The sequence below is a fragment of the Rhea pennata genome, chromosome 9 (genome assembly GCF_028389875.1).
Source record: "Rhea pennata isolate bPtePen1 chromosome 9, bPtePen1.pri, whole genome shotgun sequence".
NCBI lineage: Eukaryota > Metazoa > Chordata > Aves > Rheiformes > Rheidae > Rhea > Rhea pennata.
This window is the reverse complement of record NC_084671.1, coordinates 4,317,970-4,462,148: the sequence shown is the minus strand read 5'-3', so window position 1 is coordinate 4,462,148 and position 144,179 is coordinate 4,317,970. Positions and strand designations below refer to the sequence as shown.

General features: G+C 39.8%; 1 protein-coding gene and 2 long non-coding RNA genes across 3 annotated transcripts; all 3 read left to right on the top strand.

Annotated features, from left to right (window-relative positions):
- The first annotated feature begins 30,403 nt into the window (after positions 1–30,403).
- BCHE (butyrylcholinesterase) lies at positions 30,404–66,234 on the top strand. Its single transcript, XM_062582997.1, has 4 exons — positions 30,404–30,494; positions 36,717–38,238; positions 57,261–57,427; positions 63,981–66,234. The coding sequence occupies exons 2-4, from the start codon at positions 36,722–36,724 to the stop codon at positions 64,103–64,105; spliced, it is 1,809 nt and encodes a 602-aa protein (XP_062438981.1). The 5' UTR covers positions 30,404–30,494; positions 36,717–36,721; the 3' UTR covers positions 64,106–66,234.
- Positions 66,235–68,324: 2,090 nt separating this feature from the next.
- On the top strand, positions 68,325–88,037 carry LOC134144078 (uncharacterized). Its single transcript, XR_009959274.1, has 2 exons — positions 68,325–68,661; positions 87,705–88,037. It is a non-coding gene; the product is annotated as an uncharacterized LOC134144078 (long non-coding RNA).
- A 9,506-nt stretch (positions 88,038–97,543) lies between these two features.
- LOC134144079 (uncharacterized) lies at positions 97,544–99,930 on the top strand. The gene is made up of 2 exons (XR_009959275.1): positions 97,544–98,139; positions 98,772–99,930. It is a non-coding gene; the product is annotated as an uncharacterized LOC134144079 (long non-coding RNA).
- Positions 99,931–144,179: the final 44,249 nt, after the last annotated feature.

Here is a 144,179-nt window from a genome sequence, read left to right as displayed (position 1 = left end):
ATGGCAGATGGCACTTTTGGTGTGTCGGCACCATTAGCTGGCAGGAGCTCTTCAGAAACACGAATTTTGGGGCAGGAGCCCTGCTGCGAGATCAACTCGCCTGAAAAATAACTGCTAGGAACAAATTCGCTCCAGCGACCGAGGGAAGCACAGGCAGGGCTCCTTTCCGAAGGGCCCGACGGGCTGCGCCGGCGCGGAGCCAGCTGTGCCCTCTGCACGCCGCGCTCCCGACGGCACCACCGAGGAAGGGACGGGCGGCTGCTTCCCTGCAATGTTACGGAGAATCGTTAGTAGACGCGTGCAAAGTGCTTTCAAAGTGAGTTAATGACTACTCCGGCAGCAGAAGCAGACGCGTCGGCAGAGTCGGGGGAGCCCGAGAAGTGCTAACCTGGCCGCTTCTCGTCCGTCTCCTGCTGGAGGGAGCTGGGAAAGCTGCGCTCCGGGTGCTTGCCTGCTCGCGGTCTCTCAGGTCCCCGGGGCAGCTGTGATCTCCTCAGAGCGCGGAAGGTGGCGGGAGGTGAAAACCCACCCGCCACCAAGCTGCCGGCTTTGGCCAGCAAAGGGCTTTGGCCATTTTGCTCCTTCTCCCCTCGCCCCACCCCTGTTTCTTCTGCCTCCTCATCTCCTTAGCCTCCTTTCATTTCTCTCCCAACAGTATAAACTAGTTTTCTAAAACACATTAACAAGAGCGTATCTTACAACAGTGCTGATGACCTTTCATGCTCCGCTTTGCACGTTCCCAGTATCATATAGCATATTCTCGGCTTTGTCTGCAAGCTCGTTTGTTTCCGAATTTACCTTTGAGAACGGAAAGCCTACAAACGCTAAAAGTAAAACCTGAAAAATGAAAACTGTGCTTAAAGATGTTACATTGACTTGATGAAACTGGTAGACGTGCAAGATAAAACGTTAGGTGAATAATTTCACGTTTCAAAGGAAAGCAAATTACTTGCAGGGGTTAGGAAGTAATGTCTAGTTCTTGCTCACGCTCTGCAGGAAAACCCTCAGATTTCCTGGCGGCAGGAGTAGCATTTCTCCACGAGGGGCACTGATACAGGCAGCTACACGCGCGGGGTCCCAGGCGTGGACCGGAGATCTGATTTTGAAGGGCGACAACAGCACGCGCGAGGAGTTACCAAACGAGAAGCTTGAATTCAGCGAGCAGCTGCTGCTCGGCACGTCTCAAAACAGCACCGCTCGAGTGTTGAATTCCTCGCCCGCCGCGAGCGGCTTGCTGCCGCGGCGAGCGGGCGAGCGGCTGCGTAGCCCGTGTTTTCAGGACGTGTTTAGCACCACGCCGAGGGCTTTCGTTTTCGTTACGGCAGCGCGGGATATTTGATACTAGACCTGCTGTGGAATGACTGGCAGCGTTAATGATAAAGCAATATTCCAGGTCGAGCTCATCGCTTGCAATAACTGAACGCCGTGCGCGGGATAGCTCTGGGAATCTTCAAGCGCGGATGAAAGAAGTCCTGCAGGTTCCTCATTTAATTAAACTTCAGTCCATGGGGACTGACAATGCGTGTCTGGGGCTTAGGCTTTTTTGACTTGTAATGCTTTTTGGCTCGCTCAATGTCATTGTGAAATAGTTTTTTAATCAACAGACAGTCTTACTGGAAACGAAGCTGACACCTGGTTACCTTCATATAAGGATTTTTGTTAATTGCAACACTAAGTACAGGAGAAATGTTCGAGGAGGTGTGTAATAATAAAACACCAGACTGTAGCACAGAGTTCAAACGCACGTTTTCATGTGATAGCAAATCTCTGAGGGGTCACTTGCAGTTAAGGTTTCCTGGAATTTTTAGTGGAAGATCTTGCTTTCAACGGGTTATAATGTTGCCAAACAAATCATTAGCACTGGTGTTTGCTACGCAGACTCTCAGGCTGAAACTTGAGCACTGGAGGGGAATTTGCCGCATAAAATGCCTCTGAGATTTTCGAGTTACTGGGGGAATTGTTTGTTTTCACTTGTTTTATGATGAAACACCGGTGCTCTGGAATGCAACGGTCAGCTTACAATGAGATGTATAAAGAAAGAAAAGAAGAAAAAGATAGATAGATAGATAAATATCTCCTCGCCATATCATTCAGTGCTCCTCAGCGCCAGGAGGCATGCAGCTATATAGTACACGGAACAAAATTAGTCAGGTCGGCACGTTGCATTAATGCTACATTAGGCAGGAATGGTGCTAATTGCTAATTTCAGGACTTTAAAAGTTTGTATTTCTGAGCATGGGAAACTAGTGTGGGATTTTTTAATACAATATTGCCCATTTTAGTGTAAACAAACCTGTGAAAAATATCTCCTGTATCCAAATTTGGCCCCCCCTTTTTTTTTTTTTAAGCGAGCTTCTAAAATCTCAGCGCGCGTATACGTGCTCATTAGCAATCCAGATTAAATGCTAAAGCAGCTGATGGTTCATTTCCCCCCTCTGTGCTGCCTCCTCTCCCGGCACCTACTCGCTCTGCCAGGACTTGTCGCGCAACGGTGAGTTCCCGGCCGTCGGGCCCCGAAGCGAAGCTGTATAGCTGCCTACGAGATATCCCAGGGAAGGAGAACAACCTTGCAGAGATTTACAACTTCTAGGATGATTAATACCTGGACACAGTCTGAGCATCACCTGTGTGCCTCCTCTTCCCATGGAAATTTAAGAGTCATCTTGCTATGGACTATGGAGGTCGAATTTGCTTCAGTATTTCATTCCCATTTGCAGAGGGACCAGTAACTCTTTTGTCCAACTGGGCTCCACTTGAAGGCCAGAGAGAGGGACAATTCTGATTTTGGCACGGTTTCCAAGGTTAACTCACAATCTAGCTGCTGTCCAGAGCTTGGAAACTAACTTCTGATGGCTTAAGAATAAGCTATATCATAAATTGTCCAAACTGCCACAGATTCCTATTGTTTTGTAAGTGGATGGGTAGGAATCATCATTTTATGATTAGGAAGGTTTATCCACATTTGCTGTATTCACTTCATTTCTAATAGAATCTGCCCCTGGATAAAATTTTTAAATATGAAGCTTCTTTACCCTCACAACAAACTTCACCAAAAAAAAAAACCCGACCCCCCTGAGATGCGTGGCATGATGCAGCATCACAGAGTGGACAATTTTTTCTCTCTGAATAAAGCCCTATTTCTTCTCTCTATTCTACCCATCCTATAGCAGGCAAGGTTAGATAACAGCATATTTTTGATAGCTGATCATCCCAAAGATATGAGGAAACCTGTCTAGCAAAATTTGCTACAGAGATAAAGGGTCAAACTGGCAGTATCTTCTCTCCTGTTGTTATTGTCTTCCGGACCAGCAGATTGCTCAAACATGACCATTCTGCGCAAACACATGTTTCTTTTCACAAACCTTCCAATATAGAGAAAAAAAATCTTGTGCAGTTAAAAAAAAAAAAAAAAAGAGAGAGAGAGAGAGAGAGAGAGAGAGAGAGAGAAGGTGTAAGGCAGCATTTATATACTATTTTGAACTGGATTTTCTTAGCACAAAGAAGGCAGAAGGCCCCTATGTTTGCAGTTCCACTCTGCCTCTTGTGGGAAAAGACTAATGGACTGATACTGCTGTCCATAATTCGCCTATTTTTGATAATGTTTGAAATGAATAGACCCTGCATGGAGTTTTAGGAATTACAAAAAAAGAATTCTGTCAGACTCGTCGAGGGGCTTACAGAAATTTATTTCATTAAACAACATTAGCAGATGTTAAAATCTAGAAAAAAGATCACTTGATAAGATCTTCTGTTGTTTAAGAAATGCACAGGTATATTTCTGAGGTGGTACATTTAGAGCCTGATTCGCAGGCATCGCACTGCCTTAGCTTTGTGAAGAATAACCTCAGGAGGAAGCCTGCAATCCGTGTTGGAGCAGTGCTTAGGATGGGCACGGAGGATTTGGGGCTCCTCAGAGACCCGGTTTTGGAGCTGAGCTCCTCCGGCTGAGGAGGGGGCCGGTCCCCGCCGGAGCCCCCCAGGAGCGATGCAAACCCCGCTCTCGCTGCCAGAGGAGCATCCCGGGGGCGGGGGGATGCTCCTGCCCTCCGTGCCTGTATCTTTGGGAGGAGAGCCCAAGCTGGGCCTGCCACGACAGTCTCTTGCAAACCCAGACACAAGGTCAAATAACAAATATTATCAAATATTTCAAGTTGTAGACCAATTTGGAGGTGAGATTCGGAGGTAGTTTTGTACATCTTTGCTCAGTGGCAGCATCTGTTGCTGAGGCTAAGTTCTAAGTACATACGTATTTTCAGGTAATGTTTTCTCATCCATAGCCAGGCTTAATTTGTTTTCTTGTTTCAGATTGCTCGCATTATTTAAAATATAATGACTGCATTACTAATCTTTCCGTTAACAACTCGTCTTCCTACCTTTTGTGAATGCGAAGGCTACGTGTGTTTTCCTTCCTGCAGAGAATGCAGAAGCCTGTTCTGTAATGAACAGCAAAGTGTAATGAGGGGCCAAGAAAGAAAGGAGCTTTCAGCGAGAGCTGGTGTCTGCTTCAGAGATCTACCTGATTCAATATCTACCTCGAACTGCTCAGCACCATATCACATACCCGGCTGCAGAATTCACCAGCTGGTCCAAATGCCTCTTGCAAGGTCTTCTGAGCGGCATAGTTCCCTTCCTAGCTTTCACGCTCAGTGTAAGCACCGCTGCCACCGAGGACGCGGACGGGTGCAGCTGCAGAGCGCGCAGCCTGTCCCTGCGCGGTGCCCGGGCCTTTCGGGGAGCAGCGCCGCCGCAGCCAGGTGACAGCGAGCCCCGCACGCCGGCTGTCCTGCACGCCTGCCAAATGCATCAACCTCTTATTGCTCACCCGAGACCTTCTCGGGCAAAGCCACCAGCTAGTGCCACCTTCCTGGGCGTGGAGAGTGTGGTCTCACTGACACAGGGCACGACCCGCCGTTGGTCTCGAATGAAAATTTAATAAGTGCTGTTTTCTCTCCATTGTTGTGGGTAGAACACTATGTCCCCATAAAAAACTGCAGGGTAAGATCCATGTTCATGCTGGTCAGCCAATTTGTATTACAAATTAGTTATGCTAAAGCGTTTTAAAACTTTGGGGCAGACTTAGGTAGTTCAGGGTCTGTTTCAAGGAGAATCACGCAACCTGGGCTGCAGGCAGGAAACCAAGCAGGAAACATTTTCAAGGTCTGCACTGTACCCTCCATTGCAACATTGCAAAGTATTTTCAAGGAGCATGAGCTATAAGCATTGCAGGTAAAGCAAGCCAAAAAATTTTCACCATTTGCTGAGCATCGGTAGGTTTAGACATATCTGGTAGTCTCTATGTAGCAATTTATGCTACAGCAGCCACTGCATAGAAGCTGCTTTTGTATCCAATTTAAAAACATGAATGTTCCATCCTTACCCTAGAGCTTAAAGACAATTTACAGAAGTAGGGCAGTATGAAGTATTGCTACAATAAACTGTTGTTTTACTTCCCTTTTATAGCGAAAATTAGGGGAACACTGCAACTGCTGTCAAGTCTTAAAATATGTTTGCAATAAAATAAAAGCCATCGGGTTTATTTAATTTCAGTGCTTTTCTTCATTATTCAAAGGCCTCTTTAAATCTTTCATAGATTCAGATGTGATTTTTTAAAGAAATACACAATCCTGCATAAACTAATCTAAATTTTGGGCTACAGCAGAAGTAGCTGTTCATGGTCCTTCCGTATTATTCTCACGGAGGGAGATTTTAATTCTGTCACTTTATTCAAAACCGTGCTCATCGGTTGTTTTACCTTGACAGATGTTTGAATAGACTGTAAAATGTTTTTCTAGTAATATTCTTCTAGCATGAAATAAGAAATACCTTATACTTACAGGCATGGTGAATTCATTTGAAAGCTATCTTGGTGGCTGGAGAGCTTTACAGTACAGTTAGCTGAGACACAAGCAGTGCATCCTGGTGCATGCAGACCTGCAGCCTTTAATCACACAGACCCACCTTTGCAAGGAGTGAAGCTCCTGGGGACACTGAGTTAATATAACCAAGGTCAATCACTTCTGTGACTGTTTTCAGGGAGTGAAAGGAGTTAACTGAAGATGGAAAACTGTTGGAAGTGGTCCATTTCTTTGGAGAGCCTTGTGATATTTTAATATTACACACCGCCAGACCATGCAAAATGGAGAAAAATTGAATTTCAGAACATAAAGTATGCATAACCCCAAGCATCTTGTGCCTTCGTATGATTGCAGAGAGCTCGCGTAGCTGGAGTCTCGCCAGCGAGGCTGGTGCAGGGCAGAGCAGACCCAGCTGGAGCCCCCGACACAGCACAGCACGGGAAGCTCATGTCTACCTGTTGCCAAGCACATTTGACTGCAATGTTGCTTTATTTTGCTTGTTCAGATTTAGATGCAAGAAAGCCTGATTTTAAAGTGCTCCACATATGGAACAGCTGTTGATGGCCTTGCACAAAGCACTTGAAGGAATAAGCTTTTAGCAGAGAGAGGAAAAAAATAGTGTAGCAGTTGACAGATATTTGGAATTTAGTAAAGCGTTCGACACTGTCTCATGAAATCTTAATTGAAAAGTTAATTCAAGTCAGCTTGGCTGGAGACAATTTTATGTGGATTGAGTATTGGCTAAAAGACAAATGAAAAACTTATGATAAACAGCTGTGTAACAAGATGGTTGGAAATGTCCAGTGGGGTAACACAGGCTCACGGTTTCTTCTGGGTTTAGTTTATATCTTCATTAACGATCTGGAAAAGGTGTAAATAAGATGTTAACAGAAAGCAGAGATTACACTAATTCTAGATGAATTGAAATGGCAACAAGGACAGTGAAATGAATAATAAAAAGGGACATAGACTGATTAGAGTAGTGGATGAAGCGTAGCCAAAAAAGGGAAGAAGTGATTTTATGGCAAACAAAACCAGCGTGGAGCACGTCAGTAAATTAGAAAACAAACCATGAGAGGAAGTACTGCAGGAGACTGAGCAGAAGCGATGGGTAGGAAGAGAGTTGGAGGATTGTTGCAAGAATGATGAAAAATCAAATGCGACCTTAGGGCCCCTTGGCCTTTGCAAGCAAAGGGAGTTTAGCCGTTGACTTGAAAGGATTTTGGATGTGGCTCATAACCCCGAAGTAAGGATTTTCTGCAACATTGTCATGGCCATTGCATAAAATTCTAAGAAATTTTCTACAGAAAGATGCTAAATTGGAAGGAAATCACAGAAGAGAAAGAAGAAACCCCAAAGTTTCTGTAGTAATTGACATGGGAAGAAAAATGAAGAGAATAAAATGGGTATAACTTGCCGGAACACAGTAGTGGTGGTCCAGCGTCTGAGGACATAAACATATGGGAAGTCTAAGAATTACTCACTTCATTATGAAGAGGCATAATTTAAGCAGGTAAGGGGATTTACATTACAAGGAATGAAAGACATTTGGTGTAAATATCAGGAAACGCAGCATATTAAACTGTTGAATAATAGAAGAGATGTAAGTCCTATGATTTGGGACTCTTAAAAATCAGACTGAATGCTAGCTATTGAAATCCAGGGAGTAATCTTTTCCTCCCTACTCCCTGTGAGCTATGAAGTATGCCTATTCTAAAATGACAAATATCTTTTTCCAGGCTCTTTCTGTGCAAGTTCCACAAGTTTTAAAACTTACATCAGGAGACACAGAAATAACATAGGATAAATTATTCTTAAAAACAAATGGAGCAAATACTCTATATATCTTCTGATCATGCAACCTGCTCTCTACTTCCACCACCTAGCTCTCCTGGATTAAGATTATAACCATTTGTCAAATCCCATATTCATGTGGATATTTTTAGACTGATTTACCCTTCTCAGCTTCAAACTACAATATATTTTGATAGAAAATAGGAATATTTTTATTGGCATCCCAAAGATTTATTAGCAGGGGAAATTTTTATTACCATGAATCTCAATTTTTTGGCTGAGGTTACTCTGTATTCTGCTAGAAATACTGTTCATCAGTGAAGAAAGACTTCTTTTCATAGGTCTTCTCTGGCCACACTTTTTTCATAGCTCTTTTAGCTTCTCAAATTGTTAATAACTTTGAAGACCATTAGTACATTTCTTTTTTTAGTGTGTTTCCCCCCATTTACCTAGAAAAGAATGCAACTCATAAATATTCATCAAAGGAAAAAATATAAAGATTTGACTTTTATTCCACAACACAGTTCCTGATCGTGGAGGCAGCTATTTATATGGAGCAATTTCTGCCATTTTCCACCCCTCGATATTTTGGTTCCCAGTCCTACATCAAATGTAGGAAGTGAAGATAATTTTAAAGATGACAAATCAGGAAGGTTCTTTTTTTTCAGTATGAGGGAGGCAATTTCATACTCAGATAAATATTTGTAAACTTGGGAAATACAAATTATCACAAGCTCATTCATTTCAATTTCCGCATGACAATTTGTACCAGTTAAGGATACATTGCACATCAAATCTCAGTATATTTTATCGTAAAGGACTTCAGTCACACAGATAACAACAACATTTCTCATGAGCAGCAGTAGGCTTAGGCGGCATTAATGCACTATTTTTAGGCTTTGCACACTCCTACAGTCTCTAGTGAAAAGTATGGAAAATGAGTTATGGGTTCTTACAAGAATCTGTCTTGATTTGATGATATCTTAGCAGTAATTCAGAAACAATGTAAAATGAAGAGTGGCAAAGCTTGCAGATTAAAAAAACACACACATAGGGAAGTTTTGCCACATGTTAGTATAAATTACATATATTTTAATATAGACAAACAGTTTTATAGATCTGCAAAGTTATACATCTGTGCTAAGGACATTACCTGCCCTGCAGAAAAAAGGATCATAGATAGCTGCTTGAATATAAAGTACTAGTGCAGTGCTGTGAGAAAAAGCAGGAGCGCAACACCTGGAGGCGTAAGAAAGATGTTAACAAGAAAAAGCAGTGAAGTGGTATCACTTGCACACGCTGCATTAGTGAGGCAATTATTGGAATGCGCTGTTTAATTCTAGAGCCTAATGTCCAAACTGATACTGAAAATTGGAAATGTTTGGGAAAAGGATGGTAGGACATCTGAAAAATGTATTTCACAGAGAGAGACAAGAAACTCGGTCTATCTGGTTTATCCAAGTAGAGTTTTAAGAGAAGACTTCTGCTGATTCAAGGAAGTATTGATGTGAAAATCTACTTGATAGAAAGTTATTAAAACTAGTAAATGTGTTGATCCTTGTATGAGTTATAACTATGTCACTGACATCGATGGACTTAGGCTATTAGGTGAGTCAGATTTAAGTAGCACTGAGTTTCTGTGCTTGAAGCTTATCGTCAGCTAAATTCAGTGACGGTAGTGAATCTCTGATTTGCACTTGTCTGAAAAGGTGTTCAGAATCAGTCCCAGTTCAGGACCAAATAAGAAACTGGCTTTCATATGTGTGCAATTTAGACATACCTGAAATTAAAGAAATTAAGAGTTATGGCTGGTAAGACTAATAATTAACTCAAAATGAGAGAAAAATATATAAACTATAAACTGTAAAATATCACATTCTCAAAACCAGAATTCTCTGTTTCTGCGCTCTTATAGTATACACTTAAAAGCATGAATATGTTTTATTCCTTGCCAGGTTTGTTCTTCTACTTGGCAAACATTTATGCTGTTTCTTGTTTACACTGAATTTAGAATTAATGTGGCTGGTTTGGTTGGGCAAAAACAACCTTGACTTGTAATATGCAGCATTTTATCACACTGAAATATGTTGTATAAAACCATGTGGACAATGTTCTAGGCATTAAGCTAGTTAATAATTACTGCACAAACAGTTCAAGGATCAAAACTGCCTGTGAAGTTTTAGGAAGCCCTGAAGAGTGCTTAGACTGTATTTTCCAGATTACAACACTGGAATGCAGAACTGTCTTAATATATATAAAATAATTATAATATCCAGGGGTGAAATATCATATGGCCTCTTTTCCAATGAGTAATAATCCAAATCAGCAACCTCAGAAGGTTATTTCTATAAAATATGACACTGTTGGCAACAGAGAAGCATTTCTTAGGTGCAAGGCTGTTTATTTACAAAAATACACACTCTTACAACGTACTTCCATAGAAATAAACAGAACCCAGGTTTTCTAGTGGGTTTGTTGTCCTGAAATCCCCCTCCCTTTCTCAGCCTCCCTCCAAAGTCACACCTGGACCTTCCAGGAGTTTTTGTTTGGCGTGGTGGAGACCAGAGCCCACCATCAACCCCTCTTTAAGCGGTGATGGTCCCAGCGACGGCAGCAGCTCTGGTGCCTCACGTGGCTTTTGGTGGCCCGCTCTCAGGACGTCCACGGCCAACGGGCTCGTGGGCGTTGCCGTCAGCTGCCTCCCGGCATGGACGCGTCCTGACTTAAGCCCTCTGCTTGAACACGAGCCCCTGCCCCGTCTGGCCAGTCACCTGGTGTCCCTGCTTCCTCGGCAGCCGCTGCTCCGAGCCGGAGGCAGGTGAAACTGCCGACGTGGACGGAAGCTGCTCGGCTACGCTCTGCAAAAGCTTTTTTTTTTTTTTTTTTTTTTTTTTTCCAAGAAAGAAGCAGCAAGACGGGAAAATCAGCTCCCGAGGTTGGTCGGTCCTTTGTGCTTCGCCTTCAGGTAGAAAGGCGCTGGAAGCGGGTGAGGAGGACGCGGCGGGGCGCAGCGGGAAGCCGCGCGGTCGCCCTGCGTCCCCCGCCGTTTCCTGGTTTGTCCGGTGCAGGCTCAGGCAGCCTGAGATCGTGGCGCGCCTGGGGACAGGCTTAAGCAAAGGCTTCCAAACCACATAGTGCCGGTCCTTGCTGTACGCCGTGGCGCTGGAGGTGCAAAGCTTGCTCTTGCATAACACGGAGAGCAGCAAATGCACAGCAGCAAGACCGTTACCTTGTCAAGAGTGGCCCTCAAATATGACTATTTTTGAAGATTAAAAAAAAAAAGAGAGAAAGAGAAAGGATGAGCAGACAGGTCTGTGCTGCAGTGGGGGTAGCGGAGTGATGCCGCGCCGCGTGGCTAGGTGCACCCCAGAGGTACCTGGCACCCGGCTTCTGACACTGGCGCGGGAGCCAGCAGGGCTGCAGAAGAGGGTGAGACATCGCTTAAATATATCCCGGTAAAAGAAATAGAAGTCGGCCTCAAATTGCACAGTAATGTTGGAGTGAAGATTAGCACTAGCTTGAGTGAAGTGAGAGAGATAAAACCGTGTGTCAGTGTAAAGAAAGGAACTGCGTGTATTCTCGCCTCTTTAAAGCGCTAGTGGGACATCAAGGTGGAATTAAAATGTTTTAACCGTCAGATGCTTGCATCTCGTAGGACCCACTGGGAATTTTCCAATCATCAAAAGCCCAGCTATAATAAATGCACTTAAACTTGCATTGCGGTTTGCAGCTATTTCTCTCTAGCTGATAATGCTATCAAATGTCCTTTTATGCAAAGCATGGTATAAACAGCAGAAATGGAGCAAGCACTTCCCCCCAGAGATTCCTGCTCTTCTGCTGGCATACGGCTCCTGGTAATGCGGCTGATGCTTTAAACATGTTTTTTGTGCTACAGTCGTGCCATCAGATTAGCAAACCTCCGGCACTGAAGTTCACCATCATTTCGCTTGATGATGCCTTACCAAACCGCTATGTTTTCAGCTCGTTCCCTCTTGCCATTTCCCTTCTCATCTCCCTTTTCTTCTGATTAACCCAGCCTGGTTTGTGGCTGTTTCCAGCACTCCAAAAAACCAAAGGCAGGCTCAGACGTGGCTGCGGCATGGGTAATGTTTTGCATCAGAAAGCGTGGTGGTGAGGTTAATGCTGCGGGCAGCCAGGCTTGTTAGCGTGTCTGCTTCTGCAGTGGGGATTAGCTAGATCTTTGGGTTCTTCCTCCTGGGATTCATCTCGTTTTACACACTTTCAGCTGGTCAAGGAGCATATTGAGCTCTTTAGATCACGGATAAGCTGGACTGGGCTGTCAGCTCTGGGTTCCCAGGGCTCCTTGTCCCATGTGTATTCACGTAAACACCTCTGCACTTCTGCTGTAGCAGTATCTTTATTTTTATTTTAAACTAGGATAGTTGTTGTTTTAGTGAGTTATCGCATTATCGCAGTGGATCATTACGTTTCTGCGAATTCTGAAAAATAAAGTTCCCTGCTTTTCCCAGCTGTAAAACTCTCAGAAAAAAACCTTTCTATTCTCTTTTTATGCTTGTTTTTCTCTGGGAGAAATATGATAGTTCTGTAGTAACTTTCCTCATGCACCTGATTTAATTTGGCTATATTTTCTGCTGCAGATACTTTCGGTCATTGTGGAATTACACAAAGTAGGGTTTTCAAGAGAAAAAAAATCACCTGGAGGAGTTTCCTCTGAGAGATGTGTGTGTATTTGTGTGTGTGCTGCCGGGGGGGGGGGGGGGGTGGACAGAGCTGCCTCCTGCCTCCAGCCAGAGCAGTTTACTTCGTACCGAGTGGAAAGGGAGCAGTGGTGCAAAGCTGCAGTGAGAAGGAAATTGGGCTCAAGTGAGGAGTCTGGGTACAGTTAACCCAGAAACTGCCCCCGCGCCACGCGGCGGGGCTGCGGTGATAGACCGTCTAGCGACGGTGCTGCAAGCCTGTCGTCCTTAGCAATGCACAAACGAGGTCTTGATGCTCTTGGCCCGCTCCAGGTCACTCCAGCCCTACTTTGCACCACGTATCCTGATTTTATTTCCTACACTTCATTAGTCCTGTTTTTCCTGTGCCACCCACCTGCCCCCGAGGAGTGATGAGAGTCTGGAGGACACCATATACCTACAAGGCTTTTCCCCATGACAAGAAACGCTCTTACTTCATCTCTCTCACCAGAACCCCAAAGCTGATCTGAAATTATACAGGTCTGCTGGGCCCAGAGGGAAGGATATGTCCTGCGACCCATAAGGAGAGTGGGGAAGGCAGAAGGAAAACAGTAGACAGGTCAGAAAGCAGAATCTACAGCTCAGTAGACACCCTGGTATCTCTGCCTTTATATCCATCTCAAATTATACTGTAAGCATGTTTTGGCTTGCAGGGTTAAATCAAAGTCATACACCCTGAGACAAATAATAAGAATTTAACCTCTCTAGTTAACTGAGGATAGATTCATTGAAATAGTTCTATAGAAACAAGACAGTATTTATATGACATTGATGTACTTTCAATAACAATGCATAGACATAATTCTGATCCCTTCTTGTCAAGAATGATGATTTTGAATAGGAACAGAGTGGATAAGGCTTACGGGATGATGAGGGAAAGGTGAACTCTTTCTTACCCTCCAAAATACCCCAAAAACCGAGACAACTTGGCTTAGCCTAGAAAAATGATAGCTGATGCAGATGTATCCTTCTTATAAATTTTACAAACAATAAAGAGCAGCCAGGAGAAGGAGTAATAAGGGGAAAAGTTAAATCTCATAATTAAACTACTTATGTAGAAATTTAGTGCAGAAATTGGAATAAGATTTCTCATCGTAAGTGACTGAAGTTCTCAAATGTTCTCCTATTATATGGACAAGACACTAATGCTTGATCAGACAATGAAAGAAATAATATAAAATGATGTCCTGTAACAGTGGAGGTCTAGACGTGATGAGCAGGAGAACTATTAAGGAATCTTTCTTTGAAAAATAGTTGATTTTTATTACACAATGTAAATGTGTTCAGGAGGTAAAAAGCAAGCAAAAGCCATCAATCTGATCCAGCGAACATGCTTTTGGGATTATTACAATTAGTAGACCTTGTAATTTAATTAAATTATGTTCTCATCAGCTAAGTATCACAGAGGAACCTAAGGAAACTAAGATGCTGGGATAAATAAACCAGTAACCTCGGCATGACCTAAATCAATGTATTTGAGTACAGGAAAATAGGAAAGAGCAATACTGAAGAGCATAGATTTTAAAAGATTGTGAACATAAATTATTTGATCTCACAGATGCTGCTACTGATACCGATAAAGATCAGAGATACCTTCTGAATTCCTGTATGTATGAAAACCAACTGTTGATTTCCAGTTTCAATTACTCTACAGGGAGCCTCAAGCCTTCATGGCTGTGAATAGGAGGTGAATGCTTTGCATTTGCTACACACCACCAGAAATGAAATACAATTACTGACTTCAGTTTTATATTATTCTCAAAAGGGCAAATGTACTATGCGAGTTGGGAAGATTTCCAATCATATTTTTAGAAAAATGAGATATCTTAGGTGGCCTACACTAGGCAGTGTTATTCATAACGCAAATGAAAATATTACATATTCACATATATCAATATGATTTGGCATAAGGGAACTGATCTTCTGAGATCATTGCTTCATCAGCTGACAATAGAAGTGTAATGTTCAACCTCTTATTCTGGCAATTCCTCCTGCCATTAGACCTAAATATGAAATATACCACGAAGACAACTTTTTGGCAGAACCAGCAGTTAATCAATTTATATAAATCTGAATAATGAGTATTCATGGTACTTATTTTTTTTTTTTTTATCTTGATATATGTGCAGAGCATAGTTGAATCAGTTTTCTCTAGTCAGGGTGATCAAAGCAGGTTTTAAGCCTGTGAGAAGCTGCACAATTGGCAGGTTTTGCTGGTCATACTGGAAGCAGATTCTGGTGTAAAACAGCTTTTATGCTTTAAAAGTTCTTGTTGCCTAGAAGTTTCTCTTGTGCTTCCCTGAGATGTTTGCCATATTTTCTATGATGTGTTTGAAGCTGAATTCAAAATCAAGAGGAAGTGATATACCAGGAAGCTTTGGTACTAGACTGCATCCATTTGCTATTTGCAACATCTTACTCATTTTTGGCTGCTTTTCTTTTGAAGAATGAGCAGACATTTTTAGTGAGTTGTTGTTTAGACTTTTGTTTTGAGAGTTAAACAACCATTTCTGAATCCATTAGTGTCTGCATTATTGCATTCATGAATCTTCATCTGCAAGACGCTGCTTCTACCGTTTTTTCCTAATTGCCTACATTCGTTGGAAATCTGACTTGTATAACATTTGCTCCCATGTTTAAGTCTGCATAAACCCAGGGCATGAACTGGACCTTCCAGATAGAGTTTACTTGGGATTCAAAGAGTCCTCTAGATGCTTAACACCATCCATTCGGATGTAGTAGAGTGGTTTTCCACAGCAGCAGCATGGGCCTACACTTTTTCAATTTACAAGGGAAAAAATTTATGTTTCATCTGCCTTGCAGAGCTTCAGGCTCAGTGAATGATGTGAAAGGAAGCTGCCTTTGTTCTGATTTATGAGTAATCTCAAGTAATACAGATTGTACCCCTGGGACAATCCTGCTGAAGTGTAACCACATCGAGATCAAGCCTCCCCTTTGCATGCCCTGACAGTCTTGTGGGTGCTTTTACAAGTTGGGGCACACAGATTCAGCAGCATGATGTAAAGCAAGCGTGAGCAAATACTTACTGCAATAAAGTGCAGAAAATTTGCTGAATAAGTTGGTACCACTTTTTGTATTATGCGTATGACTTAAAGTGACAAAGATCAGTCCCAGCAGCAAGTCTTGGGGCACTCCATATTAACCTTTCTGTATGTCAAGAATTAGCAATTTTTTCTTCTCCTTTGTTTTCTCTATCTCATGAATAGTTTTTAAGCCGTGGTGCAAATTTACCTTTTACCCTGTGGATATCAAATTTGCATAATAGGCTTTGATGATGGATTTTGTCATAAGCTTTCGAAAGTTCCAAATGATGAATGATCTCTTTCAGTTTTCTTTTATTCTCTATTAACTTTTTTTGCTGGCATTAAACAGAACTGTGGAGCAAGATTTTTAACCTTTCAAAACATGGGTGACTTTTCCCTGTTTCATGATTTTCTAAGTGTTCTCTGGCTGTAAGCCTTTTATTCACATTTATCACTTCCTCTAAAACACTGGTATTACTTCACTTAGTAACAGTTGTCATTTAGATATTAATTTAGACAATTGGGAATCTGGAGACCTCCAGCATACAATTACCTCCTTTCTGAGTGGACAGACTGGCATGTATGATAAATAGATGTGTACAAACTGGCTGTAGCATGCTATAGTGCCTTTTTTTTTTTTTTTTTTTTTTTTTTTTTTTCTTTTCAGTAGCTACAAACCTGGTTGTAGTCTTCAGGACTGCTGTTTTGGGGGAGAAAGCAACCGTACCGCATGTCATCCACAACTGGCGTATGATCCACAAGTAAAGATAGATACCAGCAAATAACCAAGTTTTATTTCTTGTGTCTTACATTAGAATGATGCCTGCTCATGCGTTTTCCCACTGCTGTGCGTGAAAGTATATCTACTTTTTATCCTTTTTCTTTTTGCTCAAACCAAGAAAGCTGGGGTTTTTTTGAGACCTTGAGGAACGGTAGAGAGGAACTTTTGTTTCACTAATCAAGGAGAAAAGTGGGTAGAGTGGAAAGCCTACCCCAGCACCAGAAAAAAAATTGAGGAGTAACTGGGAAATTATTCTAAAAGGTTTGGGAATGTTTCAAAGATAACATACAACTAAACACTTACTATACAGGAGATGGACATTAAACCTGAACTAAATGCTCTCCAAACAATAGTTATATAAATATTAATATATATATATATTAAATAGATTATATATATGTTACATATTTATTTTATTTATACATATTTATTTTAATTCCTGATGATGGTCAAAGTTTACATCTCAGCTTTTTAGTATTTGTATGTATTTAAGAAGAAAGAAATACTTTATTTTTCTACAGGAAAAAAAATAATTATTGCATTTGTGAGCCTCTTATGTTACAGACTCTTAAAAAAGATCTTATCTGTTTAATTTTATGAGGGAAAATGTCAAGATTCAGCCTTGAATATTAGCCAAATTTCCCTTGCATTATCTCGTGTCAAACTAACAGGTGGTGAGTTCACAGGCAAGCTGAAAGGACCCTTTTTCCATAGCAGATGTGCTTCAGCTAGAGATTTCCTCGTAAGATGTTCTGGAGGCCAAATGTTCACAAGGCTTCAAAAAGTGCTTGGGCAAACTCATGGGAGAAAATGTCTCTTGGTGACAATTAGATACCAAAACACCACCCCTGTTTGAGAATCGGGTTTTTCTGGAGCCTGGGAGATTTTACGAGTATTGTTCCACGTTTGCCGCGTTCTTCCACTTTTCTTGTGCAGACTCCCCCGGCACTTGGTGATGCACCTGTGGGCCGACTCAGTGTGGCCACTCTTACACATTCCTCTGTAAAATTTCGGTTATATTTAGTGGAAGATGTTAGTGCTTCTCTCCAGTTACCATATTCCCAGTGGGAAAAAAATTTTGAATCACACCACTGGCTGAGGTGATCAGCCCCTATAGGAAAAAGTCCTGCTCAGTTCGCTGGTGATTTACTCATTTTGGATACCACGTGGTAGGGAATCTGGGAGAACATTCTGTAAATAACGGCTGTAAGAGACTGAAAGAATTAAATCTATTTAGAGATTTGAAAAGAGGAGAAATAGCACAGGAAGAAAATGTGAAAAAGGCCAGATTGAAAGATTGTCTGGAAAAATAATGGCTAGTCTCACATGCCAGAAGCGCTCTCATAAGATTCAAAGGATTAGTCTAGTGTAAACAGCGAGGTGGTTGCCACCGCAAGTGGACATATGGTGTCCATCATCCTTGCCATTCATAAAAACAAAAAGTTATTCCTGGACACCTATTTGATGTGTCACCTGGGTCCTGTCCTCACCACTCTCCTGATTTGCAAAAATAGCGCGTGGTTCTGAAAAACTGAAATAGTCTATTTAGAAAGGGAAAAATGCAGTCGTAGAAGTCAGCTGTAGCTGTGAACATTAGTGGATGTTTTTTTGGAAATTGCATGGAGCGTAACATCAATTCCTGGATCAGCTTTGCAATGTTCGCATCCTAAGCCTGTGCAGATGGGTTATTTATTTTCATACCTGGATTTCATGGCCAGCAAACACTGCCACCAGTTTACAGAATGAGCCAAAGTCTGGTTAAAAAAAAAATACTGAGCTGTACAAACAGGAGGAAAATGAGTCTGAGAGACTTCGAGGGTCTTCCCAGATGAGTTAACAGTTGCCGGCTGAACAGAGCAGCGCAGCTCTGTGGTAATGCAGATTGCTTAAGGGCAACAGCACAACCTGGTGGTTTGTGGTTATTCTGATATATCAGACCAGGTATCTGCACAAGGAAACTCAGGACTTTTCCTTCCCCAGCAGCCACCTGATTCCTTGCATGGAATAGGAGCTATTCTTCATTAGTTCACAGGTAAGGTGCTGTTTTACCTGAGGTTTTCTGAATAAATAGAAAAGACTAGCTTGCAAGGGCATATGCAAAACGCTAAATTAGTAGGTCTCTTCCCTTCTAACATCTGTGATTCCGAAACCTCAAGGCGTAGTTGTGGACAGCTATTTCATGTGGTTTTGTACTGGATATGCCTGGATTTTTGTTCCAAAATAATAGCTAGAGGCAGATAACTAAAAAGAAAGGCTTACAATATACACAATGTAAAATTAAAAAAAAAAAGACAAAAAATGTGTGTGCAGGAAAAAAAATTTCTTACTTCCTTTTTCTATTATGATGAAGCCAAGCAAAGTATATAATACATTTACATAGCCTGAACAGTCAAACATCAATAATAATATTGATTCTCTTTCTTCTGTGTCTTCAGGGTACATGGTGTTATTCAGAGTATATCTTCTGATGTGGCAGTGAAATGAAGCGGGTGCCAAATGTGCTCAGACAGAATTTTCAAATAAAATTAATTACATTTTCTATTTTGCTCCATGCTGAAAAGCAGGCCCTTTTATAACTAGGGACGCAGCTTGCACTGGTGTGTTAGCTGAACAAAATTCTTGCCAGCTACAGATCATCTCAGTACAGTATACACTGATCATATAGAGTGGGACAAAACCTGTGGCTCTACCTACCGGCAGGGCTGGTGCAGTGATAGGGCTGGTCCTGAGCACAGACACCCGCATTGAGGTTTCTTTCTCATTCGTTGACCTTTGTACTTTAGTCCTGAGCATGGCTGAAGTACGACTTATGATGTTGGTCCAAGAAAACACCTTAGTCCACGTAGAAGTAAGAATAATGCATTTAAACTTAAATGTAAGCTCCTACTTAAGTCCCATTTATTTTAACAGGATCAAATATGTGTGAAACAGAAAGTATGCTGAAGTTCATAGATATGCTTATTATTCTTCTTTAGTTAATTACAGAGGAAATATTTTACAAAAATAGGACAAAATAGTGTGAGCACCAGTGAATGCATTTTCAAGAGCCCATATAAAGAGCTTTGATAAAGTGTAAAATTGAAAGAGGAAAGAAAAAAGGAGAGGGGAATACAGGTGAAATTATAGTTTTATTTTCCTTGAGTGGTGAATTGGAGGGCAAAAATGGTCCAAGACCAAATCTAGCGGCTCACAAGAAGTCCCCCAGGGAGCAGGGGGACGATGCGGTTGCCATGCGACTGTGACAGTCATTTGGAGCCGATTCCAGAAGCATGTTAAGTTCTGCCACTGCTCGTTGTGACCATGAGAGGAAAACTAACACGGCTGAGACAACCTGTCCGATGTGCTGGCGTCCCATACATCCCCCTTAACGGAGGGGAAGCCCCAGGGAAGTTCTCAGCATCAGCTTGCAAAAAACTTACCGGTGAGCATGGTGATATTGGGTCTACCAAGTCATTGCCTAATGTTGTTACTTTCCAGCACACCCTAATTATAGCCCATAAGCTGAGACGGTGCCAAACACTTTGGTTTTTGCTTCCCTCACGCAGAAGGTGACAGTGTTGGTTATTGGGGCGACAGCCTACAAGCAGCTGGGTTGGAGCTGCTGAGTCCGGCGGCCCTTGGTGCTGTGACGGCCCCGCGGTGCCTGGAGCAGCAGGACACCGGCACTGATGGGATCAGGCCTCTGCTCCCATTCCCCTAATGCTGTTCAATATTGTCGTGTTATCAAGCAGAGTTTGTCAGCAATAACTGAATACACCATTTGGGGAGATCTGCCAATCCTGACAACGGAGCGTTGAACACCCACGCGGAGAATCAGCACGTGCTGGTTTTCATGCTCTGGCAAGAGCAAGTGCTCTTTTTTTCCCCCGTGTTGAATTAGGGGAAATAGAGAGGATTTGTACTGTTTTAATAATGCCAGGCGTGCCACAAAAGTGGATGCTGTATCAGCATTTGCAGTACATTTAGAGGACGATTCACTTTTTACTCACGGGAGTAACAATTCTGTAGCACAAATTCAATGTGTTACCACACGTGTCCACCAAATTGTGTTCTTATTGCAACCAATTTTGTATTGAATTATTTAGATCAGCTTATATTTGGAGAACAACAAATTGAACACCATTTTTTGGCTCATTTGCATGTCTGTGATTATTGTAAAAGGATTCGCTTCCTAAATTAAAGTGATGCAAGCTGTCTGCCAGGAAAGTGAGCTGCGATATTTTGTTATGTTTTTGAAAGACTGGTTTTAACACTCACTTTTTAACTCTAGAATAAGTGGATACTTGGAAAGTGAAAAAAAATCCGTATCATTTTTATCTTGCACTGGATGTATAGAGACTCAGTTACAAAATGTCATCATTTTTCTTTGAGCTGAATAACATTTTGACTGTTTGCTTAGAGGTTTTACAATGTACTGTTGCCGATGTGGTTTGCAAACTGACACCATCCATCTTTAGAGCCAGTAGGGTCGGTATATCCGCATCTGGGAGCCGTGATGAAGGACTGCCTAGCAGCACGTACCGTCAGGATACAGCGCGTTGCATTAAAAGCCTGCTCATTAAATAGCTCTGTACTGTGCAGGGACATGATGTGCTCTAACAGCTGCCCTGTAGAGAAACTCTTAAGGCATCCTGTCAAAGTTAGCCGTGCTAATGACTCCTTCGCACACGCTGGCATATTGCATCAAGGCAGGGTCCTGCTTGCTAACAGCCCTGCTGTAATTCCAGGCATATTTGGATATATCGTCCAGAATCCGTCGTGCATTAACAGCACCGATTTGCTGACATTCTCCTGCATGCCCTGCTGGAGTGTTATACTAAATGGGCCAAGATAAGCCTTATTTCATCCTACACTGAGGGAGCAACGGGAGCCAGCAGGCAGGTGCTGGAACGCCGGTTGCGAACGGCTTGTCTTCGCTGCCTGCCCTCAACCCACCCCTTCCTTTTCCCGTGCTGTTGAGATGCCACGTTCTGCCAAAGAACTCCGATCTCGGGCAAGCAGCTCTGTGTCCCTCAGTGCATGGGAAGGAGCATCCCATAGAGATTTCCAAGGTGATTTTGTCACCTCCTGGTGCCCTCCTTTCAGGCAGGTGGGTTGCTGAACCGCCTGGTGAATACCGCTTTGTGGTTTTCAATGTGCGCCCCGTCTTTCTGCTTCCACCAGATGCCACGTGTCTTAAATTGCAAGGTTTATTCTCTAGGACTGTTCTTGCCTGATGCATTTGCAGAGCCACGTCATGAAGAGTCCTGATTCATGACTGAAATTCATGGAGCAAGGGCTCAATATAGCTTTTTGAGAGAAAAGTTTGTTCTGGTTGGAAATACAAGAAAACTCCCTATGATAAATTCAACAGGGCCTTGGTAAAGAGGTTTTATCCTAGCAGTGAGTCAATGGGCAGGTGAGTTTCTAAAGCACAACAAAGCTGTAAATGGAAGTTGGTTTTTGCATGTCTTGTGTTCAGTGCTGATTGTCACTGCTGGATTAGATCACGGCTATCTCACGAACTCTGTCGGGTATCTGGGATTTTCGAATGCTGAGGTTGGATATAATTGTATGATCCTGTCACGAAACAGGCTTTACCGAGTGTACTTTCCTCCTTCAGGGTGTTTGGGTGAGGGGCTGTGTCTGTCTCCGTCTTGAAGCTCTAGTGTAGCTGTAACGGAAATGGCTGTGCTGGAAAAACCCCCGCCTAGGTATCCATAAAACCCTTGCGTTCCTTGCTCAAGTTTTGGTTCAGGTGTAGGATAGTGCACAGACAGTAATGTCTCCCCTTTTCCCCTTGCTGAACAGCCCTTTGCTAACTCTACAGCAACTCTACAGCCCAACCGCCAGAGATGCAGACGGGGTACCTCCGAAATCCCTCCGGCTGCTTCAGGCAGTGGCTGTCTTCACATGCTAAGCCCAGATTGCCAAGGAGTAAGCAGGTCTTGGTCCGCAGAGCAGATGTCAAAGCCCGCGTAACCAAAGCTCAGAGCTGCTCATATGCCGATCCTACTGATGGCTCATCTGGTGATCCAAACTAAACGTCTGTATTCAGTCTGCTCATTTATGAAGACTGTTAGATGTTGGCTTTACACAGGCCCATCTTCTGCTCACTGAGCAGATTGTCTTTCCACGTTTGTTTGCAGGGACTTGATGGATGTGTCTGGGCACGGGTATGGGGCAAGGAGCTACCCCCAGGTAGTGGGGTAGCAGGTAGTGCATCCCACTAGGAGCAACCAACCAGCCAGTTCTGAGGACCACCGCGATATCTGCATTGTACGCACCGTGGGGATTTTCGGTTTTGTGTGGGGTTTTTTGTTTGATTTTTCTTTGTTTGTTTATTTTTGTTCTCTTTTAGTTCAATTCCCTGGACTGAACGTCCATCTCCTGAGCACTAGGTGCTTAGCATGAACTAAATCACCACCCACCACTGAAACCTCCCTCTCAACGTTAGCTCTGAATTGTTTGCGTAGTGACACTCTTGAGCCCAAAACGACAGTGATTTGGGAAGAACAGAAAAGGGCTTGAGAAGTCCACTTCCCTTGCCTTACAGCCAAACATCTCGCTTGCTGTCTGCTCAGGTATTTCACAAACACTTCAAAAATTTCACTCCTTGCCCATCTTGTCCTGAGAGAGCTGCTGCTTTATAGAGCGAGGGAACTCTCCAGTTCTGCTCCTCTTCCTGCTTCATGTGCCCATTACTTGAATTTTCTACAGATTTTTATTGATTGTTTTTCTTACTGTTATCATTTTATTTTGCTGTTTTACTGCTATTGTTAAGGTTTATTAGAAAAACTATTTTTTACATGCTCTGTGTTTAAGAACTTCACTGCACATTTTTTGGCAATGCTGAGAATAGCTTACTAAAAATTAGAGGAAACATAAAAGGAGGAGGAGAGAAAAGGCAGCCTACGACAGAGCGGAAATTGCTCTTCACTTTTCACACGGTTAAGTCCCAAGCACAGGTAAATGTCTTTTCACTGGGGAGGCTGGTTCAAACTTGGTATTAAGTACAAGTGTGCTTAACCAGAAATGAAACACCGCAGGCATTTGTATTTCTTTGTGCAACATTCAAAATCTTAGATAGTTTTCATCAGCTGGTGACAGGATTTTTTGCATGAACATAAAAATTAAAATCACTTGAATGTTTTCTCTGTGCAAGTCTTAGTCGTTGCACTTTATTCCTCGGGTGACACTGGGAAATACACTGTCATTTTATTAAAGTGGTGTCCCTGCAGGATAGGTAGTGCTGGAGGCAGTGACAGGCAAACCATGTAAAACTCACTTAGCAGGGACTACCCAGCTACCTTTTTTTTTTTTTTTTTTCCTCTCCTCTCAGTGCAAGTTAGTCGCTGCTTTGGCAAAAACGCGAGCAAATGTTTTAGCGCTGCAAAACTCCATCTGTGTCTTCTGAATACATTTCCAGACCAAAGCCTCGGTACAACCTTTATTACAATTAATTATTGTGCACAAAAGATTCACAGCTGTGGTGGTGGCTACAAAAATAGGCCCTGGCAATTTGCAGTCGTGCTGCTCTGACACAGGTTCCTCCCCGCCCGGGACGCACGTACCCTGTTTCAGGAACCCAGCGTGTTTCGTGCTCTTTTGATTGGTGCCTTTGGTGACTTTCGAAAAACGCAAACTCCGTATTCCAAGGGCTGATTTCTATTTGCTGTGGGAAATGGATGGAAATACTGCTTTTGTTCAAGATTACTATCAGAGAAGTAATCTTTAATTTTTAGTAATACAATGAGAGAAAACATACCACAGTATAGCTATAAAATTGAGGGAGTTAAAATAACCCGATAAGGATGCCTTTTAATGTTCCCTGTGCCTTGCTTAGGATCTTAGGCGAATCTCTTAATTTCTCAGTATTTCCATTTTGATCATTTAAACAGAAATTTCTTCAGGCTGTGCTCCGTCTTTGTGCATTACGTACTGAACCTATCCTCGGGCAAAAGGGCAAGAATGATCGGGGAATCATAACATTTCTATCACTGCGGAAGACGCCCCTCTTCTCGCCGGGTTTCCCAAGGTCTGCCCCTAGCACCGCTTCCTCGCTGAGGACGGCGAGCTTTGCCTTTCCTGGTTCAGCCTGCTGCAACCAGTGCCAGGGGGAAATCCACTGACAAATGATTTTCTACAATAAAAATCAGGGTAAGGAGATTGGGCAAAGCCAATGTAGTCTTGGGCCCGTGTGATTTCACTGCCGCAAACAAGATAAGAAGAGGCAAAGAGAATTTTATGGGGTGGATTAATCCATCAGAAATCTGTCTAGGGCAGAAAAACCACAAGCAGAATATACTGTTAATAAATTAATGAAGGGTTCTGATGAAGAACTCTTCAACTCTCATAAAAAATAATGCTTCAGAAGAATTATGCGTGGTTAGTGTTTCAAGAACACTCTGGGACTCTAACTGCCCTTAATATTTTCATTTGTGTCACTAAATCATATTGCTTTTTAGTTGACGCCAGGTACTTTATGCATAGATATATACATAGACAAAACCTGAGGGAGTTTACTATGCTTTTCCAATAAGCCACCTGCACTGACAGATGTGTTTTTCAAGCAGATAATACTGTGATGAATTATCCAATATTCAGGAATCACGGCGTCTTTCTGAAAAATTTGCACAGATGTTTATAGTGAGATTTCCGGGATCACACAACATTTGTGCATCCACAGAACGAAGGGGCCGTCTGTTAAAAAGTCACTCGGCCGGAGAAGTTTGCACTGTGGTAGTGCTCAGCAGCGCCTGTGCCTTCCTAAGTGTAGCAGTCTCCGGCACAACCCTTATGGTAGAGGTCTCCGTGTGCATCTACCTCTCTGTTGTTGCCAGGTCGTAACAAAATAAGCACAAGGATAGTCTGTTTTTCCAAAGTTAGATTTATTTCATAAAACACAAAAGCTAAGCAACCAAATTAGCTATGAATTACAGAAATTAATGGGAAAATGATTCTGGTGTATTTGAATTTTGTCCTGATGGGGACAAACATGAGCTGATGTTGGCACCATCTCCTTGCTGCTTGAGCAAAGTTACTGGGAGGGTGCAGTAACTGGTGCCCTGGCCAGCTCTTGCCTCTAAACATCAGCCTCTAGCACCTCCTCTCCTACGCGCTCCAGCCTACACACAGCAACAAGGTGGCACCAGTAGATCTGAAGTTTTAGCTCGTCACAGACACTGAAGCTGTTATTTCTACTAAAATTAATAGCTGTGTCATATTCACAAGCTGTGACCCATCTACTGAAAGGTGAACAAAATCACCCTCCACTTGTTTCCTGTGGAATTTCCCACGGACGGATCCCAGAAGATCCTGCTGTAAGACCAAAGTCTTTTATTTATGGTTTCCAAGTGCTGCACAAAATTGAAATCTGAAACCTGCAGCAGTTCAGACTAAACCTTTGAGCAAATATCTTTATGACATTGGTCACTGAAGACATGGATCTGTGCAGAAACTGGAAGATGGAGAATTACAGTAATGGTGAGGGCTGAAACCTATGGGGAACTTCGGGAACTGGGGAGAGTTCCTACCTTCTAGATATACATTCCTCTTTACAGATTCAAATGAGCTCTTCTGTCCCTCAGATGTTGCAGTTATTCACAGAGTCTGCGTACAAGAGGATGGATTATCGTAGAGGGAGCTTCTTGCTGCTAGCAGTAGCCTACGGCCAGCCACCAAGCTGGACTATTCAAAGCTGGCCAGGGATCGCTTGGGAGTTTACACTGTCCAGAGTAGACTGCAGAGATGCAGCTATTGGTTTATGTATTTATAAGCCACCAAAAGCAAAACTTTCTGCTGAAGAATGTGAGTTATCAGCACAAGTTAACTTAGAAAAACACAAAAACTATTTTTTGTCATTGAAGGATCACATGCAAAACCACGTAATACTCTGTAAAACAAGGCAACCTTCACCTGGAGGAAGGATCTAGCATTAGCTCCGGCTGGCGCCCTTCAGGCCGTGGGTCCTCTCTTCCCCCGCCCGCGGGCTGGAGGCGTTTGCACCCGACCCGAGTCACGAGCGCGGTGGCCGGCCGGCCCCGCGCCCCCCTTTCGGCGCCCCTGCAGCGGCTTTGGCGGTGTGCAACACAGCTCTGCGCAATTTCAGACGACTGCAGCCCCTCTACCCATGGGAAAGACAAAGGAAACGCAGAAATGGGCAACACAGTTACATGGTCAATTAATTAATCTTCTGCAGAAATCTGTGAAACATAACTCATAATTTAATTAGCCTTATCATGGTCACACAACATTTCAGCTCTTTGCTGATACTTAGGTTTTGCCTATTTTCCTGCAAGCTAAACACCAGGGCTATAATATTGTCCTACAAGCGGTATTGTGTATACATGAATCATTTTTTTATTTTATTTAGTGAATCAGATCCCTATAAGAGATAAAATAATGAATTATTTAAGAATACTATAGGGAGCTAAGATTAAATAAACATTCAAAAGAAATAATAATAATAATGCATGCATCTTTCATCTGGATATATTTTTTCATCAGCTTGGATTTTGCCAAGAATTTTATAAAAGTGGAGACCATAATTGTGCTAATAAAGAGGAAATTATACCAAACTATAATTAGAGTAATAAGAAGAAAGTTATAGCAGATCATAACTGAGCCAATAAGAGGAAAATATAATCATGTCTAATAGCTTATATGAGTGTTAGCGCCTTCTGTATACTTAATAAATTGGTATCCATTTTCATGATACTCATCCAAGATACCTTTCCAAATATAGCAAATTTCTTATTGAATAAGATGGCTTTCCATGACTGTTCTAATCATTCGTTAAGGGGAATTCTGGGGGGAATTTCTATTAGTTTACGACAACAAGTGACATTGACTGGTCAAAGAGGACGTGTGCTAAATTTGCCCAGCTGCCGCCTTCTCGTTTCTTGTCTTGGGATCTCACAGCTTTCGCCACCAGTGATTTTTCCTCTGGAGACCCTGAGCTGTCCCCGTCTCCGCAATCTTACCACCTTCTTATCTCGTACAGCTTTCGTTTACTCTTTTTCTCTCACGACGCAGTAGCTTTCTCAAAAGTTTGAGCCAAGGCCACGCAGCTGCTGCGTGGGAAAGCCAGGGCTGCGACCACGGCCGCTGCGCCGCGGGGCCGGCGAGCTCAAACAGAACCGTTTATTCACGCAAATGATACTGCAGGAAGTTTAGCAATAATTTAACTTGCGTTTTTTTCCCCTCTGAGCAAAAAGTGAAAAAAAAAAAAAATGTTTTCTGCTTTTACAGACTGCTAACATCTCCTTGGTTAGCAGGGTCCTTTTAACTGTAACACTTTCCCGTGGTTTTAAAGGATCCTAAAATCTTAGAGAAAAGTGTAAGTGCCTGGCTATGAAGTAGGTCACTGATTCAGGGACCTTTCCAGGGTGCGGACAAGGTATCTGACCCCTTGGCTTTATCAAATGCTTTCCAGGCAGCTGCCAGTGAAATTAGTAACAGGAACCTCGTTTTGAGGACACTGGTAAAAAGCCGGATAAAATGCGGCGTTTCTTCACACATGCACGCACTCTACATGCAATATCATTTAATTTGGCAAGTTGTTCTGAGCACTCCGTATTAGAGACAAGATGGTCGGTGTGAGGCTGTAGATGGTTTCGGAGGCCAAGCTGGGACCCTGTGATTACCCTGGTAACCCCTAATGAGCATAATTTAGGCTATTCATAAATTTAAAAGATTCGGGTAATATGCTGAAGGGCAGCTTAAGAAGTGAAATAAGTAATAACAAAAATATTTGATGTTTCCATAACATATATTGCTTACATTTTCTAAGCATCTTACTACTAAATATCCGTCTTTCCCACAGCTGGCCTTTGCTTTCATTTCCCAAGAGACCTGGACATCTCCCCTATCAAAATTCCTATACCTATGTGAGATATATTTCACATGCACATATTCAACGATAAAATACAGGATTAGCTTTGGTGGTGATTTTTAACAAACAACCTTGCCTTAAAGTTTTGCTTGACCTGAAAAAACAGTATAAATAAATAGATAAATGCATATATATATATATATATATATATATATATATTTAAAGGCATCAGTATATAGCTATCTATGTATAAGCTGTTCTATATATTCTGCTGTTGGATACCTCCCTCCTTTCCTTTCAAACTCCCAGAGGAATATTAAAAAAATGACCACTCTACAGAAAATTACTAAAGGCATTAAGTGTATTTAATCTGTAATTTTCGTGCAGGTATTCTTAGTAAGCTAAGTAATAACTAAAAAAACTGTTTCCTCTCACAGCACACCGTTGTGAAACTTTAATTTATATGTTAATTTTTTTAATTAAGGGGAAAATCATAGAAAAGGGCCATAGCAGTCCAACAGGAGAGCCAAGGATGATAGTGCAGAAGCACAGCCGCCCAGGCAGCCTGGGCTAACGTCCCCGTTGCCCCCAGGTAGCCCCGACGCTGGCCTCGGAGGGTTTCCTCCGCCCCGAGGAGCAGCGCGGGGCGAGGGAGTCGCTCCCCCCCGGGTCGCCTTGTCCTGCTTTGCACTCAGTCGGCCCCGGAGCCGGTGCTCGGTGCTCGCCTCGAGGGTCCCGGGCGCTGCAGAGGGGCTCACGGCGGGGAAGGACCCCGGCGAGCGGAGCTGGCATTGCTCGGGCAGGACAGGTTGCAGCTGATTCTCCTTCTGGTCTCCTATTCCTGTAGGAAACTGCAGCTCAACTTTTTCGAGAAGCAAGCGGCTGGAGTTGTTTCTAGAATTGACTCCAAGCTAATTATATTTTGCTATTAAAGATTTATGCTTATGTAACTAAGATCACAATCTTGGCTAAGAATTCTTAATTCCAAACTATCACTTTCACTCTGAAATCCTAGGGATTTATAATCTGGCTCAGGTTTAGCCTAGGCCATGTTCTTTCGAATGGACATGTCCCTGCAGTAAACCTAATTTAATATCTGCTGCTAAAGGTCCATTTTAAAGTTACTAGAAGAAATCAAATGACCGTGCTTTCTTGAACTTTTCTCTATTAAAGCACTTTTTCACATACGAGCTTCTAAAAATAGTTTGAAGTCTCCATGTCAAGGTCTATGAACTTTGTACTTCTTATTTCTGCTTTCTTTCTCTTCTGTGCATTGCCAAATATTCCCTTTGTATAACTGAAACAGAGCTGTGGCTTGATCGTTAAATTTAGGGAAAGTAATTGCTCCGAGCTCTAAAAGGGGAAGCAAAGGCTGTGGGTAGATGCAAACCTTAAAGTGTGGAAAAATTAGTTGCTTCTTTCAAAGAGGTGCTAGCGGCCGGCAGGGGCCCGCGGCGGCCAAGGACGGCCGCGTGGTCCGGAGGGGGCGTGAGGCCAGCACCGGCTCTCCAGCAGGGCTTCCACAAGCCGTTTTGTAAGGGAGCGATGGGTGCACGTATCTGATTTATTTATCTTCCTACCTCCCCTTCCGATTTTCCCTACGTTTGTACCTTTAGCACCGGGCACAGCAGGGTCCCGCGCCCGGCCAGGTGACCGAAGAAGCGCTGAGTGATGGCAGGGCCATGGGACACGTCCCCCGCGGGGCGGCAGCCCTGGCGCCTCCGACCCTTGGTTTGGAGTCAGAAGACCCTAACCACAAGAAGGATATCATAAACACGAACCATCGTGAGGGATTTCCTACTTTATGCCTTAGAACAGTGAGAAAACATTAGGTGGCCCCTTCTGGGCACCGCTTTTAAACCTAACGTCAGAAGAGGACAAGGCAGATTTCTGCAGCAGCTCCCAGCTGTCATAAGTCAAGTAGTACGACTGATGCTGCTGGTGGTTGTGTCTGCACAGAGTACTCTCCTTTTTCTCTGCCACCGTTGTCTGTAATGAGGAATAACTAAATGCAGTGAAAAGAAAAGTCTGAGGCACTTTAAAATTGCTCTAATCTTGAGCTGCACAGCAGCCAAAAGCCACAGGCAGGAGCAGCTCTCCACGCAAGACAAAGGAAACAGAGGCAGAGTTACATCACGTTTATAATTCGGTTTGTTTTTTTCGATCACAAAATTGTTGTCTCGTGCTAAAAAAATCATTTTATCTTCCCTGTCCAGCAGAAGCTTTTCTCCAAAACGGGGTTCCCGCCGTAGCGTTTCTACAGCCGTGCCATGAGCGGCTGAACAGATGTCGGGCACCGGAGCACGGCTGCCTACAGATCAAGTTGCTGCTGCCAGCTCTCGCGAGCTTTGTGTCAGAAACAGTTGATTATAATGTCAGTACTGTCCAATTTACAGGCTTAAAGCAGCAGCTGCATACTGCATTTTCACTGAAGTGTTCAAAGAGCCTGACTCTTACAAACTTTGTAGTTCTGGTGGCAGAGGTGGGGTAAGTGAATCTCTGTTTAACATGTCTCTGTCTGCCAGGGCAATTTACAGCTGAGTTGATTTGCGTGGGGACTGTGATCTTTTAAAATGTTATGCTCTGCCCATTTGTTGCTCTCTTGGGAAAACTCCCTCTGCCCTGCGAGGGGAACAAGTAGGCAGGCGTGTGCATCAGCCCTCGGTGTTACTCAGGAGAGTCACGGCTGAGCAAATTAAACGGAGCTAGAAATCACTTACTAATTCAACCATCTTTGCTATTTAAATAGCGATTACATAGTGTTGTGCATAGATTTCTTGGCTTGGAAAAGATTTGCAAGGAGAGGAAACAGTCGTTGAAGTAAATTGTATTCCCTTGTTGGATGAGAATAAGGATGTATGTTCTGTTTAACTTTTATTGGGTGAAACTAATGCAGAAGCAGCTTTTTAAAGTATGCAAATACATTATATGATATATCTCCACTTGGTTAAAGTTGATGAGCCAAAGCAATCTTCTGACTCTTTTACTCTCATAGTAATAATCAAGCAATGTTTGTTTTGCTCAGTGTGCTATATATTGCTGAGTTTGTTTTAATGCAGCATTAAAATCATTATTAAATGTAATATTTGCCATACATTCAAGAGGTAATAGCAATCCTCTGTCACTTGATACTTTCGTCAACATTAGCAGAGTAACTTGAAACTAGACATAGCCTCTCATTCAGTAGTTTAAAACTTCTTGCTTTTTCAAGCTTGCTCTATTTCAAACTTTTTCTTTAAAGTATCAGCTATTTTATTGTAAAGCTAATTAGAAATGTACAGAATTGATCATTTTATTATTTTTTTCCTTAGGATTCTCATCTAAAACATTTTAGGATCAACATTTATGCCTCTATGTTTTGAAATACTGGAGTGATTTCCCCTTGTCCTGCTCTTTTTAAGATTAATTTTTAGATATTAAAAGCTTTAAGATCTTTAACCCCTTTTGTTTTCGCTCGTGTCATTACCTTTTCTTTGTGATGACGGTATTAGAAATCCCATCTATTTGTTGCTGTTGCTCAGTCCCGGGTGGCATGTTAAAAGTGAATACGTGAAAAAAACTACAGAGCTCCTGAAATAACAGATTAAAGGAATTACTTTGCCGATCTCAGGCAGCGGTGCATGGGACGCACACACGTGCCGCGAGGCTCCTGGTGTAAACACGGCTGGTTCCCACGCTTGTCTCGGTTGACCGTGAGAGAGGGTGCAAGAGTTTAGCCCCGATCTGAGCCGCATGTGCCTTTTCTCACCGAGCTCTCCAAAGACTTCATTGCAGGAACGAATGGAAAAAACCAGCGGGCGCGTGGCGAGGAGCAGGCGGCCGAGCCGGGCTCGCAGGGCCGCGCGCGCAGCGCGCGCGGGCCTTTGCAGGCTTCTCGTGAGTAAAGCTTGAGGTCAGCCGTTAGAGAAACCCCGAAAAGCCTGTTGCCCTTGTTCCCCACCTTGCCGCTTTTTTAAAAATAAAAATGCGCTTTGAGGATAGATATCTATTTTTCCAAAGTTTATCTATTATCGGTTTTGATACATTCTCTGAAAATTCTTCTCTGTTCCTTTGATTCTATCTCAAATTCATCTTTGAGCAAAATGTTCCTTTTTGTTTTTTCCCAGCATTTTCTCAGCTTATTTCCAACAATATGCAAACAAGCAAGAGGAGCTCAGATTGGGAGCGCAGCTGTACTTTCCACAGAAATTAGCCTCATTCCTTTTAAGGACACAAGTGCTTCTTATTAACAAAGAATGGACTGTTTAAAGTGGCAGGACTGAGTACACTATGTACAACAGGACAGCAAGGAAAAAATAGAAGGAAGCTTTGTTGAGCATTTTCAGATATGTAAGCCATAAAAATGGGTTTTTGCGAATGCTCTTCTGACATTTCATTTTCCATGGGAAAATGCATTTTTATAACATTTTAAAATATTAGGGTCCACAAATTATCAGGCACTGCCTACACAGATTTAAAAAAATCCATATGTATTTTTAGCATTTTAATGTTTATCTTAAGTAGCAGAAATATGACAACTTCTCATGAATATGGTGGTTATAAACCAGATTAAATCACCTTATAGAAAAAAGATCTTGAAAGAAATGCTGCGTGCAGACCTTGGCATACCTCTGTGTGCCCACAAGAGCTAATGGAGACAGTCAGCTGAGGTACTTTATGCGCTGCACTTGTTAGAAACACCTTCAGATCTTAAGACATATGAGTAGGACACCATGACCATCTAGTGCCTTTTTGAGTTTATAGCAGTGCTATCTTTTCTTCAGCCCAGGCATGTGCTTTGACACAAGTATGCAGCTCAAAACGTGCCTGGGCCTAGAAATCCTTGGATTAAAACATGACTCCAAGCTCCTTTCCGGAGTTCATGGGATGCATGTTAATGAGTGGAAAAATTTGTGCATAGTGATGTTTATTATTCCCCTTTATTGACTTGAGAATACAGATTACCAAATAGACCTCAGACAGAATAGCGGCTAATCAGGCATGCCATTTTCTATCACAGATCATAAAATGTTCTATTCATTGAGTGGTGAAGTCATCTGTTAACTAAGGAAAACACGATGGAAAAGATGATGGCCAAATATTGCTGATGGAAGGAGCACTTGCTGATATTTGGGAACAGGAAGGAAGCAGGGCTCCGAGACTCAGCAAAACCTGTGCTGTGACATAAATCCAGTGTGGACTCACAACTCCAGTGGCATGAAAAAAATCGGACCACAGATATACGACCCAAGGGCCACCTAGTCAGACGCTACTTGTATGACCTTTCCCTCTTTAGCCTGGTTTCTTCACATCTACATTTTTTAGGGGCAGTGTTGTTTTGAAGCCCTGTACGGCGAGCCAGTGAAACTGCACAGTTTTTGTAACGCTTTTGCCAAATAACCCCTTTTATGCTAGGGCCAGTTTTGCCTGCATGAAAAAGAAGAGCATGATTCTATCCAAAGATTATGGGAACATTCGGAGTGGCTAGTCTGTTGATCCTCTAAATAAATGCGCTTTTTAGGAAAGACAGGCCAGGAAGGCAAGGTGGTGGAGTTGTTCTTTATGTGAGAGACCAACTGGAATGCATCGCGCTCTGCCTGGGGGAGGAGGAGGAGGCAGTCGAGAGCTTATGGGTAAAGATCAAAGGGCAGGCCAACATGGGGGATACTGTTGTGGGTGTCTACTACAGGCCACCTGACCAGGAAGAGAAGGTTGAGGAGGCCTTCTACAGACAGCTGGAGGTAGCCTCACGATCACAGGCCCTGGTTCTCCTGGGGGACTTCAACCACCCTGACATCTGCTGGAGGGACTACACAGCAAGGCACAAACAGTCCAGGAGGCTCCTGCAATGCATCGATGACAACTTCTTGTCACAAATGGTGGAGGAGCCTACGAGGAAGGGTGTCCTGCTGGACCTTGTCCTCACCAACAGAGCGGGACTGGTTAGAGATGTGAAGGTTGGGGGTAGCCTTGGCTACAGTGACCATGAGATGGTGGAGTTCAGGATCCGGCAGGAAAGAACTAAGGCAACAAGCAGGATTGCAACCCTGGACTTCAGGAGAGCGGACTTCAGGCTCTTCGGAGACCTAATTGGTGGAGTCTCACGGGTTAACGCTCTAGAAGGAAGGGGGGGTCCAGGAGAGCTGGCTAGTATTCAAACATCACTTCCTCCAGGCTCAAGAGTGGTTCATGCCTATGAGTAAGAAGTGCAGCAAAAGGGCGCAGGAGACCTGCCTGGGTGAGCAAGGAGCTCTTGGCCAAATTCAGACAGAAGAAAATACACAGAATGTGGACGAGGGGACAGGCTACTTGAGAGAATTATAGGAATGCAGTCAGAGTATGTAGAGATGCGGCGAGGAAGGCTACGGCCCAGTTGGAATTGATTCTGGAAAGGACAACAGGAAGGGCTCCTTCAAATACATCAGCAGCAAGAGAAGGACTAGGGAAAATGTGGGCCTGCTAGTGAATGGGGCAGGGGCCCTGGTGACAAGGGATACAGAGAAGGCAGAATTACTGAATGCCTTCTTTGCTTCAGTCTGCACTGCTGAGGGCAGCCCCCAGAAATCCCAGAGCCTGGACGTGAGGGAGAAAGTCCAGAGAAGGGAAGACTTTCCTTTGGTTGAGGAGGAAAGGATTAGAGACCTTCTGGGCAGGCTAGACGTCCACAAATCCATGGGCCTGGATGGGATGCACCTACGGGTGCTGAGGGAGCTGGCAGTTGTTGTTGCCAGGCCGCTCTCCATCATCTTTGAAAAGTCATGGAGAACTGGAGAGGTGCCTGAGGACTGGAAGAAAGCCAATGTCACTCCAGTCTTCAAGAAGGGCAAGAAGGAGGACCCAGGACACTATAGGCCGATCAGCCTCCATCTCTGGAGTGGTGGTGGAACAGCTCATTCTAGATGTCCTCTCCAGACATGTGGAGGAGAAGAAGGTGATCAGGAGTAACCAGCATGGATTCACCAAGGGGAAATCCTGCTTAATCAATCTGATAGCCTTCTCGGATGGAATGACTGGCTGGGTAGATGAGGGGAGAGCAGTGGACGTTGTGTACCTTGACTTGAGCAAGGCCTTTGACACTGTCTCCCATAACATCCTCCTAGAGAAGCTCAGGAAGTGTGGGTTAGACGAGTGGACAGTGAGGTGGATTGAGAACTGGCTGAAAGGCAGAGCTCAGAGGGTCATCATCAGTGGCATGGAGTCTAGTTGGAGGCCTGTGGCTAGTGGTGTCCCCCAGGGCTCAGTGCTGGGTCCCATCCTGTTCAGCTTCTTCATCACTGACCTGGATGAGGGGACAGAATTCCTCCTCAGAAAGTTTGCTGATGATGCCAAGCTGGGAGGAGTGGCTGACGCACCTGAGGGCTGTGCTGCCATTCAGAGAGACCTGGACAGGCTGGAGAGCTGGGCGGAGAGAAACCACATGAGGTTCAACAAGGGCAAGTGCAGAGTCCTGCACCTAGGGAAGAATAACCCTAGGCACCAGTACAAGCTGGGGGCTGAGCTGCTGGAGAGCAGCTCTACAGAGAAGGACCTGGGAGTGCTGGTGGATGACAAGTTGACCATGAGCCAGCAATGTGCCCTTGTGGCCAAGAAGGCCAATGGTCTCCTGGGGTGCATTGGGAAGAGTGTTGCCAGCAGGTTGAGGGAGGTGATCCTGCCCCTCTCCTCAGCCCTGGGGAGGCCTCATCTCGAGTCCTGTGTCCAGTTCTGGGCTCCCCAGTACAAGAGGGACATGGAGCTACTGGAGAGAGTCCAGCGCAGAGCTATGAAGATGATCAGAGGGCTGGAGCACCTGCCCTCTGAGGAATGGCTGCGAGAGCTGGGCCTCTTCAGCCTGGGGAAGAGAAGACTGGGGGGGGATCTGATCAATGTGTACAAGTACCTGAAGGGAGGGTGTCAAGGGGACGGGGCCAAACTCTTTTCAGTTGTCCCGTGTGACAGGACAAGAGGCAATGGGCAGAAATTGAAGCACAGGAAGTTCCGCCTGACCGTGAGGGGGAATTTCTTCCCTGTGCGAGTGACGGAGGCCTGGACCAGGTTGCCCAGAGAGGTTGTGGAGTCTCCTTCTGTGGAGATCTTCAAGGCCCGCCTGGACGCAACCCTGTCTAACATGCTCTGGGAGACCCTGCTGAGCAGGGAGGTTGGACTAGGTGATCTTCAGAGGTCCCTTCCAACCTTACTGATTCTGTGATTCTATGATGATTCTATGATAAATATCTACGGGTCCTCTCTTGCAAATTTCAAGGCTTAAACCTTGGACAGCCTTTTTCAGTCCTCTGTTCCTACAGAAATTACCTGCAAAAACTGGAAGCTGGTGTCATTTTATGTATATTATTTATTTATTTATTTATATTTTATATTTTATAACTGAGGTTTTCCAGGGAGACTGTGGAATCTCCATCCTTTTTTGGATGACACTCAAAACTGAATAAGGCCCAGAGCAACACCATCTAACTTAGAAATCTGTCCAAATTTTAGTTGGTTTTGGCCCAGATGACCTCCAGTGGTCCTTTCCCACCTAAATTGAGAGCCTATGGGCCTGTGCTAAATACTAAACAGGGTTTTACCACAAGACAAATTAGTCAGATGTTATGGTTAAAGACCCCTGAGCCAGGCACCATCTTGTTTCCAGTGCCTTTGGAAGGATCTACATGCTTTCTGAACAAACGCTTTTGGTTCTCATACTGATACGTTAACGTACAAATTCTAAATTTCTTTTTTCCTTTCTTTCAGATACCATGATTTGGAAAAATGGTACACGTGTCCATACCAGATTTCTTATGTGGTTTCTCCTCCTGAATATGTTCATCAAGAAGGCACTGCCTGAAGAGAACATCATTACAACTAAGAAAGGCAGAGTAAGGGGGATGAACTTGCAGGTACTAGGGGGAACTGTGACAGCCTTCCTTGGAATTCCTTACGGACAACCACCTATTGGCAGACTGAGATTTCAAAAACCAGAACCTCGTGAGAAGTGGTCAGATGTCTGGGATGCCACGAAACAGGCAAACTCTTGTTACCAATCTCTAGATACAGCTTTCCCTGGATTTCCTGGATCGGAGATGTGGAATCCAAAAACCAACCTAAGTGAAGACTGCTTATACCTTAATGTATGGACTCCCTCACCCAGAACTAAGAATGCAACTGTGATGGTGTGGATATACGGAGGTGGCTTTGAAACTGGGTCATCTTCCCTGCCTGTCTATGATGGCAAGTTTCTGGCTAGGGTTGAAAGAGTCATTGTTGTTTCCATGAACTACAGGGTTGGCGCATTAGGATTTTTGGCTTTGCCAGGAAACCAGGTTGCTCCTGGAAATGCAGGTTTATTTGATCAAAGATTAGCACTTCAGTGGGTCCAGGAGAACATAGCAGCTTTTGGAGGCAATCCAAGAAGTGTGACTATCTTTGGAGAGAGTGCTGGCTCGGCTTCTGTCAGCTACCATGTCCTTTCTCCTGAAAGCCATCCTTTTTTCACAAGAGCCATCATGCAAAGTGGATCTGCAAATGCCCCTTGGGGCGCAATAACACCGTCAGAAGCCAGGAACAGAACTGTGGCTTTAGCCAAGCATCTCCACTGTCCTACCAGCAATGAGACAGAGCTAATCCTCTGCCTCCAAGACAAGGACCCTCAGGATATATTGGACAGTGAGATTTTTGCTGTAACACATGATTCTCTTCTTAAAATATATTTTTGTCCAACTGTGGATGGTGATTTTCTTTTGGACATGCCAAAAACATTGGTTGAAAATGGCCTTTTTAAACAAACACAGATCTTAATTGGCGTTAACAAAGATGAAGGATCAAGTTTTCTAGTGTATGGAGTACCTGGCTTCAGCAAAGATAATGATAGCCTGATCAATAAAACAGAATTTCAAACGGCTTTAACATATGCCTTCCCAGAAGCAAGCCAGCTTGCAGTGGAATCGATCATATTTCAGTACACAGACTGGGAAAATGAGCAGAAACCAGAACATTACCGTGATGCCATGGATGACGTAGTTGGTGATTACAATATAATATGTCCTGCTGTGGAATTCGCAAAAAAATTTGCACAGCTCGGACACAACGCGTTCTTCTACTTCTTCGAACATCGATCCTCGAAGCTCCCTTGGCCAGAGTGGATGGGAGTGATGCACGGTTATGAGATTGAGTTTGTGTTTGGATTACCCTTAGAAAGAAGAGCTAATTACACCAAGGCTGAAGAAATCTTAAGTAGGTCCATGTTGCGATACTGGGCAAGTTTTGCAAAAACAGGGTAAGTTTCCTGTAGAAGTGTGTTTGATTGGTCAGTTGCTTGCGATTTTGCAGGCACAGAAACCTTACCCATGCTGACTGTGATTTGAAGTCTGATGAGAACTGTGAGGAAGGATTAATTGTCCAGCTAGCCAGAATTCCTGCTTTAGCTCTGATAAAAACAATGTCTTAGTAAAATAAACTGTTGGTGTGTAGCTCACTCTATTGGATGAGCTTAAGAAAATACTGTGTACCCACCTACATTTTTTGCCATGGCAGCAGCTGTTACAAAGGAAGGTAAGTGCTTTACATTTTAGAAACAAAATATATCAAATTCTAGAAAAATTTACAACATTAGAAGAGAGAAAAACCAACAGGCTTTAAGATGTAATGTGTTCAGAACATGCAGATGTGTAATATGAAGGTATATTATCTTCATGCTATGAAGCAACTGGGACTGCAGGCTGTGCTTTTCAGCCTTAGGTTTCCAAGTGTGCTACAAGTTTAATCCAGGGTTTCCCTGAAGTCAATAACAAATCACTTTTCCTATCCATCTGACTCATCTTTAAATGAAATATGCCCCGACATATTCTTCTTGTGTATCTTCTTGTGTATCTTCTTGTGTATCTTCTTCTATAAGGACCAAATAAGCATATTTCGTTTGCATGTATGAAATGGGCTGAATGCACCAGTGTATTAAGGCAGTGCCCAAGAGAGCAGTGAGAAAACCCTTAGCTGTGCGGCGCACAAAGCTCTGCACGGCTCCATCTGTGTGCTTCCCTCTCTACAAAGGATTCAGATTGAAATGTTTTACATCACTATAAGAAACACAGTCGTTATCACCGTCATGTGCAATTAGTCTCAAGTCCTCCAAAGGAAGGGGGAGCCGTCTTCCACAAAATTTCTTTTGATTTGTGAATGTCCTGCTACCAAATCCATCGAAGGTTATGTTATGGTTTGCAGAGACTGAAGTCAGCTTTGAAACAGGACCTAGTAATTTTTTCTTGGTGGATTAATAGATCAAAAATCAGAAGAGACTATTGTACTCATTTAGTCCATACAACCTTATACATAACACAAAACATAGGACTTGAGCGTTTCCAGGAATGGAAAATCCAGCCCAAATGTTGGTGGGTTGTTCTGAAGATTTATTATGCTCCCGGTTAAAAAGACAAGTTTTCTTTCTGGTCTGAATTTTGTCTATTCTAGTTTTACAGCTGCTATAATTTGTTAATCTTGGACAATTTCTTAAGCTTTAATATTATTAAATTTGTGCTCGCCGTGGAGCTAGTTCCAGATTCTAGTCGAATAATGCTTAAGCTTTAGTGTGTTAAACAAAGCAGGCTGTGTTCTTGAGTCTTTCACTCTGGGGCATTTTTTTCAAGTGTTTCAATAAACTGGGGCTCTTCTGTGACACTTCTTTGACTCACCAATGCATTTTTGGAACTTTCCTTGCTAGGAAAAAACACATTTGTCCAAAAGGAGATCTAATGACAGGTATCATACATCTTCTCTATTTCAACCTGATATTCCCCCCAAGGAAAAGACTATTTGAATCTGGCACAGCATAAGCACGAGCTCGGCTTTGGCCACGTGCCGCGGATGGTCCAGTTCCCATGTGCCTGCGGTGTCTCACGGACCCGGTTGCCACCTGCTTGTCTTAGCGTTACCAGCTCCAGGTGTTACCACCCTTCGCGGGTTGTCATAGTCCCTATTTAATAAGCCTGCTGCACTGCATCCCCCTTTCCCCACCAAAATATTCTTCTAACTGGCTTATTCCTTCAACAGGTGTGTAAGAGTGTTATTTTATGAGCAAAGGAAATGATAACCATTGATTGGTAAGATGCGTTTCATAGACCTCCTTCTGTAGAACTAACGGTTAATTTTTACAAGCATCCTTCTTTTAACAGATTTTTTTTAATCAAAAGGTGTAATTGTTTGTCTGGATACATAAAAGCGTTAATCAATTTAACAAGTGCTATTCTTTTTATAGCTTAGAGCCTGTAATGTATTTTGTTTATTGTAAATGGTGAGCATTTTAAAACTCAGAGAATGACTACAGAGATAATTAAACTCTTCAAATGCATAACATTTTAATACAGGTTTTGTACTTGTAAAAATGTAATGCAAAATTTAATCTGAGAGCTCTTTTGCTTCCCTTTTCACTCTCTATGAGCTCTGTGGGAAAGACGCAGAAAGCAGCACTCAGCAGCCATGTGCGCTTTGGAAACGGGCTGTGCAGTTGGTTTATCAATGCCAAAAATGCACGTGAAGGAATCCCAAGGCGAAGGCTGTGCGATGAGGTCACCTAAAATGTGGTCACCGTTCCTGCACTGCGAAGATATGATGTGACAACACTGCTCTGAAGCTAGTGTCACCAGGCCCGTGGTGAGAGTGGGCTGAGCAAAGGCTCCTTATTATTACGCTGTAGTTTTACAGACCTGCCCTACAGGAACTGGCAATCAGGATTTGTGCAACACCATCCAAAATTTGTAGATATTTCCACTATGCAAAACTATTTATTAGTAGGAAAAGAGAAAGTTAGGTTCAAACTAGGTTTTGAAGAACATTACTTACATTTTTGTGAGCTACCTGTTTCCAGTATCTTATAGTATAAATATATATACGCTCTATATATATGTGTGTGTGTGTGTGTGTGTACATATATATATATATATGTACACACACACACACACACACACATATATATATATATACACACACACACTTCTTCCTGTGTCCCAATTACCTGCTGCAGGAAATAGAGTACACTGTCCCTGTGTCTGGCTAAAATTAGACAACAGAAGGTACATTCAGGTTTAAGTTTATAAAAGACTTTAGCCACCAGTCTTGTCATCTAGTCTGATTATCATTTGCACTATAATTAGATTAGCCTACAGATAGAATTTCAAGTGGTTTCCACAGCAAATAGGAAATAACCCCCCCCCCCCCGCTTCTACCACAAATATCCAAACTGTGACTATTATGGGAGATAATACAATCACACAATTTGAGTATCACTAAAAGTGCAGATCAGTATTAACCCATTATGTGCCGCTTTCCTCATAATACTGAACACAGATCCCTGTTAGATTCTGTAATAAATTATCCACAGGGTAGAATGAGTGGAGAAATAATAGACATTGTTAATAATTCAAAAAAAAAATTGCAGATTCTTTTTTTTTTTTCCTGGCTCTTTTGTGCACACAGTAAACATTTATAAAGAACTGGGGAAGCCCTCCTTGTGTTTGGCATCTGTTTATAGTAAACTCTGGCATGATCAAAGGACAAACATCTGGGGAAAAAATTGCTTTCCCATTGATGTTTGCAAAGCAAGAGCAAAAAATTAGGCAAAAAGATGAAAATCAGAAATATTGTACAGCACAATTTTTTAGTGAGGGCGTTTGACCTAATATTCTAATGTGTAAAAGTAAGTACAACAGCGTAAGGCAGGAAAAAGAGGCCTGCAGAAAAGAAAAAGGGAAAAAGATATAGAGTCAACACAAGCTGAAATAAATGAGTTTTTTTCTTGGGACTTTCTCCCTGACAGACTGGTGAACTGGTGCAGCTGCCTTGCACGGGGCAGCATGTTTCGTGCCACCTTTGGTGCAGCAGCCCCTGGCTCGGCATTTTTCGCAAGGAGGCTTCAAGCCCACTCTTCAAACCCTAATGCTCTCTAGTTTTCCTCCCTATGTGAGCACTGGGATTAAGAATGATGATGGTGAAAGCCAAAAGTTTAAATACCCTAGAGGACCAGTTTTATTTCGTAATCTTGCTAAACATAAATAGCCATGATAACAGACTTTTTTTTCCTGAAAAATTATCAGGGTAAAGACTATCTGTTATTCTATTATTCTCTTATTCATTTCCTATACCCAAGGGTATAGTGTGATTTTTTTTTTGGGGGGGGGGGGGGGGGAATCTGCCATATATTTACGTAGTCTCTAACATCTGTGTAGACCCTGCAGCACTATTCTTCTCTGACAATAGGCCATCAGCTTTTGTTCATGAGATTCCCTGCAGATTCACTTACCCAAACTAGGATTTAGTGTCTCGGGAACCCCTGGTAGCTATGAATGGATGTGGAAGGATGCTGAAGTCCTGCTCAGAAGGTCACTTCTTTTGGAAATGGGGCCACAGTGCAAATTGCCGCTTAGCCCACGCGCAGATGGGGCACAGGTTTCAGAGCAGATCTTGACACAGGGGCTGCATGGAGACGCGGACGTGGTAACTACCCGTGCTCCTGCACAGAGGAACGGGCTACCCGGCACCACCTGCGGTGGGGCTTGCGTCTGGATACACAACCCTATCCATGCTGTTACTTCACTGCACGCAGTCTGAGGTGGAAAGAGTGAAATTCCTCTTGCGGCCTGTCTGCTCAAGCAGCTGATGTGAAATAACTTGAGAAAAGGACAGGCTGGCAGGCCCATAAGACTTCTAGTTGTGATGTTTAGGACCAGTCTGTTGGATTATTACTAATTAATGCTGAGCTTGATCCTGGTAAACAGAGCGTAGGTGCTCACCTGGCAGTATGGGCAACTCATCTGCCCTTTACACACCTTCAGCAACAATTCCCTTCAGAACTGTGCGTATGCTCTACCTCAAGAGCAGATCTAAGTAATGAATGGCGCAAATTATTATTTATTATTATAATTTAGCAAACTATTTCAGTTATTCTACTTCTGTTCTGAACAAAGAACATCATTTAGAGTATCCTTATCTAGTCCTAATGTCATTTTAAATTTTTTTAGGCACTTGAGATGTGGGAGTTGCTGTACGTTAGCCCCAATCCTCCATTGTACAATTATATCCTGGCAAGGGAAACCAGGTTAGACTCTGCGAGAGCGCGCTACCTGTGGAGCAAGATGCTGTGCTGTGATTTACGCAGTGTGTAGAAGAGCATCGCTAGCGGCGATAGTCAGTCTTTTATACCTTAGGCAAGTGCAGCCTGTTACAACTTCTCATAGTGTGGCTGAAGTGCTTTTGCCTTCCAAAATCGGGCACTTCACAGGGTCTCTGATGTTGTGTTATCTGAAGTCTGCCCACAGCTCAACTGTTGTATCTTCCAGTGTCCTTATGGTTTTAAATCGGATGCAGTGTATTGAGGGAGAGTGTGCGGATACCCAGGAGCGGTCCTGGCTGGCGAACGTGCCATCGGCCTTGCTCCGATGTCTGCTAACGTGCAGGGAAAGGCAACTTCTACTAACCTGCCACTAAGCTCTAGGGTGCGGACGGCAAAGACTCGCACGCGTCGTGGCGGTTCCTTCCCATCACCTGAATACTGCTGCTGCTTCATTAGCACTGCAGCTTTTAAGGATTAAACTCTTGGTATCAAGTAAGGCTGACCAAGAAACCCAGCCTTTTCTAGCGTTATTAGCATAATTTCTCAAGATGTCTCCTTTGCATATATTTGAGCCTTAAAGAACATTGTCATCACTCCCTCAAAAATCTCTGTGCTGTTAGCGAGGGAAGAAAGAGGGTTGTTACTGGTGCTTCCAGCACAGATCAAGTATAATAAGATATTTGGGTTACAAGGAAGAGCAGACTCCAAAAATTAATCATAGTGATTTAATTTTGATTTAAAAGTCTTCTTTTTACCCCGAACCAGCTGATTCTCGTGTTTGACACTATTGTCCCTTGAACATCAATTCAATGGTAGCCTAAAAATCGTTTGAGCAGATTCCAGAAACATCAAAATTGGACAGGCAAATAGAATCAGCCAAACTGTATTCAGCAGGAAACCAAAGTGTGATATCAATATCATATGGAAGAGCGGAGATGAGGCTCAGTTAGCTTATGTGTGAATACAGATTAAGTTCATTTTAACAGTATTGAGTTAGTGTTCGTTGGCTTTCTCCTGAATGCCTGTCTGTATGTCTTACTTTAAATAAGGTCCATGGTGAGAGATTTCTCTTTTAAAATACTTTAAGAACTCATTTCTCTGCTTCACTTTTGATGTTCTTCAGAAAGCTTTTGAAACTAAGCAAGTGACACTAACAGGTACTATCAATCACAAACAGCAGAATGCTCTGCTAACTCTAGTAAGATGGCGTTTTATTTATCATGAAAAAATATATGGCATCCCAAATCAGTAGTTGCTAGGTTATGCCTTTTGCATTACTTTATTCATAAGGTTTGGTAACTATTTTTTAGACATGAGTGAAATAAAGTGACAAGGAGACAGACAAATCAGATGAGATGAAAACTCAGATAAGAACACAGTGGAACATACAAAGATAATATTTTTAAGGCTTTGTGAAAAATGTTTCCTATAAAAGGAAACTGGCAAAACTTGTCTCACTGCCAGTTTTACAACTGATGAAACAAATCTTTGCAGCTTTTTCTATAAAGCAAAGCCTTTGAAATATTTCCTCCTATGTTTTAGGGGAATTCGAGAGGCTTTGATGGTCCCACTAAAGCTCGGAAGCACTTTGGCTGGTTATTATTGCCTTTCCCTGATGTTCCACCAGTACACATATAATAAACCTCAGTGCTTTTGTTACCAACTTATCACCACATGTTTATAGAGAGTAGGCTAAGAGCAGCAAGAACAAAACCAGCAGGCTTATATAGCGTCCAGAGAACAGGCTGAACTGGGGACCCATATCTTGTACGTATGAAAAGGAAAAAGCATACTAAAAAAAGCAAAAGTGAAAAAACTCCAACTTCCTTTTTAACTCGCTAATACTTCAGAAACCGGGAAGGTCTACGTGCCACTGAGGCACTTTGTGGTAAGAAATGTACTGTGGGGGTCCCTGCTTCTGAGGTTGGCAGACGCAGGCAGGGGCCGCAGCCCTGAGACCTGGTGCTCATCCTCACAGGTCCTTTTGTTCACGAACAAAAAATAGCCACGATTTAGGAAACGTTGTTTTCTATACCTATTTCTCCATCTTCACTTAACTCTGGATTCTTAAAAGCGACTTATCATGTTTTCAGTGTCTGTACATATTATTACACTAAGAAACAGTAATGGAAATCTCTTTTTAGCTACCTATCTAATACATTTGGAAATAGTACATCATGGAAAATCAGTAACTAGAGACTCACATTTGGCAGTCATCTCGGCTTCTGGCTTGCAAGCTGACAAGCTGCCACAGAATTTCAAAACTGAAACCAGGAATATTTAATTCAGTCATTTTTCTGAAATACGCCTAGGATACAAAATGCTTAGATTGGCTAAAAATCATTGCCACTGTTGCAAAAACACAAGAAAATGTCTTGTTACTTTCCATATGTGCAGCAAACCCAATTCAGTCTGTACAGGTTTTGTTCTCTACAAAAGATGAGTCAAATCGCATATTTTAAAGATCAGATGAGAGCTTCTATTAAGGAAATGTCCAAATATTGTAGGAATAATTGAACGAGACATCAAACTAAAAACTGTAACTATAATGTTAAGGTTGGCCTTGAACATAATACTGGTGACACATTATGGAAAAGGTTAAGATCGGATGTGATTGTCAGGAATAGAGCAGCAGGCAAAAAGCCTCTTCCTGATGAGGGGAGAAGAAAAAGCACTGTGATTAAAATCAGCAGACTTCAATTAAAAAAAAAAGATTTAGATCTGCTGTATGCTTTTGTGCTTCCTATAGAAAGCTATTTTGATCCAGATTTTTTAAGATTACTGCACTGGGACTGAAGCACCTGAATCCCTTTGTCTCGCTGCGTCACTGTTCCTAAAACGATCACCGACAGCTCCCCGAGTCAGAGCTACATTGCAAGGACAGTTCTCCAGTTCTGGCCTGTGTTCTGTGACCGCAGTGACAACCACAGGTAGAAAAGCCAGCAAATACTTCAAAAATACTGTCAAAGCCTGCCTGATCAAAACCAGCAGTAAGGATCCACCAAATAAGGGAAACTTGCTGTGTTTGAAGACACGTAGGCAGAAAGGCACAAAAATGCCCGTGCGTGCATCGCCTGATTTCTACCTCAGGTTTGAGGGTGGAAACACGAGGCCTGGATTACTTAATGTGTGATGGAAAGTGTGTGAGTGAAGAAGAAACAAGGGAGGGAAATGCCCAGGAACTAGATGAACGAGAAAAGACAGAAAGAAGAAAGGACAAACAAAAGCAGATGGAAAGATATGAGAAGAAAATGTCTGAGAGACGTGCTAGCAGTTTTGGGGTGAAAGGAGCTGAGAACAGTGAAACGAAGAAAATGTATGAATGAACGTCGTACAAGTTATGTGTGGGGTGGGCTCATATAAGCGCAATACACTTCAGAGGTAATCCAGGATTAGGAATTGCGCTCACTAAATCATAACATTTGCCAGCATGTAAACGCATGGTTGCAGAAAGCCCTGGAAGGTCTAATTAGTGCTCACGTGTAATCCTCTTTCTAGGAGCGCTCTTCTTCAGTAGGCACAGTGCTGCTTTTCTGCAGCTCACTCCTTGTTTTGTCTTCAAAAGGCAGAAATTGGAGTTTCAAAGGTCTGCAAAAAAATGGGGTCATTTTTCCAGGTGATTCTGGCATACTGATCTGAAGCCTTGCTGAGAAATTTTGCGGGAGGAATGGAAACCTTTCAGTACACACTTTAATTTACTTCCCAACATGAGAGATTGGCTAGTTTCAGGGAAATGGCAAAGGGGAAAAAAGGAGGAAATGAGGAACAGCAGAGGTTACCTAACATCACATTTTCAAAGGTAGCTCAATAGGATGTTTAATTTTTTTTCAATCAGCTGCAAGAGAAGTCAGCTGTGGGTAAATGTAGTTAGCAACTTAGTCACAGGGTTTGTGAGATTCTGTCCCCACAAATCTAGAAGCTGCATAAGAGGAAATCAGTCATTTCATGCTTACAGTTAATTATCTTACACAATCGTATGCCAGTGCAGATGTAAAATTAAAAGCTGCCATCATCTTTCCCAGACATCCCTGGCTGCTTCCATCTGTTTTCTCTGCCTTTCCTTTAGGGAACGTAAGACAAACACCTAATTTCATACAAAACATGTTCTAAGGAGTGTTGCCTCAAACTTGTCGCAGAGACATCCTTTCTCTACCAGAGCTGCTGGTCAAATACTGTGATTTTTATCTGAATTAATGAAGTAGTGTAATATAGGTGGCTCAGTTTCTGGTGAAGCAATAACACATATATACACACCAGAAGGTCACCTAATAGTTACCCACACGGGGCTGTCCGTTAGGCCTAGACTACACGGCTGTAGAAATTTGTGGCTCGTACTCTTCCTACCACAAGCAGAGATTTGACAACAGCATTGGCGGGAAATATGAAGAAAAATGTTACTATAATCAAGTCCATCAGGACACAATGAATTTAGGCGATTTTTTTTGGAGCAGGGCTATAGAAAGCAATGGCAGAGAAAGCAAGAGATGGAAACAGCAATCACATACATATGAGTGGAGTATTTATTCTTTCTCACAACCAACAAGACTGATAATTTTTACCAAAGTTGACGGGAATTTAAAATATAGTATTAATAGTTCTGAAGCAATACTTCAGATACTCTTTAGATTTGTCCCAGGGAGCAATAAAAGCTAAAATAGTGTGCGAGTTTTCTGCTTTTAGAGGTCATGGGAGGGAGGAGGGAGGTTGTACAGGAGATCAGCCAGTTTCAGAGGAGGAGTAAAAGGCCAGGTGTCACTTCCCTTTCTGGCTACTTATTCTTTTACTTAGCTTTTACGGAAATGATTTCTTCCTTCAAAGTCTCAGTAGGGTTCAGCACCTTCTTCCATTTCCAAATAGCCCTTCTCAACCCCTACAAGTGAGACTAAAAACTATAGTTTCTTCTGATTTCTTGCTGCAGCCAAGAGCGTAAAAAAATAGCAGCTTTGAAACGTGGTCCTTGAAAGCTGAAATTGATATCGTGTGAAAGGGCGTAAGGGTCTTGCAAACTACTTTGCAGACACTTTTTTTTTTCCCAAAAAAAGATATTGCAAAAAATTTTCTTTAGAATGGAACGTTTTCCATTCTAAGCCACAGTGTTACCTCCATTATATCTATTTTTAAGAAACACAACTATTCACAGAAGAACCTGGGGTCCAGGAAAATGTGTTATATAATCATTGTAAATTCAGCCTAGGAGTAGAGAAATTTCTTTTATAAACAGCTACAGGTGCTTCTCTATCTAGGACATCATCCAAATCCATAAATCTTTCTATTTAGTTTGGCTGGATTTGGATCAAAACCAAACAAACTGATTCATCTTAAAAAGTTCTGGACTGGTCTTCCAAAAAGCATCTAAAATAACAAGTCAGATGCATATATGTTAAGAGGAAGGAATAAAACCCTGCTGAAAAATTCTTGCTTGCTTTGTTCCTATACATACCCTAAGCCACATAAATGACCACAACTGTATGTTGCAGGATGGTGTGTTAGGTGCTTGTCATATTCAGTAGTGTGCCTGTAAGCTACAGAGTGAGTGATAAGTATGTCTTTAAAAAAAAAAAAAAAAAAAAAAAAAAAAAAAAAAAAGATAGGATAAACCATACTTTTGATGGTTTGAAATTATCTCCATTTTAATGCCAAAATTTCAGCCATTTTCCTGGAGTCAATTTTAACTTGATTTTTTTCCTTTTCCTGAAGAAACTCTTACTATTAGGTTGCAGGTTATTCTCTGGCTTGGGGGTTGTGTTTTTTTTCTCTCTCCCCCTCATGTCAGTCATCCCTCTCTGTGGCATAGGCCCACTTCATTTGCAGCGTTTCCTTCCTCTCCTTTGGCCAGAAATCGTGCTGTCTGATGAGACCACTCTGAGATGCAGCTTGCTTTCCGGCTCCTCCTTAAAACTGTGCAGGGACTTGGGAGGTGCTGAGTGAGACACTGAGGGGGTCTCTGAGGGAGAGCATTTTTGGACTAGAGTACAGACCAGCAGAGAGGTCAGGAGACACAGGTATGATAGTGCCCGCTTAGAGGGACCCAGCGGACACTGAGACAGCACTGTGACTATTTAACTCGAGATAGATCTCCATTCCTAACTAGAGCTTGGTTTAAACCAAGGGAGGAGTAAGCTCTGTTCAGGTTTAAGTTTACAGTTGCTCAGGAAAGGCCATTTTCACTCGTTTTCAAGCTTCTGGCACTAGCAGCTCCCGGACAGACTAGCGGGAATGCTGCTCCATGTCTGATAACCATTTCTCACCACGTGCTTGTTTGGGTGGTGGGTCCAGGAACGGCCCCAGGCTTCGCTGGGACATGCACACACATCGCGGGAGAGCTGCGTGCGGGAGCACGAGCGTGGGCACAGAAGGTCCGATGGACCTTGGGGTGGGTTGCAGGGCTCCGTAGCTTGGGTCCTGCTGACCCTGCTGACTTCTGAGTGCAGAGCAGGCCCCACTCCAGGAGCCCAGGATTCAACGCACTGACCTCCTGAACCAGTACAAAAGTGCCCACAAGCTAAGGCAGAACATCCTGGGTCTCAGGTTCTCAAACGTTGTGTGATTTACAGCCAGTACTTTAAGACTCAGCTTCATCAAGCCCTTATGTACAGCAGGAATTCTCAAAAACAGTGCCAAAACGTTCACAAACGAGAGTCCTTTGGGACTCTTCAGCCTCAGGAGCCTGTCTGGAGGAGAGCACAACAAGACCAAAAAAGAAGCAGCAGCTTGTTGCTTCGTTTCCTGAAACCGATATCATTTGTAATACTGCATACTGTGATAATTTATAGTTTAAGACATTTAAACACGCCTCTGTTATCACCAAATAGGAATCTGGAAGGAACATCCTGAGCTTTATTTAGCCTGTGAAGGTGCAAGAAAGCCTAGCTGCAAAGGTCCTGCTCCAATTTCTGCCAGTAAAAAGTAAGCCAGCTGGATCGTACAGGTTTCTCCAAGGATCAGCAGGAGAAATAATGTTTATCTTCAGTATAACTTGCAAAGCAGTTTCCTTGGGCTGTGACTCAGGGGTACTTTGTTTTTTGTCCTTGTGCTTAGTTAGCGCTCACAGATCACAGAAATAAGTTCATAATCTAGCAGCTATAACAAATTTTCCATAAACAACTTCTTAAGAAAAGTATTTCGAAGGATCTGATTCCACAACCTTGCTCAAACAGGGTGGTAGTTAATTGTATGAATCTTTCTATTCGCTTCGGTTTGAGTAAGGCTCAAAGATCACAGAATCAGGATCTAAGGTTTTTTTGTTGCATTTAAGGAGCAAGTAAATGAGGAAGATTTAATTACTACTGATTTGCAGAAACTGGTAACTATTTTCTTGCAAAAATCAAATTCTAATAAACAGATCAATGCTTTTAAGCAGGACCAATATTATTTATTTTTTTTCTAATTCCCAAGTGCCACAGGAGTGTGGGCTTGTGTTGTGAGCAATGACTAGGGTACAAGGAAGCTTAGTGTATAAAGCAAATAATCACAAATGCTTCCAATCCCCCACTTTTCCACAGGCCAGCGATACCCCTGTCTGTGTTGTCACTTCTAAACGCGGTAGTTTTCCGAGCTCGGTTATTATAAATGACACCATTCACGCTTTTCAGCTGATAGATTTTTTTCAGCGGATAGACTAGAGATTGTCTTTCCCATGAATGTGAGGGGGTAAAGACATAAGGATATTTTAAAACGAAATATTAATCGTGGCACTATAATATTTGCACGGAGGGTCCATCAGTTCAATAGATTAGATGGCTAGCAATATTAAGGAATATTCTGAAGAACAGTCTACACTTAAAAAACCAGTAAAGTAACTTGTTATGCAGTATTAGGTATCAAGTGCACCTACTGGTAGTGACAACAAAAACAATATATGTATTTGTTTAGCGATGGTGTGTCAGTGCCACAGCTCGCTTCTGCGGGACTGGCATTCCCCTGCCCGCTGGCTCTAAACGGGCCAACTCGTAGACCTCGGCTAACGGACGGGGAAGGAAAGTGCCTCTGCCATCCAGTCTTTGCTTTTGCACTTTCTAGTAACAGAAAGCCTCATTTCAAAGAGCACATTTGAACGTTAACTGCTTCGGCACGATGTAAAGATTTTGGCCAGAGAGTCCAGCAGATCATTTTAGTAGATGGCCAGTGATTAGCTGAACACTCGGGAAAGTGTTCTGAATAACCGTCTAATTTAAAAAAATCTAAGAGTAAATTTGTTACCTTGAATCGTACATACGTGGCTCCAACCGGTGGCGATGCGGGCAGCAGATGCAAACTACCTCTTCGTTCAGTGAGAACCTCCCAGATGTACACAGGTCTCAGTCTCTGGGTGCAAAGAGCATACAATAATTAGAGCTTCTGGGGATATTTTTGCTATTAAAAATTTTATTAGGGGTATTAAAGATATATTTTTTTTCATCCTTTCCCTTGCTAACTTTTCCAAGGAAAGTTTCCAGAACAGATTCATTTTCTTTGTTGCAATAGCTAGAGCTGCTCCTCAGGTTAAGGATTTTGAGTCTTCAACCTCATGGTCCTCTCTGGTGTCTACTTAGCAGTGACTCATATGAAACTAATAGCCTGGTATGAAGAAACCGGCATTAAGCCAAATTGTTTGAGGGTTTGAGAAGATTTAACCAGCACTTAACAGTAAAATCTGCTCTTCTTTTAATAGGACTGGGCTGGAAAGTATCAGTTAAACTCCCAGTCGTACCTTCTGAGCAAAACACTACCCTGCGTGCACGAGGCGAACGTGCGTTATCGTGATGCCCTAGTCCCTCCGGGGACTGCACCGCGGCCCAGAGCTGCTACTAACCCGGCACTCGTTGGGCTGCGACTACAAAATGAACGTAGGTATAAATGTTGGGTGCCGTGGCCTTTAGAAACGATACGAGACACCTGGCTACGTTTGCCTGACGAAGGCAGCAAACGCTTCCCACTCCGCTCTGAAATGATCCAGCACCTGGCGCAGCTCATTGCTTTTTGGAGGACCGGAGGAGCACAAGCATCTCTCCGCGTCAGCTAATTGTGAGGGCCCTTCTACCGGGGTGGGAAAGAGTTAAAGCAGCTACATGTTCTCTTCCAGGCCAGGGAAAAATAAAATAAAATAAAATAAAATAAGAAGATAATCCATTTGGCTCAAACGCTTAGTCAAGTACTTAAAGATACTTTGGATATTTTGTTTAATGCCAGCATGATTAAAGTGTTCTACATGATATAACCATTAATAAATCAATTGTAAAGTTAAGATACATTTTTAGGCTACAAGTCTTACAGCCTTTCCTCAAAGTGTAGGATTCCCCCATTCCTAATCCCACTGAAGTCGATGGGGTTGCTCGTTGAGTAAGACTTCAGTAGGAAGGATTTCTGGGCATCTCTTGTTTACACAAGTATAAACTCCAAGCACATTAGTAATCACATTCACTAACAGTAGGTTTTTTACCTTCACTGGGACACTGAACAAGTATTTGTAGTAGGTGCAGAAGAAGCTGTGCGTTAAATCGCTCCGCCGTGCTCGTACCGCTGTTGGCATTCGAGCGACTGCGTTGAAGCTAGCTCAGGTATAGGCGTGCGAGCTTCAGTAGCTCCCCCTGTTTGCAGCATGGACATATGCAAGCGATCATTCATTCCCCGAGCAACCCCTCGGGCGAAACACTCGCAGCATGTTCCCTGTTTGACGCTGAACCCGCCATTTCCATAATTCTTACAGCCTTTGTAGTGCAACTATAGAAAATAGACACAGGCTTATTGCTGCCGTTATATTAACTTGAAGGCTGTTCCCCCGGCCTGTTATCCCGTGCCCATGGTAACACACCGTAAAACGCCATCCATTGAAAAACAGCTTATTGTCCGTACTGTTTGATAGCTGCAAGGAATCATGAAAGCTAATAAAAGTGATTCACATTCACTCTCGCCTCCCATTAAACCAGCTGTTTAAAAGGAAAGGGGGCCAAATTGAAAATGAGCGTCAGCAGATACAAACCGCTGAAGTCGATAAAGTTGCACCTAGTGAGAATAGCTCTAAATTTGATTTCAACTCTTGCTGCACGGGGAAAGCAGAGGTTGCAGTGGCATTATCATAACCTCTCATTAATCTCAGCGGGCAACCTATTCTGCTAACGAGACACACGCGGGCTCGAACGCTAGCACGGGGGTAATGGGCAGACGATGTTGAGGAGGAAACTGCCTCACTGCGGATGGAGCGTCTTTGATCAGTACGGCTGCCGCTGCTGCGGCTAGAGCAGCATCGAGCGCGCAGCCGGGCTCCGAGACGCCACCTTTCCCGCTGCTTCCCAGAACAGGGGAGAATTGGATATTCCCAATGGGTAAACCACAGGCAAATGAGCTTGCTCTACTCTTCTTGGAGATGGCCTGACGGAAGCCAGCTCCAGTTCTGCGAAGGCCTTTGGGCTGGTGTAGTTCAGCTGTGTTGGACATTTATTTCTTTTTTTTTCTTTAGTGCGATGGAGAAACACACACGATGTTTCTTCAGACCCCTTTGCAAATAAAGCAGCAAAATAACAACACAGCAAAAGCTTGAGAGAGTCCGTGCTAGCACAGTGTGTAAGCTTGTTGCTTGCAACATGCACTAGAAAGGTACAGGATGCCTAAAACTTCTCATGAGAATTATCACAGAAAATTCTGTTTTCTGGACTATATCAAAGTATAATGTAATGCTACAAAAGAACCTATACATTAAATGGTGATGACACTACAGAGTGAAAACTATTCAACGTTCATTCATAAAAATAAAGTGCATATTTTACAGGTACTTCATATCATGAGCGCTTGTGAAAAAGAGTTACAATTTAGATGATGAAATAAATTTTAATTATGCATTTGATAAGCCATCTGTAAAAGTAATGCTATGTGAATATTAATAAATATGTAGTGAGCTAGTACTGTATTTCAAGCTGCATAGATCGTGTCAATAAGAAGAGGGGTAACCAAAATATGTTCATAATGATCAACAGAACTCGCTATGTCCAGGCTGTCCCATTTTTCATCTGAACTGAATTAACTTTTTCTTCCTAAAGTTGCTTGAGATGAACACTAAATACACAGAATTGACAGAGTTAATAAGCTCTTCCACAATCTTCTTCACTTCTGCTCTGTCAAGCCTAGTATATGTATTATAAATGAATTTTGAAAATTAAATGTTATTGCCAGTTACGGGAATACAATACCCAAAGAAGGAGAGTTTGAGCTTAGTAACAATGAAAAACGCGAAGCAAACTCCACTGAGCACAGGATTAAAATAAGGCTCCTGAACTTCACTGGGAACATGTATATGCATAAAGGTAGAACATGAGAGCAGCTTTAATGGAGATTGAGCCCCAAAAGAAACTCTGTGTATTTCAAGTTAATAAGTTTGGCTGCCTTAAAGACATTTCTTAATGAAATAATTGAGTACCTGTAAATGAGCTGCTGTACCACTGTGAAAGACTAGAGAGTCCAGCCTATAACTTCAGGGCATATGCTAAGAAGAAAATAGCTGAAATACTGAAACAAATTCTGTTTATACCAAAGTTTAAACACAGAAATTTCATTTTGTTTTGTTTTCTCTTGCATTTCTTTTCTGGGAGCAATACAAATAATTGCTCTCCTTAACTGCCATAAGACTTGCTCATGCAAACATTAAAAAGCTTGTAGAAACTAAAATATTCAGTGAAGTAGTCCTATTTTCTCCACACAAAATGAAGGTTTTGCCTGACTAGAGCTTATAGACAGGGACAGAAATACAGAAAGGTGATTGATGCTTGATACAGTGGACGCAGGGGACAGAGACCTCCTGCATGTGCGTGACAAAGCTGGCGCAGCTCTGCTGAGGGCACCAAACCCACCATCCAGCCCTATTAAGAGTACTGAGGGGGCAAAAGTGATGTGTACTTAAAAAAAAAAAAAAAAAAAAAAAAAAAAAAAAAAAAGAGAGAGAGAGAAGAAAAAAAGGAAAAAAAGAAAGAAAGAAAAGGAAAGAAGAGAGAGATAACTGGGTAGTGCCAGGAGCTGAAAGAGTATCTCAGTGAACGAAGGTCTGAAGAATTGATAAAGTCAGTAGGATGGAGGTTTCCATGGAAATTATGAGCCTTATTTCAGCAGAACCAAGGTCCTATAGTCTATCTGCCAAGATGGTCTTCATTTACGATTACTATTTGCAAGTAGAGATGCAGAGAGATAAGGTTGTGTGTTGGGTAGGATTTCTTCTGTTCGGTAAAGAGATCCTCCCAATACAGTTTGCTTAGTGTATAGCTTTAAACTTTGCATTTGGCCTAAAGACCATGGAATTTTACAGCTTATTCTGAGCATTACAATTCTCATCATGAAGTTCTTTGCAAGAAGAAATGAAATGTAATTGTGCTAGGGCAGCAAGGTTATAGTCATAACTTTGTGTTCTTACCAGTTAAAAAATTATATTCTTGTGATCTTTCTGCTCTGCCATCACTGGGAGCTGCTTTTTAACTTTGGAAGTTTTCAATAGTGGAGCAAAGGAGGAGATTACTGAACACTCATCTGAATGGTAAGCATTAGAGGAATGTGGAGAAAATGTCCTCATCAGCAGGTTCACGTATTTTAAAATGCTGTGTTCATCTGACAGTTCTTTCAATCACCTTTAGTAAAATACATCTGTAGCCATAGTATAACCCTCCCCCCCAACCTGTAAATTATAATGTGGAATGTCATGATTTATTTCATAGCATAAAAGCTGTTAAATGAATACTGACAGCACCATTAGTGCTCTGATCTTGAACTGAAGTGGAAGTCAGTTCTGCTTAAGTCATCATTCTCATGAGCCACAAATAAATGTGCAGTTAAAAAGGGTGCGGTGTTAATCAGAGTAGAATTAGTAAAGAAGTGAGCAATTTAGGAATATAGGAATGGGCATGCTCAATCACATTACTGGGTCTTTTACTCTCATAGCACGCTTCCATGAGTGGTCAATACCTGGTGCTAAAGGCCAGAGAGTAGAACAGAATACTAAAGCACGGGCCAAAAACTTGACTCATTCTGCATAAACCGAGCGGCGTTGCTATGAATTTCCATGCCTGGTACCTCATTCCCTTCCTTGACAAGCAGAGCTCATGTGGGCTCCCTGTGCAATAGGCTCCTTTTGAACTGCTGGTGAAAAGTAAAGTAGTAAAAATAAAAAATAAATGTAAAGTAGTAATAATCTAATTAATATAGTTGCTAATACACCTTAATTTATCCTGTCAAGAATCATCAAACCATGTTGCCCTGCCCTAAAATCCAGATTCCTTGATCTCAGCTTCAAGCAGAGAAAAAGAGTTCTACTGCCTGCATTGAAGCTAGAGGTTTCATTGGTCTCCTAACTTCTTCTCTAACATGGACTTATATTTTAAACACATCATCCCCTTTCTATGAAAATGATATTGTCTCGTTCATCCCTTAATAAAATATTCTCCTTTTCTCTGCACCTTTAAACCACTCTCTTTTTCTCCACAAGTTATAGAGATTCATCCTATAGATACTAGAGATTCAAAAGTCCTTTTTGGTGGGGAAACAAATGGATGTTAATCTGCTCGTTCCTAAATCGTTATGACTTCTATCGTATTATAGATATTACAGCTATTTTACTACAGTGATCCTGTAATGTGCAATATCTGTTTTATAAAAGAGCCAAGCACACGGTACCTCTTCCTGGTTTCCAAAAAAGCTGAGGATTGTGTTTGGTACTTCACCAAAGGTGCTCAATGTATTCAAGTAAGAACAGTTTCTTCTTAATGAGAAATAATTCTTCTCTCTTCCAACACAGCTCTTGTCCAAAATTTAGACTTTTATTTAACCTTCACTTGCATTTCTGAGACATTTAGCACAATATATTTGCTTACTGGAAGTGGACAGCAGCATTCAAATTAAGACGTAAACATCGTAGCCTCTCAAATTTCTTTGTTCATTTGTTCTTTAGTCACCCATAGTATCTTATGTCTTTTGTTACAATCTCCAAATTCAACGTGTGATTTGTGTTTAGTAGTTTTACCATTTTTTTTCTTTACATAAAGCAAAACCTGAAAGGGTAATATAAATCACTTTTGTTAAAGGAAGTTCAAATAATTCTTTCTTTTTAAATTTCTTTTCCTTACTTCAGTAACTCCAAACTAACATACCTAAGTTGAAATAAAATAACCCTCCACTGGAAGAAAATAACTTAATTGACATGCTGAGGTAATTTCTCGTTAGAAATGAAATGTTTCTCTTTACTCATCTAGAACGCCAAACGCGACTCTGGTTAACGGAACGAGATGGCCCGTCTTCACGAGTACCAAACAAAAATACTTAACTTTAAGTACTGAAGCTTCAGAGATACGTACAAAGTTGCGTGCTCAGCAGTGTCGATTCTGGAATACATTTTTTCCCAAAGTCCTGGAAATGACAGGTACGTGCTGTTTTCTGTAGATTTTCATATGTAAAGTGTTTTACACAAGCTCATTTGCTTCGTATTAATGCGATACTTTAAATCTTGAAGTTTGTTTATAAATGTATTTCCACAAGGTGTTCTGATGTTCAGCAGAACTGTCCATTCTGCAACATGTCCTACAGCTGTGGTCATCACTCCATAACCTTGTAGCACCCAGCTCTATGCTGGGACAAGCCAGGGACAGGCCCAAGCCCTGGAATTGTGCAGGGCAGATGCATCTACAACACAAGACATTTTAGTGTGGTGTAAATCTCTCCGTTCAAGGCGTCGGTCTCGGAATTGCTTCAGCTCAGGATTCCCTGGGGTGGTGGTGACAGCACAAATGGCATTGCTAAGCTGGGAACCTGCACAGGGATTTCTGAAGGCTGGAGAAGCTTTGCATAAGCTTCAGGTGTCCCAGGTATATCGTGGGCCGCTATTGGGATACGTACAACACATGGGATTATATTATGTGACTGATCCATAGAAGATATCAAGTGTTTTGCAGCTTCCAAGTGGGGATTCAGTTCTTCAGGCTTGTTTTATTTCGAGAGTTTCAGTCATTGAAGACAGCTGAGAGGCCTTGGCATTGGCCTAGGAAAAATGAGTCCGATTTGTAGCTCGCTGTTCATCCAACGAGTTTGTGCTAATCGCTACTCAGAAAAACATAACTGCAGCAGTTTGAAGTCTCACGTTTATTAAGCACAACAGACTCCTAAATCCGCTGGTACTGAGATAGACTTTTGGGCAAAGACCGAAGCGACTGTTTTTGCGAAGCCCGTCAAACGGCCCGAGGGTCTGTGCTTGTGGGCTGCACCAGGAACCGCTCGTGGGAAGGAGATTTCGGAGCTCCAAGCTGCACGCTGGAGCTGGGCTGTAAGAGAGTCATTTCAGAACTGAAAGGCAACTTTTAAAGGTTAATTAGTAATTTACAAGCTTTCTATAAGACTCTGCTTGAATCGTGGACTTAATAAGTAAACTTCCATGAAAAAGTGCAGATTTCTTTTTACTTGAAATATTCGTTCCTTTCTAATTTGAGCCTACTTTTGTGTTATGGCTCAATTTTTACCCCCTCTCAATTCAGTAAAAGTTTTTGAAGTAAATCAAGGGAAGCAACATCTGTAGGTAAAAGGAATACTTTATCAAATCTACGATTAAAAAAAAAATCACAAAATATTGAATTGCGTGAGTGGATTTTAGGGGAAGTTTCGCAAATTACTACAACCCCTTTATGCTGAGCCAGGAGAACCATTTGACACATTTCTCTCTCCTGGCTCCTTGGGGTAGCGTATATCTGCCAAAGGACCCGTGCGTAACCAAATATTCCACGGCAGAGCCGCGCACGGCGCTGGACAGCTCAGGACGCCTTGGCAGGACGGCGGAGTTGCTTTGCACGTTCCTGTGGCGCGAGGGATGGTGAAGGGCCCTCCTGACCTGCCAACAGACATATGCACTTCGCTTCCTCCACCACGTGCAGTAGCTCACAACATGTATTATTAATTAAAAGAAACTCAATATATTCTTAACAAAAAGGAAGCAATCGTCGTGCCTGGATCCTACTCTAGCAATGAGCCCAGAAGTGAAGCAGTGCTGTTCCCTCACATATCTGGATCTACCAGGCAGTGAAAGTATTGTAATAAAAATACTACACTTTTATGCTTATGTTCTGTACACAGTCTTTTATAGTTCTGAAAGAAACCCCTACATTTCTACTTAAAGACATGATATAGTACCCTTTAAGTTGTAAAAATTCTCTTCACTAAAATTTGCATTTCTGTCTCCATTTATGCCCAGAGGAACTCACAGGACACTTCATGTCATAGAAGTATTTCCTCATCTTTTGAGAGCCTGTTTTTCTATTATTTCTTCTACTAAAATAGTCTCAGAAGTAAAAGATTACTTTAATATGATGTAAGACAACAGAGAACAGGAAGTAAAGACATTTATTATTGCAAGTTATAGTTCAAGGGAAATTCGGATAGACAAAGTGGAATTGTATCAGTTCGGATCTGAAGAGGGCAAAGTGACTTTTTTTTTCCCCTCTCCCAGAAATTTTAAAGGATTTGTAATAGTGCCAAGCAGCCAGGATTTCAGAAGGGTGATTGTGTCCTGCTTGGCTGTGAGCCCCTCATTTAGTTATTGAGCCATTTCTCACACAAGCCTCGCTGTCCCTTTGAGGTCTTGTCCTGGTCATGTAATGGCCAGGTCCAAGTGTTTTCAGCATCTGAACAAGTCTGTTCCCATGACACGTTAAGTCAGATGGGTTGCTCAGGGCAGTTAAATATACAAGAAAAAAATATTTTGCCTCTGCCATCCTTGTGGTTGGATATTTTCCTTGAGCAAAAAAGCCTGATAGGCTAAAAAAATGTGTCATGGTTTTGGACTGAGAGAACTGGTACAGAAAAAGTAGGCCTTGCCCACTAACGTAAGAGATGCATCCATATATAATATACAGGTAAATTGGCTCTAGACCTGCCTTTCGGGGCCCTTCCCTTCCAGACAGGGCTGCTGCCCAGCTTTCAGGCCTATTTGCTAAGGGCTGAGCACACGGAGGTATTTGCCGCTCCTACTCAGCCTGCAAAAAGCCGGGAGCGTTCACCATTTAATATTTCATTTGAGGGCAAGAGCACTGGGATAATCACCAGAACTTTTTTTCTGATGACTCTTTCTAAAAGTAACACACTGGAGGGACAGAGAACAGTAAGTGACTCTTAAGTAGCTTTTAGAGCAATCATACGTTAATTATAAAAGCATCTATGTAAGACTACTTCCTTAATACAATCTTAATGTATCCAGAGCCCCGACTATTTATACACCCTTGTTTCCGCTTGATTATAGAAAGCTGCAGGCAGCCAAACCCTCCATTTGTGTTCCATTACTATTTTTATGTCTGATACATTAAAATACCTACTTTTCTATTTCGTTTGTATCATATATCATCTAAAAAGAAAACCAGTATCACGTAGCTAATATGAATTCATTCTATTTTAAAAACTAAACCCCCAAAAGATTTTAGATGTGGAGACAAAGAAAAGTCCTGATTATTGAATAGCCAAAATCTTTGTATTTGCTATGATCATCCAAACAACGTCTGGATTCTATAGAGACATCAAAAGAGCTATAGATTCTCAGGGCATTCAGACTATTAAAAATGCAGTGAATTAGAAAATTCACCATCAGAATCAGTTTTCAGTTTCCACAGAGCTAGCTCCTGCACTCGTCATGATTGCTGAAAAGTGAATTACTCAAAAGTAACCTCACCAAGTCTGCTACAACTATTCAGTGTGCCTACAAATAGCCAGCTGTGGACATTACTCTTAATTTTTCTTGCTCCAGTGTCTTGCATCCCAGGCCACAGGAGATGGAACAGCCCTTACAATATTTCACTTTCCAGACAGCACTATTGTCTTTTGGGAGAAGAAAAAAATCTAAAGTTCTTAAAAATACACATGAAAACACAGATATTGTTTTTAAAGAAGCCATGAATATTCACAGAATGTATGATTAAAGAATATTGAATAGAGAGATAGAGGTGTAAGCACCATTTCTTTTTTCCTTTGTAACATTTTACGTAGAAACTGTCACCATGAGAGTCCGCAGTAGATCAAGCTGTAGTGTTTATCATACTGATGAATCAAAAAGATGTTTGCAGGTACTAAGATTTATGAGATGTTAAGAAGGATGGAAAAATTAATTCTAGCTTGCCATCCTTTTTTAATTATACTATAAAATAACAGCTACACAGGCTTTGTCCTGCTCCTAATGAAGAGCACAAAAATACATTTAAAATTAGTACTTTATTGGCGCATTCAGCAGAGCAAGAAATGATAGCATAGAGACAAATTTAACCTTGCTATAATGCCATTTAAATGAGGGCTGCATGGCTATGTGGAAAGAAAAGAAATGCCAGCTGTCTGCACTGACCCTGTGCTGAGGAATAGAAAAACCTTCATTTTTTGCTTTGTTAAACTGGGACCTTTTGAAGCACTAAGATTTGATTCGCTGCCTACTGAAATCTCCCCTTTTTACCTTGTAAACACCACTGGGCCCTGGATCAGGCTAATTGTTATTACTATAGGGTTTGGGACTATCTAAATTACTGTATATAGCAAAATAAGCTCACCGTGTTATTAGCTGACTTCTGTAGTATTGCAGCTGATTGTGGTTGCCCAGTACTCCGAGCTGTAATTACTGGTCAGGCCGAATTCCCTAATCTTTTTTTGCCTTCTAGCTGACAGCTCATCTAAGTCATGGGTGGTTGCTTCAAAGAGATTGATGATGTTGGTGATAATGGGATGCATTGACTTGTGACTTCAATTTGGATCTTATCACTGAAAAAAGCAAACAAATGGGAATCTGAGTTCTTATTTCAGTGTTTTCCTTTCTCCCTTGTCTTTTAGATTCATAAAGATGGCTGGTCTGCGTTTCTCACTGTCTGTTTTCCCCAGCTCACTCACTCCTTCACAGTGATCTTTAAGAAGCACTGAAATGTCTCATAATTCATACTCTAGAGCAGTGAGTTTTAATAGAAGATGTGTGCATGGTAGATATATTCCATTTTATTCCAAATCTTTGGACAGAAATACTTTCCAAACCTTAAGACTTCAAACACACCTAAACCTGAATAATGAAGGAAGAAATGGAACAATTTCTTGAATTGGTACTTAGAAGGATTGTATGGATAAATAAAGCTTCAAATATATATATATAAAACACAAGATGCAGGCATTTTTTTCTCCAAATAATGCAAGAACAATCCAAATGCTAAGTTATGAAACCATCTGAGATGTGGAAATAATTTTGCTTTATCTGAGAGCCTAACTACTTCTTTAAATTAAGAATTATGCAAAGACCAGTTCTTAAGGTCAAGAAAGTAAAGTGTCAAGCTTATCTTCTCCCTATAGTCCTGTGATTTATATCTGCCTAGTTTAGTAACCAAAACATGTTTTTACTGTTACCAGCATTGAAGATTTGGTCTTTGAGTTAATGACAATTCTCAACAGCAGAAAAAATTAAGCAATCTGAACTTTGACCAAGCTTATATTCTTCTTTAACTGAAGGAGGAGAGTTTGGTTAATTTTTCCTTTTTCCTCTCATATTTGAGTAGTTTTACTTTTGACTACAAGCAGAAATGCAGAGCCACACCAAGAAAAGGTTGTATTTCTGCTCTCACTGAAACCAAGAAGTAATGAAAATCTCATTTCAAAGTCTCATTAAATTGCCATCTGGATTTCCAGACCAAAAAGGTTTGGAAATGTTGAACTAAATTGCAGATAAGCAACTAAATTACTGGATGCTTCTCCAAACTAAATCTCTGAATCTGCTAACTCTCTTTCCAGAATATTTTCTCTACTGATGTATAAAACACAAAAGCAGCATTTCATTTTCACATAACCAGCTAAACTTGCACTGCTGTCAGATCATAAAAAAGGAGGAAGGGGTGTATTTATGGAGGAAAGGGGCCTGCCTATATGCTATCCTAGCAGAAGAGCATAAAAGCAAAAAAGCATAAAGTGGTATAGCATGAACACAATTACTGAATTTTTTTTGGAAGCAAGTTATGTCAGTATGGGAGATGGAGATAATTAGGTTCAGAACGCATACGTAGATCACAAATGCCTTCTAAGTTTTAAGGAAAAAACGTCTCTACAAGAGATCCATAATAATGACGAACAGTACACAATAAACTCTGTTATCACCCCTTTAGCTGCTGTATGAATCGCTCCTACAGTGTCGCCAGGTTCCTCCCTGGGGCTAATTTCCTTTTGGGAATGGAAGAAGTGATCCCTGCCCATAAGCTACTTTGGGAACTTTCCAAGATGATCTATTTTTATTACTCTTCTTAACCTCACCCTCTGCTATGATGCCTGACAATATTTATTGCTTTGGCAATAAATATTGTCTTGGGACACAAGATTAGTTGGCACATGTTTTATAGGCTAGAACGAGGAGCAAAAAGCAATTTTTATGTTGACGTTGTGCACGTTTTACTGCATCTTTCTCCAAACTTATGTCTTTTATGCATTTAAGGTGTACATTTATTTGAAAGCAGAGTGAAATCATGGTCCTATTATATCTAATAGCAACACTGTCATTGCTTTGAGCAGAGCTGTGATTTCACTATATCTATCCATGCACCTATCTCAGTTTTCATAAGAGTATTCCTTGGAGCATCTAGGATTCACTTTAAAATATATTGAACCAAAATATTTCAGGGATTTTAGAAAGATGTGGCTTTATAATGACTGATTTGATGGAAATGAATATAAGCTAAAAAACAACAAATCTTCCCCATATGTGTATTTATCATCCTGAAGGGCATGTCAGGATACCTTTCTAGTCCCTCCTTCCTGATCTAAAGATAAAGTGTTAATCACTGAATTTCCAATCTTTCCAGGTTGGAGAAAAGAGACAAAGGAAGACTAGCCTATAAAGTATCTAGAGCAAATGACAGTGATAATCAAAAATATTTTCAATTAGCATTTAAAGAGATTCAAATTTAGATTAATGTAACCCATTTCATGTTTTACAGGAAGTGTTGATGAAGCAGAACAAGAGTGGAAAGCTGGATTCCATCGCTGGAACAATTACATGTCGGACTGGAAAAATCAATTTAATGATTACACTAACAAGAAGGAGAGATGTGCAGGTCTCTAATTAATATGTTTACCCTTTCCAGTATGTCTGTATTACTGTTGATCAAGGCAAATATACAGGTATTTCTAACAAATCTAGCATAAAATATTACGCAGATTTTTTTAAAAAAATGGGTATAATATTAATTCCCCAGATCTTTCATTTATGTTTTATCTCGTATCTCAATAAACAACAAGGCATCCAAACCCTTTGAAGCTTCAGTATGCTAAATAGGACTGTAGATATTAAAGTCTGAACATTAATGATGTACACATTATTACAAACAGTAGCTGCTTAAAGTCACACTTCAAAGAAGCAATGTAATCTGTTATAGAAAAATGGATTTTTTTAAATAGAAATAGCAGTATTTTAGACTATTGTCATGCAAAACAATTAGTTTTGATCTTTGACTGTGATGCTACAACACTTAAACCTTGCTTCAGACATAATTTAATTGACATAAACATAAAGAGATAACAACTTTGCTGGACACACCAAATGATATTTGCTTGTCAGACCAAAAAGTTTTAAGGAAGTCATTAAAGCCTCAAGTATTGCTTCTTTACGGCCAAATCTGTAGGACAGCCAGAGAGGGGAGTATTCAAACCATCTATTAAAGGCCTAAAATCCTCTGCTGCCTGTGCTAGTACAATCATGAAGCGAGCTAGAGTAGCTGTGAAGCCTCTGCTTCTGCTATCCCCGTTTTGCAAAGAGTGAGGCCCGAGGGAGTCGCAGAGCAACGAACCCACGGGCTGCACAAGCCCCTGCTATGCAGCTAAACTCGATTGCTCTGATTTTTGTGCACCGAGTTGCCTCCCAGGTGAGCGGCAGCATTGCAGGCTGAAGGATGCGCCGCTATACCGCAACGCGCCGATCCGCGTGGTTCGGCAGAAGCGGGTCCCCAAAGCCCTGCTCACCCAGACAGGCCAGGGACCTCTCTCCAGGGTGCTCGTGCTTTTCGGCGAAAGCGCCGAAGGGCATCGCGCACGGGGAAGCGGCCGGAGAGCAGGCTCTTTCAGCCGGCCACACGCACGAGCAGCCCCATCCAGAAGCAGGGAAGCAGGAGGAATGGTTGAAGTTGTATGCCTCAATAATACTTTACCGAGCTTCCTTTCAGTAGCCCATCCAGGAAGAATAAACGTCAAAAATTTGATAAACATAAGGAGGACGCAAGAGGAACAACCCACCTCATAAATAAATTATTCTGAAGCTTTTTGTAAAAGTAATAGCCTTTCACTGTATCCATTTCCTGTTGTAGCGATCAGAAGCTTTTGTAAAACTCCTTGTTGAATTTGGCATACTGACAAGATCTAGACAACAGAGTGGTCTCTTTTTGGTGGCCAATCTGACCACATAGGATCCCTACACAAAAAGGAGTCACCACTTATTTTTCAGAAAGGACAAACTCTAATTTGTGATAGCTTTTCATCCTTTCAGTCGCTTTTAAGAGAATGCAATTATTTCTTGAATAAATTAGGGAGGAACAAAAAAAAAAAAAAAAAAAAAACAACAAAACAAAACAAAATCAACAAAAAAAAAACTATCACAATCAGACTTCCACAATCAAAAAATCAAAAACCGGGTCATTTTTAGACAAGCAGGTTATAACTAAGAAAGTGTCTAGAGGTTAAGAAGCCCGTCTTCACACAGCACTTCATGTTTATATCATGAATAGCGATCTCATTACATACATGGCACAGTTGCGATATTAAAAACAGCATGGAGCGCTGTGTCAGTCTGCAACACACTGGATATTAACCACGTGTTTCCTCATACCGACGCTGAAGAGGTGCCAGAAGAGCACTCTGCTCATCTCCAGCTGGGCCTGCCCACGGCCCCAGGTACCCCAGACGTTCCAGGTACCAACCTGCCATGGTGAACCTCCACGGAGCGATACCATCTCCAGCACACTTGCACACAGTACTTGTTGTTTTTGATATCCTCTCTTCAGCTGTATTTCACTAGTTATCTGTCTAATCAGTCCAATCAATTAAAAAAATCTGAGCTAATTAAAATGTACAAATAACCTTCGGAAAGGGTGGTTGTAAAGCAGTTTATAAAATATTTTGTTGGTTAGGTGTCTTTGTACGTGCTGTTAGCTAGGTTGGATAAGGTCTATTTGAAGAATAATAAATAATCTTTTGAGCATATGTGTACCACGTCCATTTCATGATCGTAAAGAGGAGTAAAGGTGGAAGGAAGAGGAAAGAATAAAATAAAACTTAAATCACTTTTTGAAGAGCTGTTTTACCGATTTTCTCGGTGTGCATAAATTGATAGTTGTGTGTTTTTCTTATGGTGGGGAAGAACTTAATTATCTCTGTTGTCATTCACATGAAATCAACATATCACGTAGTCATATATCCATATCCCACACTTATCCAAATATAATAAAGCCTTAAGTATTCAGACTTACATGGCTGAGGTAATGAAGAGCTAAAAAAAGGCCATGCCCCACTGAAGAGTTTAAAATTGAAGGTCAAACATACTTGATATCATTTGAGATTTTCAGCATCATTGCTTAACCCAGGACTTGCATATTAGAGGGAATATCTCACCCAGACTTCACTGAGGATGTAATGTTGTTAATTAATGATTTCTCATAGCTCAAAAGAGGCAAGAAACCAAGGTTTCTCTGTGAGACCAGACAAAATGTGTTGCTACTTTCAACTCATACTTGATATCTGAAGCAGGAATTTTGAATTTAGTCCCAGAGCTGCTGGAAGATTATAATAAAACGAACTTCAGTGCCAACAAAAATGTTGGCATTAAACCAGTTGTCATTAGGTTTATAAGCTAACAGCACACTGATTAAATTACAGACATTTCACACTTACTTTAGAGATAGTCATAAGAGGCTTGAGTCAGAAATTTCCCAACAAAACTGTTCAATTAAAATTCCAGTTTTTGAGTTTTTACTGTTTTATCTAAAGGAGTTCAGGTTGGATAAGCTCTCAGTAAAGCGTTATTTGAGGGAAACCCTATTTATGATCCTGCTGGAGTATCCAACACCAAAGGAGCTGGCGTGCTCAGGATACCGGGGCCGAGGGTCTCTGCAGTTTGACGTCCCTTGGGCAAGTCAAGGTCGAAGCTTTCTGGCTCCAGACAGGGTGTCTGGAAGCTGCCTGAGCACCAGCCCTTCGCTTGGACAGGAGCCCTTGTACTCTCTAGCTTTTCTCTTGCATAGCTAAAAAACCCCAAGGCTTTCAGGCTTCCTTGCAACCTCAACTTTTGTGCCTGTAACTTGGATATTTAAGACTGGCTTTCAGGCTTTGTAATCCATCCCTCAATGTTTATCACCCTGGGAAAGCCAAATTTCCATTTAACTAGAAGCCTGACTTTTCAGCCCCTCTTTGGCCACTAGAGGCTCAGGCTATTTTTAGAGCAGAGATTGCTGTTCTATAAATACATAGATATATGCACAGAATTTAGCTCTTTGTTAGCAGGTAGCTCTGTATGTCTGAACAGAAAAGAAGAGGCAACTCCTTGCCATCCCATAGATGTAAATGCATCTTTGCAACGTAACAGATATATTTTTTTTATTTTCAGTAGAGTGCAGTAGAGAAACTTATCATAGATTATAGAGAAACTGAGCAAACTGCCAGAACGTGTTATTGATATTGCATGATGTACAAGCTTAATATGACTTCTTTGGGCCTCACCAATGTTCCTGTTACAATGGATCATCAGCAAGGGATTCAGCCAGTTGCCATAAGCAGATATCATACAGATTAATCTGAATATCATGTTAATGGTGTGTGTATATACACATACGTGTGCGTATATATATATACACACACACTCACACCTATTTTTTTTATATATGTAATTGTCTCTGCCAACATCACACCACTCTTCTCAGGCATGATTATAGCTCATGCATTTCTATTGGCTCAGCCCCAGTTCTGCAACATCAGCAGCAGCTATTTTGAGGGACATAATAAACATCATAACGCTTCAGTTACACCTGCAATATATCCAAGCTATTAAAGAGCAGCCCGTGGTGCCACTACCAAGTGCCAGACTGAAAAGAGTAGACTGGTCCCTTGCCCTTTATTCCTAATCATTCAAAACCAAGCATTTTTGCCCCAGAATCTTTAACTGTTGAAGGGCTAAATAGTGTATATGGAGGTCCTACACAGCCTAGTGTCTCTGCTCTGAAAACTCCAGCCAAAATATTCTCCCGTTGGACTGGGAAACGGGCTGAGGAGCTTGCCAGCTATTCTGAATATGGGGCAAGCAACGAGAGCAGGAGCTCCGGCTCAAGCTCGGGGTCTGCTGTGGAAGGCAAGAGGGCCAGCTGACGACTTCCTCACTGACGTTTTCTCTTCCAACCAGTAGAGCTGCAGGCATTTGCCCAAAAGTCCGACTGCTCTTGGCTGGCGAGCAGCTCTAACACCATGCACCTGTGTAATGGATATATGTGCAGCTGGACATGTTTAGCACTGCTGATCCCTCTGGAGCACATGCCACACTGCCGGATTTGCCCTGGGTGGACTGGGAACAAGAATCCATTAGGAATAGTTCCTGACTGAATTGGAAGCTTTTAATCTCTTCTTGTCTGAAGAAGGTTCTAGGTGGGTTTTCCTATTGCTCGGTAAATTAGTGCTCTAGGTGGGTGAAGAAAATTTATTTTAAATCTGACAACAGTGAATTTTAGACTAAATGAATACTAGGGCTTAGGGATCTACAAGAGGTATTTGGACATAGTGCATGCACGTAGTCAGCACCTAACAGCCTTGACTCTGTTCTTTGAGCAGAGAGAACCACGGCTCTAGAGTTGCGTTGTGGACTTTAGAAGCTGTGCATCTATATACACATACACGTATATGTATTTACCAGAAATTGCCTGTCAACACTATCTCCAACCTTTGCAAGCAACGACTTCGGAGTGAAAGCTTATAAGAGCAGTATATGTTAAGTTTTTTGTATTTTCAGAATATGTCATCTAACAGGAGAATAAGATGATCACAGGACTTTCCAAAATAAATCAACAAACACCTCAGCCAAATTAGTCATTCACAGTTAAAAGTTCAAAAGCTTTTACTCTGATTGCAATTGTTTTAGGACCAAATTTTATGAACAAACATAATTATCCATTTTTAAATGCATCATAAGACAAGATAATTCTGTCCTCACCCCTGCTGAAATCTTGAAGCATGAATACTGATTATCTTCCTTTCACACGTAAACCTTCAAGCATTTTGTTGATAAACTAGATCAGTTGCACTCGTAAAAACTTTAACTCATAGCCTTAATGACTACAATGCAGCAATGTGAATCCACAATTAGTGCAGGTGTGAGTTTGAGGGGCTTTTAATTGGATTGCAGGTAAGTTTAAATAAGGCTTGCAGGCATACTGCATGTGAAAATGCTGGGCTGAGAATGGGTTAGTTGCATGAAGATCTGTTTGCAGGGTAATGGGGCAAAAATGAAGCCTAGTGCCAGTCCAGGGCCTGTTACACAGACGTGAGTGATGAGAATCACAGCAGCGTGTGGGCGCTTACACACTTCAGGGGTCTTGGTCAGATTTTACTAAATCCAGCCATTCCTTACACCAGCTGCTCTTCAGGAATAGTCTCATTCTGGTCAGGGTCCTAGAGACTGCCTAGAAGTTATTGGTGTTTCAAAACTGCGGAAATATCTGGTGCCTGGAAAGGAACGCTGGCTTCTGCTTTTAAAATTCCACTGCCATTTTCATATATTCCAGGAACTAATGTTTTAAGTGCTATTAATAGCACATTGCAAAAATGGTGTAGGTGGTTCTTGCAGTTTGGGAGTGCTGTGGTTAATTTCTTTAATTTATAAAGTATTTATATGTCCTCAGTTATACTGGGTAGTGGTAAAATTGTGTAGGCAGAAAGCAGTTCTCTACACCTCTCAATCTTCCAAATTAAATTTGCTCTTGCAGCATGTCTAATCACTTCAGGGCACCTCATCATCTTCTCCCTATTACAGGCTATGCAGCACCATTTCTTGCAAGAGAAATACATATATTTTGGTGGAGTTGTAAAGATTGATCTTATTTTATTATCTCATATGTGAGGCAATTAGGGTTTAACCTAGAAAAAGCAGCAAGAGATGTGACTGATCATTCATCAAGAATTGTTTAGAAAGCAATTCACATGGATTTTATTTAGGACTATGAGAACGAGCTGGAATTACACATCCAAAATGATACTTCTGAAATATTAAACTTCCCCTCCCCCCCACTAATTACTGAGCTGCAAATTTTACAGATATCACTAGCTGAAAATATGTACATCAATATTATTTAAAGACACTGATAAATATATTTGTTTTAAATTGGGAAAATTAGGCTTGGTTAGTTTTTTTTTTAAATAGGGATTTAGAAATGCAGAAAATATTGATCTTTTATCTTTCAGTATATTTTTATCTTGAAGTTCATCCCACTTCATGTTTCATCTTTGATGGCTTCGGTGGCTTGGACAGAACTATTTGTCTCTGCTCTCTAGAAGAGATTGATCTTGCAGCTTTCACTGAAGTTATAGGTTTGGCTCCAGGAATGATTTTTAGAAACCAAAACAGCAATTACATACTTACATATATATGTTTGTCTTTATTCATATGATATCTTTTTTTACCTCATCTCTCTTTGGGAATGACCTCAGCACTCTCAATTTTAGATCACTAGGTGACTCTCAGCTAATGAAAATTTTGTCATCTCCCTTCTGCTGAAGGGCAAAGAGCTCTTTTGACTGACATTTTCAATCTTCTCTGTCACTTAGTAATCTGGGAGATCTTTAATATCTAAGAATAAATTCTACACCTCTAAACATGATTTTTTGCACAGATATCTGTTAATGACAAGGTTAATGTGAGAGTAAAATACAGACAAACAGTATTTATGCAGTCTTTGCAGAGGAAAAATCCGTAAGTAAAAACTCCATCTAGCTTATATTTAGTAATTTAGCAGTAGTATTACATTTACATTTTGTAGTAGTATTTGTATTTACACTCCATTTAGTTTACATTTTGTACATTTCTAGTTTTTTGTTCATGAATGGCACCTGAAAAACAGAAGCAGAAACCAGAATCATCCTCGCAGGTCCCTAGCAAAGCTGTCAGCATGCCTCCAGCTCACCCACACGTCCTCTGCTCCAGCACGAGGGCTCTGAACAGGCAGGAGAGGAGGTTAATCACCCTGGAAGTCTGATCTGCCTGCCAGAAATCTAACCACTCTCAGTATACAGATTATTAAAAATGTTTAAGATTGAATACAGCCAAGAATTCCTTTCTAGGGAGAGGCACTGATAACCAACTGCTATAGCAGCTCCCAAGTCTGATTTGGGCCAAGTCCTATCACACTTCCCAGCAGCTCCTGCACCACAAAACCACATTTTGGGCAAAACTCAGCCTGCAAGCCTCTGCTCTTTCTTCAAGATCAAGTTTGATGGGGTCTGGGCAACACAATCTGACAACACTTCAGAGAAAGAAAAGCAGTTAAAAAAAACTCACTGTGTTTTCTTCCCTATCTCCAGGCAGGGCATGCCAGATTAACAAGGCTCTAACTACCTCAAACTGTACTAATGCAGCTATGGCATGAGATTTTCTAAAAAGTTTTGCACTGAAACTAGTCTGTATAAGGTAAAAACAGGGTCTTACCTGCTTTTTCCACCTAGTTAATCCCAGGATAACTGCTTCCCATGATGGCTGCTCTAGTAGGACCATAAAGCCCTAGTCACAGACTGGTGAAAACAGGGCAGAAGCATCCTCCTAGGCAGGAAGGTCTTTTAATAAGAAAGTACTTCAGAGGATGATTGGGAACCCCTGGATTCCTGTTAGCTTTTCAGTTGTTCCACCTGGCCCTTATTTCTGGAGAGGCAGGCATGATGTGGCATGAAAATGTATGATCTCCTGTTGACTGACTCTTGAATCCTTTTGAATAACAGAAGGAGATCCAAAACTCACTCAGAACTCTGGAGAGGATTCACCAAGGATTTATCCCAGGGTGGCATCAAATCCAGAATAAGCTAAGCAATTTATGTTGATATATTATGCCAAATCTCTGAAAAATGCCTTCTTGCATAAAATGCGAAAATGCATTTTTGCATAAAATGCAAATATTTTTGCATATGCAAGCAAATATGCATTTTACTTCTGTATTCAAAAGAAATTTCCTTGACCAGGTAAGTAGCCACTGATGCCTGTATTTCTGTAAGTTCCTTTTATGCATTTCAGTAACAAACTCTTCAAAGCAGAGAATTATTAGTGCACTATGGCTGTGCAATGATGTCGCAGCATTTGACATTCATAACTCCAAATTTATAAAAATAGAATCTCGCTGAAAGCCCTTGTTATAATGGTTCTTTCAAAGCATATGTTGCCTAAAGCAATACAATTATTGGTCAATAATTCCTCTTTAGCTGTCTGTATTACTGCCATTTTATTTCAATATTAGGCTCCTTACTCTTTGATCTGCTAATTATATTTTTACCCTCTGAGCCTCTTTGCAATTCCTTGGCAATTTGATCCATTAATTACAGCACCCATATTCTCTACATTCTGTAAAATGTATGTTTCTTCTGACCCTCTTCACTTTTCTTCACACAAATACCATCTTTCTGTAGGGTATATCTACTTCTGTAAGTAGTGTGTGTAATGTTCTGTGATGGAAAAGGCTATAATTAAAAGCATTTTCATTACAATCTTTTGGACTTCATGAAAAGGTCTTAATAGTTCAGCATTGACTTAAATAAATTTTGATGGAAATGGGCACTCAACTCTATTAAACTCCTTGGTGCTCCATCTTCCATTACCATAAACTCAGATTTTTTTTCAAATGTTGGTCGTGTCTCCATTCTGGACACTCTAGAAAAAAATGCACTTTCTGATGTGTTTTTGATGCACATCATAAAAAAAAGGACATCATTTTCTGATGTAAAATACTTCTCATTAGTCGCACTTATGTTGGTGTGACATCTCTGGATTCTACAGTCCTCATTCCGATACAAGAATTGTGGTTTATACCAGAACAGCCCAAATTGTAGCAGGTCACCTTCCTTATACAGGAGAGAGCTTGTGTATCCAGAGCTGGCATCAAAGGCTAACTCTAAAGCTCTATGTTTTAGGAAAAAACTAATCAGAATTTTACAATTTACTGCCAAGTTGCATTTTCTTTGGCTTAACTTTTGCAAAACTTAAAATAAAGGCAGGTGACCTCAGATGTGCAGTTGTGCTTCTTCCCACCTGCCTCCCAGAGAAAGGCAATCTGCTGCAGGCTGGGATTTTTTAAAGTTCATTCAAAAGAGGAACATACACATTTGTGTCCCGTGTGTCTTGGTTTGCCTGTTTCTGCTGTGAGAATTCATCTGTTAATAAATACCTATCTTTTTAACCTCAGTGAGAGCAGATTTCATTCAGTAGTGAGGGCTTGGGAAATCTCAGTTGATAAAACACAACAGAGCACAGACTCTATGCTTCTAAATTTTATGAGATTTTCATGTGGCACTTAATTGCAAATTAAAAGCTTTGTGATGGGGCCGCTCAACAACTTCTAATTCCTGAGAAGCCTTCAAGGTGTTGACAAATAGCTATTATCAATGCAGTATTTTTCTCTTTGACCTCATTTCTGCTTTAAAAATGATTGAATGAATTCATATTCTCTTGTTTAAATTATCTTTGCAATTTTTAATATGAATGATTCATTTTAGCCTCTCCTGTGTAAAAATGCTCATTTTCTGTGCATCCAAATATTTACCATCAGATTACTCCTATGAACTGCAAAGACTGCAGGGGCAAAATTCTTGTTACATAGCAGAGATCTTTTTTTTCTAGAGTGTATTCTGGAAGTATCTCCCGTGAAAAACACTTTCTTCTCTTACAATTTCAAAACAAAAAGCGTGCTTATTGAATATAGTCCTATCTAATCATATTGACTTATTCTTCCCATTTTCCTTTTAGACCTACCTGATATCATATAAACTGCCGTCTTTCACTTTAGTTCTTAAATAGTTTGCACTTTCTTGCCTCACAAGGCACTTAACAGCTTTTCAGTAATCTGATTGCTCAATTGTCTGAATATTCCTTGACATGGAAAAGCGAAGTAAAAGATCTGCTTGAAATATCTTTAAATTACAGTAGGCCATTTCACTGTAGCTGAAGCAAGTAATGGAGAATTTGTAAAATAAAATTTAAAGGAATGAATTGTGGTTTGCAATAAATACGTGCATTGCTCCAAGGGTATTTCTGCTTGAATTACGGGGTTTCTCATTCATTGTTTGGGAATCGGGACTTATCTGCTTGACTTCGCTTTATAGTTCCCCAGCCGGGTCTCTTAGCTGCTTCTGAGACGTGCTATAATTCAGTGTTATACGGAGAATCGCCAGTCATTGATTGTAGATCTCAGATTTCCTGAACGTAACCAGAAGCGTGGTCAGAACTGCTGACAAAGTCTGCGTTAGGAGGGAAAACTTTTTGTTCCTTCCTTTTTTAGGACTCAGCCGCATCAAGGATTTCGAGGAGCGTGATGATACGAGCCACAGTCGTTAAACGACGACTGCACTTTGGCCTGAGCCTACTGGGATTTATGCACAAACTGAAATCTCAAATACTAAAAGAACAAACTGATTAATCAAGAAATGCTTCCAAGAGAAGTTACAATACCTCTAGTCAAATAGTCTCTCTGTTTCTGTGCAACACTCATTACTGTCAATATTTTGACTATTAAAATCCAGCAGGTGACATAATATGAACACATTTAAAATTTTCCTGCAGCAGAATCCAGAGTTCTCCTGGCTGTGATATTTTTAAATCTCCAATTTCAATCCAAATTCACTTAACCAAAACACTTAGGCCTTTTTTTTTTTTTCTTTGACAATTAATTAACATTTCTCACTAATAGCTATGTGACCTCTTTCTTCTCCTTGTGTATCCCTCCAGGAAATTGCATCAGGTAGTTTTCAGTTATTCACCTGTTTTCTTACTCCTTCCTATATATTTCTTGCTTTTCCTCTCTGTGTTTCCTGTACTGTTATTCAGCGTTACGATTCCTTAAGAGATTTGCAGGATTTCTAAAAATTCTTTTCTCTATCACTACATAAATTAGGCAAGGTATTTTTTCGTAAAGATTGACAACCAGCGTGTTCCCAAACACAGAAATCAAGCTGCAATCCATTCCTTAAAAAAATACTATTTTGCCCTTCCTACCCTTCCAAGTCATTTAGAGCTGTTAAAGCTGCAGAGTAGTGGAGCTTGCCCAAGCTCTTGTGTTTGCCCTTTCAGCTCTGAGCAGCAATTAAACCCCCAGATTTCCAGAAAGTTTTATAATTTTCTTCTCAAGCATCTTTGGATTTCATCCTCTAAGATTATTTCTTGCAAATGAGTTCAGTATTTTGCACTAGAAGCCTAATCCAAAGGCTATTAATCAATGAAAGTCTGCTGCTGCTGTTTGTAGGCTTTAAGTTGAACTCTAATTTTATCAGATGAGCCTTTCTTTCAACACACGTCAATAGATGTATGTGCAGGTTACACACAGAAAACCTCAAAAAAATGTGCTTTGACACAGACACACACAAAATAAGTAAGCATGTATTTATAACTAAGATGAATGTACAAGTAATAGCTTGTCACACATGTCTAAGAATAGCAGTTTTGTTGACTATAACCTTCACTGCAGGAAGACTTGGAAAAGACTGAGATGCCAGCTTAGCTTTTGTAGCATATAGGATTGCATCTCCTGTTACTGATAGGGGATGATGAGGACAGAGACTTTAAATATTGTTTATCACCGAGATGTTTAGTTCCTTCCTCTCTTTTCTTCCTGTTTTATTTAAGCAGGGAGCTTTATCTGAGCAAGAAAAGCACTGTCACTGTATTTTTTTTTCTCTTTTCAATCTTCTTATTTATGAATTTTAGCTGCAGTGATCTTGGTGACCCTGCACTGAGATCAGCTGAAATTTTGCATTTTAATAAAGGCAACTAAGGAGGAGATGTGCCGGTTAGTCCAGGATCGTCAGCATGAAGCACATCAGACCTGAAATGCAGTGGTGTTGAGCACCTTTGGGGCCACGCTGAAGTGAATGAGTAGCCAAGATCTATAAATATCAGGCAGTCATATCAGACTGGGTTCCCCATACCCAGCTTGGGTCCCAGACTGTGAGGCACCGCAAATATTGTAAGATTTTGGTCGTATTTTAAGCCCCTCTGCCCTCTCATCAAGCCTTTGTTCTCATTCTTCTTTGTTCTCCTATTCCTATAACAAAAAATAAACATAGCTTTGCCTGGCCACTTGCTGCGAACTGAAAGATAAACCTATAACTTGGGCCATACTTGGATAGCTTTACACATGCTCAATAACGCCGTGCCGGCTTCTGTGTCCCTTTGAATTTAATAGAAGCTGACACCGGCTTCAATGAAGTGCGAATTTTCCTCTCAATTTCGCTAGCACTTTTTCTGGACTTAGTATGCCTGTAATTTCACACGGTGTCTGTAAATAGTGCTATAATACAGCCAGAGACTCAGCAACAGTATTTCAATTGAGAAGTTCGGGACCAAAGTCTTTTGCCATTAGCTGCCTTCAGTTCACATCTGTAATGGATCGTCCTGATCCGACGTTCTCGAGACTACTCTTTTACCGCTAATTGGTTTCATTTATTTCCTAGCAGGTTCTTATAATCAGAAATGATGAATCCCCCCTTTAGGGAAATATCAATAATGTACTCCGAGAAAAGATTAGCTGTGCTGTGAGAGCCTCATAAACAGGAGAGACTTTCAGCTTCCCACTGCAGGGCCGGTGGTAGGAGCTGCGGGGCCGTACTAAACCGCATCGCGGGAAGATGCACCACCCTGCAGGTCTTCTTCTCGTCTCAGAAATGACAAGGTACGGCACCAGGCAGTCCAGCGCATCAGCTGACAATCTTACGGAAGTCACCTGCTTCTCTTCGGTTTCTCTACTGTGATTTCTGATGATTGCTAAGATGGTAAATCATAGGCGTGTAACTGTAGATTAAGAATATGGATTTTTTTTTCCCTGTAAGTAAACTGCCATCAACAGGAATTACTGCAGTCCTGGGTCATATGTGGGACAGACTTTTTGGACTTTAAGGCTCCCTATTTCACTGCGAGGTAGTTCTGGAAGGAGAACATTTTAGCTTGTTATCTTTGCAACGCTACAGCAGTGCTTGTTGCCCTGGACAGTTTTCATGAAAGCAGGTGCATGGAAGTACGGGGAGCCAGATGGCTGCTTTTTGCTCCTCCTTGCTGTGAGAGGTGATGAGAAGAGTTATGGCGGGGTAGCCGCAGCCTGGATGCAAAGGGCAAACGGAAGGGAATTGCAGAAATGCCATCGCGCAGGGTCGTGCGTCCCGGAGCGAAGCTGCCACCGTCGAAGCACCTGCTCCAGAGCCTGGCGCAGTGGCAGAGCTGGGTCTCGGCTTGCAAACGGAGCCGAGGGTTTAGAGAGGGTTTAGGTGCTGTGCTGGCAGCAAGCAAAAGTTCAGCTCTGCTTTGGGGTATCGGGGGGGGGGGGGGGAGCTAATGCAGGAGCTAATGTCCCCAGCCCCTGCCGGGAAAACTGCATGGCTCGTGCTGAACTATTTTTCTGCTTCTTAGATTCAACAAGCTGCTTCTCTTCAGCAAAGTGCTATTAAAATCAGCTGACTTATGCTAGTGCTTAAAACTACCCACAGAAGTAAGTGCTTTGCTGAAAAAAAGGCTGGACTTAAGCTGAAGCACTTTGCTGCATAAAATTCTGAGTCAATATTTTAACCAGGCTGTGCAATCTCCCATCCTGTACCGCGAGGCTACCTCCTTGTGCCGTCGGATCACGGCAGTCTTGTACGTATCATCAGGAATACTGTGCTCATCCTATGCCTCACTACATCTTATTATGAAATTATAGTGCCATTTTATAAGCTTGCTGGAGGGAGAGTTTCGAGCCAACGCGTGGAAGCTGGCCGCACATACCGAGGAACACATAGTTTAAAGTAGATACCGCTGAATATCCACCCAGTGTCTCGCTGCAGCAGGCCGCAGACGGCTTCTGTTGTTTGTGTTAAGAGAACTGGGGTTCCTTCGCTTCACTGTGTCACCACCCAGTCCCAAAGTCTGCTGAGCACTTCAGAGAGGGGCAGGTTAGCTGGGAGGCGAGGCTGCAGGCTCCAGGCGCTTCAGAATGAGACTCTGCCGGTCCGAGGCATCGGGAATCGTCAAAAATTCTTACTAAAATTTAGCTCTTTTGGTTTTATCTTCTGTAGCAATTGCCACACTGCCTGATCACGTTCTTCCGACATTTGAGATCTGGTGATGGAAGGTAATGGACTGCAGAGCAGTTTCTGGAATTCTCTGCACATTTGTTTGATAACAAAATATGCAAAATACTCTCCAGCACTCCTGGCCAAAAGTCTTAAAATACAAAATTAAAGTGTCAGTACTCTTTTAAAGCCTCGTCGGTCTGAGCTCCTCAAAGCACGAGAACTTCTCCAAAATTGCAATAAACAGTCAGGCACTCTTTCAGGGTGCGATAAAACCAACTGACGTCTGCAGGGAACTATGCTCCTGTAGTAATATCCTTCCTACTCCATCACTGCTAGCGCTGCATACACAGTCCTAGAGCCAGCTTGAAAATGTTCAAGCAAGATAGTGCAAGACTGTTTGACAATAACCACTTGTCTCATGTAAAATATCCACCCAGGCTGCACTGTGTGGCCGTAACAGTCTCATAATAGTCAGCAGTTTCTGCTCTTGCTTGGTGATAATCAAGACGCTTATTATTTGACCGACTAACAAATATGTGCAAGCATAGGGAAAAGGAAAGTCTATTCAAAGCTGTAAAAAAATTAAATACTGTCTCTGAAGAGATTGAAGTAATTCTGTGAAGATTATTCTATCTTTCTTTGTGCAGTCCCAACCTTTGTATTTCGGTGCCAAAAAGTATATTTGGAAAGCAGACCAGCATAATTACGTTACCAAGGAACCTGCAAGACAGAGCAAAACCGTACTACAAAGACAGCCACTGGGAATAACACAGGCAAAAGGAAGGCAGAAAATAATATAATTTGTGCAAAGAAAGGTTTATGTGTAACAAACGTAGAAAGGAAAAATTTGCGAATTAGATTCACTGCAGAATTTGTCTGCTGACCCACACTGTAAATTAGATGGAGCTTAGTTAGGACACTCACAATGTGATCCATGCTCTGTAACTGCTCTCCGGGTATGTGGAATTTATGAAATGTTTTAAACCTTTGCTCAGAACTTCACTAAAATCCCCGCGCTATTTTAAAAGAAAAGCGCCGTGGCAATGCTAGGGTTCGCCTCGGCAGAGCTGGTTCGAAGAGCCCTCCTAAGCACGCTGAGATAAGCAAACAGGCTTGCGAAGCGCAGGAGCATTCCTGGAGTCCCTATAGCTCCGAGCCTCACTCCATGCAGCTTCTACTTAAACAACAGCACGAGGAATGGCGACAAAAACCCTTTTCTGAGCTAAGAGTCCTGGTGTTAATAACGTGTGTACCGAGAAACTGCGTTTTCACCCAATAACTAGCTCCTTGCGTTAATCGCGTGGCTCCTCTGGAAAGCAGAACCGGCAGACCGGTCGCATCCCGTGTACTAAGCATGGCTTGACCTGATTTCGGGGAACCACAGAGCATCTCCAGCCCCCCAGGCTGGTGCGACCGAGGCGGGACTGTGGCTGGTTTTGCCCCCCTATGGCTTGGGCTCGGGGCTCACGGCGGACGTCCCCTCAAGCTGAGTGCTTGCCGTGTCTCGCTGTCCCACGGTGATTCCCAGGGAGGCTGCAGCACAAGCAGCTGTAGGTTTCCCTCAGTCCTTGTAAGTTCAGATCAGTTTTCTCCACCTTGCTGCTCATGCCCACATGCTGGTGGGAACCAGAGGCAGTGTTCCTTCACCCCTACCAGAGAAACACCTCCACGGCCTTCCTGCCAAGTCCCAGGATCCGTTCATGAGGGATCCTGAGCTCCCGGGATGTGCAAGGAAACCAGGGCATCTTTGGGTCCTGTTTGAACTGCCACACTACTGCCATTTCCCTCTGGCCCAAGAAGAACCCTTGAAGAGTGGAATAGATAGATAGTCTTGCTGGAGGAGATTCCAACGTTTTGGAGCACAACTGTCTTTGTACATCAGCAAGTCTAAGGATTTTCTAAACAGAAGTAAAAGTATTACTTGGTATTCCTATAGTTAGGAACAGGGTTTGCATGAGTACCATGAATTCAGGCCAGCCAGCGCCTCCTCAGAAATATTAAAATCAGAGAGAACAGCAAGTTGTGTAAGTTCTTTGTTTAAGACGTAAGTCAAGCCTTTCTCTTAGTTTTCTCTTTTTTTTCTCTCGGGGCCCAGTGTTACACTATTCCTTTTCTGATAGACACACCACAGATGAACCTCTCATTGCCGATGACCTCAGGTCTCTTGGTCTGTCTGGGAACAGAAATGTGCTATTAGCATCTTAAGAAAGGTCTGCTTATTATCATGGCATATTGCAAACTGTGTCATCAGAAAAGCAGAATATCTCTAGATATTATTTTCTACTTCGAATAAAACTATATCCCAGGTTGAAGTAGTTTATCGAACACAGACACAGCAAGAAAACTTTTCTAGCTGCTAGCATGAATCACTACATGAAGAACAGGTAGGTTTTTAAATTAATTATCTCTTTTTCATCCCATGCCAAGGCTCCTGGGATGATTTATCAAAGTACATCAAGGGTTGACTCAGGTGTTTGAAAGTCTGACTTTTCACTTGAGAAATAAATAGTATTCCTCAGCCTTCCCTCATTTTTGAGCAGTGGAGAAGGCTCGACAGAGGAGTTTCTGGGGTCTGGAGGGCATCCGAAGGGAGCAGCCGAGGCACCGCTGGGGCAGCCGAGCCGTGGGAGCGGGCTGGGGCGCTTGCTGCCCTGGAAACACCTTATCTTCTCAGCCAGCTCCACCGAGACCATGCAGAGATTGGTACTGACAACCTCCGTCTCTCTTTTGACTTTGCACCATGTGCAAGGTTGTTTCAAGAGGGTAAATATTACCAGGAAAAGAAGCTGCAGACAGAGGGAAAAAGAAACAATGAAGACTTTGCCTTGGAGGACACACATTGAACTTGTCATAAAATTTTGGGCAGAATCTTCATCATTCACAAATTATTCATGTGCGTACTGGCCCAGTTCCCCAGATATTCATGAGTTCGCCTTTCTCTGCATCCAGATACATTAGTTTCTTTTTACCGTTTGTGCATTTTGATTTCTATAACATTTTTACATTATCTATAAGATATCCACAGTCTGAAAAGGGATAGCTAGATCAAGAAAGGAATAAGATTGTCCTCTTTGCTCCTCCAGACAAACAGAAGTAGCATTCTTTCTTTTAACTCATGAACTGACAATGTAAGATAAAACCAGAAAGGCAGCAAGTATTTTCATTTTTATCTCTTCTAAGCTAGATATGGTTCATATGAAAAGCCTTCTAGCTGATGGAACAGTTTGGTCTAAAATATATTAGAAACACTTGTTACTATTAAAGGCAAAAATGTTAAGGGAAAAAGCAAAGATGATGACAGCAACAAAAATACTGACAATAACGTAATGTCCTAGTCCACTGAGATTTGCCAATAATCAATATATGAAGTCTTCTCTAAAAAAATAGTTTGGCTTTTGGCAGCTTTAAAAATTTTACTTCCCATAAGTCTAGACTATGTAAAATTTAGGCACCTTGAAAAACTCAGAGGAACTCGGAGAACTATTACTGAAAGAATAATAAATATTTAAATCTCAGGAATTCACAGAAAACCTCCAGCTGGGCAGAAACTGAGAATACCCTAGATCTGCGATGGAATAGAAAATCGATAGGATGAAAGCTGTGGTTATTCCTGCTGCAAATGTAATTCTGGCTGCTCTATCTTAAGGCAAGGAACAAAGTTTATTGCAAACACTACGGACTTTCCATTTTCACCGCTGTAAGAATAAGGAGCATCTCCACTGGGACCTAGAAAATTATCTCAGTTAGTGGAAAATCTACTCCCATTTTTTGCAGAAATGTAGTTTCTGGAATGTGTGTGTTAAACTTCAATAAGTCTGCTGAAGCACAATTTTGCAACACCTTTTTATCTTCATGTTTGGAGCAAAGAGTCAGAGAGAAGGGCATTTAACAGAACCATTTTACGTTGAGCCTTACGTCTTTTATTAAGAAAAGCTAGCTATTAAGAGGAACCAAATAGTGCTGTTATGAATTACTATAATTTAGTCATTGTTTGTAACACAGAGACGTTTGAACCAAACTCACTTGTCCTGCTTCAAAGGCTTCCCTTCCCCCTTCTGAGCATCAGCATAATGTTCACTTTAGGAGTCCCCCAACCCTTTTCCTCACAACATTTTCCCCACGGGTCTGCACTTCAAACTTCCAGCCTGGACCAGAAACTGAAATTACAAGGCGACCTATCATCGTATCACTTCTAGTTCATTTAAAAGGTGATCCTCGCCCTAGGATGGAGGCCTAGTCCGAGTCCGAGGGGAGCTTACAAGCTGGTTTCTCCTCTCCCCACGTGTTTGTGCACGACGTCCTGTATAGCTAAATGATGACAACGACAAAACTTCATCTGGCAAATGCAGGAGTAGGAAACTTAGATGAATGTTTCTCAGTAAGAGGGAAGCTTTTTAGGTTCCGAAAAAAGGAACAGAGGGAGAAAGACATGATTATGGGATGGTATAAAACATGTCATTCTTTCTCATCCTCAGATGAAACAGCAAAAGTTTTTAATATTCAGCAATTCACTTTACAGCTGGAGAACATTCATGACAAATCAAAAAGTTGCTAAAATAAGTATCTGTGTATAGTTCTTTAGTGTACTGTTAGTCACACAGACACAAAATATGACAGAAAAGCAGGTTATATTAGCTATAACCGTAATCTATTTAATGTTAATGGTTCCGTTGTGTGCCAGGCTACCAGTAGTTCTGTCTCAGATTATGTTGTTTTACATTTATAGTTAGTATTTGTTTTCACCTGATAAATGTAAGCAATATAGTCATGAGGCAATGCAGGCAATAGTTTGGTACTTTTCCAGTTTATAATACAGCTTTTTTCCCCCCTCTTTTTTGCTATCTAAAACAATTTATTTGTCAGATTTTGAATACAAAGTTTTTTTTTTGTTTGTTTGTTTTTTTTTTTTTTTCCTGACTAGTGGTACTGGTGGCTAATGAAGCAATGATTTGAAAGGTTTTTATTAATGAAATATCCTCTATCTTATCATGCAGCTTCTTATTCACTTTTCACATACACGTAAAAGAGAGAAAACAGGGGGAAAAGGCACAAAATGTGCATGCACACAGAAATAATCTGTAATGTCTTTAAAAAGATTGTTGAGGTAATAGAGATAACATTTTTAGATCGTAAGGATGGAAGGAGAAGAAACATGGGGCCTTTGGGAAGGCAAAGTTCCCTTTAAACCTTTTCCCACCGCTTCCTGTGCCACAAAGATCTTCTTTTAGTTGTAACAGTATTTAGCTGTAACATAACTTATTTTGGCAGTAACACCGGTTCAGTTGCCTCAAGGGCCACATACTTTCTAAGATACTGCATACAATAAATAGTGTGGTCCAGCTATACCGGGTACAGAAGAGCTGCCATCCGTATGCCTTGCAATTACCTCTAGCTGGCAGAGCTCTAAGAAAATAGGTGCTTTTTCTTATGTCGCTGTGTCACCCACTTCCAATAGGTGCAATACATTAGGAAATAATTTTGAGGTCAAAGACTTACACCCAATGTGTTAAGGGTAAAATAATTTCAGACATGTCCGTGCTTTGCAAGAATTCATCTTCACAGTGCTTTCCTGGTGCATTTAGAAGAAATATTACATTATATCCTTATATTTGTTATATCACCTTTACTGGGCAGACTTGGAGATTTACAGTTAATGCGGGCGCCTGAAATGCCTGCAGCTCATTTGGGGAAGAAAATGAGAGAGAGGAAGTGAAAAAGTATTCCTCAGCTGGGTAAGTCTGTGTTCCTGAGTAGATAAATTCTTTTAACGGAGAATTAATTGGCTTACAGTAACACAAAACCAAACGAAGAGTAACAGGGTTTACGAGGCCAACAAACAGCAAGTGGCAACTCCTGCTTATTGATATTTCCTGAAAACTTCCCAAATCAGGTGTTTTATTGTGAGATAAAACGTAGGAGATACCATAATTGCTACTTTTAAAAGAGATATGGGAAGCACTTTGCCACCAATTTGTCAGGAATGTGAGCTATATAACTATATAGCGGCAGTTACCATGGTTGCCATCTTTACGGCGGCTGCTCTCGCGCCGGGGCGAGCGGGAGAGGGACAAGCTGCTCCCCGGTAAATCCCTTGCTCCCGACGAGCCCTAATGAGCGGCGGGAGCAGCACCGGGGTCCGGGTGTCCGTCGCCCCCAGGGCGGATGCGGCGCGGGATTGCGCATCTGGTGCCCGCTTCTCGGGGGACCTTTTGGACTCGGTGCTGCTGCTTCCTCAGTCTGCGTAATCTCCGTGCGAGGCTCTGCCGGTTTTATTTTCCTCGTAAGCCGAGTGAGTTTTTCTAGGTCTCATTACGTGCTGCTCAGTATTGTGAACGCCTTCCGCGTCTTCGTTAGGTCGCTTGCGAATTTGCCCCGTAAAAAATAATCTTCTTCAATCCTACCCTCCAAGATACCATAAAACGGAATTGTTATCCTCTTGTCAACTTTCTTTAATTTCTCTCCCTGCTGAATTTGTCTGGAGGTGCCCATCCATGCTTCTGGCCCGCTATGCAACACATTTTAGACTGTAAAATAAATCACAAAGGACTGCCATAAATACACCCTTTCATCCCACCTCCTTTTGAAAAAGTGATGAGAAAACGAGTGAAAAAGGGGCTCTGCAACTAACTCAGAGCACGAGGAAATAAATTAGGGCACAATTTCATCCTGAATTTGAATGTTCAACATGAGGAACTAGTACAATATATAGAAAAGAATTAGGAGTAGAAGTAGGTCTCATTTAAAAGTACATTCCAGTCAAAAATATCTTGTAGTTTTCCTCTAAAAAAAGCCAGGAAGCAAGCAATGGTTATCTAATAACAAAGAGCGACCTATTTTGGAAATCAAATTAATATGGAAGTGTTCTTCTGGGAATAGGAATGATTTTTATGAACCTTTCCCCACCGCTTCATGGGATGATTCTATTCTCAGCATTTGGTAAATCTTATTTCGACACAGTCTGCACAGCTCTCAGAACCCAAACTAAATTTCTGGTGTTTAGGGGTCCTTTAGGGATGGAACCTGCTTGCTTGTGTAGCAACTTTTAAATTCTGATTCATAAATATTTCCACATTAGATGTATTATTTGCAGAGCAAATTTCCTCTTACTCTTTCCTTTAAACAAGACATAGCCATGGGACTTCATAACTTCAGGAATGTTTGGAATAAAAAAAGAGGCATGGTGCGACTGCGGTGAAGTCAACGGACTTGGCTGCCCAGACGTTGAACAGCAGCGATAGCGAGACTGGTCAGAGAGGGACCGTGAGAAAAAGGTACAACGACCGACTGCTACAGAAGAGGTCTTAACGATGTCTGCTGAGAGATTAATAAGACTGACTGACCTTGTTGTAGACTTGTGTGTCCTACTGAAATTTCTGTAAGCTTTGCAGTGAAGATATGCTAGCATCAAATGTTCTTCTGAAACATTAGGGAAGGTAGGCTGCATTTTCCAAAATAGAGCTAAAATTTATCCTTATTAGCATAAAGAAACTGCTGATATTATAGGTTAATAATATCACGCTGTTGTTAATAAAACAAGCACTGTAATGTTGTTTTATTGAAAGAAATGTGAGTACATTGCGCCTTACCCGAGCAATGAATGTTGTTTACCAAGTCATGTACAGAGCACACATTTTGGGGATAAAACTAATGTGATTAGAGCAAGGAAAATGTTTTCCTAAGATGAGGTTTTCAGCAATGCCCTTTATCTGGTTTCTAAAAGCAAGGGAGAGGCTGGGCATACAAGGAGCAGCCAAAGATTTGGCTCTGATAGAAATATTAATGGCTGATTAGCAATAAGAAATATTACGACTGTATCCTCTGCCTTTACTGTACAAAAATGCAATATTTCTCATAATAACTTTAATAACTTACCTAGAACATTTTATAAGAATGAACTCGATTAAAAATTGGTATTTGAGGTTATATACATTTATCTCTCTCTTTCTCTAACAGTCTATATACTGCTCCCTGATTAGCTGATTATACAAATATTTCTAGTCCCTGGAAAATCACATTTTGTATCTGCAAACAGTTTGCTGAATACCGATAACTTCCAAATTGTTTCCGTGGACATTTATCTTAGTAAAACATTGGTTTAAACACCATTAGCCTGATTCCTAAAAAATGGCTGTCAGAGGCATAAGCAAAAGCAAAGCAAGCTTATTTAAATAGGACACTTAACATTTTACCATTCGTTTAACACTATTTTCAAGGGTCTTGGTTCCATGACGCTGCCACGAATCATCATTATTACATGTGTGATTTAATGATATTAAATGATGTTGAAACATCAGTTTAGCGCGAGCCCTTAACCAAATCCACGGATTCAAGGAGAGACACAGATGGGGCTGCAAGCACAGGAGGAGGAAGGGACCTAAACTGAAAATAGTGACAACTTCCAGATTTTTCTACTTAGCTATTTCTAAGAGATTATTTTTTGATTTCTGAGTAGTTCCTTTAATCCTCATATTTAAAATTGCTCCTTTCGCTTTTCCTCCCCAGTCTCACTTATGATTTCTTGTCAGATAAACATAGATAAACTGTGTATTCTAGAAACTCAGAGTAATGGTGAAAAAAACCCATGGGTGGGTTTTGTTTTAGCAGTTTATCCTTTGGTAATAAGGCTGAGAAACAGGATTTATCAGATAAGCTCTTGTAGGCTCTCATTTGATTGTGAGGTTGCACGTGACATGTAAAGATTTGACAGGTTTTTTTTTAGTAATCAGGTTTGTCAGAATTTTGTAGAAGAATTTCCAGCCTATGGCAGGGATGCTGTGGAGCGCTAGAGCCACCAAAGGGCTCTGGCTTTGCATCTATTACACGCAGAGACAATGTTTGGTTTCAAAATAATTTCTGCGCTTCATGCATAATCTTATTATATGGAGAGAATTGGAGGTTCAGAAGCCTGTATTCTCTTTTGTTGCTTTTATTAGAGGAGAGAAATGTTGCTTAGCCAAAGATTCCTTAAAGCATCGTAGATTCAATGTATAAAAAGACCACAACAAATTCATCAGTGTTTTCTTAAGTTTTGTAAATTATTTCCAAAAACCATTTTTTTTTAATTAGCTGATGGGTGACATAAGGAATACCACATAAATACTTCTGTTTAAATCTCAGTACTTGGACAGCAGCGGTTTCTGCAGCAAAATACAATAATATGTCATTCAGTGACATTTTGAAAAGTGCTGGATGGAAAGCAGCCTCTGTGCTTTTGCCAGGTTTTATTTTATGTAGGCCTATTTTTGATTTTGCTGACTATATATTAAGCAGTGTTGACAGATAAATACTGATGTTTTATTCTCGTGGAGATTATAGAGTGGCATGCTTTAAGGTCTGGTGAAGTAGATTACTGAAACCACTCTTACTTTGAGTGGATTTTTATTATTATTATTTGGATTTTCCAGAATCATCATCTTGCTCCTGCTCTCCTTTTCCTTCTGTCAGCTCTGGCAAAAACTGATAGCCAGGTGACTTGTCTGAAGAAAATAAGTTTTTCACATCCTGGGCTACTGTTTCGCTCCAACTTTACACTTAAGAAACAAGCTGATGAATTCGGGTGCTGCCCTTCGTGTCATTCGCGGCGTCACGCCGACTCCTGAAGAGCAGCTCAGCAGAGAGATCAAGTTTTGCTGCATTTTCATGAACTGAATGAAATGGTTACAGTGCTGATCAGCTTGACCCCTACTCTTTATTCAGTCATCCTGGGTATAATAAAATTATTAGTTGTTGCAAATTAATGCCTGAATGCAAATGTTATTTGCCTGTTAAGACGCAGGTCAGATATGATAATCCTTTTATCCACAGAAAATTGTCAAAAGACAGTTCACAGACCTCCTTTGAGAAAGCCAGGTTTCCAGGCAGCTTAATTACTGTCTTTTGCTTACGTTTGTCCTTTCAGATTCCACCTGTGAAGTGAAACAATCATGTCAAAATCCCATGATAAAGCTTTTTCTTACATTATATTTGGCAGAAATGTTAACATTCTGATGAAATTCTTCCAGCTGAAATAGCTTTGAACCGAGCGGATAAAGATTTGAAACATTTTTATCCTGTTCATTTGACAGGTATTTCAATAAGAAGAAGATAAAGCCCTAAATCTGTGTATGTCTGCGTTGCCATTGCAAAAACAATTTCCCCCTGAAGTCCCTGGTTACCAAGAGCGTGTAGCTGCCTCCTCTGTCCTTAGCAGGCCTAGGAGCTCATGGCTGGCTGTGGAGGTATTTTGTTATTTTAATGACGCCTTTTCTCATCTCACTTTGTTTGATAATGTGTGACCATGTTGTCCCTTCCATGAAAGACCTGGTATTCAAAGACTGTGCTGAAGGACTCGTCTCCAAGCCCAAGAGCTGCATAGAGCGAAAAAAAATGGTAAATACAATCACAGATGGTTTACATCAGCTTGACAGCAATGTTTTTGGCCAACAGCCCAAACTACAAACTTTCGATTTGGAAGTTTCAGCTATTTTTGTTTGAAGTTAAGAGTAGTGACTCAGGAAGCTGCAATTCTCCGTAGCTGATCCATGTGGCACGTGACACATGGACATTGCACTGAAGGTTAGATTAGTGCTCCAGACACGTCAAAACAAGGTGAAGAACGAGCTAAGAATTAAGTAAGTATTCATCCAGGGAGGCAGGGATGATATTTTAAATTAAATACCACTCTGCAAAATAAAAGGAGTCGACCGGTCATTTAGAAATGCCAATGGAAGGTTCATTCTGAGGACGGACTGGCTAGAGACTTCACCTGTAACCACACTCTTACAGAAATTATTTTAACTTATTGCCAGATCAAAGTATTTTCAGTATGTAACCTGCATGAGTAGTTTGAATTGGAAGCTGTTACAGGCATTCCCATGAATACGTTAAATACTTAGAACTTACTGGTCTATCTGATAGAGACTTTCTGAGTTTCAGTTTGCCACAAATGTAAAAAATAAAAATAGCACAATCCAAAAGAACTTTAGCAGAAAAGAAATCTCCTTTTCTAGCTATCTTTAAGAGCAACTTTTGCAATAGCTTTAAAAGGTTCTGAACCAGACCCATGCCAGCAATTTAAAAATAAGACTATGCAGATTTAATAGTAATTATTGCTGCTTCAGCAACAGATATAGCTTGTTTTTTAGCATCTTTCAACATGTTAACCACGTAGACCGACCAAGTGATGCCAGCTCCGTGCCCACCTCCCCTTCCGCTCTTTCTCCACCCTGGTTCAACTGCTGGCTCCTCAGGACGGCAAACTCCCAGCAAAAGGGTGCCACAACCTCAGCTGCCGTTACCAGGTAGGACCATCGTGATAACAAAAAATGAAAATGAGCAAGCTTTGCCAAGCAATATTTTTTTTACTGGGTGAAGCCAAACTTCTCTTGCACTGCTCGAGAAAAGAGGCACCCTGAAATTAAAGGGACAAACCGGTGAAGATAACATTTATGGTTCCATAGCATCAATGTAACATCATTGCTATCAAGAGAAGAAATTAGCATTTACTGTTTAAAATAGGCCCAGCATTGTGGCCATTACTGGAGATTATTGTCCAGCACTCTGAGCTTGCGACCGACAGTTTGTTACGGTTTTTAGACTGCATACCGCGCTGCTGGGCTCGCGTATTCATTGTGCTACAATTAATTCCATCTTTGCAAAAACCCCTTTTCATGTTTGCTTTATTCGCTTTTTTTTTCATAGTCACCCAGCAATTAATTTTTTAATCAAGATTCAGACACAGTGTCATTACTGGTTCGGGTCTAATAATGAGCATTATGTGACAGCCAGGGAAAGGAGCTGTTTGCTTGCCTTTTTGTTCTTTCCCATTCATATTTGCCAGGTTAATATTGTGTGTGGAAATTTACATTTGGACAGTAATGGTGTACAATCTTAAAGTTAAAAAGCCAGAATATTTTGAATTCCAGTAATCCTCAGCAGAAACCAATACAATAGGCTTTCTAGTTATACATTTACTAATTATCTCGGTGCAGCACTCTAGGTGAATTTCACCACAAGCACTCTAATAATGTAATTAAAAATGTATAAAGGAATTAAAAATGAATTAAAAGGCGATCATACAAAAACTTTCAAATTTGAACTAAATTAAATGACTAGATTTAAGCCCGTCAAAGAGCCTGCAGTCAGTGGATTAACCGGCATGTCTGGGATGCCACTAAGACCGCATGCAAAATAATGTCAGCTTCAAATCAAGAGGGAGACATAAATCTCCAAATCTCCTGGGGACTCATTCCCTGAAAGGGCACATTTACCTAGCAAACAGAAGTACTATGCAGATAAATATTGCTACCAGTAATGATCATCCTCATCTAACAGGTGGTAAGACAGAAGCTCTGAATGTTCTAGGGGGTGAGTTGTAGTTCACGGTGCCTTGCAGTGTCCGGGGAGGAAATCGGGAGAGGAGAGTGCCTTACCTGCTATTGATTGCCAGGCAGATGCAGGTGCTAGGAAAGGCTCTGCAATTCTATAGGCATATATTCAATTATATGCAAATAACTAAATGAGCACTGAACAACAAAACTCAAGTGGCTATGAATAATCAGGCCACAGTTTTTTTGAGATATCTCACTGCTATGTATTTGGTCACAAATATGTTTTTCAAGTAAACATGGCAGCCAGCTCCTGTTAAGTCTCCCTCTGTAACCTGCAATAGGTCAGATGGGTCTATTTTGGAAAAAAAACCCTTAACAAGCTATTTTTCAGTTCTGCCAGGCTTCTTTCTCAGGGCTGTTCACTTCCCTTCGCCACCGTGTGTGACTGGTTTGTGAATTGCGGACAGTAAATGACCTCAGCCAGCCACGTCGCGTGAGGGACCAAACACACAAGCAGTTGGCTTTACTGAGAAACGGGCAAGAATAACAAACACACATCTAGACTAAAACATCAAAGTCCAAATGCACTGGACGTGCTGTGTGCACGGAGAGCAACACGCATAATATAGAGTATTATTTAGCACAGAGGACATCTTACTTTTTCTATTGCTGTTCCCTTCCTTCAGGTATCTCTGTGAAACCAGCTGGTTTTTTTTCTTTTTTTCTTTTTTTTTGTTCTTCTGTTTGTTTTCGGGCTTTATTTATTTATTTATTTATTTATTTATTTTGCAGTAAGATAGCAAGGCATTTACCTTCCTTTTGAGATTTTGAATACATGAAATATCTCTCTGTAAAAATTTATTCTTGAATGTCTGACAGAGGAAATAACCCAGTCATCAGGCAGAGAAGAAGGACTTAAAAAATCCTGAGCCCAGAAATGCCTTCTAAAGCCACTTATACGGTCATTTAAAAACGATGATAGAACAGGGGAAATTTGTATAACAATGCAATCAAACATGCATATAGGTTCAAAGTCTCCCTTCAAAACAGTTCCTTCTGTTGGCTTACTTTATAACTTAGCAGTTATGAGGATTTAATAGCTTTTGCTACCGAGAGGAGTTCTGGAAATGTCTCAGGCAGACCCTGGCTGAGGGAATGGCTTTAAGACCATGCATAACTTCAGGCATATTTTGAGTTCTGCTGACTTCAATAGGGAGGCATGCATCCACGGGAATCAAGTCTGTGCTCTCCGTAATGGTATTTTCTTCACTCACATTGATGAAGTATAGATTGCTACAGTTCTTTTTAAAACTTTCTGGGTTGCTCACGTGCATCCAGGTAAATAATTCCATAATTTATGTAAGGTATAGGATTTTAAGGAAGGAGAATTTTCTGCATGAGGATGCTCTCGTCTTATTTTCAGTGCTAGGATGAGCTCTGGGTGATATCCAACAGGAGGCTTTTTCATAGCTGAGGGCACTCCAAGGCCAATGTCTTTCCCAGGCTCCTGTGAGGTTTATACCAGCCTCTAACAAATCTGAGTGGTCTTAGTCAACTGTAGAGGGAGCCGCCGTTCCTGAGGAACCTCGGCCGCGGCCCATGGAGGATGCCAGAGATCAGGATTAAGCCCAATCTTAATTGGTTAAGTTGAAATAAGGCCAACATGGAGCATGGGCATCCCACCACTGACAGTGTCAATTCAATTCCCTGCCTAGCGTGGACAGATATACTGCAGATCAAGGCAAAGCAGAGCTCTGCGCAGAAACCACTGTAAATTCAGGGTAACTTCTTTCAAAATGAAAGGCTGCTTTGCCACTATTTTTCTCCAGGAGATTTTACTCAATGGAGAGTTTATAATATGAACAGAACAGTAATATTTTCAACAGGAATAGGAAAATATTAAGAAAACCTGCTCCAAACATGCTTCAGGCAAGGTTTTTAAAAGGCTTTAAGTGCTAAGAACAACTGAAAGTACTGGAGGTGATTAGACACTCTTGACCGTGTGTGGATGCCAAGTTCATTCAGGACCCAAATGGGATCAGCCCCTTCTCGCCCTCCTTGTTTGTCCTCCCTCCGCCAATGTACTTGGCATATTCAGGTGAAAGCAATGCGGTCGTGCTCTGGGCTTGGTGCATCTCCTTTGATTGGGTTAACTGCGACACAATTAAACAATAGTCTCCTCTGAAGATAGAGGAGAAGATACACAGGAACCAGCTCCCTAATATTTAACACAAGTCAGTGCTTCTCTAGAAGTTCTTTTTCTATGCAGCCATCCACGTCTGGACTCACTGATAGCTCTCTCAGTCGTGTTTCTGACCTTGACTCTGGTAACCAGCTCTCTGCCAGCACAACTCTTCCTGTTTGTATTCCCTCTGTAGAGCCCATGACTTATTTTATACTTCCTTTCCTATTTAGGTGGACCCCTGGGTCTACGAAATGCAAGTCATTTAATGGAGAGCAAATAGGCTTCTAGCACCTTGGAGAATGAATCCCAGCCATGCAAGACAATCCTTTCCTCGTGTTAAATTCACCCCGAGGAAAACAGTCCCTCAAACAAAAACTCCCAGATCGCTTCCTAATCTGATAAAATGATCCGGTCACGGACTTGATTTTGTGTCTTGGCTTGTCAAGAGTGCTCCAGATGGAAAGTATTGCTAAATTGGCTTATTTAGAATAATGATAATGATAATGAGACCTTGCCTTACCTGGAGTGCAAAGGTGTGGGGAAAATAAGCAGTGAGATCGTGGAGCAATTTTATGTTATCTACACGTACACGATGACCTTTAAAGACTTTGCCCACCAGGGAGGAGTTAAGTAACTGAGCAAGCAGGGAAAACATATGAACCTGATGAATTATTCTCTCTGGAAGTAACTGATGTATTACTGGTGAAACAGGCCCACCACATCTCAGAACGTTATTCTGACCATGTCCGCGGCTTCTAGCTAAGTTAAAAATCTGCCTGCCACGCATTAAAACAAAATGTGAGACAAATTGCATTCATCAGGAAAATAGTGGTGTCATTGTGCAGGCAGAAATGTTATTGTGCAGGCAGATTCTGTGAAGATGAGCAAATAGAGTGAAGTACAAAGTGACTTGACAAGCCTGACGTATCCTTTTGTCAAAGCATAAGCTAGGATGACTTGAAAGAAGAAAAAGGGGTTACGCAAAGAGTGACTTTTTCTCCAAAGTCTGTGTGGTATCCCACTATGCTTGGTATTTCTGTTTTCATTTGGGTGCAGAAATAGCAATAGACATCTGTCCTGGTGGCATATACTCCTCAAAAGGGAGGAAGAAAGGCCACAGCTTTCAGCTCCAAAGCGGGTTCCCAAGAGGAGGAAGGGGAGAGAAAAAAAAAAAAAGGAAAAACAAGTGGAAGAAAGAAATAAAGCTAAAGAGAACCTACTGGGATGAAATAGTTTATTGCTAAAGGGTTTTTCATTTCAAAGATATTTCCCTTCAGCTGTGTTTTGTTCAAAAATATTTATTTGAAGTCATCTTTGAAACTTCTTCCATTCTCACATGAAATATAAAACAATTGTTTGGATTTTTAGTAGTTGGAGTTTTCAAAGTGATTAGTTTAATAAACTGAATAGACTGCCTAGTCTGCCTTTCTGATTTTTCACTATAGGATATAATATCAAATTTAAAAATGGCTCAAAGTGAGTTCTTTTTCAAAAAGAATGTATTTCCACACAACATTTGCTTTTGATCACTCCAAATTTTCTAATAAAAATATTTTTGTCAGAAATTTTCCACCTACATTATGCATATTGCTATGTCATTTCCAAAATTGGACTCAGTGAAAATGCAATTATTTTGTCCAGCTGACTTTATAAAAAAAAAAATCAGACAAAAGGAACTCTTTAGAATAGTTGCAAAACTCCTACTCTTTTTTTTTTTTTTTTTTTTTTTCTGATGTATATTTTGAATTTGAGGTGATCGTTGGGCTTGTGTTCACAAGCTGAACACACTGCCCTTTCCACAACGGGGCTCTTTGCCTCCCTCTAATGCCAGAAAATATATAAATATATAAATATATATATATATATATATATATATAAAAACATATATAAGAGTTTATGACAGGTGTGCTCCCAGCGTGGAGAACTTCTTCCTTTATCACATGAAATAGCATCTCATGATTTTCCATCATGAGTTCACTGCCTGCAGATACCTCAGCTAGATGACTCATGATTATGGAAAGATATTGAACCTTCTGCCGACAACTTTTATTTGTACGCCAGGCATCATTTCCACTTTATTGCTCCCGTTTGCTTTCTCTCTCTAATAATAGGCTTGCCTACAAAACCCACAGAATTCTCTAAAATGCACCGTTCATTAGCTCCGTTTTGAAAAGCATTGCAAACACCAAAAGTACTTCTCAGGCATGGATGTTTAGAATTGATAATGAAGTTATGGTTCATTTTAGGGCAGGGGGAATCATAAAACAGATATTAGCGTGGGGTTTCACTCCCTGCATTTTGCAATGTTAAAGCTCTTGGGCAGGCAATGTGCCATTAATTAGGAGTGGCTGCTCCTTACTTCCCGTGTAAGAGACTCAAGCAAAACCGTTCACCCTTGTATTAGTATCCTTCGTCGCCTTTTCAGTTCTGCAAGGCAACACAATTTGCGCCAGATTGCAACCTCAGAAGAGCAGTACCGCCTCAGTACAGTATAAGGAATTAGTTTTTACAGGTTGCAACACTGATTTCTATAGGTTTCTACACACTAGCGTGTATTTGATACATGAGCTCCCGGCCTGGGATACAAGCAGACTTATATAACAAATTTAGGCCACATCAAGTTAACAAACCCGGAGAGAGCTAAAGCACCACTTAAGCATGTAATTTCCAGACTGTTGGTAGTTCACCTGCATAAAATGTAGTTTTTGTGCTCTGTCATTTTGGGGAACAAGTCCAAGATAAAATTAGCTTTAACTATATTTGTTGCTAATAAGGCTTTCTCTTTCCAATATTAATGGCGAAGTGAGAAAAGATTGTTAATAAGTAAAAAAATGTTTTAGTTATGTACGCAGTGTAATGGAAAAGATCATATCCTGTTCCTCTATAATCAGGAGGTTTCTTCGTTACTCAGTTCAAACAGTTAATGGAAGGGAAGACCTCTTCTGACTGCCTTATACTGCATTTTAACCTAGTTATATAAACCTCAAGCAATAAAGGGAATAAAGCTTGCACACTCAGGCATCTGTTTACCCATCCAGCTATCAGTACTAATAACTTCTAAAACGTTGAGCATTTATAATGTAATTTAAAAAGAGATGGAGTTTGCAGAGTTATTAAATTCCTTTAAATTTCATAAAAGCTGGAAGCTGGAGGAGAGAGAGGATATTAGTGCCGTCACTGGGAATAAAGATAAGTCCATCCTTTATTAGACATTAGAGAATCCAGGTGGTGAGTGCTGTAAAAATCTGCCTTCATTAGCTCTGGGGCTCAGGAAAGTGTTGTAAACTCTGTGCGCTCTTGATTGGGAACAAAATGGGAGCACCTACAGGCTATTGCCAACTAGCCTGGGACCTGATTTCCTGATTTCCCCTCAGAACAGATATCACAGTGGCTTTTATTTGGAGGAATGCATTTAAATTGAAATAGCTGAAAGCAGCTCTAAAGTACTTGTGAGGCAGCACACACACACTTCATCATGTTTGGCTACTTACTGCCTTCGTGTGAGTATTGAACTTGTAACTAAACTGGCTGAATTAATTTCGTTTCCATACTAAAAAGGTGTCAAGTCTGTCTTGAGCACCTTTGAGGCTATGGGCTGGTTTTCCGTATGTCTTTTTACAGTGAAGAAGATCAACTCTATGATACCGAATTTCAGTAGGATGAAGTATCGAATGCTCCTCTTCACGTTAACGCGTTCGTATGAAGCCATGATGGAGGCTGCCCAGAAATAAGCAGCTGGTCTCTATGGAAAGTGTTTGGTGCTGTGCTCCCAAATCCCTAGTTCGCACCAAACTGAAGCATCTTACTGGAGTCTCAGAACGGCTGTGCTGGAAGTGCCTGGTGGTCCACGGATGCAGAAGATGAGCCCACGAGTCTGGATTTGCATTAACTTCCTCGGACTGCGTAAATGACTGATCAGTGCTCCTGCACAGTACCCAGTCTGCCTAAGCAGGGAAATCAATGATAATTGTTTGATCGTTTGGTTACTCTCCCATTAACTATCTACACAAAGTAATTGATGGCACGGTGGGGCGCACAAATAAATACATCTCATCAGGCTCTCTGAAGAAACAGTATCATTACAAAGTGAGTTTGATTATCTCATCTCATATAGTATTGATCAACACTCTCCTTGGTAAAATAAATACAACCTGGTGAAAGTTGCTATCAATCTATGCCTAGAAAAGACAAATGAATAGTCAGCAGGGAGACAAAACTGCAACCACATTTAAGTAATAAGACACAGCAGGACAGGCTATTGTCAGGATAGACACCCTGAAGTGTCCTAATGTGATTATAATGTGGCTTCCCGAAATAAAACAATTACAACTATCTTAGATAATATATTATTATCAATATTCTGCAGGGTTAATTGAAAGCCAAACAATTAAATTTTTATTATTCAATCTATACTTATAGGTTTAAAAGGCATTTCTAAAGACAGTTTGTCCAAAACCCCTTCGTTCTTGCCATAAAGTTTAAAAACAGACTAAATGTATTACCAGAGGTATCTAGAGCTTGTTTTCAAGATGCAAAAAATTTTTATTTGAATATATTAATTTTGTTTCCCAAGGTTTCATCTGTGCACTTGAGTTCCATTCTGTACTGCCAGTGAGGGGAAAAATAAAATAAAAATTATAGATAATTTTACATATATATATATATATAATTTGTTTTCAGCGAGTATGTAGAATCTTATGTAGAAACTTAATTTATTATTGTCAAAAGTATAGCATTTACTTCCCTTAGTAAAGATAATTTTTTTTTTATGGTTTGCCATTTTTCCTGACATTATTTACCTTTCTCCCAAAATAAAATGGAAGATTTATGTTCAACAGTTCTTCAGAGTAATATAGGTAAATTTGTCTTCAGGGTATTTCCTGGAGGGATATGTCGTCATCAGTTGCCAAATAAAATTCATTCCTGCTGGTTGTTCCACTTCCCAAACATCTGTCCGCTGGAAACTATGCTGTTTCGCCTGAGTAGTTCCCATTGCGGTCGTCCCAATGAACAGAACCACGTGTGCAGTTAAGCAGAAAGGCTGTCTTAATTTTCAAGAGTCATCCAGGTCTGGTGAACCAAACTGCTGAGAAACTGCTTTCTGCTTTCTCCCTCCATCACTTTTCAAGGATGTTTGAAAACAACATTGGAAACAATTTTCCAGGATGTCACAGAGTTCCTATATAATTCTGGGAATCTTATAAAAGAATTGCTCCAATCAAGGGTATAAATCGTTATGGTATACTACGGGTAAAACCTCCAAATGAAATCCTTAAAACCTTCGGCTAACTTTACACATATATACAACCTACAGGAGCCTTTGGTTTCACCAATGATGTTCCTCAGGTACCAGCATTTTTGTGAGATCCCAGACCATTCTAGTCATCCAGGATGTATTAATTTGTTGCCAAATTAAACAAAACAAAACAAAATCAACGTATATTACACAGGGATCAGCAGCCTCTTGGTTGTGTTCTGGGTAGCCAGACCTCATTTACGAGACAAGAGAGATTTCTCTAAAGGAAGGTTCTTTTGTCTTCAGTATTTCTATTTCTTAGGTTTTTATTTCCACATTATATATTTGTCACAGCCAGTTGACTATATTTAAATGTCCTTGTCATGGAATAATCCTAACGAACCTGAATTCTCTCTCTCTCTCTTTTTTTTTTTCCCTGACAAAAATCTGCAATTTGGGACTGCTTGTCCCTTGTTAGTCATATATCACTCATTACTCATTACTCTTTGGCATATTTGCTTATCATATCCCATCTACAGTAATCAGAAGTCTGAATTTGCATCTCTTTTTATGGGTACAGTTAAAGTTAAAAAAGAGAGAGAATATACCTTCTGTCTACTTATATGAGCAAATTAAAGTACTTGGCTACATTCTTACCTAAAGAGATTGCTTTGCTCTTACATCTGCTCCCTGAGAAGGGACAAAATTTAACGTCTTTAGCACATCCTGTTCTTTGTTTTAGAAAACTCCTAGCTCAACAGGAACTGCTTGAAATTCAGCAAAGGGAAATGTGAAGTCCTGCACCGAAGGAGGAATAACCCACCACACCAGTACACGCTGGGGGCTGACCAGCTGCAAAGCAGCTTTGCAGAGAAGGACTCTGAGGGTCCTAGTGGGCACCAAATTGCACAGGAGCCAGCAATATGGCCTTGCACCAAAGGCCAACAGTCCGGAGGCTGCATCACCAGCACACCAAGGGATGTGATCCTTCCCCTCTACTCTGCACTGGTCAGAAGTGGCCGCGCCATTTCCGCTTTTAACCTGCATATCTAATCACATTAAACGTAATCTTTGCAATGACATCACTGTGTTGTGACTTCTCATGCCTTCTTGATTTCCACTGCTAGTACATGTACCCTTCGCTTTTTTCTCCCCTCTAGGTTAATCTGGCCTATTTAACATCTTGCACTGTGCAAGATATCGTTATAGGTGGATCTTTGTGACTTACATAATAACATATTATATATTCTTAAAGAATAACAAAGCCAGAAATTCAACATCCACAAGTTTTATTCTGGCAATTGAGTATAAACGCTTACTATTTTAACTTGATATTAAAATCTGTCATGGAAGCTTTCAAAATGCATCTGTTAATCATTTTAGGTGAATATTTACCTTAAGTGTATATATATTTAAACATCTTTTTATTAAAGAAACCCAAGAAGACTAAATTTGCTGGATCATTTTTTATTAATAAATTCTTAAAGCCTATATTCCAAGAAATTGCTAGGAGCATTAACTCCTCCATTGCCACCAGTAGGAATAACTGAGGATGCATTTGCAAAACCTCAGCAGATAAATTGAATTCACATGTGGTAAATTTCCTGTATTAATATCTGCACAAGGATGTTCTTGAAGTTGGCAGAGACATAACAGCAAAATGAAGCTGATATAAGTTCAAAATGACCAATGATTTAAAATGTGGAGAAAATCATAAGAAAACTTATTTACAGAGACCTGCTTGCTACTGTTTAGATTCTGCACAGCTAGTTACTCATCAGCCTAATAGAAATGCTGACATGTACAACCTTAACTCCTGTATCACCCAGACAATGCTCTAATCAAATTGATTTGTGGTTGTTTCCTTGCGTGAAGAAATAAAGTGGATGTACTTTCCAAAATATCTTCAGTTCTTCTTTAGAACAAAGAGGCTGTCCCAGAGGTACCTGTGTTTACATGATTCACACAGATTTTTATGATTTTTGTGTGCCTGTTAAGTGAAAGTGCGTCATATTTTACAGTGACTGACCTGCCACCCTATGAATAATGAACGTATTTTCAGCTGATAGTACCCTTCCACAACCTCTGCGTGCAAGATAGTCCTGCATTTACTCACTCCTTTAGTTAACACTGCAGTGGCAGTAATTTCTATGAAGTATGTCAGATAATTATGTTGTCCTGCATTTTTCAATTATCTAAATTACCATATAGCATTTACAGCAACTGGTATGTCATACTGCATTTTCTCCTCAAATTCTTGTTTTTCAAACTACAGAAAATAGTAACAGCTATTCATTTTCCTCCTTTTCATTCAGCTTCATTATGCTGAGAAAAATAATCTATTATATTGCTGGGAAAAGGGAAATAAAAGCAGAAGAAAAGAGCAAATTAATAATAATAAATAGCTTTTTACTAAAAGATGCACGATTTTGTCATGACTAAGATTTGCTCATCAATACGAATATAATTTTAGTTGTGATCTGTCCGTGTTTCCTCTGCTCAAGGTCTCTTCAAACAGTCCAGTTTGGGAGAGTGGGGAGGCACACTGTTTTATGCTCGGAAAGAATAGACCCAGCAATGTATTGGCTCAATATGCCAGTACCCACAGAGACACTGGCTGTAGGCTCTGGCCCTACAGACCACCTTCCATGGTATTGTTAGCACAGGGACTTTTAAGCTATCTCTTTTCAAGAGGAGTTGTAGAAGCTTCACTAATCTGAACTGTGTTATTCAGGAACATGATTTAGCAGCTCTCTCCACTGAGCTGTACTGCTGATCTGACACGGCCTTGGTAGGCGAAAAAATGAACGTCTTCCAGGCCCCAGTATTTCTCTACCAGAAAGACTAGGAATGGGAATTCCCAATGAAGTCAGACGGATCCTTTTAGGCAAGTGTTGGCAGTCGCAGGTGGCTGCTGTTGATCCTACCTTTTGGGCCAAGTCCTAGTAGGATACATAACTTCGAGGTCTGGAAAACGGACAGAATAGCACAGATTTAGCAACTGATGCGTAAGTATGGACCTGACAGTAAGGGCCGTATCGAGACTGACATTGTTTCAGATGGGGACTTCCTATCCAGACAGCAATGTACTACATACACATTTGGGTCATTCCGTCATTTTGAGATTCCTGAATCAATCCTGTGATTTAAAGGCAAAAGATATTTTATAGCCAATGTTACTCTCTGTAGCAAACATTTATGAAAGTCTGAAATTTGATACACAAATATTTGAACAATTTCCACATCCGTACGGTGAATCACTTATATAAATATATTTTGCAGCCTTAGCAAGTAATGTTCCTTTTCAGTAAATCATCCTTTTAGAAAATCTCAGTCCTTTCTAATCAACTTTCTCTTTTTAGTTTTCATCCATACACACATTACAGAGTTCAGTAAATAAATATTTCAGGAATATAACTAGCAACATAATTTCCAAAATTATTCTAAAACATTTTAAATCAAAACCAAGTAAGAATAATAATCAATTTGTTTTATGGATTTTTTCATTAAACAGATTTTTATTTGTAAAATACATTCTTGTTTGCTTCCTCTTTGAAAATGATTGAAACGAGATGCTTAAGGACAAACAATAATTTAAGCCACAAAAACGGTTCCACTCATCATGTTGCTAGGAATAAGGATATTAATTTTTTTCAACTGAAGGTTGTTAAAAGTGATAGCCTTGTACTGAATATGGCTGAGAAATGTTTCTATTTGACAGTATCTGTGCTGAGGAAAAGAACTGCATTTCAAATGTTTTGGGATCAAAGGAAGTGAATGTAAGCTCTAAATTGTATTGTTATGGCTTGTTTTTTATTTATGTAAATATTGCTAAAGGAATAAAACCACTGAAACTGAAATACCTCATTCCAAGGCTATCTTGCTGAAATAACAGATTGTAGGGATGGCAAAGGATACAACTCTATACGTGCCAGTGTCGTGCTAGCAGCAGCAAAAGAAAGGAGCAAGGGATATTCTAGGATGAAAAGCAATGCTACGAAGACAGAAGTCATCGGTCTGAGGAAATGTACCTCTCAATTACGATGATCAAGTACGATTTGCCGGGGAGGAGTGCAGAGGAATAATATGATCACCTTGTCAAAATAATCACAGTCTGCCACGGCTGTTGCTCTTTCACATTTCCTTAATGACAATGCAAAGAGATCCAGCATCAAATCTAGACCTACAGCACTTGTAAAAATGAGAGCAAATGACAGCAGATCTGATTAAATAGATTGGCAGCTGAAGCCCAAGGATACTCAAAGCCTACATCAGCTTACAAGTAACAGGATACTCAGCATTTCCAGCTGTTCATCAAAAGTCCTCAGGGCAGTTATCTGAGGAGGTGAGAAAAACAAACTGTAATTACTTCTTTAAAAAAGAGAATAGAGTCTTCTCAGGAAACAATCCTGAATTCTAGAGCAAAGCTCTAAAGGAAGCTCACTTTTGCACCAATTTCTCCTCTACTTTGTCTCTACCTTCCTTTTCAATCAGTAATTTCTCTTGGGTGCTTAGAGTAGTTTTGTATCAAAATAGATGGAATTATCATGATCAGGTTATCAAATACAAAGTTCTGGATTGTCTCATTTAATGCTAAATTCAAAGCACTGCAAAAGAAGAGGATCCTACCACTGGGAGCTATTTAGTCTCAGCAGTTGCTTTTTGGACCTCCAGGAGGATCAGAGAGTGCAGGCAACCTGAAAGCAGAGGCTCCCCATGTGGAGTGGCGCTACAGACAGTGAGAACGAAGCCCTGTTTCAGAAACACCTCGGTTGCTCCAGCAGTCAGTTTTAATTGTTGCTTTTTTTATTATTATTATTATTATCTGTTTGCTGTAGCATAGTTCAATAGCATGGACAGCTATGCTTAGATATGGCAACCATCTCTGCTATCTGCTCTAAGGAGATAAAAGTAAATAATGTTATAACATAGTAACAGCTTATTGTGAATTTGTACTGATGGCAGGTTTATTTTTCAGCAAACAGCTACTCCTTTCCTGGGTAAAGTCAACACTCTCATTTAATCCATGAATTTCCAGACACCTTCTTTTTTCTCTGCTACTTTCTGGATTAAGTTTGAGATTTCTGGTGATGGTCAATTCATTATTTTTGTTTGCATCAGAAAGTTGTGTAGCAACTGGCACTATTTAAAGGAAAGTGTTGTTGGCGGTAAGCAGATCTTGGACCACTGTGACAGATATAACACAAAGGCAAACTTCCGAATATTTCACTCTCCTTCTCACTGTGTCATAAATTATCAGTTAGCATCCATAGCAGTGTTTTGCCAGATACTGGTCTTGCCAGTGAATTTATTACATCACTGGATGTCCTCAGAGGACTTGTTGTTCCTCAGGATGTCCCCTCTGACAACTGGGGTCTTGACTAGAATAAGATAAGGTATCTACTTCCCTTTTTGTTGGTCTTGGTCTGTAGTAAAATGAATAGCTGGGGGGGGCAGGACAAACAACTTCATGTATGGTAGAACTCCTTTTTACTTCTTTTCTTGGTCTACCGATCATATGGGAAAAGCACCAAAATTTACTAAAATGTTTATAGAACAGTGATGGGACAATATTTCAGCTCTACAATAGCCCACGACACTTCAGTAGTGGCAGAAGTGAAGAAATGCATTGGGCTGCATGACAACGATAGGTAGATGGTAGTAAGAGGCTGTCAAAAGGATTAGGTTCTAACTCTGACCTCTCTTGATAGTGCTATAATCTGGTGAAGAATTTCCCTCCAGAATCTAAGTATCAATTTATTTTAAAATCTATCACTGTCACCAAGAAATTGCAAAGTAGTAATAGCCACCATTACTATATGACCCTGCAATATTTTATTTTTGCTGCTATCAGGGGCAAACTTTCAACAAAAAGACAGAAAATGCAGCAGCTAGCAAACAATGACTTCACATTTTAAAACACTTTCTTAAAACCTCTATAAAATTGTGCCACTTTTAAGTTTAGTTTTGTTAAACAATTTAAAGTATTTACAGAGAATGAATGACTGGTGTGTTGGCCAGTTGTTGGCCTGGACCCTAGGAAACCTAAAATAATTTCTCAAATCTGTCCGGTGCTTGCTATGTAACAGAAGAAACGTGACAACAGTTTTCTTCTCCCCTCTTAGTCCTCTGTAATTAATATGACTGTATCCTTGGTTATACGTGCAGTGCTTTTAACTCTTGGAGTATCTTTAACTTCTAAAATAGCATAATATGATGACTCCTGAGGGATCACTGAACCACTGCCTTGAAGAGATGCCATCTCCACAACGTTGCTTTATCTATACTCCCATCCAAACATCTCAACAGGCTTTGAGGTCTTTCTGAAGGTTTGCTAGGAAACCCAAGGCAGCAGTGGCAGAAAGCTGAGGCCCCAGTTCAGGCCCAGTGTACCAGGGGTGCAGCCTTACAAGCACAGAGAAGAGGCAGCAGTGTAAAAATCCTGCAAGAAAGGCTGGTTTTGAGGCACTTTTCTCAAAATCAATACGAGGAAGTACAATGACTGTTTTTGTCAATAATAAGTCCTGTTTCTCAAGAGACTTCCAGACTATTTTTGCAGACTCAAGTGTTTGATAGTTCAAATAAGCTTTTGATAAACAACAAGATTGCAGTTTTTCAGAGAGACTGTAACCAGGCTGATTTGCTTTTGCTGAAGTCAATGACAGCATTTGCTGCTGACTCTCAAGCCATCCCTGCCTCTTCAAACACATGCTTTTAAAAACCCTCTTCTTTTAGTTGCCTATCCAAATCCTACTTGCCTGTTCCAAATTTTCAACAGTTACTGATGTCTAAGAAAAGTAATTTCAAAAAACACTTGAAATTATATTTGGGAACTTTACATGTAAATAAAAGGCAACTGATTTTATTTTTGCTATTGTAAAGGGAGCTGTATGCATTTTAATGGCTTGAAAACAGGCTGAAGACCTTGGTTTTGTTTTAGGACATGCTTACTAGAAATCCTAATTTTATTTCACCTTTATCAGCTACCCATTCACCTTCACATCCGAAGCAGTAATTTAACTAAAATGCTCTAGTTTAACTTCATAAAAAGCTCCTGAATATGTGTATCTTTCCTGCACTTAGAACACTTTTATTGCAAACAGTAATATAGCCTCAAGTATTTAACAACTGTAGGAGTAACTCTTGACAATCAGCAATATCAGTACATTTATTAACATTTATATTTTAATAAAATTGGATGCATCAATATTGCCTTTACTGAGGACAATGTGGCCAAGAATAATAATGCTTTTATTCCTTTGGTGTGGCTTGGGAATGTATATAAAATATATCACCTCTTTCCTTGAATCTTTTTAGAAAGCCAGTATTTCAAAGACATAAGCATTTTTTTCAAACTATGGTAAAAAAAAGTATCAATCTTGCTGAAAATAATTAAATATTGGTAATTGATTATTTCTGCTGGTATTAGATCTTGCAACTCTGAGACATGGTTAAGCAGAGGGTTGTAATTTCATAAGAGTACAACCGAAACACTCCAGTTCACCCCGTCAAAGGTCTGTAACTCTGAGGCTTACAGACCTGGTAGAGTCATAAGAGGATTTTCTACATTCCGTGGCAACGCTTCCAAGATGAATTGTACATCCAGAATATTCTTTCTTTATGTCAACAATATGGATATTTTAGCCCAAATAAAGGAGATCAATATAAAACTGTAGAGCAATAATCACATTCAACCAATTTGTACATGTCTATCCATCCATCCATCCATCATTCATGAACTCATTTTCTTCTTTACTGTACATCTGCTAGCAGAGGCTGAGAGAGATAAAACTTCCAGCCACTGCCAAGTGTTTCAGGATGGGTGGTCAGCACTTCTGAAACATATTTACCATCTGGTAGCTTTTTCATGTTAAAAACATAACAGAGGAGATATTCTGGAATAACTCTATTAGACACTTGAAATTAAGAAAAAGCTATTGAATTTATTTTTTGCTGGGGGAGTGAAAGTAAAAGCACTGACTTGGGAACAAAGCGCCACTCTGAACCTTTTTATAATTTATACTGAGGGATGATCCTGAAAAGCCCTGAGTTGGTGATTCATGAATACCTGCAAGGTAGAAAACAGTTAAGAAGGAAAAATGATAAAGAAAGCAAGTGCTGCTTTGTGGTCAGGGCCCAAGGTACTTGAAGTGAAACGTAGCAGTAGAGCTCATCTTTGAGCTCCTGGACACACACGTTTCCTTCTCTTTGCTCTTCCCCAAGTCCAGCATCACTCTGCCCACCACTGAGCAGCCAAAAAAAAAAAAACAAAACAAAAAAAGGAAAAGAAAAACCAATATATAGTCACCTATAAAGTTTAGTTGAAACAAGAAAAAAACAAAGGGATTTCCCAGCTAATCACACAGAGAGCATGAACTCCCTGCACACGAACCTGCGGCAGAAACAATCTCTGGCTTCAGATCTTCGGGGATTTATCTGGGACAGTGCAAGAAATGCAGAAATCCTTCTTCCTTGCTCCTGCTCAGCCTGTCTTCCTTGTTTTAGGCAATGAAGTTGGCTATTTTGAGAACATATTGCCTTTTTCTGGGGGCCTCCTGAGGGCACCTTCATTCCCTGTAGCTTGGCAGCCAGACTGGAGCTGGAGCCAGCGCTTTCGGCCCAGCATCTCCTCTCCATTCTCATTCCTTGTCTCCCTCCGCTTTCACACACCTTGCTTCATAACATAAAGAAGAGCACACGTTTTCCTCATAATGCACAACTACATTTCTCATTCTGAAAGATTTTCCTTTGAATTCAAGACTTAAAGAATTTTATAAATTAGTAGCAAGGCAGCAATTGTTTCAGCATGTTTTCTCTGAAACCTTTTTTAATTGGCTTTTCCATATGTCAAAAACCTTTCAGAAAAGCATAACTTAATGTGAGTGATTTCCAATTAAAATGTGCAGTGCGTTAATTTAATGTAATTCCGGATCTAACAGTGCCTATCAGGACTGTTGAGAAATTACAGATTTTTTTTGCAGTAGAAATGTGAGGTAATACCTTGATTATAAAACCCTCCTATCAGCATTTCACCTCATTTGTCTAAACCTGGTAGTTTTATGGCCTGTCTGCATCTCTCTTGAAATGAGGCTAGTAAGAGGAAATGATATGACTTGTCCACTATTTCAACATAAAAACCCTATCTTTACTACTACCATCTACAATGAGCACTTGCTTTTAAAAGACACAACAGCAAATTAATCAAAAGCAAACACGAACCTCTTCTGCCTAAGGGTTCTGTGTGAAGGGGTAAATAATCAAAAGGAATGCTTCAGCTGATTTATATTTCTTTATGATGATCAAAGGCAAATGGACTCGAATTCTGCAAGGAATATAAATGCTGTTTGAAAACTCACTTTTTCTGCTGCAGATAAAATTGAAAAGCCTTCTCCACCAAGCTATATCTAGTTTAAAATCCATTAGCTAATACTGCATGCCCTAAGGTTAAAAAAGGAGTAAAAATCCGATGGTGGACTAGGCATTTCAGATTTTTTATGCATCCCCCAAGTTTTATGTATCCTTCTCGCTTCCTAGCTGGAGATAAATAGATTTTGAGATATCTGACTTGTTGAAATAGTTGCTGGTACTGCAAAGTTTCTCATACATAATCATCTGATGAAGTGCATTTCTCTGTTAAAAAAAATCACTATCCAAAAAGAAAAAAAAAAAGTCTGAAATGTGTTACTGCTTTGGCCTCTGAGGGCTGGAGTGAGAGAAGATGGAGCCAGCTGCTGCCGTAGGGGCTCCAGCTGAGCCTTAATTCCCGCGGCTCTGTAACACACCCGCAGGCCGAGCAGGGGTGTCCTTATGCACAGCAGCTACATGCCTGTGGTTTACTCACCCTTGATTGGCACTGGGATCGCAGGTTAAGCAGGCTGGAAACAAGAAGGCAAATCATCATCTGGCAGAGCTCCACAGGAGCCAAAGAGCTTTCCTTTTTAAAACTTGGAGATTTTTATGTTTTTTTTTTTTTTTAATTTGGGGTCTAGTAGTACTGATGATTAGAAGAAAATAAAACTAGTGGAATGGAAAGATATATACTCCTCCAGTTCTAGGTGTTAAGTAGTTTTAAAACTTCTATTACTAGGAAAACAAAGCCAAAATGCTCCACAAAAGTTTCTGCAAAGCAATTATGCGTTTCAAAAAACAAGATTATGCCACATCTTGCTGTCACTATTTTACTCCGCTAGACCATGTGCTGTTAAATTTATTTCTATTTTCTGCATTCATTTCTGTTTCCCTTAATCATATGCATCCGGAACCCAAAATTTGGTATCAACATTTTTCTTCTAAGATCTCAAAGTCCTCTTCTCCTTGCATGCTTTACAGCCTACAACACCCTGCAGTATTTTTCAAGGCAAAATATGTTCTATTCTAAATGTTTTTACAGATTTTAAATGGCATTATTCTAAAATAATGCAAAACCTGTTTAATGAGAAAAGAGATCATTGCAATACTTTATTTAGATTTTAAGCACTTTGGAGCAGTGCTTAAAATCTATTTTTTTTTCTGCTTTTGTATGGCCCATAGCAAAAGTACTAGTTCCTGGTCTATAACTGGAGCTGCTAAATATTCATTACACAAGTACACTATAGTTATTGCAAGACTAAATCAAGTAAGAGAAAGAGATATACAATCAGACATGTTCTCTAGTCAAACTTGATCAATATTTTCACTTGCATAACTTACTGATATCATTACTGCCACTCAGACTAAAGGAGGGCTTGAGCATAAGAATTATGCTGATAACCTTCACCCCTGGTAGTATAGTACCTGATTTTTTTATACCAGCTTCTCATCTGAAGTGCCAGGGAAGATAGCTATTTCAGCTTTAAAAGGGATGAAGGAGTGGGAAATGTATAAACCAATCTAACTGGATTCAAATCAGAAAAATTCTTAAAGGACTGAAAATAATGCTTTTTTCTATAAGTAATAGCCATGCCTTTTTTGGCAGGAAGTAAAGACATTGTAAGTCCAGAAAAAGAAATAATCTCTCTGATTCCCAGATGAGCACAGAGCAGGAAACTTTACTAAAAATGCATGGATGTTCATTTAAGAAGACAATTTATTTGAAGTTCACTGGAAATAATTCCACAGATGACAATGACTGAAAAAATAAGGTTTTACATTTTGTGTGAAAAGACAGAGGATGCTATGCATGTCCCCCGTAGATGTGACATCAAGGTGGGATTCATCCACATAAAAAGTTCAATTGGGTGTTCGATGACAAAACATTCACTAGCTTCACTAGAAGAGGGATGGTCCCGAATGAATGTTCAAGAGATCTTCAAAACTAAAGCTTTATATTCTAAGAAGTAAACCTTTTATCACAGAATGCTCCTCACTATAAGGATCTGCTGCAGAGCTATCCTTTTTTAAGATGGTGACTTTTTCAGAAGACACAGCATTGCCCTAAGTCTGCTCCCCTTAAAATCAGTAGGCAACTGATTTTGGATGAGAATTTATCAGTGGATCAGATACTTAATTTGATATGAAACATGCGAGCAAAGCATTATGCAAGGGAAATTTATGTGCACAAATATATTCCACACTTAAAATTCATGCATGCATGGGAAGGTTATGGAAACTGTCTGGGTGGGACTACCTCAGTTTTCAACTGCAGCGCTCAGCTGCCAATTTAATTGTGCATATTTAATCAAGTACACTATTGTTTAAAGCGCTTCATTTAAATTCTTCAATTAATTAAAAAAATAATAAAATACTCTTGTAGAATTATTCTGCCTTTGCCAAAAATAATCAAAACAATTTAGCAGAAAGAACCTACTAATTTTCCATATTCCGCATTCTTAATTCACCTTAAAACGGTATATTCCTATATGGAGCAAATCACTGGTGTATCTACTTTTATTTTTAGATGGAGGAAATCTAGAGCATTCTACTTACTGCACTGCTGGTCTCTCTGGGTTTTACTCTCTTGTTTACTCTTTCCTTGAATTATACTTCTTTGCTTCTTAAGCAGAATACAAGCAAACTGAAGACCTCATTGTGCTCAGTATTAATGTTTTAACAGATCAATTTCTCCATCAGATGTTAATTTAACCGATCTTTTATCTCTTTCATTTTTGCTGCTTTATGAACAATGAAAATGGGAACAGGGATTGGATAAGCAAAAATACATTCTTTTAGGCAATCTGTTACCTTAATAGATACAAATATACAAACAAAATAGCCGTTTCCTATTGCTACTCCCATTTCCTACAGACTGCAAGATGAGTTCTTCTAATTTTAAGTGGGAACTCTGAATTACAGATATGTACCTGTTTGGGAAACAGGTTATTTTCAGAAATGCGTTATGAGGCTATTTACAATACCAGAGAGAAAACATAGTAAAATCCACTTAAAGAAAACAAAATTAAATTAATTAATATTATACTTAGAATGACCATTTTTGCCAGGAATGCCATTACTCTTGTAGGGTCAGGTTGAGTTTTCTCTCATATAAAAACTTCACATTAAGACTACATTTCTAAAAGTATGCATTTATAGAAAATACATGGTTTGACGCAAGAATTCTATCGCAAGAACTATGGCTTGTATCATGTATGCGGTCAGACTGAATGGGTAATGAGATCTCTTATAGCCCAAATTTCTATGAATCTACAAATCATTAAGAGTCAAAAATAAATATTTTCCTTAGTGGTAACTGGAAACCCCCTGAAGGAGCAATATACATAGAGGTGGTGACCAGTATTCTAGCAGAGACAGTTTGCCATAAGGGAGAATTAACTTTATCTTGCTTCCAGACTGTGCTTTCTCAAATGATTCCTGATAGATTTGCAAGTATATCTTTAAATAATGCATAAACTACCTGAAATCAATATGAAGACTCCTATTGATTGCGAAGCCTTATGTCTAATATGCATTCTCCTTTCTTTCAAATTCCTCTTCCAAAAATCTCTTGTACCACTGATCTCAGGAGCACAAGCCAATACCAGTGAAGCAATGCCATACTATTCACTAAAAAAGAAAGACACTCCAGTACCTGACTCACAGTACCTATTCTCCGAGGCTTTTAGGCATATCACCACCTTTTTAAGTAGCTCAGAGAACACTTCAGAGGTAGTATTTGAAAATTCTTCCAAGTTTTGGACGGGGCAAAGCTTTCTTCATTGACAATAATTCTGTTATTAACAAATAAAATCAAACATTTAACTCTTAAATCAGTTAAACTTTTACAGAAGATAAGCATATAAAATATTTCAAAAGTTCATAGGGTCTTGTCAGTGTAAAAACTCTCATTGCTTATACACAACTATTTATTAAATACCTAAGATTCTTTCTTTCAGTTCTGACCTATAATATCTCCACATCTAGTCTTAGCAGATTTTATCAGTCCAAACTTTCAAAAATTCACAGACAGTGCAATAAGATCACTTAAGAACGTGACAAGAAAATAACTCATTACTTTGTATCTGATTAATTCCCTTTATAAACCAGCTTTTCTTGGGTTTCCCATTTTTTATTGCCCTGTTCTTTTTGATGATAGTGAACATTTCTGCCTTCAGACTTGAGATAATTTGGCATCCCATATTAGAGCTGGAAAAAAATCAAAACAGGTTAAAGGACATCATTTAAGAAAATGTCATGCAATCAACTCTTTTCCCTAAGACATGATAACCAAATATCCCTGCTTGTTTATCTATCTTTTTATTACCATCCTGAAGATACTACAGCCCTTTCTATTTCTGAGAAACTCTTTAATACTGAAGCAGAAGCTTCCTTCCCACAGTTTGAGCTCATTACTTCTTGTCCTACTCTCTGTAGGCACAGCAAATAGATTTTTCCCTTCTTTTTTAAAGAGCACTAAAAAGTTGTAATCCAGCATGGTTGTGCAATTTATTAAACAGTTTTTGTTCATGTTAAAAATGAGTAATGCATATGATGAATATGGACAGGCAATAGTAGGAAAGAAATGATGTGCACTTAGTATTTTGTATGTCCAAGTCATAGCGCTGTATACACACATACGCAAATTAAGCTGACACATAAAGCACTAAGCCAGTGTTGCTGCCTTAACCTATGTCAAATATCCTTCATATACTGTACTACTTGTAAATCATGGCAAATTCATTTTCTGTTCCTGTTACTTAAGACCATCTCATTAGCAACTTCATTTTAAAGCCTAGATTAATGCCCAGCCAAAAGGTTAAACAAACCTTTAACCTTGACCTACTTGTCCTGTACAAAAGCTTTAGATCAGGCCTGGAAATATGGAGAAGGAAATACGCTACTCACATAGCAAAATATCTTTTTCTGGAAAAGCTAGTTACCAAATGGTGGTCACAACAAAGTAACGTAAGCCAGACTTTAAGTAGGTATGTTACAGGTGGGAAACATCTCAAGGGACTGAAAGCACGTGTTTTCTCATTGTGCTTGGGAAAATATAATGATCCCACAGCTCATTTCCTCTCACTGCAGACAAACAGCTTCAGCTCTTGCCACGATACCCTGGCCGTTAATCCTATAATTTATGCATTGCTAAAGTGTAACTGGTTCTTCCATCACAAATTTCTCTCTGCCTCAATATATTTCAAGTTCTCATGAAATTTCTTGTGGTGTTTATTTTTTATTTATGTAGCTTTTGGTAATAACATTTATAGCAAGCTTGTGAGAAAGAGCCACCTGCTCCCACTGGGGAATAGACTGATGCATGGATGACAGATTCTAGAGAAAATCTTGCAGAAGATAAAAGTAGCAATAGCTTCAAATCTATTGCCTGCTACTTCTTGTTCATAATAAGATGCTCTACCCTGTGACTCTGGGACCAGGACTAAGAAATTCACAGATAGGAAGAGTAATCTTTTAGTATATGAAACATCAAGTTGTTAAACAGAAGAATTCTGCTTACAAATATTTACATGCTGGGAAAGATGAATTTGCAGTTAACATATGGAGGCTAGGAGAGACTGGGGTTTAATTCTGAGTGCTGTAGTCTTGCATATAGTTTTAAGTAAATCATTTATCTCACTATGCATGAATCTTGCCTCTGCAGAGTATGTGATAATACTGATTCTTTATCTACACTCTTTGTGTCCCTCCTCACTCCCAGTTATGAATGTTTTAAAGAAGAGGCTTTAACTATATGTGTGTATGCTGTCACCCCAGATATTCAGCTCTAGGGATCTCTACAAGCAACACACTGCAATTTCCATGGCCAGCTTTTGCAGACAAAACACAGTAACACTAGAGGGTCTTTCACACTAAAGACACTATGTGATAATAATGACTAAACCCACATACTTGTAATAATGACCAGGGAGAGGAAGGTTGCGGAGTATACTTACAACAAGCAATTTAAGACAAGCTGCTTTGCAGAAGCACATGGGAGACATTCAAATAATATGAGTAGGACGGTGCTCGAGCCCAGCAGTGTGTTTATAAGGTGAGGTACCGTTCAGCCAGGGATCTCTGTGAGCTACATTACAATAAAAATGATATACCAGAATGGCAAAATTTTACCTACTCTCAGCATCTTTTTCAAAAATTGAACTGCAATATGATTACTGATATTTCTCTTTAAGTAAATTAACAATACATAATAATAATGCTTTTATATCTAAGGCTCTTAAGGCATACCACTCTCACTGATTAATTTTGAAATTAGTCCGCTTTTGGAAAAGTGGTTTCAAACTAGTTTGTGAGATACACAGTAATATCATACAGGTGTCAGTGCAATGTTGCCAAAGCTTACCAAAGCTCTGGTACAGCAGGTACACCTGCACGCGGTGTTGTAAAATACTGGCAGTGTGAAGCTGAGTTTTCCTGCTATTAACTTGCTGGTAGCCTGGCTCTTTCTCAGGAGCATTTCATGGGATCAAAACGAATTTCACATACCTACGAAAATAAATAGGAAGTGGTCAATCAAGGCATAAATACAATACCCAATGCACTCCAAATGCCTATCTGTGGCTAGGATCTAGCTAGAGAAAATGTCCTGGGGGCACACTGGCAGGATGTTATTGTGCTAACTGGGAGCACTGTGTTCACGTGGGACCTTGGGGCTCCAAGCACAGGACTGATGGATGCAGAGCCCACCCAGGCCAAGAAAGGCGGCTTCGCCAGCCCTGGGCCTCTGGCTGCATGGAGCACCACAAATTCCTTCCTACTGAGCTGCAGAGCCCTGGCACCCGCTCCTGAGGAGCCGAGCTGCAGTCGAGTTGTCAAAATAACAGTTTCCAGCTGGGTGCAAGTGGGATAAAAATAGAGGGAGATGGGGGAATGCGAAAGGTTACGTAAAGATTCACACAGTCCCAGTGCTCGAAAGACGACAAAAAATTGTCTATGTGTATTCACGCTCTAATTAGGAAACCATGCAGATTCACACGCGCTACTGAAATGGTACTTCTCTGGGTTTTCTTTGCAAGTTTGATTTCCTTTTGCCATGTGTGCTGGTCTCGGAGGAGGAGGAGGCAAATGTAGCAGCATCACATCCACAGGCTGGAGCTCCTGCTGAGCTCCCCAGGTTTGGTCCTTGCTGCAGCAGCTGGAATCTGGGGAAGAGCTGGAGCATCAGCACATTGCTGTCTCCACCAGGCACAGCCCTGTCTGGGCATTTTCTACAAATCTGTAATCTGGATTTGCTTCAGAGCTTTACAGTATAGATCCTTCTGGGGAAACGTGTAGCGGGAGAGACTTTAATCATAAACCCATCAAATGATGCTGCTCTTGTGTTCAGATAAGGAGATGCATCTCTACACACACCTATAGTGCTAGCTTTGGAGAGATATGTAATCATTATTAACAACAGAACTGATAGAATTTCTAACAAAACAGTTTTGTCTGTGGATTGGCTTTGCTATCAGTGAGGTGATTTTTTGTACGCTTTATGTGATATGTTAATAATTCTGAAATGCTTAAAAGAGGTTTTCTTTTTTTTTGAAAATGGGCTTCTAATACTTGCAAATTCTTAAACATTAATGGATAAACTTATGAATCCGCAAGCACTTGCAGATTTCCCATGAGAGCTAAAATCCCTATATTAAACCTCATCTGGTAACTGCAAGTGTCAAAATTATTTCTACTCTGCTGAATCAGCCTAAGCTTGTCACTGCATCCAAGAGAAGTGGAAAATTAAAGTGAATTTCATTGCTTCATAGCTTACAACACGAAAAAGCATGTAGAAATGAACAGCACATACCAAATTAAAATTTTAAATTAGATTAATATGAGTTCTCTGGAGACAGTTTCCACCAAGCAGCCAGACACAGTCTTCTTCACTAGCTACTACTATTAATCAGTAATTTTTTTTCAAATATTTTATAAAGAAAACATAGTCTTTTCTCAGGTTGTGATCACAGTTTGTGGACTCTATCTGGATGATATCCTGATTTTTTTAATGCTGTGAGAACCTGTTCCATTTATAGAGAATGGGAATGTGGAGATGATACACCCAGTGCCTCAACAAACCCCTACAGGTAAAAGGAGATTCCAGACTGGACCCAGAGAAATAGTGAAGTGTCATAAAAAGAGCCAAAGATGGTGACGCTCGTTTTCATGCTACCTAGTAATGATAGGTGATTCCCCTCTCCCTCGCTGGTAAAATGCCTTATGCATCAATCTTCTGCACGTGAAAGGAAGAAAATAATGCAAATTTAATTCATTCATTCAAAAATACCTGCACCTAGAAGTGCTTTTGGGGAATCACAAAGCTTGAAAGAGTCAAAATATCAAATATTCAATTATTTGTGCTTCTGACATTTTGTGTATATGTAAATATTTTATTCCTCATACCATTTTCTCTCCTTCTCTTATCTCTTCTTTCCAGTCTCTTGGACGAATATGGGTGAAATAAAATGCATTTCAAAGTGTTGTTCTGAAGTTTCCACAACAGTCTCTTCCTCTGGTAGTCCCTTGGGAGGATTTGTTTTTTGTTCAGTAGTAGGGACAGCAAAGGAAAAAACATTTTTCAGTGTTGTTTTGGAATTTGTTTTCCCCTCACTGCTCCCTAGTGCCAACTTTTACTTCGTCCTCTGACTTTCCTTTTTCTCCTCTCTTTCAGACCAATTCTCTTGACACTTAGGTTAATTTTACATCAGTGAAAGTTGGCTGACTTCAGTGCACTTACTCTGATTTCACTGTACTCACCTGATACGATGACTGTGGGAAACAAGTTAGACCCTCTAGCTTTGATTCACCAGTGTCTTGAAACACATCTGTATCCATAAAGTAGCGATGAAACATTAACATCTGGGCAATAAGAGAATTTTTATTTAGACACATTTTACACCCACTTTATAGTCATACATGATTACAGGGTGCACTAAAGAGAGAGTGTCCTTGGACACATTTCATGAGAAGAAAATTGCTGGTGTAAATATCCTGTGCTATAAAGCAACACTTAATTAGATTTAAATAGATTATGTCTGTCTGTATACTTTTGATGTAGAGAAGATATCACTCTCTTGTATGTTTTCCAGGCAAAAAAAAAAAAAAAAAAAAAAAAAAAAAGCTTTCTAAAATTTACACTACTCTTTTTTTATCCTTTATTGTCTGGAGATATATATATATATAAAAATAATGAAGATGTCTTGGGGAAGGATGTTCATTTCATCTTTTTTCTTTGCACCTCACATAATAAACTCTGTTTTTTTCCTGTTGACCCCTGGTATCATCTTGGAGACACCCAAAGGACTGAAGCGTTCCAAGTCCTACTGCTGCAGGCATCTCCAACAGGGGATATATCAGAAACGCCACAAACTCTTCTTAATCTATGGAAATGCATGCTTTCGTAGGACACATCATTCAAGACTAGCTCCTGTTTTGTGTGGATTGCGACTTGAGTCTATAAATCTGTCCAAGTCCGCTGCCATTAAACTTGAGTTGATAATATGCGCTTAAGTATTCCTGAAGTCCTGGTAATGAATTTGAGAGGTTCAGTTCCACTAAGCAATCAAAGCTTTTAAACAAAATTTTTGAGAAATGATTGCCTTAATTTAGGCTCCTTAGCTACACTGAGGTATTAAATTGAATGGTCTTATTAAATCCAAAAGAGGATGGTGGTTACTCAGCATGACACTGAATTAGACCCTTTATTTAGATGTTTGAATGCAGACACAAGGTTCTTCCTGGGTGAATCACTTTTTGAAACCCCTGGCTTTGTTAACACTATGGATGATTTGGTCCTGGCAACCTGAAGACCAATTTCACAATACCTCTTTATAGTCCTGCTGCAGGACTCACCAGGTGAGATTGGAGAGAGGTTTGATTTACAGCCTGAGTTTTAGTAACCTGGAAAAAAAGATTTTCCAAGAATCATGAAAAAAGGACAGTAAAGACACAACATTAGCATGTTTCAGATGACCAACTCATGCTTGGTTTATAACCTCACTCATTTTAGTGGAGGCATACAGCAAACACATTTTTACCCATCTGGTTGATAGCCTCCTTCCTCTAAAGTGTATTCTTTTCTGTCTGCTTTGACTGAAAGTTAGAAGAGCAGATTATACTCACTTAAAAATACCATTTAAATTTGTCGGAGTTTTTTCAGCAGACAGCCTTTATGATTGGACACACATGAATATGGACTACTATAGAATCTTACAGAAAATTCAACAGACAGAATTATTAAGTGTATGTTTTTGGCTGCCTATCAGAGTTATTTAAAGGATGTGAAGTTTAGCAGCAATCTGAATAATTTTCTGTCTTTGGCAGGATACATGCTGAGCAGGTATCAAGAAAAGGTATGTGACTTAAAAGTCCTACAAACTGGTGCAGGATTTAAACCATATTTCCCACTTATTCTTTTATAGTTGCTTCTTTCCAGTTCATTTTATAGCCTGGCAAGGAAGACAATTCCTTAGATCTTCTCTGCAATGTTATATGAGCATTTTATTTAAATTCATACTCACAAAATATTGTGTACCCCTGTTTTTGCCTTAGGATTTTAAGGATGTTAGTTTTTATTGTTCTTATTTTGAAATCAAAAAGCACAGTCACATCTTACGTCATAGGGATTCTATGTTTGTGGTGTGTTTTTGTGTTTGACACACTTGCATATATACATATGAATTAGTTTTGTCTTTACTACAGCAATTCAGGGATGACCAACAGGCAAGCACTTTCTGATTCCCTGCTCTCCAAGAGGTAGGATTGCTAATCTAAGAAGATTAATTTCAACTTTGTGGCTCATTTTCCTCATATGTAAAATAAGACAATGTAAAGGCAAAACAATTTTGCACACAAGCTATGAAGACTAATGTACTACAGTTATTGGTAATTATACATTATGTGGCATTAAACTAACAAATCTTGAATGGAATTTATTTAAAACATAAATAATTATTGTTTTGTTTCAACTCAAGCACCCGTTATTTCTCTCTTACTAACATTTTTTCTTTTCTTTTATGCCATGAAGTCAGAGAAGAGAGCAATTAAATGACATAAATTGCTTAATTTCATAACTTGGTATAATTTCATGGAAAGTAAGAGAAAGAAAAATGAAGATTGAGCATGAGCAGAGCATGCAAAGGAATATCATAAAATAACCCCCAAGGGGAATCTCATCACTTGGGACTCTTAAAACTAGATCAGAAAACTTACTGTAATATCTATTCTAGGAAACAATCCTGCTACCTCACATAGGAAGGACTGGAAAACATCAGGGCTTTTTTCTGTTGCTGGCTGTGTTGCATGAGACACAGAGGTGCACATTCTTTCGGTTTGCTGTTGAGATGTAGATAAGTGACATGGAAAATATCTTTATTGCAACCATTATTTCCAGCTCCCATAACCCCCAGTTAAAACCACCATGAAAGCCCCAAGGCATAAAGTTTGCCCAGCTCGAGGTGTAATGAGAGCTGGCAGAGAAGAGCGAGAGGAGAAATCCCGCACTGTCTCTGTATCGGCGGGAGACATTTTCTGAAGCTCTCTTATTAGAGCCTGCTGAGTTCCAGAATTAGCAGAGCCTGTCCTGAGAGTATTTATAACAAAGTATTGTATCTTCAGCTCCATTTTGGTCATATTAAATGTTACAACAGCTATTTCGTCCCAATTATTTGCATTTACCAGCACCCAGAAATGGATGTAGATGCTGTTCTTTAAAATGAAGATTTCAAAGCTAATGGAGTGAAATATAGCAAGACGTGATTAATTCTTTGACCAATATTTTTCTTTATTAGGGATCTTATTGGACTATTTTCTGAATTCTCAGTTAATAAAAATGTTAATATATGATATTTATCTACTGCCAAACACCGTTAGTATCTTAAATAGAACCTTCCTAGAATTATATTTTATCTGTTTTTACTACATCTGAGCTTTGCCATAGTTAGAGTGGACTCAGCCAAGCTTTCACTGATTTCAGTTTTATACTGTATAATAGTCATAATAATACATATCAGTACACCAGGGTGCCAAGAAAATCAGAGCCCTATTATGACAGGTAAGCTCTTACACATAGAAGGGTAGTGCCCTAAAGAGCTAATACATAAATTGAAGCCAGACAAAAAAATGAGAGAAGGTGTAAAATCCCCACCTTTTGGAGTTAATAAAGACAGCATTAAAGGTAGAAACCAGAATATATATAGCTAGGCTTTGAGTTCAGCTCAAGTCTCCTGAGCCCTAGACCAATGCCTTGAGGAAGATTATTATAACATAGCAGTTTACTCAGAGGTCAGATTTACAATGAATTTTCTAAGAATATTTGATGGTGGAGAATTGCATGCCTGTAGGTGGAACCATGTAGAAAAACTCCATCCAAGCTGTGAGCCATGAGCTGGACATCCCCCTCTCCACTAAAACACCTGAAGAATGAAGTGAGCTTACAAAATATAGGTGAGTGCTGACTCAGATTCTTAAAACTGATTTCAGTAGTAGTACTAACAAAACCCCTTAATTATTGAGGAAAAAGAAAGAAAAGCAGAAAAATGGACTTATGGCAGTCGCTTGCTACAATTTGTAAAATACAATTGTAAAATTGTTAAACGTTTAGAAGATGAAAAGATTTTGTCAATTAGCCCCCAAAGCTGCAGTTTAACATTATACAACTTTATGCAGTATAACTCTGAACTTGTTGTCTGCAGCACAAGTTACATTAATGAATGTTTAAAAAATTCCTTGTTATTCCAATGTCATTTTGCATCTGAAGAAGCTGTGAGTCCAATGATATGTTAGCAGAAATTGCACTATTTTGTCTAGTCTCCTACAGCCTTTCTGAAAGCAGTTCCAACAGTAGAGTATGTTCCATGCTCCTATAATATCTTTTTTTCTGAATGCGTTACTTGTGGCATATACCTTATAGCAACTTGAAAATGCACTTGGAAGCACTCACTATTACCACAAGCTGGCACAGGAATCGCCTGAGAACAACAGCTACACTGGAGTCATTGTTAAAGTTTGCATGGGTATGATTGAATCACTATTTTTTTAAAAAAGACAAGTACTTGGACATGATTTGGGAACTGTTAGAGTCATGAACAAGATCTTTTAGATACACTGCTGAACACAAGGCAAACAAAGCTGGATTTTTCCCATATTTCCCAGGAAAAACGGAAAAACTGCTCACCGTTATGTAGATGCACATCAGATCTGAACATGAAAACTGAAATAAAGGAAAACATCAGGAGACTATAATAGCTAACAGTGTTTTTTAACTCCTACTCACCCATTCAGTTTTCTCTGGTAAAATCTTAACCTAAAAAGTTGTTTTCTGAACTGCTGGTAAGAGACAGTTTTTGATGTTGCCTATGAATTTCAGAAGCAGCCACGTATTCTCCGGTTTCAGCAGCTAATAAGCTCTGAATTCAAGATATTCTTGATATTTATCTCTGTGTATCACATATAGAGCAATGTTATTTATTGAGAAAATTTTGGATCACTGTACTGGAAACTCTTCTTGTCCTACCTAGTACTCCTCTAGTCACTTGGATCTTTTCCATGAAGTCATAAATTTTTGTCTAATCCTTAGCTTATGTAGATCAACCTAGCTTCAACTTCTTTCATTTTTTGATTATTTTAGTTGTGAACTTCCAATAAAATATACGGAATTAAATTTTGTTATTCACATTTCTTATTATTTCACATTTCTTATTATTTCACATTTCTTATTATTTCTTATTATTTCACATTATTCACTAAGTTCACAATTTTGAAAATATGTGAATTTATTAATAACAGCTATTATTATAGTATTAATTAATGTCACCTTTTATACCTGAATATATTTGTTTGTTTTTACCTAGAAAGAAGAGTATAAAGGTGAGAATTTTCCTGTAGACAAATATTTTCACAAAAAACTTTTTTCATAAAAGTTTGCCATATTATCTAAAGCAATATGTTGTAAGAATTGAGAGTAAAGATCAAGAACGTTAGCAACCAGAATTTCTTCATTGCCTTGTTTGGTGTCAGTGGAGGTACGCAAATATATCTCAGGCAAAGAAAGAGCTCATTATTTCTGAGAGAGGAAAAAGAAGAGGGATTTACTAATTTGAGGTCAAGCCAAGACTCTGACTGAGAATGTGCGCAGATTTTTCCCACGTCATCTGATGGCCCTATGGGACATATTAAAGTGCCACTTTGTAAGAAATTGAAAAGCCATATATATATCTTGTGTTATTGATTCCTGAAGTGGAGCGAGCCATTTAAAAACAGACTGCAAAGCTGCAGCAGTGACAGAAAATGCTAGTTGAATCTCCCATCATGCCTGTGAGTTGAATGTCAGTATTATGTTGTTACTAAATGGAAGAGGACTGAAGTGTAAGAAATCAGAAGTACAAATCACTCGGGAATAATTAGGAGGATGAAAGCTGATGCCCTGGTGCAAGAAGCCATGGTGAAACTAAAATCAAGTTTTACTTGTCAGATGATAGACAACGAAAATATTTCTGAGAACAAATTAATGACAAACATTTGAGCCAAAAAAAATGTTATTGATTGATGGTGTCTAAGAGAGACTCTGTTCAAACATACACCACTGAAAACCTTGTGTAATTACAGTGGAGTTTATGGAACCACTCTGTCTCTTGTGTCAGACAGAAGAAATGGTGGTCCGGTATCTGTAATGTAAATATCATCTGTCATGTGATGTATGATACACAAAAAGAGAAACAGCTGCTAAATATGATATCCTTAAATGGCTACAGATAGGACTCATAAACCTTGCCTCAGACCTTCTCAAAACTGTAAAAGATGCATTAGCTAAGCAATGAAATGCAAGTCCAGCAAACATCACAGCAAAGGAGCAGAGATCAGAAAGCCAGCAGCATGAGTGGCTTATAAGTGGTCAGGACTAACTGAAAACAGGAGAAAATGAAAGTACAACAGAAAATCCAGAAATGAGTTAGCAATGTGGTGGGAGAGGGGGATGCTGATCTAGAAATTCAGAGAAGGAGGAGAGAAAAAACACTGCAGGGTGAAGGAAACAAAGGCCTTTCCGAGAAAAACATAACAGGATTTTTTTTTGAGAGAGAGAGAGAGAGAATAATTCATGCAGAATATTCACAGACAAGTGTTGTTTCAGCTATAAATAGTTTAGGTTCAAGAAAAGCTTAATTTGCTTCTACAGGACCTAGTATGAGGAGATACTGTTCCGGACATGACTCTAGTTGATGTTATCACAATCAAATTTGTAGGGAAAGGTACAAATACAGTAAGAAAAGAATCAGCTACACTGTTAAAAATCAAGTAGTGTTAATTTTTGCTACTAAATAATGCCATGGTGAAATGGTTCTACTAAAGTTCAAAAAATTGGGGATTTTAATGGAAACTTCTATTTTCTTCCTATATCCAAGCAAAAGAAAATGATATTTTCAACAAAAATCAGATTATACTATTAAAAAATAAAAGTTCAGGGTCTAGTTCATTTAGGAACATACTTCATCTTCTATTCTGTTTGTTTTATTGCATGGCATTCATATCAAGTCACACAATACTGTGTCCACTTGGCTGGGTACGCCATGACCTCTATTATAAAGTATGATATCCTCTGTTGCATTACTAAATTCATGAAAATTTGCAGATTAGCATTTTAAAACATCTTGTTTTCCATATCAAAGTATTTTCTGCCTGGTTGTAATAAAACTGTTGAACACAATGACACTTTGAACAAGAAAAAATATAATCATTCAGTGTACTAATTAGAGGAGCAGCTGTGTAACTATGAAATCATTTTTCCCTGATTATTGAAAACAGCTGCTCCTATTCAGCAATTACATTATGTCATAACATGGCATGTTATGTCATACTGTACCTATCATGGAGATTTAGGCTAACATATTTCATATCGCATTTACTGCAGATTAAGCCTACTGCACACAGCCACTTACAGTGGTTTTTGTTGCTAAACTCTGGTAACCTGATGTCATTTGAGCCCTGATTTATAGGGCTGAGGACTTGGCCTTTTCTTTCCATAGGCAATAACCTCATTATTACTCTCCTCAATCACCGAGAGAAATAGGTAGAGCAAAGAGCACATTTGCAGACAGAGAAGCTTCCTTTATTTTGAGATTTTAAATAATTTTATTTACATAAAGCTATATTCTCCTTGCACATATTCCTAACTGATGCTGGCTGTTGCTCCTTTTTATTCCAAGGTTATTTTGAATAATCAGCATGTAAGTTCAGACAGTTTCAGCACAGGACTCTTACAAACACTCGTGGGTCACCGATGACAAGATCGTTGTATAGCTCTAATACATTATCTTCCAAGCCATTCCTTGATGTCTCCCCTGTAGTCTAAACACTGTCAGCCTTGACTGCTTCTATTTACGAATCATCTCTGCCGCTCCCAAGTTTAAATACGTTCTGCATGTCTGGATTAAACTTATTCCAATAAATGGAACTTTTCAGTAAAAGCCGCCTTTTGAGTTATAAACACGCTGGGATAACCCCAAGTCAAACGAGAGTTACGTGCACGTTTCCGAGCGCCATCCATCAAATACAGCAACGAGCTCGCAGGGCCCACAGGAGCGGGGCGACCGCGATCCCGGCAAGGCACCACGGCGGGCGAACGAGCCGCCCTCGGCCAGCAGGCTCGGGGGCCCCTTCACGAGCGCGGCTTCTGCCACGTAAAGGGGAGAAGGGAGCAGTAACAGGGACGAGCTCGCGGCAGTTGGGCGGCGGCAGTTGGGCACGGTGGTGGTTGGCCCCGTCCCAACGGCCGCCGAAGGGCCCGGAAGGTTCCGGAAGGGCTCCGGAGGCACCTGAGCCAGCTCAGCCTCTGCGTGGCGACCCGTACCCCCGCTGCCATCCCCTGCCCGAGCTGCAGCTTTCGCCCTTTTTAAAAGAAAAGAAAAGAAAAGAAAAGAAAAGAAAAGAAAAGAAAAGAAAAGAAAAGAAAAGAAAAGAAAAGAAAAGAAAAGAAAAGAAAAGAAAAGAAAAGAAAAGAAAAGAAAGAAAAGAAGAAAAAAGAAAAGAAAAGAAAAGAAAAGAAAAGAAAAGAAAAGAAAAGAAAAGAAAAGAAAAGAAAAGAAAAGAAAGAAAAGAAAAGAAAAGAAAAGAAAAGAAAAGAAAAGAAAAGAAAAAAAAGAGAAAAGGAGTAAACCCAACAGTCCCAGGAAAGCTGCGCTCTCTCCGTTCTGTTCGAAGAATTACCCAGGCTCACAGGAAAAAACGGTAAGATGGTTTTGATGAAGAGCATCTGTTTCATTGAGTCATTGTGTATTAAAAACAAAGAAAGCCCTGACAAGCCCCATATGCTCGGGGAGAATCACACAGGAAGTGGGAGCTACATTAAAAACTACAATGGAAAAGGGCAAGAACAGCCCTGCGGCTCAACAGGGGGTCTACGAGGGGCCAGCTCCTAAAATCAACAACCCAGGGCTGAGAATTAAGTTGGAGTAAGCTTGAAATGGGCTAAGGATGACTAATAAGATGTTTTTATATTGACTAGATAAATTCATCCTGAAGGGAACTTGTTAGGATAGTCTTAAAGTTTTCTAATGCTAAGGATAGCTAAAAGCTAGCGTAGTTTGCTGGAATATAAAATAGAGATTTGCTATGAAGTGAAAGCTTTCAAATTACAATTAAATAAACATTTACGAGTAATGTTTTCAGCCCGTCACTGATGGACTGAATAGACATGTTGCTTCCCTCCTTTTTATTCTTTGACATTTTTTTCCATTTGGTTTTTATACTAATATTCACATTTAAAAGAGTTTTAGTGGGTTATATTTTGAAGCCCTTCCATAGGATGGAAGAAAAAAACACTTGAGTTTTTCACTGGCAGTGCTGATGGTTTCTTCAGTTGACTCACAGGGCATTAGCTTAGGGGTATCTTCACAATGGAAGGAGCTAAAATGGTGATTATTTTAGGTGGGAGCATTGCTTTTGTACTTAAAAACAACATTTCGTTTTTTTAATGTGGCATTCCTCTTCCCTGGGCATAAGCAGTCAGTGATAAAGCTCTTCAATGAACAAATGAACATCCTCAAGGAACATTAAAAGATTGCATCTCTAATGTTATTTTCAGGTTTATATCAAGAGTGTACTATTTATATATTCCAGAAGACAAAATTTACCAAGTGTTCAATACTTCTTAAAGAAAGTAAGACTGAGCATCAAGCGTAGCCAGTATTACTAGATTTTGAATAGGAGTAATTAAGGACAGCAGCAACCAAACTGATTTTAAAAGTCCGTTAGATATTTTTTTAGTATGAGTGGCTTTGGGACTTAGGCATTATTTCAGTTGCATTTAAGTTACTAGCAAGGGCTGGTTAATGGCCAATCTGCTCCCAAACAACGTCTGGGATATTATGTCCAAACATTAAGATTATATTGGAGATTTGGAGAAATAACAGGTAACAGGCTAGCCTAATAATGAAACATATCTTAAACCAAATTTCATGCCTGTTGTTTCAGAGTTGGTTATTAGCTTTTGGTTGAAGCATCTGTGTGAAGTAAAGAGCTATTTACTATGAAGTAACTGCATGTTTCATTGACTGCAGTGGCTAAAATTTACCAACTTCACCTTTTCTTCAGTGATCCATACCATGATCTGATTCTGAAGATTTAAAGATCAAATTTGTGCAACTGCTCTGCTAGAGATGTGGCACCTTATTCCACGTGTGCACATCTGCAAGGTTTCTTAGGTGACCATCACAGATACGGCTATACAAAAAACTAGGTTTTAAAATATTATCATTTTGTGTGATAAACTTAGCGAATCATTGCTGATGGTTTTATCCAGATTATATATCTAGGCATTTCTTCTCTCATATTTGCTTGTGATACAGTTTCACATAGTATGTCTTCTACATTACAAATTATATGCAGAGTGGTGCAAAGCAGAGGATTTTGAACTCACTACTTCCATTTGCACATTTCAGGTATTAATAATGATAGTAAAAACAAAAAAAATTTTTTTTGTAGTCTAGGTGAAGTGAAAGACTTCCCTTCCACAGTTTTCAGAAAATTGATCTCTTTTGAATATCAGGTGCCAGATGATGTATCACAGTCTGCTAGATTGTGTACTGCAGTGTGTGAGTTTAAGTGGAGGTGGCACACAAATCCAGTCATGCATTAAAACAAAGACTCAGAAGAGACAGCATGTGCTGGGAATTGTATCTTCAGCACTTGTCTATCCTTCTTTTTCTTTACTCCCAGTAAAAATGACTTTACAAAATCACTGAAATTAACTCCTGGGGTAACTGCTTCATATGAGGATATTGTATCCACTGGTCTACTCTCTGCTCTTTCCTGCACCTGTACAAAGATTATATAATATCATATTGAATATGAAACATTTTTAAAGCCCAGAGTAAGTGGAGAATTTAAAATTGCACAAAAATCTTACTTTTAATTTTTAGTTTGAAAGGTTTCAAAGTGCTCTTGCTAAAGCGAATCCAGAGTGATTTCTCCTGATTTTTCAGAACTGCCAGTTGAACAAAAAAATCAGTTCATATTATTTCTAGGTTGTTTGAGGTATTCTTGATTGTTACTCTTATGCTTCCATTGATATTCCTGTTTTTGTAGCAGTTAGTTATTTTATCGAAAACCATGTTGCCTTAGCAACATGAAAACAATAAAGAAATTAAATGGAATATATTCACTCAATGGAGTAGAATTTCTGAAGCCTCTGAGTTCCTGCACTGGAAAACAAAAGGCTCATTAATAACCTATTGCTCTTGAGAATAACACTGAAAATAACAAAAAAAACCCCACTTTCTTTGCTGCAAAGTGATGTTTCGTTTTATCTCCCCTGTATATATTGCAGCAGAAATGAAAAAAAAAAAGTAAGAACTTCTTAATCAGTTAACAAGATCTTTGAAGAAGAAAGCATACTTCTTTCATTATTTTCCTATTGTGATAAATGTTTAGTCCTATTCTTCTTATAGAGTGTGAAGTGTTACTTAAAGTCCAATATAGGCAAAGAGTTGCTGATGCTGTTGGAGTTTAACAGGAAAAGAAAGTCCATGTCAGTTATATCACCTCATTGTCTAGGTGAAAATTCTTTTATTTAAATAATGTAATATTTAGCTAAAATCTGGCCATGGAGAATTTTTTCCCCCATAAATCTAGTGAGCATAAAATTATCTTTATTTTGAAAAATTTGTAATTATTTCTTGATGAAGGTGCTGCTTCTCTTTGTCACACAGGAAAATCTTAGGAAATGATTTTGTATGTGAATAAGTGACATTTCACATTTTGCAAATGTATTACATTCTTCTTCTTGATCTATTGCCTTTTGTCATCTGGGGTGTCATCCTAAGCCCTTAGTAAGCGAAAATTCTGTCTGATTTAAAAGCTAAGCAAAGCCTTTATGAATAAATCACCTGAGTTTTTGGTTTGATCACTGATCACTGATCACTGAAACTTCACAGTTGTTACAGTTTTTTTTTGAAAACAGGGCTATGGTACCAAGCTTCATTGCTTCATAGTGGAATATGTGCCAAACCCTGCTCATTTTTTGCTGTGTCTTTGCTAGTTCCGTTCATGATTTCACTGCTCAGCTTTTCCAGATAAAGTAAACTTACTGTAGCAGGTTTCATGTCTATATTTAAATATTTAAACCATTTGTCCTATCTAGGAATTTTCTCTTATTTTAAAAATTACTATCAAGAAGAAAGAATGTTGGGAGACAACAAGAAAATAATAATTTTAGTATTAAGTAATAATACTGAAGCAAATGCTTGTTTTGCTTAAAATATCTTGCTGTTACTGACATAAATGATTTAAATTGTTTGGTTCGTATTTTAATAATGCAAATTGGAAGTGAGATTTCTGTGGGTGTAGTTGAGGAAACTCTGAGTCCATGCAACTATCCTATTTAAAACAGCTAAGGAGGTCATCCTTGATTTTTAAGTAACATGAAATAGTATTAGCATCTGATAAAAATAATGAAGGGGATAGTCAGGTGCTGGATTGTAGAAATGGGTAGAAAAGAGGATGATGATAATTTTTCTTCCACACGTTTTATCTCTTTCTTTTAGTCTGTGAAATCTAGTGTTAGTGTAGATCTCTTTATGAACAAGAGCACCTAGCATAGTGTAGTGTAAGTTGCAGTTCACTACTTCAGTAGCAATAATGCAGAGATTCAGCATTAGAGTAATAAAGGTATGGTGTCCCCAAACGAGGGAAATAAATAATTTCCAAAGCAAGTATCTTAATCTTCCTGCAAAACTCTATGGGACTTTCAGTGTCACTGAATACCAGCAGTAGGAGCAACAAGAAAAAAACTATACAATGCATGTACGCTGGAAATCAACTTAGAGAGATACTGGCAGAATCTGGAGAAATGCCGTTTTTTAGATTAAAAAAAAGATATGAAACAATTTAAAACTGGCATTTCTGCTAGATAATTCTTTAGAAAATCGATCAGTAATCTCCCAGGCTACCCTTTTCTTTACCTTAATAATTTACAATTTATGTCATCCATCTACAACTGAAGTATATAAGCTAGACAGCTACCACAAATCAGGGTAATGTTGGGGTAGATCAGAGACTGCACAGGGACTGAGATGTTCTTCAAAAGTACAGCATCCTTGTACAGTGACATTGTAGGGTCTAAGAATCTCAGTATGGACTGCTTCCTTTTAAAAACTACCTAGCTCCAGTTCCCAGAAAGAAAAGAAGATATATTTCGGAGAATTTCTAGTGTGAAGTAAATGGGAGTTACAAAAGTGCAGGCTGCAGTTTCTTTGAAATTATAATCTTGAGGACTTAATCCTGACCTTTGCTGTTGAAGCGTATATTATCCTACTACCTTTATAAATACATTTATGGCATATATTCATGCTGTTTATGTACTCAGAGACTGATCTTCCAGTCTTTGAGACTGATCTTCTTGCTGTAATATTGTTCTTCTTCCTAGCCAAAAACGCAACGAGCTCTCAGAGTACAGAAGTTAGCAGAGCTATAAAAGATCAATAACCTTTTAAAAACTAATTTCTAAAAAAAAAAAAAAAGTCAAATGTACCTAGTTCTTGACATAAACTTTAAATTCTCTTTGAGTATACAGAATGATCGGCTTTTCAGCTAGTCGTGATATTAAGCCCTATTCTGAAGCACTTGCTACTCAGAATTTTTAAAAGACATGGCTGAGATGTAGCTGCATGCTGACACGTTCTCAGTGTGTCCTAATCTTAAGTTTTGCTGAACAGCCTCCTGCAGCCTTCAATTACCACTGCAGAACTTTGAAATTGGATCGGTGATGGTTATTCTGATGAGAAGAACATGATGTGATTTTTGTTGTACATAGCCAGCTATAGAGTGCCAGGTTATACTGTAACCAGTTTTAATACCTATTTTTAATTTTATGTTAAGGCGTAATGATCAATAAAGTAGCCTTTTGTCCGAGTTCCAAAAGAGACAATGATCAGCATTCCTCTAGGGAGAATTTCACCAAAACAAACAAAACTAGCAAACCTATGATTCCCCCTAAAAAAGAGGGTGCAATGCATTTTCTCACTACTTAGCAAATTCATCTGTTTTTTTAGGTAATATAAATTCTACATCTTTTATTTGCTGTTGTGAGCAGACTCATTTAAGCAGTCTCTTGAAATAGTCCCATTCTTGTTTGCTTGCAAAGTGTGTGTAGATAGATAGGTCTAGATTTGTATCTGCAGTTGTTATTTGTCATATTCATCTGGTGGAAATCATTCAGTGCTAGAATTCAGGCTATTATAGCAACTAATCGTCATTCTGTACAGTCTCTTCAGAGTTTCCTTCTTTTTCCCTGACTGGATATTTTCCATGCTATTGTTAGTGTTTTATGAATTCAGCCAATTTGATAATCTTCCTAAAAGGAAGTGGGCCACAGTGGAGCAGGTCTCTGGGAAAAGGCTGGTTTCTTTCCCAGTTGTGGAGCACGAAGCACTCAGCAGCAACAGTGACACTGAGCCTATGAGGCCAATCCCCATCTGTTGTCAGGAAAAAATATCAGACACTTCCTCACAGATCTCAAAGTGCACTTACAGTCACTGACTAACTAGCCGTATCTCCTTTTTCATGTGAAAGTCAGATGCTTCTGAAAATGACTACTGCTATTAATACATAGAGGAAAAGGAAAATTCCTTCATTTTCAAAAGAGCTCTCAAATGTTTTGTTATGTTGCGACTTCCAATACTAGATGACTGGAGTCATGTGGATCAAACTTCCCTGTATTAACTATACACTTAAAATAGGAAGCACTCTTGGAAAATTAGTAGTCGATATTTTTTATAATTATTTATCACCTGATTTATATTTTAAGGAACTGAAGTAAATTACTGGAACACAGGAAGGAAAAAAAGTTGTTTTGGATGTGTTGTGCTGGTGAACTTTGCTTAAAAGAAAAAAAAAAACTTCTGCGCTATCTAGCCATCATACAGTTGTGTTTGTGCAGTATGTCATTAAACATTAGTTACAAATACGAACATGGTACATCATGTACCATGATAACCAAACACAGCAGTTTCCCTTCAAGCTCTGCTTAAATTTGTGAGTTTAGCAGATTTCTGCCTGGTGACATTATCCAACCATGAGGTACTTCCAACCCTTCCAGCTTAAGCCAAAACTCTCATAAAGTTCAGTTTACTTTTTGGTCTAATAATGTTTCCTCTTTAGATGGTTGTTGTTGAGCTTTAGAATTAATATTAAGCATAATGCATAGCTTACTTGAGAAATATTTAATAAGAAATACAGATACGGTACAACTATAATACTGTCATAATACTGTATATTATTGTCAGGGCTGATAACAAAATTCATTCTTTCAGGATGAATTTAAAAGGCTTTGTATATAATGTTGCAGATTATGTCATAACTGGTGTATTAATTTATTTTTTACGGACTCTGAGGCATCTTTCTTGTTCTTTTCTATGTGTGTTGTTCTAAATCCATAATATGCTTTTCATTAAAAGAATAAACTTTCTTCTCCAAAAAAAACCTCATAATATTTGTCTTATCAGGATGCTCACCTGCATTTTGGAGCAGGAAGAGCTGTATTTTAAACATTATATGTGTCACTGTGACAATCACAAGACACTAAGTGGTCAGTGATTTCTTAGATTATGCCAGCAGCTATGTTCATTATTGTCTTTTGAAATTACTGTTGTTCATTGTGAATTTTTTGTCTCTGTTTCACAGATTAGCCCAAAAACTGTCTTTTGCCTCAATTAAATGGTTTGTTAGAAAATCAGTGTTATAAAAATCTATCTCTGGTAAGATTATCTCAAGAACATGCCACCCAAATGAACAGTGTTTTGTCAGTACACCAAAATATTTGTAGGCAGTGTAGACATCTCAGAAAAAAATGCTTCAGATTTATATTACCATCAGTCTTGTACAATGAGACTCGGGCATAATTACAGCTAAAAAAAACCCCGCACTTTCAAATTAGTTTGTAATTGGAATAAAGATGTTGATTAAGATTGCTAAAGAAAGCAATATTTTCCAAAGAAAATAGCATTACTGTTACAATACCCCAGGTCTGAAGGTTTTGTTTTTTTATAGTGAACATCATTCATGGTAATCAAAAGACTTTCTCTTAGGCCAAAGTAATACTGGGAGAGATGAGGCTCAACAAGACTGAAAGATGAGAAAAATAAGATGCTTTTGCTGATTTAAGTTTCTTCTCCTCTCTTCTCCTTTTTTTCCGATGAGAAAAACCAGAAAATTTATCCAAATGAAAATGTCATGTTTCACATAAGACTGTATCAGACATCAGCTTTTCCAGAGGTTGATAAATCAAAGGCTACCTAAACTAAAAGCAAGCAAACAAACAAACAAAACCTTTGTTGGACAAGCTTACTTCACAAAAACTGTAATAAACACATGAAATCTGATATACTACAAGGAAAATAAAGATTCATATTTTATTCATGGATTCCATCAATGGTTTCAAGAGACTACTAGCACAGATAGATTTTTTTATGCCACATTAATATTTTATTGTTTTTTATTGAAGGGACAAAAATGAACAGTGATGATAAAATGGTACAAATAACATTTAAAAGACTGAGGAAGAAGACAGAATTAGAATTAATAAGACCAAATAGAAATGAGAGGAAAAAGATGAAAATAAAATGTGCAAGTGTGGGTATCACATGCACATAGAATCTTCATATAGACCTCAAAAGAAAAATAATTTTACTTTTTCATGCATTTAAGAAACACATCAGACTTAATTCTGACAGCTAGCAAATTTGTATTCAGAGAAGTGGCTTGCTCCTTGCTGGGGAAAAATGAATGGTCAGAGAGAACCAAAACATTGTATCTGAACTTAATTAAATCTTTTCAAGAGAAATATCAAGTGAGTACCTCAAGTGGCAGGCGAAAGCCCAAGAGAGCCCCAGTCCCTGCCCTGCTGCTTGCTGTCCTCATGCTGTGTTCACGCTGCAGCATAAGCCCTTCCTCTCATGCCATATCTTTTCTACGGTCTGTGTGTTGCAGTTGCTGTGGTTTTAGATGCATGCCAGGAAGCTCAACTGTTGAGAGCTGTTTAGCCTCTGCAGCTCAACATTTTCCATTCCAGGCTTTTCCTGGAAGATGTCTTTGCTCCTTAAGGGATCATAACCGCTTCCAGCTTTGGGACAGAGGTTATTTTGCTCCAGCTGAGCCATTTAACATTACCTGAATAAAATTTGCCAGCACTATTACAGCTGGAAAATGATAGATTATTATTTCTCATTTGTGTTGCAATGTCCACAGCCCAGCCAAAAGTAGAGAAATTGGTAGTTTCTTCTAAGTGGGCCAGGTAGACAATGTAAGGGCAGGGTGAAAAGAAAACAAGGATACAACATTAAATGCTTTGTCCAAGATCACGTAGATGTACTACAATGAAACTGAGATCTGAAGTGAGATCTTCGAGATTCTGTGCCTGCATGGGCTCTGCAGAGAGTGCAAATGTGCAAGCTTCGCTGTGCGGGCACAGACGTCCAGTGAAATGCTTGTGCTCAAAATCCACCTAGCAAGATTTTCAAGTAGAAAACAAGAAGCTTCCAAAAGGTGAAGACTTGACAGACTTAACTTCTGATTTAGCCTTTATCTCTAGAGGCTGAATTTGCTTCTGATTTATACATATATAAGGATGGCTGCACACAAGGTTTTTCCAGACCTCTAAGTCTCTGCATATTATTCCCTCAAGTACCAAGCAAAATAAGATGATTTGCATACAATATTTATGTCCAGGGTACTGCATCCTTCCTTCTTTATATCATAGAATGATTCAGAAGGCTGGAATATATTCTATTGTATGTTATTTAGTATTTAGTATTTTAAAATATAATCTCTGACTGTGTATAAAGTTAAATCTGTCCTGTATGGAAAGAAAATATATTCCAGCAACTACTACATCTACAAAACTTTACTGCATGGGTGAGTAAGACACACCTGCAAGGCATAAATATCCAGTACCTTTCTCTTTATATCTTCAGGTCCGCAGATACATTTCTGCAGAAAGATTGTGGAGTGGGGAAACAATTTGCACGTATTCACAGATATAGTCAATTTAAAATTGTTTCTCTGAAAACATAAAATTTATTCTAGAAAAATTATGAAATACAGAAAGTAAATAATGTATTAGCCAAATAAATTACGTCCTACTATGCGTCTACTTTGTTCCTTAAAAAGGGCTCTGCCAAAGCCACCAGATTGAAAACATATCCAGTGTGAACAGAAATAAGGCAAAACCCAAATTTTGCTTGTATTTAAGTTTGTTTTAATCTGGCAGACTATTGACACAGCTACTCCAAAATTGCACTGAATTGTTGAAGTGAATTGAACACTGAACTGTAGGTACAATTTCTTCCACAATTGATCCTGTTTAAAATATTTCCCATAAATATTTCTAACATTTTCATTTTGATAAACATAAATATATCAAAAACATCTAAAAATTCATTTTCTAAAAATGAAATCCTCAATAGTTCATTTTATTTTGTATTTAAAAATGCAAAACCCCCTAAAAATAAAATTTGAAAATGCCAGCTGTTCCTCCACAATTTTTCAGTAAAATAACAAGACAATCTGTAATTAGGCATTATCAAGTAAGCAAAAAGATTATATTTTATAAGTATTTTGGTTGACGGTGATATTTTTATTATAAAAGCATCTTGATAGTAATATAACTATGCAATGATCCATACATGCAATGAAAAAATCTTTTTTATCTGAAAGCAAAATTTTAAAGTATATACACTTTACTACTTGTGCTATAATGATAATTGCTATTATTATTTGTGCTATTTGCTATTATTTATTATTTGTGCTATAGCCATAATTAGCACTAGATTCAGACTTAAGCATTTTAAAAACACAGAAGAAGAGATAAATCCTCCTTGGAAGAGTTTACAACCTATTTTTGATTGTAAAATGTGGGAACAGTACTGTATTGTATTCTCCTTAGAATGCTTTTTTTTTTCATTAGACCCAATAGCCAAGCCCACCTCTAATTTATCAGCCCTGCTTTTAATGGAAGTTTAGCAAGATGAATTTGAGCTTGAGTGTCACAAAAGACTTCTGCTTTGACTTTGAAATGTAGCTATAGGATATGAATGATAAAACTTTCAGACAAGCTTAAGAAAGGCAGTTTTATCTGTCCTACATGGACATCAAAAGCCTTGTTCTATATTAGGAAAGAAGCTACATCTGAGAAAGCCATTCTTGCCAGGCACTTTTTCTTTTAAGCAATCCTCTCACACTCTTTGGCCTCTACTGGGAAACACTTCAGTTCCAGGATTTTAATACCAAATGCACTTTTATTCGATCACCATGCATTACTCATTAGGCATAGTTCATCCTTGTTTGCAGAAATAGACAAATGTCTTGTAGTTGGCCATGGAAAAAAGGCAGCCAGTGTTTTTTTGAGAGTAGATCAAAAATGGATTAACTCCTAGGCTAGATATTGGGCCCAGGTATTTCATACCAAATTGTAGTCTCTTAACCGAAAGGAGCAGTCCAAGAGAGTCCTTCCAGCCAGTTAAGATAGGAGAAGAGTGCCTTTTCCATTAAAGACATGGTTTTCTTTCTGAAGACTCTTCTCTCTAATATTTCCATGACACATTAATGTCATGTGAGGGACATTACATGCTTAGGGAGAAATGGGTAATTGCATTAATTTTTGATAAAATAAATCATTTAGCTATTGTAGGATATTTAACATAAGCTTGTTTGGATAGAGACCATTTTTGTCATGTGTTTGTAATGTGTTTAACTGACAGGGTCTTTGTAAATGACCAGATACTACAGCAGTAAGAAACTATGAGGAATAATTTGTGTGTTAATTCTCTTCTTCAGTTTCCTCTGTCTATGTGCCAGTTGTCTCCTCCACTGCTCTCCCTTCCTTAAGAGAAGGATCAATGTCATTCAAGTCAGAGCCTCTATTATGATACTTACCTTTCTTCCTACTCCCTCTGAGGGAGATGTTCATTAAGAAATAATTTAAATAATATAAATAAATGTGGTGGCAGTTTGTGTCACAGTTACAAGGTGCCCAGTATAGTTGAACACTTAGAAGTAAAGATGCTTGTTGTCCAGTACAATCTGAGAAAAGCTTTCAAACTGGATATATAGTCCATGTGCGTAATTATGTAATTCTAATATTGGGAATGGAATAGGTTATTTGCAGATCTTGCAATGGATAGTAATTTCATTAGTTTTGACACTGAAGTTTTCAAATCACAGAACCAGAACTTGTCTCTTCAATAGGATTACAGATCTTGTGGTGTCTCTGACAGGTTCTCTGTTCTACCTAGTCCTGGATATCCTGAGACAAATTATTTGGAAGAGCGAAATTTTCAATTTCTTTGATTTAAAAGGACCTAGATGACATCTAGTCCGAACATCTGCTTGAAACAAGATTGTCACCAGCACTAGGTCTGGTGCTGTGGCTTTTTCTCGCTGAGTCTTGAAAACCAGAGGTTTCATGGTTTCTTTCAGTAACCTGTTCAGCGCTGCCCATTATGCTTCTGCTGAGATGATAGTTTCTCTAATGTCCAATCTGACACTTCCTTGACCACTTGTTTTACCATCTGTCCCTGCCAAGAAGAGTTTGGCTCCATTGTGTTTACAATTATCTTTCAGGAGAACATATCTGGAAGTTCAGTCAAATTTAGCCTGTCTCAAGGGCTGGTCATCCCCATGTCTCCCCATCTTACAGAGAAAAATGTGTAGAAGTCCATTTAGCCAGCCATTTCATCACACAAGGCAAACAGACTGCTCAAGCATGGGTTGCTCATGCAAAACCCTTGCTAGCTGAAGGAATTCTTGTCTTTCATGCATTTGGGAACAAAGTTGATGATGTGCTCTATGCCTCTTCCAGAGACTGGGAGGATGGTGACTGGCCTCAGTCAGTTCTACAAGTTTTTTGTTGTTGTTGATTGTGATACGTCAGCTTATTTACCTCTACAAAAGAGACAAAAGAGAAAAGTACAGTTCAATTTCTTTGAGTTGCTTGAGATACCATGCCTGTCTCATATCTTTTTGCAGTTCTTTACTAATTACAGCAGCTATATATCTCTTTCCTCTTTTAGAAGCTTATAAACAAGTTCTCAGATTCTCAGCCAAACCTTTGTGGTTCAATTTCTCCCAGAGCACTAGAAAAAAAAGTACAATCATTTGCTGGAATTATGAGCAGCTAATTTGCCGAGTTCAGTGGCAGGAAGCCTGAAGATAATCAATCCAGTTCTTCTGTACATATATGAATGCAATGCTGTATGCTGAGTATGGTAAATTACTCTACTCAAGACAAAATGAAAAATCTTATCAGGTGAAATTTTGGGTAAATCCTCACTGGCAGAACGTGATACTTTAGAATATCTCCAGGTTCTAGTAAGACTTTTTAACAGTCTCACATATTTAAAATCTAAGCACAATTGGACAATCGCACTGAATCAGGATATGTTTATATTTCTTATCTAAAATAACAGTTGCATTTGTATGACAACCATACACATTGCAACTGCTTTTCCTCCTCCAAGTTCAAACAGTAACATGGACAAAAATGCATTTGCAGGGAAGTGTTTATTTTTTTCAGAGTTCCTTGTTCTTCACTGATCATTCGTTTTCCTTCATGTACCTTTTTTTTGAGCATTATCAATTTTTTGATTACAAGAAATGTATCATAGCAAGGTTCATCTTCTGTACAGCTATCAAGCCTCTTTTCTGTTTCATCCAGCCATGTCCAAAATAGATTTCTTAGTTACAACAGTCAGTAGAAGTACTGGCTCTATGAGCCTTGTAGCTTAGCTCATTTCAGGCCATTGAGACAGTTGATATAAATATGAGCTGAGATGGGCAGTATAAAGCCGCCTAAAATCCTTCTGAGGTTGTATAACTTCATAACTCTCCTGAGGTTCACTGAACAGTCATTTCTGTCTTTCTTTCTCCATCTTTTAGGTGGGTTTAACTGACATGACCAGAACTCATTGCCTGGAAGTAAAAAAGAAAAGAAAAAATCTACTGTATATTTTACAGCTAGGTTGTAATTGGAGAACTGCACTTTACTAGACCTGCCATAAAACCCCTTCATTGACTTCTGAGCAGTGAAATATACACAGTCTTTAACTGAAAAAAAAAAAAAAAAAAAAAAAAAAAGCCAGAGAGGAGCCATTTCTACACAGCTGACATTGAGGGCTGTATTGGGTCTTTGAAATGAAATCCCGAGTAGAGAATTGATTCACAGCAGCCCTGAGAATGACAAAAGAATTAGGACTCTTAAAGGTCTAGAAGAGGAAAACTAGGGGCTATTTGTACCCTCTCTGGTGTTAATAATTTGCTGCATGTTAGAGTCATGATGAGACTTCTTTACAGTTACCTAGAAATTTTTTGGAACCCCAGAAATGTTTGACATTCAGTTGTCTTCAAGTTTAAGTTGGATACTCTGCAGTGAAAGGCAAGTCTTATGAAAAAAAAAAGCAGACACAGCTACAAGCAAAATACTGTTTTCAAAACTAAATTCCCTTGGTCCAGTTCTGGGCTCCTACACATCACTGGCCTTATTTTTCAGTCTTCTATGATAATTCCATTTTACTATACAAAGCCAGGTAACTTATATTTTTGCACAAAAGGGTAACTTAAGTTCCTAAATTCAAGCATTTGAGTTTGAAAAAATTTACATATATCAATATTTGTTCCTTTCTCTCCTGAGTGGGTCTGTATATTTTTAGAAATAAAACCTAAAATAAACTTTACTTGCAAAGTTTCCAATAAACAGAAGAACAAACGAGCAGACTTCTCTGACTCACTGTTTCTTTTCAATTGCATATATAAGGTCACAAGGTTATAGCAGTCAAGGGAAAATTCTTATTAAAATATTGTGGCCCACTGACAGCTATACTGAAATATCAAAAAGGAAAAGGAACATTGTTCAGGCTTATTGCACTAATATACTTTCTCAGGGCAACCATAATGCATATGTGTATCTAAGTCAAAGATAAAATACTTGTATAACAATGCTATGTTCTCTAATTAGAGAATTGAAAATAATGATGGTGATAAAAATAGTCACATGAAAGTGTAGGAAAATTACTTCTTCATAATAAGAATATCTCCATTGGGGTCACATTTAGCTTTTATGGAATGACAAAGAAATTGGTCTCAATAATATATTGCTAACTGACTGTTTCTCTGATCCTGAAATGTCTTCTCCACTCACATACATATTTCTAGCTTGTTAGGGTGGCAGCATGACAGTACAAAGGACTGGGATGTATGTCTGTGCATTGTAAGCATAACTTTTAGATGCTCTGAGTCAGGATTTTATAATCAGATAGTAGAGCTAAGTTAATGGTTATGCTCTGTATCTTCTCCCCCAAAAAATAAAAGGAAAGTCTGAAGCAGCGCTGGATACAGGGAGACTCTGCAAAGCTGTCAAATACTGTGAAGTATATCTTTGAAAGTATCTGTGATTTTTTGTCTCAGGTTCTTCAAAGTCTGATCAAATGTTAAAGATGATCTGAATTTATATGGGAGGTGGGGGGGGGTACATATTTCCGACATTATCTCCTGTTCTGCTTCCTTATAAATCCAAACTGGATAGCATCCAATTTCTCATTGCAACAGCCTCTGGAAATGAAAGAGAGCCTGAATAGAGGAGGAGATGAGCTGCTTTAAATGCTTTTTCATAGTTCTTCTCTCTGCTATGAAAGCTTCATTAAAAACTGCAGCTTGCTTGTTTTCTAACTCTTCCAAAGTAATGAGCATATAATTGTGCTGAAAACTTGGGAGGAGTGTATCGCTGCAAGCCGTTATGGGATCATTTTATTTCAAGGTCCTTTTGCATTTTCTTGGGAATCAGAGACTTCTCTGTTATTCACAATAGAAGGAAATTCAGAAGAAATAGTGCCTTTTTAAAGAGGGCACTGAAAATTTGCAATGTCGATATGTCTACATAAATTAGTTCTTCATGGACTGTTGACTGTGCATGTGTGTTGGTAGCATAACAATTATTTTGTCTTTTTTTTTCTCTCCTTAACCTGCATTCAAAATATGTCGGATAATGTGCTCACTACTAACGTACTAGAAGCCCTTTTGTATTTATGTTGAAGTGGAAAAACATGAGTAATGATGAAGAAAATGTGTGATTCCTGGAACATATTACAGCTTATTTTAAAAAATTCAGCTACTATGCTAAGATCCACATATGCTATAAATGATTACCTAGCCTTCATTTTAATATCTGTTGTGGTGCAAAAGAGTCTTGCCTGCAGATGATAATAACTGCTCTTTTGAAACAGCTGGGAGGAATCTCGGACAGCAGAGTTAGATACATGTATTTCATAACACTGTGGATGACAATAATATTCAGAGGTCTTAAATCACCCTCCAAAATGACAGTTTTTCAGTATAGTTACTCCACTTCACAGATTCGCCAAATTCTTATATTTACTTAAGAAATTCCATGTTTGAGGTCCTGGGTCATACCCTGCATGCATTATGGAAGAAAACACTAGCCTTTTGCATTGTTCAAGGCTAAAAATGTGTTATTTCTTTTGATATGGAAATCTACATTTTGGTGATGAGCTAAGCAGAGTAAAAGAATATGGTATTTACAAGATGACCTTAGATGTATGGATAACTGCCACCACCTAAAATGTTAGGGTAGTTCTCAGAGTAAACTGATACTAGCTAAGTAAGCCTGATGGGAACTCTGACAAAAGTACTTAGAAAGTCAGACGTGGATTACAGTAAATGTATATTTCTGTAAAATATACTTGCTGTGGAATAGATTTCTTACCAGCATTTCTTTGTCTTCTTTCTGTCTGTGGCAGTCATTATCTTACGTAAAGATCACAACTCCCAAATAGCTATTCTGAACCTCTGTTCCATCTTCTTGTTTCCAGCTTATGTCTGGGATCTCAGTGAAAAATCTCATCTATTTTATAATGAAATAGAAGAGACTTGCATCTCATAAAGATTGTGAAACTATGAATTTCAAATGGCTGTCCTTTTCCATTGAATCTTGATAACATTGGTTTTCAAGCCTTCCACAAGTGAACTACATATTGGAGTTCAGTATAGGAAAATATATTTACATGTGTTAATTTTCTTTCTCAATTTGATAAACAATTGTTCATAAATAAATTCTTAAATTGATAAATGGCTATTCCAGAAGACGAAAGTGACTATTAAAGCCTACAGTGAGGCCAAACACAACTCCTCTTCCCATGGAATCAGTAGAAATTTTCTAGTGCATTACATAGAGATGGGTAAAGCCTGTGGTGTAAAAGTCATTGTTTTACTTTATTCTTTTCGTTCTTACCAATAAAAATCTTGCAACTCAAAGAATAGCTTCTGCATTTTATCCTCTGATTGAGGGAATTTATTCATAGAAAGGAAAGGATATTCACAGAAAGTGAAACAATGACTTCTACACCGCAGGCTTTATCCTAACTCAGAGAAAATGTCCACTGAAGCCAAAGAGAAATCTCAGTGTGGAATCAAGGATGGAGGGTATTTCTAGAAGAGCTATGAATACAGAGTTGGGAATCTACTACACCCACAAAATGGTGATGAGCAGCGATGTTCATCTTCTCTCACTCTAATGCTTCATGAGCCCCCCCTCATGTCTTTTCACATGTCTGCATGTGAGGTAGGAGAATGGGAGGATGTAGAGCTGAAATTTGGATTCTCACATTATTATAAGTGCTATACTTTCTTGTGCACTACATTGTTAAATGCTTTTTTAGAATCTCTCTATCTCCCGATACTTCAGAAAATGCTTCAGACCACAAAATGCTGAGTTTTGGAAGTGAGGTTGTATGGACTGGTTGGATCATTCGTATCTGCATTAGTTCTATATTACAAACTGTAAACATAACTGAATATGGCTGAACTTTCACATTTCAGCATAAGCAATTGCACAGCCAGCTTAAATAGCAATGTAATGGTTACTTATCCCAGGTATTTAGATCTAACATATTGCAGAGACTAGCTATTTTGTCCAAAATCAAAATTTTGACAACTATATTCACTTTCCTAGATTAGATGTATACAAGTGAGTGAGCTGTTCTTTCAAAATCGAGCGTGCAGGAAGAAGTGCTCTTAAATAAGCATCTTTAATATTTTTGTAGTGATACTTTTCTACCTTTTAATATCCTTCTAGATTTGGAAGTGCCATATCAGAACCAACTCTTTTTTGGCCATTCTGTTGATTGTAGAGGGAGGCTAATTTTCCAAGTTGGTATATGCTAGGTTCCTAGATTTAGAAAATACGGAGTTATTTATTTACCCTTTTTTGTCCTGAATTGCTAATTCTCAAGAAATGCCCCAAAAGGAGCAAGTAAGCTTTTAAAGTTCTAGGAGAAATAAATCTCAGTTGTGTGACCCACTTTACGGAATAGAAAAAATTGTCTAGTCATGAAAGCCAGCTGGGATAGGGAGTTTTAAAACAGAGCACAAATGTGGTTTTTTCTTTTAGTATAGGCTGGATATTTTTCTTCCCTTTGTGCTTAATTTTAAAATCCAGAGAGGAAATGAGTGAAATGTTTGCTTTTCTGTCTGCGTGCCACAATATATGATTTTCATCAAAAACCTCAAATATTTTCAGGTATAGTAATCTCTAGACACTCCCAGAAGCAATTAACATTGTCTGGTTTTGTAAATGCATTCTGTCCATGCCTGTTTGTCATGTGAACTATACAAATATTATTTTCAAGGTTTCTGGTAAAGCTGTGATTGCTTATCCCAGAGTCACTAAACTGACTAGACAAGGCAAGCTTATGGAATTGCTTGGCATTGCCATTTGGATCCCTGTCATTTTGCTGGAAAGCATTATTGCAGCTCTGAGCTAGGTAACTCTTTAACTTGATCTCGAACTGGGGAAGAGGTGGGAGAAGGACTCTCCATCCCCAAATGACCTACACACTTTACATTTGTTTCCTGGACAAAATTAGCCTTCAGCTTTGTCAAAAACCGTGAATCGTGGCTCTATGCAGTGTGGCTTCTTATCAGCTAGTGAGTTAAAACTTTTTAAAAACTACCATGTGAGGGTTGGACCTTAGGGATGCTCCAGTGGTTAGTGGAGAAAAAGATCAATTTTTTTCTCCATTCTCTGCTGGTTAACCTATAAGTACAGGGACAGGGCTGGCTATTAGAAAAAATAAAAATAAAAAATAATTTTGAAAAGTTTCTGGAATTCTATTGAGAAACAAAATTCAATTTGAAAATATTACCCCTTAGTATACTTTTTTTTTCCTTTTTGGATAGCAATTTGCAAGTCATTTTTTGCCAGTTGCAACAGAGAAGGCTGAAGGAGAAGTACTTAGACTTTATCCTTAAATATTTATTAGTACAAGAAGCAATGTACTGTAATGATCTGCCTTTGTGTTCCATTCACTTTTGTAGGTACAACCTGTAGGCAGCTGTTCCATCTAACAAACAAATCAGTAAGAGAACTGAGAGGTACTAATAGAAAAACAGCTCTTGCCAATGAATGATATGCACAGTTTTCTGAAAAGGCAAGAGCTGTTTTCCTTCGTGCTCTGCATATTTACAGCGCTAGGCTTAGTGGGTTGCAATGCATGAATTGAACATGGCTACATGTCACTTTAAGTGCAAAATGCTTGTGTGATTTGCACTTCTTATTCTTATTTTTTACTATTTTCACATAATGTCACTGTTCCCAAGGCATGTGAGCAGAAGCTTTTTCATTTAATTTATTGCCTTGAAAATATAAATGAATTAGGTAATTATATAAGTTAGTATTTCAATTGGAGAGAGAAAAAACTGATACAAGAGAGCAGTAGAGCAACCAGGGCATATAAATGTCCTCAGGCCTCGCCAAGGTCTTAACCCTTTTAATGTTGTCATGGTGCTTATTGCGATGAAAATGACATCCACTGTCTCAGTATAAAATAATTTTTAAAAAGAAAGCAAAAATCAATTGCTTCAAGTTTCTCTGCCATTTGCTGCTTTGAAATTGTCAATCATGGCCTATTTTTAGGGTCATTGAAAGAAAAAAAATAATTCTGTCCAGTATTGGTTTTTTTTCTTATAAAGCTGCTGCATTCTGAATGTTGTAGGAGCCAATAATTAACAATATAGAAGGTAGTGCCAAATCTGACATTAAGGATAATAAGATGGAATCATTGTCTTTGGGCAAAGAAAAATCATGTGATACCTTCAGCACTGAGGCTTTCATGCCGTGACTTAAACTCCTTAAATAAATGGAGTTGATTAAGGTGAGCCAGAGGCAATTGAACCACCAGCTTCCCTAGAGCTAAGCAAGGAAACAAAATAGGTCAGCTGAAGGAAGGGAATATTCCTTAATTAGTGGTGA

Coding starts and splice junctions, on each gene's coding strand:
- BCHE (XM_062582997.1), top strand. CDS start 36,722: ATGATTTGGAAAAATGGTACACGTGTCCATACCAGATTTCTTATGTGG. Junction 38,239..57,260: donor GCAAGTTTTGCAAAAACAGG/GTAAGTTTCCTG, acceptor TTACTCATCTAG/AACGCCAAACGCGACTCTGG. Junction 57,428..63,980: donor CAAAGTCCTGGAAATGACAG/GTACGTGCTGTT, acceptor CATGTTTTACAG/GAAGTGTTGATGAAGCAGAA.